This window comes from Sorex fumeus, unplaced genomic scaffold, assembly GCF_029834395.1.
Source record: "Sorex fumeus unplaced genomic scaffold, SorFum_2.1 ptg000011l, whole genome shotgun sequence".
NCBI classification, from domain to species: Eukaryota; Metazoa; Chordata; class Mammalia; order Eulipotyphla; family Soricidae; genus Sorex; species Sorex fumeus.
Genome location: NW_026606068.1, coordinates 5,469,322 through 5,607,727, shown reverse-complemented (window position 1 = coordinate 5,607,727; position 138,406 = coordinate 5,469,322). Strand labels below are relative to the sequence as shown.

At 59.6% G+C, this 138,406-nt stretch overlaps 3 protein-coding genes across 5 annotated transcripts; 1 reads left to right on the top strand and 2 right to left on the bottom strand.

Moving 5' to 3' along the window:
- The first annotated feature begins 47,433 nt into the window (after nucleotides 1-47,433).
- PIK3CD (phosphatidylinositol-4,5-bisphosphate 3-kinase catalytic subunit delta) lies at nucleotides 47,434-58,941 on the top strand. 2 transcript variants are annotated; one of them, XM_056110975.1, is made up of 22 exons: nucleotides 47,434-47,582; nucleotides 49,154-49,382; nucleotides 50,829-51,058; nucleotides 51,667-51,828; nucleotides 51,900-52,049; nucleotides 52,253-52,342; nucleotides 53,135-53,356; nucleotides 53,810-53,906; nucleotides 53,991-54,121; nucleotides 54,367-54,417; nucleotides 54,508-54,675; nucleotides 54,758-54,879; nucleotides 55,476-55,619; nucleotides 55,725-55,824; nucleotides 55,914-56,092; nucleotides 56,173-56,285; nucleotides 56,379-56,457; nucleotides 56,794-56,961; nucleotides 57,339-57,462; nucleotides 57,548-57,693; nucleotides 57,784-57,916; nucleotides 58,272-58,941. In XM_056110975.1, exons 1-22 carry the CDS (start codon nucleotides 47,442-47,444, stop codon nucleotides 58,407-58,409), a joined length of 3,117 nt encoding a protein of 1,038 aa, XP_055966950.1. In that variant the 5' UTR covers nucleotides 47,434-47,441; the 3' UTR covers nucleotides 58,410-58,941. The 2 variants fall into 2 exon arrangements, with proteins under 2 accessions (XP_055966950.1, XP_055966949.1); XM_056110974.1 differs by having other exon boundaries at nucleotides 51,649-51,828.
- A 294-nt stretch (nucleotides 58,942-59,235) lies between these two features.
- On the bottom strand, nucleotides 59,236-110,431 carry CLSTN1 (calsyntenin 1). 2 transcript variants are annotated; one of them, XM_056110977.1, is made up of 19 exons: nucleotides 110,290-110,431; nucleotides 85,984-86,106; nucleotides 79,080-79,109; nucleotides 77,803-77,998; nucleotides 75,849-76,057; nucleotides 74,650-74,799; nucleotides 74,382-74,567; nucleotides 72,557-72,805; nucleotides 72,292-72,413; nucleotides 67,607-67,769; nucleotides 64,186-64,242; nucleotides 62,862-63,019; nucleotides 62,153-62,301; nucleotides 61,648-61,874; nucleotides 61,377-61,547; nucleotides 61,149-61,294; nucleotides 60,586-60,721; nucleotides 60,322-60,506; nucleotides 59,236-60,242 (listed from the first exon to the last, which is right to left on the bottom strand). In XM_056110977.1, the coding sequence occupies exons 1-19, from the start codon at nucleotides 110,375-110,377 to the stop codon at nucleotides 60,042-60,044; spliced, it is 2,946 nt and encodes a 981-aa protein (XP_055966952.1). In that variant the 5' UTR covers nucleotides 110,378-110,431; the 3' UTR covers nucleotides 59,236-60,041. The 2 variants fall into 2 exon arrangements, with proteins under 2 accessions (XP_055966952.1, XP_055966953.1); XM_056110978.1 differs by lacking the exon at nucleotides 79,080-79,109.
- Nucleotides 110,432-124,884: 14,453 nt separating this feature from the next.
- On the bottom strand, nucleotides 124,885-137,421 carry CTNNBIP1 (catenin beta interacting protein 1). The gene is made up of 4 exons (XM_056110997.1): nucleotides 137,372-137,421; nucleotides 135,335-135,452; nucleotides 135,156-135,246; nucleotides 124,885-125,378 (listed from the first exon to the last, which is right to left on the bottom strand). Exons 2-4 carry the CDS (start codon nucleotides 135,428-135,430, stop codon nucleotides 125,320-125,322), a joined length of 246 nt encoding a protein of 81 aa, XP_055966972.1. The 5' UTR covers nucleotides 135,431-135,452; nucleotides 137,372-137,421; the 3' UTR covers nucleotides 124,885-125,319.
- Nucleotides 137,422-138,406: the final 985 nt, after the last annotated feature.

Here is a 138,406-nt window from a genome sequence, read left to right as displayed (position 1 = left end):
CGGCCTGCGGGGAGAGCTCCTGAGATCCGCTGGCTCTGGAAGGCTGCGCTGCCCTCAGAGCCCTGCTGCTCCTCAGGCCTTTCTGGAGGCTGAGACCCCTGGGCACAGACCCCCGCAAACCAGGGGCTCGGGCATCCCCATTCTCTGGGCTCTGATTCCGTATTCCTGGGACCTAGGGCTCATGCCTGCCGTGTGTGAGTCCCTGGGTTTGATTCCTGGCACCCCCTGGTGTCTCCCCGCCCCCCCCCCCCCCCGCCCCGTCGTCCTGGGTTTGGCCCCTAGAAAGTGTATCGACAGGACGCTGGAGAGACAGGTCGAGGCGAGGCAGCTGCCCGGCCTGTGGCCAACTTCCGTCCGATCCCCGCCACCTCACGTGGCTCCCCAGGCAAAGCCGGGTGTGACCCTGAGCACGCTGGGACGGGACTTGTCACACGACGACTGAGGGGCCGGGATGCTTGCCACCCCCGATACGCACCAGGACCCAAGTGGGTTTTTTTCTTTGTTTTGCTTTTTGGGCCACCCCCAGCGATGCTCAGGGTCGCTTCTGACTCTGCATTCAGGAATTACTCTTGGCTGTGCTCGGGGAACCGTGTGGGATGCCGGGGATGGAACCTGGGTTGGTCGCATGCCAGGCAAACGCCCTCCCCGCTGTGCTATCGTTCCATCCCCCTAAGGACCCAAGTTTGACCCCAGCGCTGCCCAGATATGGCCCTGGTGGTCCCCAGCCTCACGGAGCCTAAGCACCGAGCGGCCTGGAGGGAGAGGCCTTGGTCCACCCTTGGTCCTCCCAGCCCAGCCTGGTGGAGGATGGCGCACTGCCCCCTACCCCCGGAGCACTGCCTTGGAGGACCTAAAGAAAGAAGAAAAATTAGAAAGAATTCCATATTTGGGGGTAAGTGCCTGTTTGGTTCAACTGAGGCCAGGTAACCCTGCAGGGTCCCACAAACACAGGGGAAGGGGCTGGAGGAGCTGAAGCAGTCAGAGGGCTGCAGGAGATGAGGTGTCCCCTGTGGCCCACCCAGCACCTCCAGGGGTCCCCCAGCACCAGAACATTGATGAACAAGAATAGCCAAGAGGGGGCCCGGAATCCTAGCGCAGAGGGGAGGGCGCTTGCCTTACACGAGGCAGAGTAGGGTTCGAACCCCGGCATCCCGTACGGTCCTCCGAGCACTGCCAGGCGTGATCCCTGAGTGTGCCGGGGGGTGGGGGGAAGACACCAGGGGGTGCCAGGGCCGGCCGGGAGGAAGCCCTGAGCATCATCAGGTGTGGTCCCCAAACAGTAAAGGGGCCGAAAGGGCTTGTGGGAAGGGCCGGGCTCAGGCTGCACAAGTGGGAGCCGCAGCCCCTGTCCCTGGGACCAGCAGGTCCCTAAACAAGACACAAAAATAACCACACAGTGAATCTCTGCTGGAAACGGCCTCGGACCCTCAGAGTGCGTGGGGAGGGTCACTCCCAGGAAAGGAGCAGCCGCCAGAGCCTGGCTCTCCTGGGCCCTGCCACGCTGGACTCCGGGGCTTGCTCCCTCGATCAGCAGTGACCCCGGAAAGTGGGCACAAAGGGTCCCCCTGAGCGGGAGATGTGCCCGCGGGGGAGGCCGCGGAAGTTCTCGCTTTTGCATGTTTCCCATATGTGACAAGCTGTGAGCAGAGCAAGGGGGCCCCCCGCCCTGCCCTGGCATGGCATGGCATGGCCGTCTACCACATCCTGGCATCACAGAGACCACCCTGGCAGCCCGGAGACAAGTGGCGGTACAGGAGATGGGACTCGGGTGCATGCGAGGTGAGCACTGTCCCTCTGGAGTCACAGCCTGGCCCCGCAGCCCCCGGGCTACTCACATATATTCTCTTAGCAGAGAGACCCCCACTGTGTATCAGGCGCTGGGGTCCTCTTGGGGGCATCCCCTGGAGTGCAGCAGGGGCCCAGGCCAAGGAGGGGTGGCTTCCAGCCTCCGCCTGTTCCCCGGGGGGCCCTGGTAGCATCAGCCCCTGCTCTTAAAGGCAGTGAAGAACATGACTCCGAACAGCGTTATTGTGGAGTGAGACACAGGGGCCTGTGAGAGGACCTTGCTGACTGCAGGGGGTACCCCACTGTCTTTCTCCGGCTGGGGAACCCCGATTCTGGCCCCTGGAGGGTGGCGTAGGGACTCCCCACCCCTGAAGAATCGCCTATGGCCAGAAGAACCCCGGGACCACGTTCCTGGCAGACGCCGGAAGTGGGTGGGGAGATGGTCAGTCGGTGCCTGGCATGCCCGAGCCTGGGTCCGACCCAGCACCGCACAGGCGACAGTGCAGTGCAGCCAGACACCCTCAGGGACCCAGACAGCCGCGTAGACACGTGCTTGGTTCTGAAAGCTGGACGCCCTGGGTGACCCGCGTGCCCTCACTCTCCACGGTCTCAGCCGTTCTCCGAGAGCTGCTGGGTCCAGCTCTGCAGCTGGGGCAGCCGGGACCTGCCTCACACTGGGGCGGGATCCCCCGCCCTGCCCTGAGGGACCCCCCCCACCACCCCACCACACTGGGGCGGGATCCCCCACCCCACCCCACCCCGGTCTCCTGGACGAGAGCGCAGGGCGCGGCTGCAAGCAGAATTCTCAGACACAAAACACAGCGGACAGGATCTGACCTGTCCCAGCTTGAGGTGCCGGGGAGGGAGCCCAGGGCCCCCCCCCCCAGGCTGGCATGTCCTCTGCCACCGTGTCCCCGTGCCAACCCGGTCTGAGAAACTGGCCCGCAGAGCGAGGCTCGAACACGGCGACTCAGCATCAGCACCGCAGCTACAGGGTCCCGGTCCTGCTCTAGAGGCAGCCGCTTAACGCCCATTTCCCAGAGGCCCACCAGCCCCACTCGCATCCTGACGGCAGCTCTGAATGCTGAGGCTGGTAGTAGCATCCCTGGGGCACACGTGAGGACATGGAGGCACAGAGAGGTTAAGTCACTTGCTCAAGGCCACACAGCTCCCTGGCAGCGGCAGCAGGTTGGGCTCTGGTGAAGGTGCCCAGGACCAGGAAACCTCCCTTCCCCTCTCCTTCCCTCCCCTCCCTTCCTCCCCTCCCCTCTCCTCCTCTTCTCTCCTTTTCTTCTCCTCCTCCTCCTCCTCCTCCTCCTCCTCCTCCTCCTCCTCCTCCGGTGCTCCCCTGCTGGGGCTGCCCCCAGATAACACTGGCTGTGGGCGCGTGTGGGTGTCAGTGGCGAGGCTGCCTGAGGTGGAGGAGGGCAGAGCTGCTTCCTGCGGGGTGAGCATCCTGGGGAGGGGTGCGGCTGCTTTCCCAGGACTCATGCTGGAGACACAGGGCATAGGAGCATAGGAGCAGGCTGGGGGGTCTCTGTCCCCATCAGCACCTGAGACCCCGCTTCCCTTCCAGGGGTACCTGAGGTCATTTTTTGGCTTGATTGCTTGCTTTTGGGCTACACCCAGCGGTGCTCAGGGCTGACTCCGGGTTCTGCACTCAGGGATCACTCCTGGCGGTGCTCGGGGGACCGTGTGGGGTGCCAGGGATCGAACCCGCGTCGGCTGCGTGCAAGGCAAACACTCTTCCTGCTCCACTGTTGCCTGGGTCCCAAGTGTTGCCTTCCTGGCATAGGCGGCCCTGCCGGCCTCCCAGGACCCGGTCTCGGTACCCGGCGTCCATTGGATTGACAGCTCAGAAGAACCTCGGTGCTTCCTCACAAGCACACAGGAAAGGGTTAAAAGTAAGGCAAGAAAGAGATCAGAAACTGGAGGAGGAAGGCCCAGGGTGGCCATGAGCAGGACGTGCAGTTAGCCAGCTTCCTGTCTCCACCTCGCCCCTCTGGGGGAATCTTCCCATGGTGGCTTTCAGAGAGGGCTGGAATGGGGGTCAGGAGAGTGAGATCTGTCTCTCCTTTCTTTCTCCTCCCTTCTTTCCTCCCTCCCTTCCTTTCTTCCTCCCTCCTTCCCTCCCTCCCTTCCCTCCTCCCTCCCTTCCTTTCTTCCTCCCTCCCTTCCTCTCTTCCTCCCTCCCTCACTCTCTCTCTTCTTCCCTCCCTCTCTCCCTCTCTCTCTCTCTCTCTCTTTCTTTCTTTCTATTGAATCACTATGAGACAGACCCTTCCAAAGCTGTTCCTGATTGGGTTTCAGTCACACAGTGTTCCAACACCCGTCCCTCCACCAGGGTACATTTCCCAGCACCAGTGTCCCCAGGCTCCCTCCCATCACCTTCCACCCCAGTCTGCATCTTTGGCAGGCACTTGTCTTCTCTTCTTTCTTGTTCTTCGTGATCTTCTTCTTCTTGTTGTTGTTGTTCTTCTTCTTCTTCTTCTACTACTACTACTACTATTACTACTTCTTCCTCCTTCTCTTCTCTCTCTCTCTCTCTCTCTCTCTCTCTCTCTCTCTCTTCCCCCCACAGATCTTTCTTTATTTTGGAAATAAAAAGGTTTATTAGAAAGTAAAGGGGAAAAAAGAAGAAACTCCCCAGCTCGAAAGAAACTTACTATAGGGCAGGGTCCAAAGAAGCCCTTAGGGAGGTGAGGAGAGGGACTGTGTGACCCCAACCGTCTCGAACCCCAGTTTCCTCTCTGTGAACCGGGAGCACTGATCTTACCTAGGAAGGGGTGGTGCAGAGCCCTAGAGCGATGCCCAAAGGCCAGTTGCCTGCAGAGTTGGTGAAGGGGGTCACTGGCGAGAGCATCCTGGCCGGCCCTCCCCGTGCCAGGGCTCTGAGAACCAGTGACAAGTTCTGCCAAACTGGGGCTGGGGCCGGAGTCTGGAAGCCGCCTGGGCTGAGACCCACCTCTCCCCTGGCTCACTCCCCGCCCCCCATCTCAGACTCTTCCAGGCTGATCTGGATAGAGCAGGAGGGAGGTTTGAGTCTGGGTGTTCCAGGTGATGCTCAGGGTTCCTGCACACTGGCGGTGCGCAGAGGACCATACGGGCTGCAGGCATCAAACCCGGGTCAGCTGCGTGCAGGGCAAACGTCCTCCCACTGCGCTCTCACTCCCACCCATCGGAACACCAGTGTTCCCTTTCTGAGGGGAGAGGAGGACTCCCCAAGGGTGCTGAGGAGCACCAGTGCTACACCTGGGGTGCTCAGGAGGCCATTGGTGCCAGGAGACTTAAGCGGGCAGTACCAGCCAGCCTGTGCCCCTCTAGGCGGGGTTAGGTACACCCCCAGACCCGCAATTCCCCACCCCCTCGGGGGCGGATCTCCCACCCAGCGTCCCTGTGCGGAGCAGACCAGGAAGAGAGAGACCATTGGGTAACCCCAGCTGCTCGCCCAGGCTCTGTCTCCTAGAACCTCAGTTTCCTCTTCTGTCAGGGGGAACAGAACAGGGTTTAACCGCTCAGCCAGCCCGCTTCACTAAGCAGCGCCCGCTCGCCCCGCCCTCCGCCCTCGTCCTGTGACCCTGGGGGTGCTTAGGGGCACCCCCTAAGCGCTCGACCTCCAAGGGGAGAGGTCAAGAAGTCAATGTTGAAGCGTCCCCCAGACCAGGGGGTGGGATTCGGGCTCTTGAAGGACTCCCTAGTCTTGCTCACCCTCAAGCCCAGTGGCCTCCTGCTGGGGCTGGGGGTCACCAGGGCCGCTATGGCCTCCCCTCTCCGCCCCCCTCCCCCCGCCCCTGCCCCCCACCGGCTTTGAGCTTCTCTGGGGTGTCACTGGGGGAGAGGTGGGGGTTCGTGGGCTCCCCGAGGCCTTCGTTTCTCGTTTCGTTGTTTTCCTTTGCATAAAAGGACCCGTTTGTTTTGAAGCCCGGGCCAGAGCGGCTTGGGGGGCGGGGAGGGGTGCCTGGGACGGCGCCCCCGTCTAGCCGGGGTGGGTGGGCCTCGGGGAGGTGGGGAGGGCGGGTGCCGGCGGACCTGTTGTTTTTCCTGTCGTAAGAAGAAAGGAAACAAAGTGGGAAGTGGAGCGTGCGGGCTGTCAGCGGGCGGGGCGCCCCACGACTGCGCCCCGCCTCCCTCCCGCGCGGCGCCCCGGCGCCCCGGCTCCCTCCGAGCGCCCGCCGGACGGGTAAGCACTCGCGGGGGGCGCGGGGGGCGAGCCGCAGCCTCGGGGAGCGGACACCTGCACCCACGGCCCGGGACCAGCTCCGTCCTCCCGACACGCGCGCCCGCGGGGTGGGGTCCCCCTCCCCGCCGGCCCCAGCGCTCACAGTCCCCGGCCAGGCGCGGGGAGACGGGGCGCGGCCGACCGCGTGCTCGTGCTCGCCCAGAGCTCGGGGACCCCGAAGAAGAGGAACCTGGGCGCGTGGGGGGCTGCGGGTGCGCTCCCTCGAGTCGAGTCGGGGTGCAGGGTGCGCTCCCTCGGGCCGGGGTGCAGGGTGCGCTCCCTCGGGCCTGGTGCAAGGTGCGCTCCTCGGGCCGGGTGCAGGGTGCGCTCCCTCGGGCCGGGTGCAGGGGTGAGCTCCTGAGGGCCGGATGAGGGTGCACTTCTCGGGCCCGGGGTGCAGGGTGCACTCCCTCGGGCCTGGTGCGAGGTGCGCTTCTCGGGCGGGGTGCAGGGTGAGCTCCTGAGGGCCGGGTGCAGGGTGCACTTCTCGGGCCCGGGATGCAGGATGCGCTCCCTCGGACCGGGTTGCAGGGTGCGCTCTCTCGGGCGGGCTGCAGGGTGCGCTCCCTCGGGCGGGGTGCAGGGTGCGCTCCCTTGGGCCGGGTGCAAGGGTGAGCTCCCGAGGGCCGGATGAGGGTGCACTTCTCGGGCCCGGGGTGCAGGGTGCGCTCCACGGGGCCGGGTGAAGGTGCGCTCCCTCGGGCCGGGGCGCAGGGTGCGCTCCTTCGGGCCGGGGCGCAGGGCGCGCTCCACGGGCCGGGTGAGGGTGCGCGCGCGCGGGTCCCTGCGTCCTGGCGTGCTGGTTCCGGGACGCAGTGGGGGTGCACGGACGGCGGCGGCAGCCGGGTTACCGCAGAGAAACCGCCTCCAGCCTTGCATTTCCGGAACCTTCTTCGTCTCTTCTATTACTCTTGCCCGTAATTCGGCCTGAATGAAACTCTTGCCTTTTAGACTCGAGTTTCCTGTTTTAACCTCGGTTCCACCTCCTTCTCTGACACGGAGGAGAGGGACCCGGAGACCCTCGGGGACGGGCTGGGGGCAGCCGCAGAGCCGGCGTTGCTCTGCTCAAGTGGGCAAATGGGGCCTCGAGGGCTGGGATAGGGTGTAGCTAGGTGTAGATAGGGGTGTAGGGGTTACCGAGGTCGGGTGCGGGCACCCTGCAGGGACCGCCTCCTAGCCGGTGTGCTCCCACGACCCCTGCGTAGGGGCCACTCCTACGTACTGAGGCGCCCCTGGAAGGAAGCCCCCTGTCTTCGGCAGGTGGGGGCCTTTTCTTGTTAGATTTTTGGCTGTTGGACCACACCCCGCGCTGCGCTGCTCGGGGTTACTCCTGACTCTGCACTCAGGACCCGGTGGTGCTGGGGGCAGGTGTCATATGGGGTGTCAGGCCTGGAACAGGGAGCCCATGTGCAAGGCAGGCGCCCTTTCGACTGGGTCACGCCTCTGTCCCAGAGAGGGGGGGCTTCTTGACCTGCCTGTGCAGGAACCAGGCAGGGTCACCCCCCAAAAATGACCTCTCTGGGGCCAGGACGTTGCCTGGTGGCAGAGCCAGAGCTTCCCCGGAGGAGGTTCTGGTCTGTTCCCCCCCCCCCCCGCCCCGCCCACCTGCCTCTCCAGAGAAAATGTTCCCATCGTGGGGAGTGTATTTGAGGCTGGTCAACCCCAAACCAAAATCCAGAAAAAGTAAAGGCAAAACACAGTCAGACACACCCAAGGCCAAGCTCCAGGTGAGGGACTGGGGATGGCCCAGAGGCCGGAACTGCTCACCGTCCACTGCCCCCAGCTGGGGGACCACAGTTCCTGACAGTTCTCTTGGGGTGTGGGGTATAAGGACTTGGGATGTCCTTCCAGAGTTGCAGCCTTCAATGTAATTCCCGACCGCCCCCCCATTCCAGATGTCACTCATTGGTGACTGGGAAGTGGGTCCTTCTGAGTGAGGCCAGCCCAGGAGAAGGGGTGAGTGCCCCCCTTACTCCACCTCCCCCCAGGGCTGGACTTGTCCAGCCTTGGTGTTTCTGGGCCCTGTGGGGTCTGACCCTCCCGTTGGCCTTGCCGATTGCGCCCAGGTTGATTCTCTGTCTTTCGGAGATGGTTCCAGGGGATGGAGAGGGCATGGGTGCAGGCCTGGGTTCGAGAAGCAACTTGTTCGAGAAGCCTCTGCCCACTGCCTCTGCCCACCTTGGGGGACAGCGCCGGCCACTCTCCCCAGGGGAGCCCTTTCGGGGTCCGCCTCTCTCTGGGCTCCCTCGCTACGGCCTCTGCCGGGCCTGGGTGCATTTTGCCGGAGGCTCGGTCCAGCCCAGGCTTACCTCTTGGAGAGTAATTTCCTGAGTCCCATGGGAAGGGGGCCAAGGGCCCTGCAGAGCGCAGACCCCGCCTTCCACCCAGACACCCACCATGAGAGCGGCCCCAGGGGCAGTCAGCTGTGGGCCCAAGGGTTGTGGGCACGGTCGGTAGGGTGGGGGGGTGGGGGGCAGTTCCTGGTTCGCGTTTCTTGTGCAGTTGGCGAGAGAAGCAATCCTGGCTTGGCTATTTGCTCCAAACCAGGGTCTGTTTAGAGAACTGTTCCTGGGGCTAGCTGCCCCTGTGGGTTCAGGGGTGGGTGCTGCCCCCCCTGGAACCTCAGACCAGCAGCCACCACCCCCAGGGGTGCAGGGGGGTGACAGAGGGACCAGGCAGAGGCACAGAGCAACTGAAGCCCAGAGGCCACCGTGGGGAGTGGGCTGGGCCTGCCCGTGGGCTTGTGGATTGTGACCGTGTTGTCTCGTTGCTCTCCCGGCTGTGAGTCCCAAGTCTGGGTTTTTTGCCCTTGGGCAGTGGAAATTCCCCCACAATCATATCAGAAAAGCCGCGGGTTTTCAGTAGAAAAAAAACAAGCCGGGGACCGCACGAACCTCCCTCCTCTCTCCTGCAGCTGAGCCAGTGAGGAAATCCATTCACTGCACCCCCGCGGTGATCAGGTCCCTGCAGACAGGATGGGGCACTCCTCCAAGGGAGTCTGCAGCCGGGGTGATGGGAGGCAGCTTGGCCTCCCTCACCCTGTGTTTGTCCCTCCCCTGCCTTGGGGAGCCGCTTCGGGGGAGGGGGGAAGATAGCCCACCAGGGGGCACTGTCCAGCCTGCCTTTAGGTTCCGGTTGCAGGGCGGGGCATGGGGTGAACATGGTTGCTCTGTTGCTTTCTTGGGGTGTGTCAAGGAATGACCACAGTCTCGGTGGCTGAAAACACTGTAGCACTGTCATCCCGCTGTACGTCGATTGGCTCCAGAGGGCACCAGTAACGTCCCCATCGTGAGACTTGTTGTTACTTGTTTTTGTCAGATCCAATACGCTACGGGGAGCTTGCCAGGCTCTGCCATGTGGGCGGGATACTCTCGGTAGCTTGCCGGGCTCTCCAAGAGGGATGGAGGAATTGAAACCTGGTCAGCCGTGTGCAAGGCAAACACCCCCCCACACACACACCCACACCCCCCGCTGTGCTATGGCTCCAGTGACTGAAAACTACAGAAAATTCATCTCTTCCACTTCTTGGGTGGGGAGGTTCAAAATCAAGGTGTCAGGGGCCAGAAAGGTAGTGCAGTGGATAACATGCCTGCCTTGAACACAGCTGATTCAGATCGGACCCCCGGCACCACGTATGGTCCCCCAAGGAAAGAGCCAGGAGTCAGCCCTGAGCACCATAGCCAGGTGTGGCCCAGCCCCCTTTGCCCCCAGATTAAGACTTCAGCAGGTCTTGGACCCCCGCCCCCAGCGCCCTGGGGATGCCCTTCCTGTCTCTCCAGCCTTGGGGTCTCCTGTGGGTCTTGGCTGTGGCCACCTTCCTCTGGCCTCTGCGCTTTCTCTACGCCACTGCCTGTGTGTTTCCAGATGCTCCTGCCCTTCTGCTTTGATTTTATTTATTTTTTAAGGGTTTTTTTCCCTCCCCCTTTCTGGGTCACACCTTGCAATGCTCAGGGGTTACTCCTGGCTCTGCACTCAGGAATTACTCCTGGCGGTGCTTGGAGGACCCTATGGGATGCCGGGGATTGAACCGGGTTTGCCGTGTGCAAAGCAAGTGCCCTCCCCATGGTACTATGGCTATGACCCCTCTTCTGTCTTTTATAATGGACACGGGGGAGACCATTGGGGCCAGGGAGATAGCACAGCGGGTAGGGCGTTCGCCTTACAAGCGGCCAACATGGCGACCCGAGTTCAATTCCTCCACCCCTCTCGGATAGCCCGGCAAGCTACCGAGAGTATTCGATATGCCAGACACAGTAACAACAAAGTCTCCAATGGAGACGTTACTGGGCCCGCTCGAGCAAATCGACGATCAATGGGAGGGCCTTTACCTTTACCTTTTTATTTGAATTTATTTTCAAATAAATTTATTTGAATTGAATTTTGAATTTATTTATTAAATTTATTTTCAAATTCAGTTTATTTGAATTACACTGTAGCACTGTCCTCCCGTTGTTCATCGATTTGTTCGAGCGGGCCCAGTAATGTTTCCACTGTGAGACTTGTTGTTAATGTGTTTGGCATATCCAATACTCCACGGGTAGCTTGCCAGGCTTTGCCTGCGGGCGAGATACTCTCGGTAGCTTGCCGAGCTCTCTGAAAGGGGCAGAGGAATCGAACCCCGGTTCGGCCAGGCTGGCTGCGCACAAGGCAAACGCCCTACCGCTGTGCTATCGCTCCAGCCTTAATTTAAGTTTATTCATTTATTTTCAAGACATTCACCTCTTGAGAGGAAATACCTAACCTAAGGTACTTCTAGAAGAGATGTATTTTTATTTTCAGAAACAAGAATTGTCCTTGCAACCGCAACGCATCCCTCAAAATCAGGTTATTGGCATTCTTGCAGCTAATACTCAGACCCTCGAGCGGGCCCAGTAACGTCTCCATTGGAGACTTTGTTGTTTGGCATTTCGAATACGTCACGGGGAGCTTGCCAGGCTCTGCCGTGCGGGCGAGATACTCTCGGTAGCTTGCCGGGCTCTCCGAGAGGGGCGGAGGAATCGAACTCGGGTCAGCCAAGTTGGCTGCGTGCAAGGCAAACGCCCTACCGCTGTGCTATCACTCTAGCCCATGTCAGGTTACTCTGTTCAATCCCCAGCACCCCATCCAATATGGTCCCTTGAGTATTTTCAGGAGTAGTAATTCCTGAGTGCAGAACCAGGAGTAACCCCTGAGCATCCCTGGGCATGACCCCAAAACAACAACAAAAGGCAGAAGTTAGCGACTGTTCCTATGCTAAGTTCCTCTTCCACAGGAAAGTTTCTTCTCCTTTCCCTTTTATTTTCCATTAGGCCTATTTCCAAAAAAAAAAAAAAAAAAAAAACCAGAACCAAAACAGAATAAAACGTGGAATAACTTTTGGGGGAAACCCTTCGGCCTCTCCCAATAAGAGGCTGTCTGTCCTTGCTGGGGATGGCGTTCGAACCTGGAAACCTGAGGCTTCTCACTGTAGCCTCCAACCTGGGGGCGGTGTTGGGTGCGCGTTAGGCAAAGTGTCAGGGATTCTGTGCGGGTTCCACCTTCGCTGTGGTGCTTATGAACAAGTGGCCGCAGAGGAGCAGAAATGACACATACTGCTGTGTCCCCAGGGACCCAGAGGGCTGCCTTGTAGTGACACGCTGCAGAACTCAGGGCTTGCTCTTGGCGCAGTGCTCAGGGATCACTCCTGGCAGTGCTCAGGAGCCACAGGGGATACTGGGAATTGAACTCAGATCAGCCACGTGTGAGGCAAATGCCCAACCCATTGTGCGATTGTTCCGGACACAACTTTTTCTGTAGTTTTTATTTTTATTATTTTTTTTTTGCTTTTGCTTTTTGGGTCACACCTGGCGATGCACAGGGGTTACTCCTGGCTCTGCACTCAGGAATCACTCCTGGCGGTGCTCAGGGGACCCTATGGGATGCTGGGAATCGAACCCGGGTTGGCCGTGTGCAAGGCAAACGCCCTACCCGCCGTGCTCTTGTTCCAGCTCCTTCTGTAGTTTTTAATTTAAAAATAGTTAGGGCCACTTTTTCTGGGTTATTCCTGGGGGTGCTGAGGGGACCTCGTGGTGTGAGGACCCGAGCCTCCTGCATGCCCCGTCCTGTCAGCCTTCCCTGGGCCCCAGAAGTTTTTCATCTTGCAAAACTGAAATTTTTCTGTTGTTTCGGGGCAGCGGGGGTGGTTGTCAAATTGTGGTGCTGCCGGGATTGTACTGGGCGGTGTGGATTGGTGCTCGAGATGGGACTCAGAGTATTGCCCGTGCAAGGAAGGTCCTTGCCAGAGAGTCCCATCCCTGGCCCCGCAAGCAGACGCTCTTCCCGTTAAACAGTCTTTCCTAGTCCCCTCTACCCCGAACCCTGGCAGCCACTCTCTAGTCTCGGTCCCTGTGACTTACACTAGGCTTTGTGTCACGGAGAGAGCACAGTAAAGAGGGTGCTGCCTTGCACGTGGCTGACATGGGTTAAATATCCAGCATCCCATGTGGTCCCCTGAGAGCAGGGCCAGGAGTAACCCCTCAGCATCACCCGGTGTGACCCAAAAAAACTAGAAGAAAAAAAAAAGACGTGATGTCATGTGGTTTTCGTTGAGTGTGCCTGGTCGCTCCAGGGACATGTGCTGGGGTCCGAGGGGTAGGGCAAGACTTCGAGCTTGCTTTACTCCGCGACAGCCCTGGCACTGAAGGAAGTCCAGCTAGCACAGCTAGCAGCGGGCCCTGAGCACAGAGCTAGGAGTAGCCCTTCATTCAGCACCGCCGGGGTTGAGGGCAGCCTCCCCTCCCCCCAGAAAGCGTCTTCTGCAGCACGTGTGACCATTTCCTCCTCCTCCTTCTCCTTTCTGGCAGCCAGTGCCGGGAATCCACGCTGGTGTGTGACCTCGTATGTAGCAAGTGCTCCGAGCACCACCCTCAGCCCCTCCAGGCTCCTTTATGTGGGGGCTGGAGTCGGTCGTGGTCCAGCGTGGAGGGCGCTTGCTCGCACGCGCAGACTCAAGTTCGGTCCCCGGCATCCCACCTGGTCCCTGAGCAGCAGCACCAGGAGTGCTGAGTGCCGAGCCAGGAGTGGCCTCCGAGCATCGCTGGAGTGTGGCCCTCAAACAAAAATAGACCCCTCTATGTTTAGGGACGAGTACGTGTGTTCATTTTTAATAGTTAATTCTTTAGGGGGCCGGAGTGATAGCTCAGCGGAGAGGGCGTTTACCTCGCACACAGCCAATCTGGGTTCCCCGAACTCCACCAGGAGTAATTCCTGAGCATCGTCGAGTGTGACCCAAAAATCAAAAAAAAAATTATTATTCAGAAATGAGTATGTGTGTTAATTTTTTTTTTTTTCTTTTTGGGTCACACCCAGCGATGCTCAGGGGTTACTCCTGGCTCATGCACTCAGGAATCACTCCTGGCGGTGCTCGGGGGACCATATGGGATGCTGGGAATCGAACCTGTGTAGGCCATGTTGGCTGCGTGCAAGGCAAACGCTCTACCCGCTGTGCTATCGCTCCAGCCCCTGTGTGTTCATTTTTAACAATCATTATCGTTCAGGTGACAAGGTTACAATAGTATTGGCATTTACGGCTCTGATGGATAATTTCGGCACCCACCAGACCAAGGGCCCAAGCGTCTCCACCAGCGTCCCTGGCCACCTCCTGTGGCCTCTGTGACCCTCTGCCCTTCCCCCACTGCTCAGTTTCGTAATCCAAGGCCAGGGTCTGTGTCATCGGACACGGCTGCCTGTCCTGTTGCTATATTTACAGCAGATGAGCGAGGGCTCTGGAAACTGGCCTCTCCCCTAATGCGATGCCTCTAGTCCCAGCGAGGGTGCGGCCAACTGCGGGCTGTCATGTTTCCTGAGAGCCGCTCCGTCCCATTCTGCAGTTAGGCCCTCATTGCTTTATCTGCGCATCTGTCATTGGATATTTGTGTTGTCACCATATCCTGACTGTTTTGGAGTGGGGGGACACCTCTACAGTGTTCAGAGGTATTCGTGGTGTTGTGCTGACAGGTCACTCCTGTAGGCTCAGGGGACCTTCTGGGATCCGGGGATTGAATCCAAACTGGCTGTGTGCAAGGCAAGAGCCCTACCCACTGTACTATCTTTCTGGCCCCCTCTCCTATGGTAATATACATTATCTTTTTGAATTAGTATTGTTGCTGTTGTTGTTATTATTATTATTATTTGGGTTTGGGATCATACCTGGGGAAGCTCATGGCTTCCTCATCCTGGCTCTGCACTCAGGAATTACTCCTGACGGTGCTTGGGGAGCAGATGAGGTGCCAGGAATCAAACCCGGGTTGGCCACATGCATGCAAGGCCAGTGCCCCACCTACTGTACTATTGCTCCAGCCCCTGCCTTAATGACTTTCGTTTGGTTTGGGGGCCCCACCCAATGGGTGTGCTTGGGGATCACTCCTGGCGGCTGGCAGGGGACCATGTGTGTGGTGGTGCCGGGGATTCAAGCTGGGTCAGCCACGCGTGAGGCGAGCGCCTTACCTGCTCTGCGGTGTCTCCAAATTCTGAATTATTGCTTCTGTGTTTGGGGGTAGATGCCAAAATGCAGAGTCAGTGGGTCCTCTGGAAATTCTATACTGAATTTTTTTTTCTCTTTGGGTCACACCTGGCAATGCACAGGGGTTACTCCTGGCTCTGCACTCAGGAATCACCCCTGGTGGTGCTCGGGGGACCATATGGGATGCTGGGAATCGAACCCGGGTTGGCCGCATGCAAGGCAAACGCCCTCCCCGCTGTGCTATCGCTCCAGCCCCCAATTCTATACTTAATTTTTAGAGAACTTCCACTGCGGCTTTTTTTTTTCTTATTTTGGGTCACACCCAGCGATGCTCAGGGGTTACTCTTGGCTCTCTGCAGTTAGGAATTACTCCTGGTGGTGCTCAGGGGACCATATGGGATGCTGGGAATTGAACCCAGGTCGGCCGCGTGCAAGGCAAAATGCCCTACCCGCTGTGCTATCACTCCAGCCCCATGCGGCTTTCCACAGAGGCCGAACCAGATGACATTCCCTTCAGCTATGACAGCGGGTCCCTTTCTTACCACGGGCCCCCAGCTCTGGCTGTTTCCAGTCCTCGATGTTTCCAGTCCATGCTCCCTGGCCGGAACTATCTCTGTGTCATTCTGATTTGTGTTTCTGATAACAAGTTCTCATGCATTCTCTGTCTCTGTCCTTTTGGGGAAGTGTCTGTTCATACCCGCCGTGGTGGGGCAGTTTTGGTGCCCGGCAGTGCGCAGGGCTCACGCATGGCTCTGTGCTCGGGAATCGCTCCTATGGGCTCAGGGGACCACATGGGATGCTGGGGATCGAACCTGGGTCTGCTGTGTGCAAAGCAGGTGCTCTCCCCACTGTCCTATCTCTCCAGTCCCCTCTCCCCTTTCCCCATGTTTTGATGAAACTTATTGCTCTTCTCCTGTTGGGTTTCATGATGCATTCTCCGTGGTGGTCATTAGCCCCTCATGTGACGATGACGTGCGGCCGGAAGGTGACTCTGGTCCAGCCCCGCCTCTCACCAGAGTGAGTTTTGCTGTAATTGGTTTTTATCACATCAACTCATCGGCGTTTCTCCATGTGGCTTTATACCCTGGCCCTCCATTTTTCTGACATTATGGATTTTTTTTTCTTTTGGGGTCACACCTGACGATGCCCAGGGGTTACTCCTGGCTCTGCACTCAGGAATTACTCCTGCTGGTGCTTGGGGGATCACATGGGATGCTGGGAATCGAACCCGGGTCAGCCGCGTGCAAGGCAAACACCCTCCCTGCTGTGCTATTGCTCCAGCCCCCATTTTGGATGTTCTAAGGCAAAGGCAGGCCCACGGTGGGTGGTTTATGGTATTCACACCACACGCACACACACACACACACACACACACACACACACACACTATAAACACACCACACCATTCTCAAAGATTGTTGCTTGGCTTTGGCTTTTGTTTTTTTGGGGGGCCACACTCAGTGGTACTCAGGGCTTCTTCCTGGCGCTGTCCTCTGGGACCACTCCTGACAGTGCTCAGGGGACCAGATGCAGTGCCAGAGATTGAGCCCGGGGGGACAGGCGTGCACGGCAATCACCTCAGCCTCTGTGCTCTCTCTTCAGCCCCATTCCCAAAACACACAGACGGACATTTCAGACGTGTGACTTTTCTCCCATTCCACAGTGTTGCATCAGAGCACTGGGACGTGGGCGGGGAGGGGCGGGTTGGCCTCACACACTGGCACTCGGAGGCTGTTCCCGACGGTCAGCAGGTGACCTCTGGCAGTGCCCTGGGGATCCAAGCAAGTTGGCAGGACGCAAGACAAGTGACCTAACCCTTCTCTCTCTCTGGCCCCAGACTGGACATTTGCGTGGTTGTTGTCGGGGACGAGGGGGCGTGCAGAGGGCAGGGCTCGGGACTGACTCGGGACTGACTCGTCTGCAATGCCGGGGATGGAACCCGCGTTGGCTGCCTATATGGCACGCGCCCTGACCCTGCACTGTCATTCCGGCTCAGCGGTGGACAATTTTTTTTTTGATGCCTCTTAGAGCTAAATGACTTTCCAAGGAAGATCAGCACCCATGGATTATAGGGAGAAGCAATAAATAGTTGGACAACCTTCCTGCAAGCGTTGAATAACATTGAAAATATGTTTCGAGGTCGGAGTGATAGTACAGTGGGGAGAGCGTTTGCCCTGCATGCGGCCTGGGTTCGATCCCCGGCATCCCATATGGTCCCCTGAGCACCGCCAGGAGTGATTCCTGAGTGCAGAGCCAGGAGGAACCCCTGAGCATCACTGGGTGTGATCTCCCCCTCAAAAAAAAAAAAAGGAAAATGCATTTCACCAAGAGCCCCAGGGGGTCATCATTTCACAGGTCCCTTACTGCCGCCTCCCGCTTCCTCAGTGCTGGTGCTGGGCCCCGCGCAAGCTGGTCCCGTGTCCTGCATTGGCTGACTCGAATTCCCTAGACAGAGTCAGGTGAAAACACAAACCCTCAATTCCCAGCTGGGTGAGGTCTGGAAGGCGACCGACCCCCTCTGATCTGCAGTTTCCTCTGTAACAGATGAGGGGACTGCTCCTGGGGGTGGGGTTGTACAGATGAGAGCGATCAGGTAGGTAAGGCAGCGGTACCAAGCAGAACCTCGTGCCAGAAACTGAGGAAAGGACAGTGGCTCTTGTCGTTGTCACTAGCCGGGTCCCCACACCCTCGGGCTTCTCTTTGGCCAGGGGAGGGGGCTGTTCCCACGGCCCGGCGGCCTCATTTTCTGCCCCTTGTCCCTGAAGTTCCTCAGCGTCTCGCCGCAGAAAGGCCCCGTGCTTTCCCCTGTGGCTGCATGTGGGTGCGTGTCCCCAAGCCAGGAAGTACACTGAAGTGGCCTGCGGAGGGCTGGTGGGGGCTGTGGCAGTGGAAAGACCCTTCCTCCCTGGGAGCCCACGGGAAGGGTTGGGTTAAGGTTGACCAGGCATCACCTGTGACGATGCGGATGCTTGGCCATACATTTTGGGAAACTGAGGCAGCCTCCGGGTACTTGACCCCAGCTTGGGCTACTTGGTGGCCCTCAGCCAAGGGGACGGGGCTCGGGGTCTCTGTGGGTCTGTCTCCTCTGGGGTCTGAGGAGGAGGTCCTAAAAGTCAGGATCTCGTTGGAAACAAACTGCTTTCTTGCTAAGTCTCTTTTGGGAGGTCGGAGCGACAGCACAGTGGGGAGGGTCGTTTGATCCCTTGCATCCTATGTGATCTCCTGAGGCCAGGTGTGACCCCAAAAGATTCTTCTGAGGAAAAGCGCCCCCCAAAAATACAGCTGTCCCCTTCTCTGGTTCCACTCCTCCCAAAAAAATCCCACGAAAAAGTTTGCTCTGGTTCAAGGTCCAAGACAAAGCAAGCCTGCTTCCCCCTCCCTGGCCCCCATTTCTGATGCTTTCTGGGCCCTGTTCTCCCTCGGGTGGAGGTACAAATATTGGAGGAATCTTGGCCTGCCGTCTGGGAACGAGTGATGAAGTACAGCCCATGTGAAATGAAGCCGCACCTCTAGTGTATTCTTTCTTTCTTTCTTTCTTTCTTTCTTTCTTTCTTTCTTTCTTTCTTGCTTGCTTGCTTGCTTGCTTCTGGTTTTGGGATCACCCAGAGGTGCTCCCTCCTGGCTCTGAGCTCAGGGTTCACTCTTGGTGGTGCTCGGGGTTCACATAGGGGGTGCTGGGCATCGAACCGAGGTCAGCAGCATGCAAGGCAAGCACCATATCCGCTGCCCTCCCCTTTACCCGCTGTATTCTCTCTCTGAGATGTGAGTCCTAAGGTGGGTGGCTGTAGGTGACTTCATAGTTTATTCCCGCCTGGAAGGTGCGTGGAGGAAGGCGCAGTGTTTCCAGAATAGCGAGAATGGGAATGTTTGTGTCAAGAGCACGAGCTTCAGAATTAGAGGAAAGTAACCCAGGCTCATGATGAACTTAATCTCCCAGGCCCGGCGTGGCTCGGAGGAAGCACGCATGCCCACCTGGGTCAGGGCCTGGATTCCATCCCCGGTACCACCCATAAAGGGAGATCTTGGAGGATGGGACCTCTCGTGGGATTATTAATTATAAAGGCTAGAAATAGTGAAAAACTGCTAGTATGGTACGCATGTACACACACACGTACTTTTTTTTTTTATTAGTGAAGCACCATGAGGTACAGTTGTAGATTTACAAATCTTTGTGCTTGGGTTTTGGTCACACAATAATCAAATACCCATCCCTCCACCAGTGCCCATTTTCCACCACCATGGATAATATCCCCCCCAACCCCCCTCCCACCCTGCCTCTGTGGCAGGGCATTCCCCGTTGTTCTCTCTCTCCTTTTGAGTGTTGTGGTCTGCAAAAGAGGCATTGAGTGGCAATCATGTTCAGTCCATAGTCTACTTTCAACATGCATTTCCTCTCCTGGGAGGATCCTCCAAACACCCTTTATTTGGTGCTCCCTTCTCTATCTGAACGGCCCTTTCCCCTAGAATACCCGGCTGGCCTCTAAGCTATGGAGTAATCCTCCTGGACACACGTACATTTTATTTTATTTTGCTTTTTGGGTCACACCTGGCGATGCACAGGGATTACTCCTGGCTCTGCACTCAGGAGTTACTCCTGGTGGTGCTCAGGGGACATATGGGATGCTGGGAGTCAACCCGGGTTGGCCATGTGCAAGGCAAACGCCCTGCCCGCTGTGCTATCGCTCCAGCCCCACACACATACATTTTAATAAAAAGTGTCTTGAGGGGCCAGAGAAACAGTACAATGAGTAAGACACTTGCCTTGCATCCGGCTGACAGAGATTCAGTCCTCGACACCCCATCGGATGCCCTGAGCCCCCCAGGAGAGACCTCTGAGCACAGAGCCAGTAGTACGCCCTGAGCACTGTTGGGAGTGACCAGAAGGAAAGCCACCACAGCGTGTTAAATGGTCATCTCTAAGCCAGGAGTGAGTTCAACTGTCAGGGCCGAGCCACGCGGTGCAGCCCAGGCCCGAGTTCAGTCCCTGGCACTGCGTGGCCCCCAGCACCCCTGGGCCTGAGCATAAGGTGGCCTGGGTCCCCTGAGCACTGACCAACCCCACCCTCCCCATGACGGTCCCCACCCTCAGGATGGCTTTGCATCCTCCCAGCTGGACGGCGACTCAGTCACCAGCGACTGGAACCCACACGCCATGAGCGCAGTCACCGGGACGTGCTTGCTACCGTAGTGGGGATGGAACTGTTTTGTCCTTTGCTTTCAGATGTGTCAAAGCCAAAAGGTTTCGCTTTCTCGGCCTTTCTGACCCCTCAAGGTCGCTGAGACTGGTGGGGGTGGCTGTGTGAGGCCCTTCTAGACCACTTCCTTCTGTCTCCCCCCAGAGGGACTGTCTCACCTGACCATCCCCAGGCAGGGAACTGAGGTCAGCCACCTACGGCCTGGGCCCTGTCACCTGGGAGCTGCTGCCTCCACACCAGGGCTCTTGGGAGAAAACTGCACAGGAAGTGCAAGGGCCCTGGGGCCACCGGCCTGTGGGAAAGCTGCTCTTTTCCAACTTTCCCACCGGTTCCTGGGCCGGAGAAGCTGGGTTGCAGAGTTCTGTCCTGTAGACGCCCCCTCCCTGCCCCCCAGCCCCAGCCACGAGCCAGCTTTGAAGCTTGGGTTTTATTTTTAACAGCGTGACTTTCGCATTCTAGTCCAGGATAGCCCCTGTTTGTTTGACTGTGAGGATGAGCTCCCCCAACTTTTGAGTCAGATGGATGCTCTGGGAAGATGTTTGTGGGTATTTTTTTTTTAATGTGGCTTCCGCTATTTCCAAAATAGAGCTTCTGACCATAGCCAGGCAAAAAAGCAGGAGAAATGAATGAATGTGAGGTTGGTTCGTCAGGAAATGCCCGGGAGCTGTTAATCCCTGCAGCTCTTTCATGGAGGAACTGGCTGTTGAGTCTAGGAGAATTATTAATAATAATATTTAAATAATTTATTATTTTATATTAAATTTAAATATGATTTTAAAATATTATTAAAACAATAAAATAATTATATTATTTTAAAATAGCACTGTCCTGTTGTTCATCGATTTGCTGAAGCGGGCACCCGTGTGAGACTTGTTGTTGCTGTTTTTGGCATAGTGAATATGCCATGGGGAGCTTGCCAGGCTCTGCCATATGGGCGGGATACTCTCGGTAGCTTGCCAGGCTCTCTCTGAGAGGGATGGAGGAATCGAACCCGGGTTGGCCACGTGCAAGGCAAATGCCCTACCCGCTGTGCTATCGCTCTGACCCATTATTAAAATAATAATAATTATTAAAAGAATAATTTATGGTAACTGAGCTGAGCTGAGAAGGAAGGGAATAATCACCATTTTCCAGCACTGGGCTTGGAGAAGCCCCTGAGCATCAATTCTGGCCAAAGACAGAAGCAGGAACCCGGACGTCGACGGGGCTGCCAGGCTGGGCAAGTGCTCGTGCCTCACCTCTCATGTGAGAGGCCCGGGCTTCGAACTCCAGACCTGCCACCCATCTCGCGAGAGGAGATGGTGGGTCTCCTTGGGCCTGTTTGAACAGAGGCCCCGGCCTCCACCAGGGGACCTGTGAGCTGGGACTCGTGCCAAAGCAGGTCTCAGAGCTGTTCTGATCCGGGCCAGGTCCTGTGGGCCTGGTCAGCACCATCTGCCTCGGGGCTTTGCTATTAGGCTCTCTAAGGGGATGCCTTCACTGATGTAGTTTATTAAGTTTCATTTTTTTCTCTTTTGTCTTTCCGCAGTGCCAGGGATGGAACCCAGGGCCTCACATATGCCTCTGAGCTACAGTCTTGCCCCCTTCCAAAGTGCTGCTTCTTTGTCTGACAGCACCCACTGGGGTAACACCTCAGTGATCTGGGCACTTTGAAAACACCCCTTTAGGGCTGGAGCGATAGCACAGTGGGGAAGGCACTTGCCTTGAACGCAGTTGACCCGGGTTCGATCCCCGGCACCCTACATGGCCCCCTGAGCACTGCCAGGAGAGATTACTGAGTGTGGAGCCAGGAGTAACCCCTGAGCATTGCTCTTGCCTTGCCCGTGGTTAATTCAGGTTCAATCCCCAGCACCCCGTATGGTCTCCCTGAGCCCGCCAGGCGTAAGCCCTGAGTAATGCAGTGCGTGGCCCCCAAAACAAAAGGAAAATAAGAAAAGACCGCTTTATTCCTGTGACAGTCCTGTGCGAGGAGGTCTGGTGACCCGTGTTTTTCAGAAGGGGAAACTGAGGCACAGAAAGGCTAACTCCCTGGCCAGGAGCGGGCCTGTTGTGGGGCTGCGAAGTTGGGGTGGGGGTCGGGCTCTGGCCTGGCCAGCAGGTTCTACAGCCTCTCTGTCGACCCTCCCGCCTCTTCCCTTCCTGCCTCTGTTCTCTGGTCCTGGTGCAGTGCCTGCGGGACTGCCCTGGGAGGGGGCCGGGACTGGAGCTTCTGGTGGCTCTCCCAACCCTCTCCACACAGTGCACCCCCCCTCCCCCGTGAAGGGAGTGCTCCTCCTGCTCCTGCTCCTCCTGTTCCTCCTCCTGCTCTTCCTGTATTCCTCCTTCCCCCCACTCCTGCTGACCCCCACCCCCACCCCTGCTTTACAGAGATGAGACGCAGCTCACAGCCGTCATTTTCTTTTTTAATTTTTTTTTGGGGGTCACACTGAGCAATGCTCAGGGGGATACTCCTGGCTCCACACTCAGGAATTACCCCCTGGCGATGCTTGGGGGACCATATGGGAAGCTGGGAATCGAACCCGGGTTGGCCGTGTGCAAGGCAAACGCCCTCCCCGCGGTGCTATCGCTCTGGCCTCTGGAGCCGTCATTTCTATTCTCCATGAAACTTGCTGGCTCTGTTGCCTATTCAGAATTGCAGCTGTCGTTGTGATCATTTTCTTTGATTTATTTTTGTTCATGGTGCTGGGATGGAACCCAGGGCCTCACGTGTGCAGGGCTGAACCGGGGCTGTTGCTGACTCCACTTCCTGGCTCTGGTCATCCTTTTTGAACATTCTCGTCCTTCCCAAGCCCCTTGCACCAGGCAACCATCTCCCCTCCTTCCCGTCTGGAATTCGCCGCTTCTGCACCTTTTGGACACAGGACGTGGGCCTAGGGGACCAGCAGTACTCACTAAGCTTCGCTGCACCAAACTGAAGCCCTGGACAGGAGTGATGCCTGGTCCCTTAGGACAGAACACTGCTGCCAGCCTGGGGCAGTGGCGGGGCAGTTCCCTGTCAGTTTAATTGTTTCCCTGAAGCTTAAGCAGCGTTTTCCTCTCGTAGCTCTGCCGGTGAACGTGGTGGTGGGGATTGAAGTCGGGACCCAGTGACTGATGGCTGAGTATCTCAATTATCTCAACTCAGACTGATGCCTGAGTCTCTGGCCTCGGGCACCTTTCAAGGGCAGCAGGGGTGCCCTTGGGTCATCCCGAAGGCTTCAGAGAGGGACTGGGGTAAGGGAAGGCAGGGGAGGGATCTGGAGCAATAGCATAGTGGGAAGGACATTATCCTTGCACGCAGCCAACCCGGGTTCGAGTCCCATAGGGTCCCTTGAGCACTGCAAGAGTAATTCCTGAGTGCAGAGCCAGGAGTAATCCCTGTACATCGCCGGTGTGACCCCCAAAAAGGGGGTGCGCTGACCCAGGTCAGCAAGATCCTGGCTGCAATGCAGACCAGCAGGACCCTCCAGCCCAGCTCCAAGCTCCCTCTCCTGTGCAGGGTCTGCTGAGTGCTGGTGACCTGTCGCAGCCCACTCCTGCTCTCAGAGAGCCGCGGCAGCATCACAAGGGCAGCGGTGATCTGACCCAGGGCCCTGTGTAAGCCCAATAAGAGCTCCAACCCTTTCTGAAGTCTGGGCCCCAGAATCCAGTTTGTTGGTTCAGTGTGGGGGGCCACACAGCTGGGTGTTTGGGGGTCCATGCTGTTCTGGGGATCTAGACCAAGCCTCAGGCATGCAGTCAGCTCTTTGAATCAACTTTCTAGGGCCGGAGCAATAGTACAGGGGGCAGGGCATTTGCCTTTCACGTGACCGACCCAGGTTCGATCCCCGCTGTTCCATATGGTCCCCCGAGCACCGCCACTACCGGCAGAAGAATCTCCCGGCGATGCCTCCAGATATTTGAATCCCATTTTACCAAGTTGGTGCTGCGGTTTGGGGATTTTCTTTCTTTGGTGTTGAAGAAAGTGATTCCCAGTACCGGCCTCAGACCCCAGACCTGTGGGTCCTGCCGTTCAACAGCCATTACCGGGGACCCCTCCCCCCTTTTCTTGGGTGGTCCCTAAGAAGTTCTTGAGTGGCAGGATGCAGTCAAGGGTAAAATGGGCATTTATCAGGCATGAAATGTAGCTTGGTAGCTGAGCACTTGCCCTGAATAGATGAGGCTGTGGGTTCTGGCCTGGGCACTGCGGGGGAAAAGAAAAAGAAAGAAAGAAAGAAAGGAAGAAAGAAAGAAAGAAAGAAAGAAAGAAAGAAAGAGAGAGAGAGAGGAAGGAAGGAAGGAAGGAAGGAAGGAAGGAAGGAAGAAAGAAAGAAAGAAAGAAAGAAAGAAAGAAAGAAAGGGGAAAGGGCTGTATTTCACGCACTAAAAAGGGAGCCCTGCAGGCAGAAGTGATAGTCCAGCAGGGAGGATATTTGTCTTGCTGGTACCTGACCGGGTTCAAAACCCGGTACCCTGTATGGTCCCCAGAGCCCACCAGGATTGACCTCTGAGTGCAGAGCCAGGAGTAGCCCTGAGCATTGCCGGATGTGGCCCCCAAAAAGCCAAGCCTTGGGACTTGGAACGATAATTCATATTTATTTATTTATTTATGGCTTTTTGAGTCACATTTGGCAATGCTCAAGGCTCACTCCTGGCTCTGCGCTCAGGAATCACTCCTGGCGGTGCTCGGGGGACCATATGGAACAGCGGGGATCGAACCTGGGTCGTTCACATGAAAGGCAAATGCCCTGCCCCCTGTACTATTGCTCCGGCCCTAGAAAGTTGATTCAAAGCGCTGACTGCATGCCTGAGGCTTGGTCTAGATCCCCAGAACAGCATGGACCCCCAAACACCCAGCTGTGTGGCCCCCCACACTGAACCAACAAACTGGATTCTGGGGCCCAGACTTCAGAAAGGGTTGGAGCTCTTACTGGGCTTACACAGGGCCCTGGGTCAGATCCCGAGCACTGCAAGGAGTCCAAACACTGGATTTCAATCTTTTAGATTTAATTACTTAATTTAATTATTTAAACCTATTAAATTTAATTATTAATTATTTAAATTTAATTCATTTAAATTATTGATTTAGATCTTTTATGACCTGTAACCTTGTTAAATTCATGTTGAGTGTCTGGGGGTTCTGATCTCTCTGACTTGGCCACGCTGACGGCCTCCACTTTCCTGCTACATGGCTATTTGTTTAGCTTTGTTTGGGGGGTTCACATCCGATGGTGCTCACTCCTGGTGGGCTCAAGGGACCATATGGGCTCCCGGGGATCAAAGCTGGCTCAACCGTGTACAATATGGGTGCTCTAACCACTGAACTATCTTTCTGGCCCCTGCTGCCCCTTTAGATATAGCTCCTTCCTTTGGTCACATATTGCCAGAATTTTTACATTCTTCAAGTTTGGACCCAATTAAGAAACATATTCCCCAGGGCTGCCTTTCATGGGACCAACCCGGGTTCAGTCTGTGGCACACACAGACTCCCTGAGCGCTGTTAGGAGCGGTCCTGAGCACAGACAGGAGTAAGACCCGAGCATTGCCGGGTGTGGCCCCCAAACAAAATGAATAAAATCATTCCCTGTCCTCTAGTTCCTTGCGGTTTCTCTGAACCACACATGGAGGTTTCCTGGGCAGAGTGTGGAATGTCAGGGCCCCCAAAGTCCAGCTGAGACCTCACCCCCACGCCTGCCGCCCCGGGACCATCCCTGTGCTCCTCTCCCGTCCGATTCTGTGTTCCCAGCAGGCGTTTCTCAACACAGGGGTGTCTAGACGGTCAAGAAGTGATGGAAGGAAGGAGCAGGAGAGATGGGGCCCTGAGGCCAGCGCCATCCCCTGCACTGCCTGGCCCCTGGGCACTGCTGGGAGGGAAACTTCAGGCAGCCGGGTGGGAGTCGCCCCTGAGGACTGTCTGGTGTGGCCCCAACATGGGGGGTGGGGAAGAGAGAGAGAGAGAGAGAGAGAGAGAGAGAGAGAGAGAGAGAGAGAGAGAGAGAGAAAGCAAGCAGTCTGAGGCCTGGGGTCCGGCCTGCCGAACTCATCCGGAAGCAGAACCCCCAGGGCTCTGAGATGTCCCCCAGCCCACTGGAGGCCCACACAGGTGCAGAGCATCCATCTTGCCAGGGCCTGTGAGGGAGCAGGCTCAGGACTGATGGCCATCCAAATCCACGTGGAAGGGCCGGTGGGATGGTACAGTGGGGAGGGCGCTTGCCTTGCTCGCAGCTGACCCAGGTTCAATCCCCGGCATCCCATATGGTCCCCTGAGCACCGCCAGGAGTAATTCCCGAGTATCTCTGGGTGTGACTCAACAAGCAAAAAAAAAAAATCTACGTGGAACTCAGAGCGTCAGCCGCCTCTGGCTGTGGGGGATTTCCCACCGGAGGATGCTTTGGGGTCTGCAGCGGATGGAATGAGTCAAGGAGCTTTTTGTCCCCCATGCTAATCCATCCTCCACCTCTGGAAGCTGTAATTAAGGGAGACCTTTGGTCTAAGCCTTGAGAATTGGTGAAGGAAGGGAAGTCCGCGTTCTAATTAACTTAGCTTCTTAACTACAGAAGAGCCGTATTTGGAGGTCCGTGGGGATGAACATCTCAGAGATACCGTAAGACAGGTCTCACTCCCTCACAGAACTCCCCCCGCCCTGGGACTCGGGAGGAAAAGGATCGTGTGGCGGGGTGGGGGTGGGGGGGTGGTCGGTGACTGAAGTGAGGAAGTCTGGAAGCACCCGTCCAAGGATCATTTTCCAGGCCCCTCCTGCTTTTCCTAGGAGAATTCAGAGCCAGCCCTGGGCCCGGGTTTTCCTTGGTTAGTTCCTTCTATCTTGGGGGAAGGGAGATTTAGGCCACTCCTGGCTCTGTGCTTAGGGATCACTTCGGATGGTGCTTGGGGGACCAGGTGGGAAGTGGGGGATCGAACCCAGGTCAGCTGTGGGCAGGGCGAATGCCCTCCCCATCATGCTATTGCTCCAATCCCCAGAACCTTCTAGTTTTGATTCTCTTCCCCGTTCGTGACATCACTGGGGACCACACACCTGCCTGGCTGTGGGGTTGGCACATTTGGGGCTCTTGAGGTGTTCAGTGGGGGTTGCAGAGAGGTGCCTACCTGGGGTGGCACTTCCTGGAATGGTGCTCACGCGTCCTTTGAGTTGCGGTGCTCACAAGGGGACCAGCCCCATTGCGCGTGTACACACACACACACACACACACACACACACACACGCACGCACGCGGGTGCTGGGCACAGGGTGTCCCTTGGCGCCTTGATGACACTGCATCCGAACTCCTCACAGCCTGTTGAGTGCTCCCAGGCACAGTCCTGACCATCTAACCATGGTGCGGCTCATTTCTGCTTGGTCACTTGGCTCACTAATTCAGGCCCACACTCACACCAAGGGTGCACCAGAGGACACCACAAACAACCTGTGACTTCTGAAGGGGATGTGGCTGGGGGGAGGTACACCCAGTGATGCTCAGGGGTGACTTAAAAAAATTATTCCTGCAGTGCTCAGGGGATTCTGTGGGATGCTGGGGATCGAACCTGGTTCAGCTGTGTGCGAGGCAAGTGCCCTCCCCGCTGTGCTGTCGCTCCGGCCCCCACACTCGGGAGCCTCTGGCCTTCTCCTCTTCCTGCCAGCCAGGAGCGGGTTGACGTGGGGTCACTCATGTCCCCTGCACATCGGTGTGAGCCACCTTCTCTTGAACATTCACTGTACATGCCGGACACCACTCTTGAGATTTCTAGGTATCTGTTCTTCCCCGTTATTTCTTCCCCCAAATGAGCAGTGTTCTGGATCCTTCCGGAAGTCGTCTGTCCAGGTGTGGCCCTTCTCTGTAATCCGTAGAGGATGTTGGTGCCTTTTGGCCATTTCAGATTCTGAGGCCCTTGCCTTGCCTGTGGCTGCCTCGGCCCCAATCCTGGTTCAGATCGCAGCTCTGCGTGTGCTCCTGGGCTGCCCCCAAGGGTCACTCCTGAGCAGAGCCAGGAAAGTGCCCCCCATAGGATATATCCCGGCCACTCACAAATAATAAAATAAGAGTCGGAAGAAGAAAATATATAGAGGGTTGGAGTGATAGTACAGCAGGTAGGGTTTTTGCCTTGCACACAGCTGACCTGGGTTCGATCCCCGGCATCCCATAGGGTCCCCCAAGAATTACCAGGAATGATTCCTGAGTGCATGAGCTAGGAGTAACCCCTGAGCATCACTGGGTGTGAACCCTTCCCCAAAAAGAATCTTTTTTTCCCCCTGTGGATCTCTAACGCCCTGTTAGAACCCTGAGACTGTTGGGCGCCTGGGTGCCACTACTCAGGGGACCTTGTCTGGGGTTCCCTTCCTCTCAGATGACAGGAGAGAAAAGGAAGTCTTCTGGTCTGGGTTCCAGGTGAGAGCACCCCTAGGCAGATGGCAGGGCTTGCCAGGGGCTTGGCCCGTTTTTCTTTTCCTTTTCTTTTCTTTTTTTTCTTTTTTTGCTTTTTGGGTCACACCCAGCGATGCTCAGGGGTTACTCCTGGCTCTGCACTCCTGACGGTGCTCGGGGCACCATATGGGATGCCAGGGTTGAACCCTGGTTGACCATGTGCAAGGCAAACGCCCTACTCACTGTACTATTGCTTTGTTGGCCATTTTCCACTCTGGCTGGGGGGTCCTTAGGGGACGCACACGTCCCGAGCCTCTGGTAGCCTTCTTTCCCTCCTGGGTGCCCCCACCCTGTGGGCCAGGACAGCTCTCAGCTCTACCAGCCTCCCCCACTCCCTGCTCCCCCCAACCTCCCGCCCATCTCCCAGTCTTCTGCACTGTTTCCGGCCCCCAGGGTGAGGTGGGGACCCGGCATCTAGCTGTCCCCCCACAGCGTCCGGTCTGCTTCATAGGCCAGGCTGGGGCAGTGGGTGGACAGTGGCAGCACCTGACTTTTCATGGCAGCTTCTGTTATGTTGAGTGTATGTAGGGGTGTGTGTGTGTGTGTGTCTGTGTGTGTGTGTGTGTGCGCGCACATTTGTAGCTCATTCGTTTGTGTGTGGACTGTGATTTAGAGTGTCTTTTTCTTCATGGGGGGCAGTTGGGAGCCACAGCTGGTGGAGCTCAGGGCTCACTCCTGGTTCTGTGCTTGAGGCTCACTACTGGGGGGGCTCATGGGACCATATCTAGTGCTGGGGATTGAACTGGGGTCAGCCGTGTGCCAGGCTAGTGCCTTACCCCTGGTCCTGCCCCACGGGTCCTTGAGTCTGTCACTGTGAGGCTGATTGTTGGTGTAACCGTGTGTGTGTGTGTGTGTGTGTGTGTGTGTGTGTATGAGAGCGAGAAAGACCCCTGGGAACAGGTGGGGGTGGTACCTTCTAGGCCCTGGCCCCACCCCTCTGTTTTCCACACGCAGGTGGCAGGGAGCTCAGGGCCCCCCACCCTGAAGGGGTGGCCGGGGACAGGGATGCTGGTCATGCGGGTTCCCCCCAAGTTCTGACATCCCTTATTGACAGGCCGGCCTGGTCTCCCTAGAAGGTGGAGCCTCTGAGGAGAGAGCATCTGGGTCCCCCAGGGTGTCCACTGACCTCTCACCCTCCCCTACCTCGCTGGCTGCTGCCTGAGCCGAGCCAGGACTCTGCACTCGGGCAGAGTGGGCTCGAGCTCTGCCGCGGACACGTGTGTGCCAGTGCGTGCGGAGGAACTTTGCTTTTCTCGATCCCTAGCAGAGGGACCCCAGTGCCCACCTCCAGCGTGAGGTCGGCCTGAGAACGGAGAGCCGGGGTGGGAGCCGCACCACCGGGAAGGTGCCTGCCTTCCCGCCTCGGCCGACTTCCATCCCCGGCTCCCCACCTGGTCCCCAGCGCCCCGGGCGGGAGTGAGCCCTGAGTGCAGAGCCAGGAGAAGCCCCCCGACCATGCAACCAGACAAAAGCAGCCCGTGTCACGCGCGGGGCTGCAAGCGTCCCTGCGCTGGGCTCTGCACCGAGGTCTTCGTGGAAGGCCCGTTTATTTTCTCAATTCACCAAGCGAAGGGACTGTGAAGAAACTGAAGGCCCAGGGGCGGGGAACAGCCCTTTCCCTGGACAGGAGCCAGAGATCGGGGTGACCCCTGCGCCCGGCCTGACCCAGACCCACGCCCCGCCCTCTGGCGAGTCCTGGGAACCGGAGCAGAAAGCGCGGGTGGGACGGTATGTCTCTGGGTGTGCCAAAGGCACTTGCTTTTCCGTGGCTGCAAAGGGAAACGGAGGCAGGGGCCAGCTTGCGCACCCAAGCAGTCGGGGTGCTGCCGAAGGGACCCCGGCTCGGGTCTCCAGCCCCGCGGGTCCCGCAGGAGCACCAGGGGTCGGGGAGGATGTGCAGGTAGCGACTCACGTCGCCTCGTGGCCAGCGCCAGCCCAGGAGTTTCGTCTGCCTGCCGGCATGAGAATTTGCCCACGGTGCCCGCGCGGCCGCCGGCCCCGCCCCGGCCTGTCGTCCTGGCCCCGCCCCGCCCTCCAGGCCCCTCCCCGACCCCGCCCCTGCCCCACCCACCGCCCTGGACCCGCCCCCGGCTGCGCCCGCCGGCTCAGCCTCACCGCTCTGGCCCCGCCCCTGCCACGCCTCCAGACTCCACCGCCCTGGCCCCGCCCCGCCACGCCTCCCCGGCCCACTGCCCTGGCCCCGCCCAGACCCCGCCCGCGCCGGTCTCACGCTCGTGCTCCCGCTCCGGCCTCCACGCCGCCATGGCCCCGCCCCCGCCGGCCTCACCGCTCTGGCTCCGCCCCCGCTTGGCTCACCGCTCTGGCCACGCCCCTTGCTGACTCCACCCCCGCCAGTCTCACCGCTCTGGCCCCGCCCCCGCCGGCCTCTCCGCTCTGGCTCAGCCCCGGCCAGTCTCACCGCCCTGGCCACGCCCCCTTTCTGGCCCCACCCCTCAGTCTCTCCGCTCTGGTCCCGCCCATTTTCTGGCCCCACCCTCTCCAGGCTCACCGCCCTGGCCACGCCCCCTTTCTGGCCCCACCCCGGCCAGTTTCATCGTCCTGGCCCCGCCCATTTTTGGCCCCGCCCTCTCCAGGCTCACCGCCCTGGCCCCGCCCCCTTCCTGGCCCCACCCCGGTCAGTCTCACCGCTCTGGCCCCGCCCCGGTTCCGCCCCCACCGGCCTCCCCGCCCCGGCCCCGCCCCCGGCCCCGCCCGCGCCGGCCCGTCCTCCCGACCCCGCCCCGGCCGCGCCCCTCGCCGATGCCCGGCTCGCCGGCTCCGCGCCGCGGGCCTGCCCTCAGGCCCCCGCGGGTCCCGCGCCGCCGCCGGGAGGCTCGCGCTGTCCTGTCGCTCCGGGACCGGCCCGCCGCGTCCCCAGGGCAGCCGTCTCCGGGGAGACCGGGCCCCGCCCCCGACACCGACTCCCGGTACGGAGCCCACCTGTGCGGGCGTCTGCGGGGTCCGGTGCCCGGGCGCCGCGCGGGGCTTTGTCCGCCCGGGCGACCCCGGGGGCGTGGGGAGGCGGGCGCGGCGCGGGAGGCCGAGCGGGCGGGCGCCGGCGGCGCGGCGGCCTGGGCGCGGGTGCGGGTGTCCCGCGGCCGCCCTTGGGCGCTGCGCCGGGCCGCGCCTGTCCGGCGCGTGTTTACTCGGCGCGCGCTCCCCGCCCCCAGCGGCCGGAGCATCCGCGCCCGGGCATCCCCGCGCCGCCTCCCGCCCGTGCCCTTGAGCCCGCGCCCGCGCCCGCCGTCCTCCGCGGATGCGCCCGGCTCGCGGGCGCTGACCTGGATTCGCGGCTCGAATCCCGCCCGCGCCCCCCAGCCGCCCCTCGCCCTCGCCGCCCTCCGCTTTGTCTCTCCGTCGTCTTCCGAGCGCTCGCCTCGCCCGCCCGGTCCCATCTGCCCGCGCCCGCACCCGCGGACCGTGCCCCCGGCCCCACCCCCACCGCGGGGCGGCCCCACGCCAGCCGGGGCGCTGAGCCGAGCGCCCGCTCGCTTCTCCGGTACCGTCCGGGACCCTCCACCCTCCCGGTCCGGGTTCCAGGGGGCCCTTCCAGGATGGGTGTCGGGGACGCACCTTCCCTGCGGCCCGTGGGTTGACCTTTCTGCTCGCAGGAGCCTGCCAGCCTGTCCCTACCATGGGGCAACAGTGCCAGGGCGGGGTCGGGCACGGGCGGGTCCGGCCACTGGAGCCTGGTTACTTGGGGTCAGGGTGTTTCCACAGTGGAGCAAGAAGCATCAGACAGGAGGGAGCAGCCAGTGCCCTCTGCCTGTTCCGGGTCAATCTGCCTTTGATGCCATTTGTGCTCTGAATCAAGCTCCCCCACGACCTCTGGGCAGCGCGACGGAGGAGCTCAAACCCAGGCTAGACTCAGATCACTTCTTGGGCTTTCAGAACACACGGAACTAGCCAGCGACGCCCAAGCGCCCGAGTCCCCCGTGTGCTCATCTGCTCCCCACACACACCCTGTGCCCCTTCTGTGCCAGACGAAGGCCAGAATGCGCTCCATCCGCAAGAGGGGTCCTAGGCGACCCAGAGCTTTCTGAACCAAAGTCCTGGTGGAAGAAGACAGTCACAGCTACAGGGACACTTTGTAAATTTTCCTTCCTTTTTTTTCCCCCCTCCAGACCGATAAGGCGTTCGGAGTCAGGCCAGGGCGGAATGATGTTCATTGATTCCGAACCGGCTTTAATCTGCCAGGAAGAGGGGCCTTTGCAGCTGGTCTTTCTTGGGCCACCCCAGAGAGGTAGGTGGGATCAGGAGATGGGATGGGGCAGTGGGGGAGAAGAGGTGTTGTGTTGTTTTTTTTTGGTTTGGGGCCATGGTTGGCGGAACTCAGGGACCACGCAGTCCCAGGGTCAGATTCGCATCCAGAGGGGCTATTTTGTAGTTTGCTGAAGATTTTGAACAAAGTCCTTGACCTTTCTCTGGCTGGGGGAGCATCTCTAGGTGGGGACCAGAAGTTGCTGAGGGGGAACGGAGAACTCAGATCTGTACTAGAGTTGGCGAGGGTGGGTGTGAGCAGAACCTCCGCCAGCTTCCAGAGGGGACACTGCTGCCTGGGAAAAGTGGTCTCCCTTGGCTCAAAGGAGCCCTCAAACCCCATATCAGGCCTTGGGCATCTGCCTTTCTGGATGTGGCAGTGTTTGGGAAAGGAAAAAGGAAAATGGTCTTCCAAAGAAAGTGGCTTGAACAATCATTTTCTGTGAGGGAAAAAGTTTGGGCCACACCTTGCAGTACTCAGGGTGTACTCTTCGCTCTGTGCTCCTGGCGGTGCTCGGGTAACCTTAGGAGGTGCCGGGGATTGCGCCAGGGTTGGCTTGTGTGCAAAGCAAACGCCCTCCCTATCCCCTGCATTAGCTTTCTGGATTTAGTGCTTGGAAATTTCTTTGTTTGTTTGTTTTTTTGGGTCACATCCAGTGATGCTCAGGGTTTACTCCTGGTTCTGCACTCAGGAATCACTCCTGGCAGTGCTTGGGGGACCATATGGGATGCTGGGAATTGAACCTGGGTCGGCCGTGTGCAAGACAAATACCTTTCCCGCTGTACTATTGCTCCGGCCCCAGTGCTTGAAAATTTTTTACTGACTGTGACTTCTCCAGTCCAGGTGACTTCTTCTAAGGTGGGTGTTCCAATTCTTCCTGCCAGTCCCTGTAGTGGCTAATTGGAGCGCCCCAGACACCCCACCATGGGAGGTAGCTAGGAAGACGCTTGAAGTTTTTGATTTGTATAGATGAAGAAACTGTGGCTGAGGCTGACGGGCTGGCCCCTGCCTCTACAGCTCCCAAGAGTCTGTCATGCAAGCAGCTGACCCCTATTCAATTCCCTGCACCCACACATGGACCCCCAAATCCTGCCAGGGATAACTCCTGAGAGCAGAGCCAGGAGTCAGCCCTACGCAACGCTGAGTATGGCCAAAAAGCTAACGTGAAAAACGAACTAAAATAAAATTAATAAACAGCCCTTCCGGATCTCAGAGGAAGCTAGGCTGGCCAGTGGCTCCCAGTTGACCACCAGAGCCCGGAATATGTCCTGCGTAACTTTGTCCTTCCTGGGAGATGCCCAGGTGGTCCCCTTATTTCAACTTGGAAGGGCATCTGGGCTTCTAGGAGAGGTGTCGTCCTTGGAGGCCTCTCTCCTCCTCGCCGCCACATTTCTCTTCCTCGTTCTAATGTTTCACTCAGAAAACAAAATGGACAGACAGTGTGGGGAAAACAGGGTCAGCCTGGCACCCACCAGCTTCAGAAAGCAGACTCTTAGAATCCCTGTAGCAAAGTCAAAACCAGGCCACTGTTGACCTGTGAGTGCCAGTGTAGACCTGTGGTGGGGAGTGTAGACCTGTGAAGGCCCATGTAGACCTGTAAAGGGCAGTGTAGACTGACTTGTAATGGGCAGTTTAGAACTGTGAAGGGCAGTGTAGACCGGTGATGGGCAGTGTAGACTTGTGATGGGCAGTGTAGACCTGTTATGGATGGTGTAGACCTGTGATGGGCGGTGTAGACCTGTGAAGGCCAGTGTAGACCTGTAATGGGTGGTGTAAACCTGTGAAGGCCAGTGTAGACTTGTGATGGGCAGTGTAGACCTGTGATGGACAGCTCTTTTGTGTAGCTTTGTTTGTTTGCTTGTTGGGGCCATACCTGTCATCACACAGTGACTCAGGGCTCTGTGCTCCAGAGTGACCTGGTGGAACTGGGTGGAACTAGGGCTGGTGTGGGTCTGTTCTTGTCTCTTGTTTCAGAAGATGCTTGCTAAAAATCTTTAACTCCTCATGTTTCTCTATTTTGGGGGGTGTGGAGGGCCACACCCAGCTATGCCAGGGCTTCATATCCCAGTGCTTGGGGGAACATAGGTGGTGCCGGGGATTGAACCCAGATCGGCTGCGTGCCTGGTTAGTGCTCTCGCCGTTGTGCTATCTCTCCGGCCCCCCAGGTCCTTTTTTTGTTGTTGTTGTTGCTTTTTGGGTCACACCTGGCAATGCACAGGCTGGCTCTGCACTCAGGAGTTACTCCTGGCGGTGCTCAGGGGACCATATGGGATGCTGGGAATCGAACCCGGGTTGGCCGCGTGCAAGGGAAACGCCCTACCCACTGTGCTATCTCTCCAGCCCCCACCCCAGGTTCTTTTTAATGTCTAAAAGTACCTACTTACAGCCAGAGAGAGAACCCAGTGACTGTGCACAGGAGGCCTAACTTCAGTCTCTGGCAAGACATGGTCCCCCAAGTACCTCTTGTTCCTTCCCGGGTCAAAAAAAACAAACAAAAAGCTCAAGGGTTGGAGAGACCTCCAGGGGGCCTGGCACAGCCTTTGATGGGAGAGGTCTGGCTCCCGTCCCCTGTACCGCATGCCCCAAACCAGACCAGAGCAAAACAAACCAAACCCACCTCCCACACCCACCTCCGCCAGACTTATCAGCAAAAAGGTGCCAAGCATAGAGAGATGTGCACCTCCTTCTCCCACAGTCCTCCCCCACACTCCGATTGGTCGGGGTTCCTGGCCGAGGTATGCTTCTGAAACATGATTTCTACTTATTGTTAAGTATTAACCTGGACTTGCCCAGAAACAGACCTGACTGAATACATCTGTTACTCTCTGTTTCCAAGTCCCAGGAAGATGAGAGCAAGGGACTAGAAAAAGTGTAACCTCTGAAAAGGAGAGAGGTTGATGGGGGCGAAAGGGAAGAAAGAAAGGGGAAGCCAACACTCTGAAAGAGAGAGCAGGGGTGACGGAGAGGTTAGGCACAGAATCCTAGCTGCCCCAAGCAGGGCTGGACACAGCAGTCACGGTGGAAGGTGTGATGGCCACACAGCCTGGTGGTCCGGGCTTTCTGTTTTCCCGGGATTGAGAGTTGCTTTGGGTTTTCTTTTCTTTCTGTTCAGTTTTTGTTTTCAGGTTTCGCACCCAGCTGTGCTCAGCTGTGCTCTGGTGGTGGAGCTTGGGGGACCGGAGGTCGTGCCGGGTTGGCTGTATCTGGCCGCACTGGGCCCTCTCCAGCCCCCTGCTTCATTGTTGGTGGCCCCTTCACAAGGCGGGGACATAGTACAGTGTGAATTGCCCGTGACTGACCTAGGTTCAATCCCTGACATCATGGACGGTCCCTGTACCTCTGTCGGGAGTAATCCCTGAGCACTGTCTCAGAGAAAAGCCCAGAGCACAGCCGGTGTCTCCCAGAGACAAACATGCAAGGGGGAAGGAGGGAACCAGGAGCCGGAGCGATAGCCCAGTGAGTAGGGCGTTTGCTTTGCACGCGGCCGTCCTGGGTTCAATTCCCAGCATCCTATATGGTCCCTGAGCACCACCAGGAGTGATTCTTGAGTGCAGAGCCAGGAGTAAGCCCTGAGCACTGCTGGGTGTGGCACCCCCCAAATATATATATATATATATATATATATATATATATATATATATATATATAAAGGTAAAGGCCCTCCCGTTGATCGTCGATTTGCTCGAGCGGGCCCAGTAACGTCTCCATTGGAGACTTTGTTGTTACTGTGTCTGGCATATCGAATACTCTCGGTAGCTTGCCGGGCTCTCCGAGAGGGGCGGAGGAATCGAACTCGGGTCGGCCATGTTGGCCGCATGCAAGGCAGACGCCCTACCCCCTGTGCTAGCGCTCCAGCCCATATATATATATGTATATATATGTATATATATGTGTATATATATATATATATATATCTCAGCATACCAATTTCTCCATTTTCCTCAAACATTCCAGCAGAGAGGGGAAACATAGCAAGTGTCGCTCTATTTCCCTGTGATTGGGCCATCACATCATCACCACGTTCTGTTTTCTAGCCCAAACAGGTTTTCCGTCTTTATTTTTATGCTTTCTTTGTCTTAGACACCCTCACTTACCGTGTCCCTGATCGGGCCCTTGTGGGCCGCATTCCTGCACCACACCCCCAGAGCAGCCGCTTCCCTCCAGCTTCTGAGTTGCCCCCCCAACTGACACCCCCCTCATCCCATTGTCCCTGTTTTTTATTTATTTATTTATTTATTTATTTATTGCTTTTTGGGTCATACCCGGCGATGCACAGGGGTTACTCCTGGCTTCGCACTCAGGAGTTACTCCTGGCGGTGCTCAGGGGACCATATGGGATACTGGGAATCGAACCCGGGTCGGCCGCATGCAAGGCGAACGCCCTACCCGCTGTGCTAGTGCTCCAGCCCCAGTATTTTTGATTTTCACATATTTATTTATTTGCTTTTTGGGTCTCACCTGGCGATGCACAGGGGTTACTCCTGGCTCTGCACTCAGGAGTTACTCCTGGCGGTGCTCAGGGGACCATATGGGATGCTGGGGATCGAACCCGGGTTGGCCACGTGGAAGGCAAATGCCCTATCCGCTGTGCTCTCTCTCCAGCCCCAGCATGATACTTTCTATGTCCATCCATTTATAGGTAGATTTCATGACTTCATCTCTCCTAACAGCTGTATAGTATTCCATCGTATAGAGGTCCTTTATTTTTATTTTATTTTTTTTTTCTTTTTGGGTCACACCCAGCAATGCTCAGGGGTTACTCCTGGCTCTGCACTCAGGAGTTACTCCTGGCGGTGCTCAGGGGACCATATGGGATGCTGGGAATCGAACCCGTGTCGGCCGCGTGCAAGGCAAACGGCCTACCCACTGTGCTATCGCTCCAGCCCCCCCGTTTTTAATCTTGAAAAAAGCTTCACATAATGGTAACACAGGGTCTTTTTTTTTTTTTTGGCTTTGTTTTTTGGTTTTGGGTCATACTGGGCGATGCTAGGGGCTTACTCCTGGCTCTGTGCTCAGGAGTTACTCCTGGCAGGCTTGGGGGACCGTTGGCTGCATGCAAGGCCAGCACCCTGCCCGCGGTCCTGTCTCTCCCACCCCACGCCCCACTTCTGTTTGCTTTTGGGTCACACCCAGAGATGCTCAGAAATGACTTTTGGCTCTGCACTCAGGGATCACTCCTGGCAGGGCTCAGGGAACCATATGGGATGCCGGGGATTGAACCTGGGTTGGTCGTGTGCAAAGCAAGCGCCCTCCCCACTGTGTTATCACTCTAGCCCCAACACCCTACTTTCTGGCTGAAAAAAATTGGCACAAACTGTGTGACAGTCCTATGGTGAGGTGCGACGGTACATGAGGTCAGCTGCCTCCTCCATGCCTGCTCCATCCCTGAGAGTGACCTTTTGTCCCCACGGCCTGCGGGGGCCCTGGCTGTGGCTCTAGTGAGGAGCGGGCCCCCTTCAGGACAGGAAGGCCTGGGAGGGACAGGTCCGAGGAAAGATGGAGCAGAAGGATTGTCTCTATTTGCAGTGGGCTGAGGAGTCTGTAAGAGTCCATTGGAGAGTCAGGGCATGTCACACAGTGACACATAGAGAACAAAGAAAATGGAAAATGAAGGAAACAACAACCCTGGGAGTAACAAAAAGCCGAGAAAATAAAATTAGGAGATGCTGTGGTTTCGCATGGAACAATTTCTGCAAACATCATAATGTAAGCACTGAAGATGGATAAATAAAAACGATCGCATAGCTGTCTTCAGATTATGAGAGGGAGGGGTGGTGTGTGTGTGTGTGTGTGTGTGTGTGTGTGTGTGTGTGAAGGGGGGCAGAGAAAACCTCAAACTCATCTTCTGTTTCACTGTCACTGTCACTGTCCTCCCGTTGTTCATCGATTTGCTAGAGCGGGCCCAGTAACTTCTCCATTGTGAGACTTTGTTGTTACTGTGTTTGGCATATCGGAAACGTCACGGGGAGCTTGCCAGGCTTTGCCGTGTGGGCGAGATACTCTCGGTAGCTTGCAGGGCTCTCCAAGAGGGGCGGAGGAATCGAACACGGGTCGGCCGGGCTGGCTGCACACAAGGCAAACGCCCTACCGCTGTGCTATCGCTCCAGCCATCTTCTGTTTATTTTTTAAAATTTTACAGAATCTTTTTAGGGGGCCGGAGCGATAGCACAGCGGGTAGGGCGTTTGCCTTACACACGGCCGATCCGGGTTCTATTCCTGGTATCCCATAAGGTCCCCTGAGCACTACCAGGGGTAATTCCTGAGTGCATGAGCCAGGAGTAATCCCTGAGCATTGCTAGGTGTGACCCAAAAAGCCAAAAAATAAAATAAAATAAAAATAAAGACAACAGAATCTCTTTAATTTGGGTGTCATGCCCAGATTTCTCAGCATATTGCCCTGGGCCACTCCCATAGTGGGGGGTGGGGGGCTCAGCAGGCAGGCATTGAACCCACAGCCCCCTCTGTGAGGCATTGGCTCCCACCCTCTGAGCATCTCCTCAAGCCCCACTTTCTTCATGTAAGAAGTTCCGGTTGAGGGGCCAGAACAACAGCTCAGCGAGTCTTGCACCTGGCTGACCCCAGTTCAGTCCCTCACACCACATATGACTCCCCAAGCTCTACCAGGACTGACCCCTGATTGCAGAGCCAGGGAAAAGCCCTGAGCACTGCTGGATGAGGCCAAAAACAAAAACAAAAACAAAATAACAATAAGTTCAAGTTGAAAATCACAAACCGGAAGGAAAAAATGTTTAATTAAAATAGAATGAAATAAAATAAGAAGAAGAAAATCACGAACCAAAAACCTAGATGTTGCAGTTCTCTGGCACCTGCCTTGCATGTGGCGGACCCACTCCAGTCCCCAGCACCATAAGGTCCCCAGCATCACCAGGGCGACCCTTGGAGGCCCCCAGCCCTGGGGGGCGGCCGAGCATTAGGGTGACCTCTGATCCCTGACATGCAGGCTTGTCATTGAGCCCCAACATCCAACCCTATACCCAGGGGGCCCAGAATTGGCCAGAGGGGTCCCCATATCCACCAGCCAAAATCTGAAATGTAAGAGATATTGGTGTAAGCCTGACATTTGGAAAAATAAAGATAACCCCCAAAAGTCAAAATTGCTCCTATCTGGTTTATTTAGTTGTGGAGGTCAGAGGTCAGGTGTATGTGCTTGATGCATCTTGCACATATGGACTACAACAGAGCCTCCCTGTCGAACTCTCTTCTGCTCTTTGCGTATTTAACTTTTTTGCTGGAAACATTTAGGTTTCTTGTTTTGGGGCAACCTGGCAGTGCTCAGGGAACCATGTGAGGTGCCAGGGATAGAACCCTACCTGCTGTACTATTTTTTTTAAATGTGGGAGTACTACCATTTATTCAACCATTGATTAAGCTGATTGAATTGGGCATGAACTCTACATTACTTTTTAAAAAAATTGTTTTAATTGAATATCCATGAGATAGACCGTTACAAAGCTGTTCATAATTGGGTCTCAGTCATACAATGATCCAGCACCCACCCCTCCACCAGTGTCCATTTCCCACCACCCATGTCCCCGGTTTTCCTCTCACTATCTCCCAACACCCCAACCCCCACCCCCAGCCTCCCTCTATGGGGGGCACTTTCCTTCTTGCTCTCTCTCTCTCCTTTTCCTTTTGTGCATTATGGTTTGCAATACAGGTGCTAAGAGGTCATGGTGTTTGTTCAGGGAATTCATTATTTTTATCAGGATGGTAAGAGTCTCCTGCCCCCGCGCCCGGCTGTCCTCGCCGGGGCCCCTTGGAGGGGAGCGGGTTGAGTTTCCCTCCCCACCCCGACCAGGGCTCCGGCAGCCGAAGACCTCCAGGACCAGCCACCACCATGCTGAGACCACTCTCCACACACATGAAGGTACCGGCAGAGGAACAAAGGCACGCGGGTCCCGGGGCTGAGATCTCCAAGCCTGCTCGGATCGGGGGTGAGCATCCTCCACCCAGATCCTCCGAATTCCAGTAGGCGGGGCTCACACCCACCAACTGGCCCCCTGGCGCCATGTAATCCCATCAACGGCCAAGACTCAGAGACTTTAAAACCCAGCTCCCGGAAGTGAGCGGCCACATTTGCGGCCGCTCAACATCTTATCATCTCATTCCTACTTTGGACAAACTGGCAGGCTACCGAATGTAACCTGCCCACATGGCAGAGTCTGGCAAACTCCCCATGGCGTACCCAATATGCCAAATACCAGTAACAATGAAGGGTCTCATTCTCCTAACTCTGAAAGAGCCTTGAATATGGCACTTTTAAAAAAAAATCTCAGGGCTAGGTCGAAGGAGACGTTACTGGGACCTGCTCGAGGCAATCGACGAATAACAGGATGGTTGTGATTTGATTTGATTTTTGTGGTAAGGCTGGAATATCTTTTTAATTGGGTGGCAGCCCTGGGGTATGGATGTGACTGCCAGGGCTTCTGGAAGTATGCGGAGGTGGGGGAAGGTAGCCCATCCTGACTTAAAACCTGGAGATTTCAGTCACAAAACCTGCTTACCAGAATTTTCAGCAGGTTGTATCTTGGTGAGGTCCGTCCTGAGACAGTGGAGTCACGAGTCACGCCGGGGGTATGGCATCGATTTTGGATTGTGGGAGCAGGCGGCTTCTGGGGGCTCTGCTTGGGTGGGCACTAGGCTGACCCTTCTCCCCCTCATTTCCCCTGGTCTGTAGAGCCATGCAAGGGTCTGAGATTAACTGCGGTTTCTGATCTCTTTAGAGATTTATTTATGGGTCTCAGAGCAAGGCCATAGTAAAGCTTACATGATGGCGCTGGAGCTGGTTCGTGGGGGTGACTGCCGGTGCTTCCAGGAGTATTGGGAAGTGAGGGGAGGTAGCCTGTCCCAACTCAGAGAAAGCCTGGAGATTTCAGTCACAAAAATGGCACACCAGAATTTTCTGCAGATTAAATCTCGGTGAGGTCCGTCCTGAGATGGTGGAATCAGGCTGGGGGTATGTTGGCGATTTTAGATTGTGGGAGCAAGTGGCTGCCAGGAGTTCTGCTTGGGTGGGCTCCAGGCTGACCTGCTCCCCTCCCATTTATCCGGATCTCTTCAACCATGCGAGGGTCCAAGATAACGGCAGCTTTTGATCTCTTTTGAGGTTTATTTATGGGTCTCTGAAATAAGGCCAATAATTGAGCTTGTATCGCTGAGCTGGAGGTGGTTTGTGGGTACGGCTCCCACTTACCTAACATTTGGTCATTTAATTTCTTGGTAAACTTGGTCCCAAGTTGTTGGGGTCTGGCCAAAGGCACAGCGGCAATTTTGGGGTATCAGGAAGCCTGAAGACACCATCAGGCTGCTGACGCACTCACCCTGCAGGTACAGGTTGACCTGCTGGCAGCACCATACCCCCTGCTGGACTATTACTCTGGGAGTGCTGCAAACATTTAGTTTAATTATCATTTTTAAGTTAATTTTTATTTAAAACACCGTGATTGACAAAGTTGTTCATTATACAGCTGTTTCAAGCATGAATTTTTATTATCTCTTAAGATCAGTAGTTGCCTAACATTCAGAGAAATAAGAAGCTGGAAAGTTAAAGCCATCATTCCCACATAGGTCTCTGTCCCGAATGGAGCTGCTTCCAGCGTCCTCCGCTGTCCGAAGTGTTATGGCCACAAACATTAGGTCACCATGGCGATCGCGTGGGGGGGCTGGGGCTTCTCATAGCCATGCCTGCCGTGAGCTCTGCCCCAGGATCCACGCAGACCTTGGCCTGGAATTTTGTTTTTCAATTTTTATGGGGCCACATTGATCTATAACTTTCATTCTTTTGTTTGGGGGCCACACTCAGCGGTGCTCAGGGCTGAGTCCTGGCTCTGTGCTCAGGGCTGAGTCCTGGCTCTGTGCTCAGGGCTGACTCCTGGCTCTGTGCTCAGAGGTCACTCCTGGCTCTGTGCTCAGGGATCACTCCTGGTGGGGTTCAGGGGCCAGGGATCAAACCAGAGTCAGCCGCATGCAAGGCAAATGCCTGACCCCGCTGTACTGTCACTCCAGCCCAGGAGTCCCAGGTTCAGTTCCCATCTCAGATGGTCTCCTGGGCTGGGGAGTGAGCCCCGAGCCGCCCCAGCACCTCCAGGTATAGCCCAGAAACCAAAAGAAAGGTAAAAAAATGATAGTCCTTTAACAATAGATGCTGGAAGGAGACGAGGCAGGAAAGTGGAAAGAAGCCGAGCCTTCAGGGCAGAGGAACTGGGGAGAGGGACACAGCACAGACCTGTGGCCTCGTAGGCTTCTGGAAGCTTCCCTCCCAGCCCCTTTATGGGTATCCCTGCCCCCACTGAGCTCCACAGTTGCTTGGAGTCCGTGAAAGCAAAAGGCCTTGTGTGTGCCAGCGGGCAGGGGGACACGCTCCCCCGGAGACTCGAGAAGCGTGTCCACGCAAGAGTCTGTGTCGGGGAAGACCACCTCTGCTGTCCTGAGAGCAGAGCCTGAGCGCCACCGGGTGTGACCCCCCTAAAATTAAAAAAAAAAAGACAAGCCTAGGGTCCAAGGCACCTTCGTTAGCGGCTGGAGGAGCAGTTGTGGGTGTGGGCGCTCCCGCTCCTGCTGTCCCTGGGCTGGAGAGACCGGTGGCAGCCCAAGGGCTTCAGGATTTCAGGGGAGTCCTTGGAGACCATTCCTGACCCCACCCCCGTGAGGCCACTTCTGGGGGCTGTACTGGTGGGGTGGGAGGAGGAAGTCTCCCGGATGTTTTCTCCCAGGGGCCAGCCTGACCAGGCCTGGTGCTGGGCTCCCCTGTCCAGTGCCCCAGGCGGGGTGGTCCTGGTGCTGACCATCTGTCCCCATCGCCCCTCCGGGTGGCCCAGCAGCGCTCCTGTGGTCCCAGAGATCGCTCGCAGCCTCCTTTGAGCGTCTCTGCTGGGATGTTCGCGATCCAGAAGCAAGAACTTCCGGCACCCCTGCACCCCGCAGAACCACGCCCAGCCTGGCCTTCACCCACACCCCTGTCTCATTGTCACCCTCCATCCTTGCCAAAGCCCAAATGCACCTCGAGTTCCCTCATGGCTGCGGCCCTGGGGTCAGGCACCGACGTCAGTGTCACACGCCTCCCCCTTACCCGCTTGCCCACCTGCTTCTCCCCAGCCTTTTGCACATGCTGGGACAATTCTGGGTCCCGACCCAGCTGCTGGCTGAAAGCCACAGGGCAGCAGGGGTCCCCGGGGGACTGTGGGGGCCTCTCCTCGTCTGGAGCTGCAGCCACTTGCTCCTTGCTGATGGCAGTGAATCGCCCCCTTATCCCCATGTTAAGGGACCTTCGGGGCAGACCCCCACAAAAAATTTGTTACTGTGCTATCCTTGGTGCAAGATGCCTTGCGTGAAATACTTGCAATAGCTCAGCGGGTAGGGCGTTGGCCTTGCACGCGGCTGACCCCATCAGCCCAGGTTCGATTCCTCGCCCCTCTCGGAGAGCCCGGCAAGCTACCAAGGGTATCTTACCTGCACGGCAAAGCCTGGAACGCTCCTCATGACGTATTCGATGCGCCAAACACAGTCACAACAAGTCTCACAATGGAGACGTTACTGGTGCCCGCTCGAGCAAATCGATGAACAGTGGGAGGACAGTGCTACAGGGCTACATAAGCTTTAAAAAATTGGGAGGGGAAGAAAATTGGGAGGGGGCCATACCCAGAGGTGTATGGTCTTATTCCTGGCCCTGAACTCGGGGTCACTCCTTTTGGGTTTGGGGGGCCATATGGGGTGCCAGGGATTGAGCCTGGGTTGGCTGTGGACCAGGCAAGTGCTTTAATCCTGTGCTGTCTCATTGGCCCCTCTGGCTACCTTTTAAATGGGTCAAAGAACAGAACGACATGCTACAAGATTATTTGTTGCGGGGCCAGGGCAATAGTGCGGGAGGGAGGGCACTTGCCTTACAGTGTGGCTGGCCCGGATTCGATCCCCAACACCACATATGGTCCCCGGGGCACTGCCAGGAGCGAGCCCTGAGAACTGCTGGGTGTGGCCCTGAAACAAAGACTCTGACCCTGGGTGGAAGGCTCAGAACTCGTGTGGGGACTCAGCCAGGGCAGGATGGCTGTGTGGTGAGATCCAGAATCCCCCTCTGCTGCCCATAGCGTCCCGAGTCACTGCCCCTGAGGAGTGAGTGTTGGGGTGACCCCCGCAGTGATCAGGGGGCCCTGTGCTGCCCAGGAGGACCACGTGCACGGCCACCCTGCCAGGCTCTGAGCGGCGAGGGGTGGGAACGCCCCACCACGCATCCTTGCCCTTGCCCATGGCCACTCCAGGTGCCCGACTGGCCTGGCACCTGGAACCCGAAGGCGAGCCCTTGGATTCTCAGAAAGGGGCCCCCAGGCTCGAGTGTGGCTTTGTCATCAGAGGAAGCCGCTCCCAATAGCCACTGCAAGGGGGGGTGGTGGGGGGTGCCCGCGTCCAGATGGGGAGGCACCCCAAGAACCTCTCCAACTAGACATTTTTGTTCCGGGTATGATGTTTGAGCACAGAGCCAGGAGTCAGCGCTGAGCACTCAGTCCTGAGCATCGCCAGGGGCGGTGCCAAAACAAAACAAAACAAACAAAAAGTGAAAGGAGCCAGATTGGAAGAGAGTTTCAACTCTTGAATCCATCACGGATTTGAGTCCAGCACATACTGACGCCTGCACAGTGACCTCCGCGGGCGAAGGGGCAGCATCTGTGAACGGGCCCCACGCAGCAGATGTCCTGTTTGAGGGGGCCCGGCAGGCACAGGCTGGAATGACAGAGGCCTTCAGGCCCGTCACCTTGGCGGGCGCGGGTACTCCCACCGGAGCTGGGTGGTACCACGTGAGCCAACTCCTGAGCTGATGCCAGGGAGCACCTGCAGTGCAGTGTGGTGAGAAGCAGATTTCTGTTGTGTTTTGCTTGGGGGCCACATCCGGCCGTGCTCAGGGCTGACTCCTGGCTCTTCACTCAGGAATCACGCTTGTTGGGGCTTAGGGGATGCCGGGGATCGAACCTGGGTCGGCTGCGTGCAGGGCCCTACCCACTGTGCTATCTCTCCAACCCTGAATTATATGTAAAACATTCTAAGCCAGTCACAGAAAAAGGTAAGATATAAGTATTTGAATCAACTGTGAACATTTCTGAGCCAGTCAGATAATGACAGTAAAGTCACTTTAGCCTATCCCAGGAGGGGAGCAGCGAGGTCAAATCTAGCAGTTTGGGTGACAAAGGCATCGACCCTGTGCCTTGCAGGGCCCAGTCGAGAAGGCGGGGGTGCCTAGGGCAGGCCGAGGGACAGGGGGGGCAGAGGGAGCAATGGCGGGGCCCCGGGAGCCTCTGCTCACGGCTGATTATCTTAGCAAGGGGGCGTGTCAGTCATCCGAGGGTGACGGAAAGGCAGCAGAAATGTGCCCGTTGAGGGGCCAGCCTGAAGAACTGGAGGGGACGGGGCAGGTGGGGGACGTTGGTGGACACTGACACCAGTGATGGAACTAGAGTCAGACCGAAACTCTTACTGACAGCTTCGTAAATCGTGGTGCCGAAGTATGGAAAAGAAAATCTGGTGTCTGGGGCTGGAGCGATAGCACAGCAGGTAGGGTGCTTGCCTTGTACGTGGTCGACCCGGGTTCAATTCCCAGCCTCCCAGGAGTAATTCCCACTTTCAGGAGTAATTCCTGAGTGCAGAGCCAGGAGTAACCCCTGTGCATTGCCGGTATGACCCAAAAAACAAAAACAAAAAATAAAGAAATAATAAAGAGAATCTGGTGTCTGAATTGCAGTGTGCTGTAAGTGTGAAATACATGCTGGGTATTATAGGCTTAATACCCCCCCAAAGTATTTAATAGGCTTAATACCCCCCAAAGTATTTAATAGGCTTAATACCCCCCAAAGTATTTAATAGGCTTAATACCCCCCCAAAGGCCGATATGCCAAACACAGTAACAACAAAGTCTCCAATGGAGACCTTACTGGGCCCGCTCGAGCAAATCGACGATCAACGGGAGGGCCTTTACCTTTTTTACCTTTACCTTAATACCCCCCCAAAGTATTTAATAGGCTTAATATCCCCCCAAAGTATTTAATAGGCTTAATACCCCCCCAAAGTATTTAATAGGCTTAATACCCTCCCCAAAGTACACCGGGCCTCACAGATTTAATACCCAACCAAAAAGAGTAAAATATCTCATGAGTAATTTTCCTATATTGACAAGATATTGAAATATCCTATTTTGAACATATTGGGTGAAATAAAATCTATTACAAAATTTTTTATGTTTTTTTTTTTTTTTTAGTTTTCTGAGGTCACACCTGTTGATGCTCAGGGGTTACTCCTGGCTCTACATCAGGAATTACTCCTGGTGGTGCTCAAGGAACCATATGGGATGCTGGGGATCAAACCCGGGTTGGCTGCATGCAAGGCAAACGCCCTGCCCTCTTACTGTTGCTCCTGCCTTTGCTTTTGTTTTTGCCTTTAACAAGGGTCCTGCCAAACACTTCTACTGGGTTATGGGTGTGTGGCCTCCCGGGTAGACACTGACCGTGTGAGAAAGACCCTACATTGTGGCGTTGTCAGAAAGAGTTGAACAGGCCTGGAGACTCAGCATCAGGGTGGGGTGTGGCCGCTGCGGCTGGTTTATACAGTGAGATGCCTCCAGAGTTCAGATGAGTGACCGAGGGCCCAAGAACATTTGCCCTGGGAAACGAAACTGCTTGGTGATCAACAGCAGGGCCAGGTGGTGACGCGGGGGAGCTTGCTGGGGGTCAGGGAGCGTGGGAGATGCCAGGAGGCCTTTAGTTGTGTCTTCACTTTTTGTTACTTCCTGGGGAGCTGGTCTGAATGAAGAGGGTTGGTGCAGTGTGGAATGATGGAGACTTTTCTAGAAATTGTTTGGAAAGCTCACCAAGGCCACTGGTGAGCTGTCCAGTTTCCGGTTAGAATGTTCTATCTCGGTTTCCGGGAAGTCCCAGGAAGTCTGCCATTTCCAGCCGCTGGCCCTGGGAGGGGGGGACGCCTCGTGTATGTTCCTGAGAAATGGGGCCCAGACAGGGCTGTGTTGGCATCCCGGAGAGAGGGTCCAGGATGCCCAAGAACACGTGAATGGGACTCACTGTGCCTTTGCTTCCCTCTCAGGACTGTGGGTGTCAGAGTGAAGCGCACGATGCCCCCCGGGGTGGACTGCCCCATGGAATTCTGGACCAAGGAGGAGAGCCAGAACATAGCTGTGGACTTCCTGCTGCCCACGGGGGTCTATCTGAACTTCCCTGTGTCCCGCAATGCCAACCTCAGCTCCATCAAGAAGGTATAAGCGGACCCCCTGCCTGTCTACAAGCAGGGAGCTCAGAAACACACAGACATAGACACACACACACACACACACACACACACACACACACACACACGCACACACTCCTGAGCTGTGAGTGGAGCTCACACACACACACACATGCACACACACTCCTGAGCTGTGAATGGAGCTCTGCCCATTTTCTCGGCTGGATTGCATGGAGAGTTCCAGGTGCGGGTCCCGTCCCGCCCTGTCCAGGCCAGGCCATTGTTCTGGGAACCATTTCCGACAGTCACTCCAAGGCTTTCTTGACCTCTCCTCCTCCTCCTCCTCCTCCTCCTCCTCCTCCTCCTCCTCCTCCTCCTCGTCCTCCTCCTCCTCCTCGTCCTCCTCCTCCTCCTCCTCCTTTTTTTGTTTTTAGGCTTTTTTGGGTCACACCCGGCGATGCTCAGGGCTTTCTCCTGCTCTGCACTCAGGAATCACTCCTGGCAGTGCTCAGGGGACTATATAGGATCCCAGGGCTCAAACCAGGGTCGGCCACGTGTGAGGCCCTCCCTGCTGGACTATCGCTCTGGCACCTCTAGCCCTTTCTTTTAAATTGTCATCACGGGGTGGAGCGATAGGACAGCAGGTTGGGGGCTTGGTTTGCACGCTGCTGACTCAGGTCCTGTCTCCAGCATCCCGTCAGGTTCCGTGAGCACCTCTAGCAGTGCAGAGTCAGGAGTAACCCTCTGAGCACCATGGGAGTGGCCCAAAGCCCCAGTTTTTTTTCTTTTTCAGTATTTGTCAAAGTAGATATCAGCCGGGGGTGGAGAGAGGGAGGGTTTAGGCGCTTGCGCTGCAGGGCCCAGCCTGGCCAACACCACATCAACCTCCCCCATCCAGTGCACCACTGGGTGAGTCCCAGACTTCCAGTCCATACCAAAAGGAAGGTTTGGGTTGTTTTGTTTTGGGGCCACACCAACTGTTCAAGGCACACACGGGTGTCCCCAGTGCTATCTCTTGATGGGTCAGAATCACTCATGGCTGTCCCCTCCTGCCTTTGCAGACTGGCAGGCAGGCTTCCTCAATAACTATTGGGACCCCTCCCCCAGGACCCACACAGATTCCACACAGGGTGCAGAGAGGCTTGCGGCCCCTCCCTGTGTTACCATCTTCTGGATTCGTGGCTGGCATTTGAAAGTCCAGGTGACAGGCGGGAGGAATAGCACAAAAGCTTAGAGCAAGCTTAGAGCCTTGCAACCTTGCAAGCGCTTGGCCGTGGGTTCAAATCCCTGGTGTTGCATATGCGCAGGGCATAAGGCCGGCAGCGCTGCTGTCCGAGCCTGGCAGCCCTGCCACGTGTGCACGCGAACAAAAGAGGAATCGGCATGATGAACCCCCAGGTGCGTGGCTGGGGGTGTGCCGAGGCTGCACCTGCAGGTAACCAAGGGGACCGTGGGGCGGCCCCGCTTGATTCTGGCACGAAACTGCCCCCTCACCAGCCTGGGGCTCTGCGGGGCCAGGACTGCGGGCTGGCAGAGGGTGGCCTGAAGTCGGCCGCCCAGCGCCACTGTCCCCTGGGCTGACACGTGGCCGTCCGGCAGGTGCTGTGGCACCACGCGCAGTATGAGCCGCTCTTCCACATGCTCAGCGACCCCGACGCCTACGTGTTCACCTGCGTCAACCAGACGGCGGAGCAGCAGGAGCTGGAGGACGAGCAGCGGCGGCTGTGCGACATCCAGCCCTTCCTGCCCGTCCTGCGCCTGGTGGCCCGCGAGGGTGACCGGGTGAAGAAGCTCATCAACTCGCAGATCAGCCTCCTCATTGGCAAAGGTGATGCTCTGGGCGCCCGGTCGTGGGCCCCGCCCCAGCACCCCGCCCCTACGGTCAAGGCCCCGCCCCGCCGCCTTAGCCCCGCCCCAAGGCTCGCCCCTGCCGTCAGGGCCCTATTCCCCGTCATCTGCTACCCATCACGGCCCCGCCCCTGTCCACGCCCCGCCCCGTCAAGGCCCCGCCCCTGCCATCACAGCTCTGTGCCCTGTAGTCTGGGCCCCGCCCCCTGTATTCCGGGCCCGCCCCCTATAGTCCGGGCCCCGCCCCCTGTGGTCCGGGCCTGCCTGCCCGTTGTGGTCCGGGCCACTCCCTGCATGATTCCGGTCCCCGCCCCACCACCTAAGCCCCTCCCCAAGGCTCGCCCCTGCCGTCAGGGCCCTATTCCCTGTCATCTGCTACCCATCACGGCCCCGCCCCTGTCAAGGCCCCGCCCCTGCCGTCACAGCGCCGTGCCCTGTAGTCTGGGCCCCGCCCCCTGTATTCCGGGCCCGCCCCCTGTGGTCCGGGCCTGCCTGCCCGTTGTGGTCCGGGCCACTCCCTGCATGATTCCGGTCCCCGCCCCACCACCTAAGCCCCGCCCCAAGGCTCACCCCTGCCGGCAGGGCCCTATTCCCCGTCATCTGCTACCCATCACGGCCCCGCCCCTGTCCACGCCCCGCCCCGTCAAGGCCCCGCCCCTGCCGTCACAGCTCTGTGCCCTGTAGCCTGGGCCCCGCCCCCTGTATTCTGGGCTCCGCCCCCTATAGTCTGGGCCCCGCCCCCTGTATTCCGGGCCCGCCCCCTATAGTCTGGGCCCCGCCCCCTGTATTCCGGCCCCGCCCCCTATAGTCCGGGCCCCGCCCCCTGTGGTCCGGGCCTGCCTGCCCGTTGTGGTCCGGGCCACGCCCTGCATGATTCCGGTCCCCGCCCCACCACCTAAGCCCCGCCCCAAGGCTCGCCCCTGCCGTCAGGGCCCTATTCCCCGTCATCTGCTACCCATCACGGCCCCGCCCCTGTCCACGCCCCGCCCCCGTCAAGGCCCCGCCCCTGCCGTCACAGCGCCGTGCTCTGTAGCCTGGGCCCCGCCCCCTGTATTCCAGGCCCGCCCCCTATAGACTGGGCCCCGCCCCCTATATTCCTGGCCCCGCCCCATGCATTCCAGGCCCGCCCCCTATAGTCCGGGCCCCGCCCCTGTGGTCTGGGCCCCGCCCCCTGTATTCCGGGCCCGCCCCCTATAGTCCGGGCCCCGCCCCCTGTATTCCAGGCCCGCCCCCTATAGTCCGGGCCCCGCCCCCTATAGTCCGGGCCCCGCCCACTGTGGTCCGGGCCACTCCCTGCATGATTCCGGTTCCCAGGGTCCCTGCCCTGGCTCAAGCCCCTGCCCAGCCTCAGCCCTGCTCGGCCCCGCCCCCTTCACGCCCGGGTCTTGCCCCCACCCTGCCCAGACCCTCCATCTCCGCCTCCCAGGTCTCCACGAGTTCGACTCCCTGCACGACCCGGAGGTGAACGACTTTCGGGCCAAGATGCGGCAGTTGTGCGAGGAGGCGGCGGCGCGCCGGCAGCAGCTGGGCTGGGAGGCCTGGCTGCAGTACAGCTTCCCCCTGCAGCTGGAGCCCTCGGCGCGGAGCTGGGGGCCTGGCACCCTGCGCCTCCCCAGCAGGGCCCTCCTGGTCAACGTCAAGTTCGAGGGCAGCGAGGTGAGCCGGGGGCTCCCGCCAAGTCCGGTGTGCCGTGCTCCCCGGGCCACTTGCCCCATAGGCTCCCCCATCTCCTAGCCAATCCGGTTTGATCTTCGGCAACCCACGTGGCTCCCTGCACCGCCAGGAGTGATTCCTGAGTGCTCTAGAGCCAGGAGTAACCATGAGCCTCATCGGATGTGGCCTCAAACCAAAAATAAATAAAATCATTTTAGTGTCCCAAGCAGTGCTCAGGGGGCCCTGGGGCCACTCCTAGTGGCACTGAGCCAGCCAGGTGCTGGGGGCCACCAGGGCCACTCCTGTCGGTGCTGGAGTGGGGAATATGCCACGTCAGAGCCACACAGAGACTTGCCTGTGTAAGGCATGTGCTCCAGTCCTGGTTCCCAGGCCAGAGTCTAGATTCAGCCTCCATCGGTGACAGCAGATGGCTTTTGGGAGTATCCCTGCCTTGGGGGGGGGGGGGGGGGCAAGTCCAAGTCCATCTGAGCTCAACCGGATCCCAGGTGTTATTGGCTGCTCCCCTCCATCAGACCCTGCCCAGGCTCCCGTGCCTGGTGCACCCCAGAAACCCCGGGCCCCCCTCCCCCTAGGAGAGCTTCACCTTCCAGGTGTCCACCAAGGACGTGCCGCTGGCGCTCATGGCGTCCGCCCTGCGCAAGAAGGCCACGGTGTTCCGGCAGCCGCTGGTGGAGCAGCCCGAGGAGTACACGCTGAGGGTCAACGGCAAGCACGAGTACCTGTACGGCAGCTACCCGCTCTGCCAGTTCCAGGTGAGCGCCGGGGCCTGGGGCCGCCCGAGGAGTCCCGTCCCCTGCCGCTGACCGTGCCCTGCCCGTCTCAGTACATCTGCAGCTGCCTGCACAGCGGGCTGACCCCGCACCTCACCATGGTGCACTCCTCCTCCATCCTGGCCATGCGTGACGAGCAGGGCGAGCCTGCCCCCCAGGTCCAGAAGCCCCGCGCCAAGCCGCCCCCCATCCCCATGAAGAAGGTGAGCCGGCCCCCTGCCCAGCCCCCTCCCGCCCCAGTCCTGCTCTCAGGGTGGGTCGGGGTCGGCGGGCCTGAGCAAGCGTGTCTCTTGCCTCCCTGGCCTCTGCTCTGAAGGTGTCTGCAACGGGTGGGGGGGTGGGGGCTGATCGGGGCCACACCTGCCACGGGGCGCCTCTGCCTCACCGCCCTGCCCCCCCCCCCCAGCCCTCCGCAGTGTCGCTGTGGTCCCTGGAGCAGCCCTTCTGCGTGGAGCTGATCCAGGGCAGCAAAGTGAATGCCGACGAGCGCATGAAGGTGGGGGAGCACGTGTGCTTTGCACAAGCAAGGCCGCTGCGGCCTGGGGGGCGGCAGAGGAAGAAGGGGGTGATCCGATGAAAACTACCTGACCACATTACCCGGCATCCAGCTGCAAAACAGGAAGGGGGGAGGGAGGCAGGCCGGCGGCCAGCGGGGCCGATTCGGAGAAGCCCGGCCCACTGGCTTCTGGGTACTTGGTGGCGGCAGCCGAGCTGGGATGTGAAAACCGCAGACTGGGAGGTGCCGGGCAGCAGGAGGCACGTGCCAGCCGGGCCAGGCCCAGGGGTCCCTGAGACGCCCCAGGAGGGCCGCGCCGGGGCCTCGGATTCCCACGCCCCCCCCCCCCCCGGGAAGCCCCTAGCCCACACTGCAGGTCTTTCCTCTGGGGAGTGTGGGAGATGGGAGGGGCACGTTCAGGGGGGTTAAGCACTTTTGCGCATTCTGCACCCCCACTGCCCCCCTGGACTTCCTGTGGCGCTAAGCAGTGCCGGGTACTTTGACTGGACATTCCACACTTGTTCTGACCTGCTGCCCCCTGGGGATACTTGTCCAGCACAGCAGGCATCCCCCAACTGTGCCCGGAGCAGCGCCAGCCCCGGGGTTCCAGCACCCAATGCCCCCTTTGGGAAACTGTCCCAGTCTGGGGAAATCCGAGGCCCAGAGCATGGAGCTGGGGGTGGGGGTGGTCACAGAGACGGGTCACAGCGCCCCCTTTCACCCTGACGGACCCACTCAGGCAGTGGGCTTCCCCGCTTTGCCCCAGCCCCATCACCTGCCCGCCCCCCGCAGCTCGTGGTGCAGGCCGGCCTCTTCCACGGCCACGAGCTGCTCTGCAAGCCAGTGGCGAGCTCCGAGGTGAACGTGTGCTCCGAGCCCGTGTGGCGGCAGCGGCTGGACTTCGACATCAGCGTGAGCGACCTGCCGCGCATGGCCCGCCTCTGCTTCGCGCTCTACGCCGTCATCGAGAAGGCCAGGAAGGCGCGCTCCACCAAGAAGAAGTCCAAGAAGGCGGTGGGTGACTCCCACTGACGGGGCCTGGCTGGAACCCGGAGGCAGCTGCCCCTTGGCTGGGGCTGGGGCTGGGGCTGGGGCACACTGTCCCCAGAGAGCAGTGTCCTGAGCTGGGTGGGTGGGACCCCTGAGCCATGTCCGGCCCTCACGGAGCTGGACGAGCTCTTCGGGGGTCCTCAAGAAGCTGCTGAACCCCTCGGGAACAGCGGGGAGGGCATTTGCCTTGCATGAGGCCGACATAGGGTCCCCTGAGCACTGCCAGGAATGATTCCTGAATACAGAGCCAGGAGTAAATCCTGAGCACCATTGGGTATTGGGGGGGGGGGAAGGGTCAGCAGTGGCCGTGTGGGTGGGAGGCAAAGTGGCTGCCTCCCTGGGCGGCAGAGGGCAGCAGGAGCGGGCAGCGCATGGCCAGGGAGGCTGAGTGCCCGCCCGCCTGCCCTCCCCTCCCAGGATTGCCCCATCGCCTGGGCCAACCTCATGCTGTTCGATTACAAGGACCAGCTCAAGACAGGGGAGCGCTGCCTGTACATGTGGCCCTCGGCGCCAGGTGGGGCTGACCCTGGGGGGCGCTGGGGGGAGGGGGGCCTGGACACGGGGCCGGCCCTGCAGCTCCACCTGTCCCCGTGTCCAGATGAGAAAGGGGAGCTGCTGAACCCCTCGGGAACTGTGCGCAGTAACCCCAACACCGAGAGTGCTGCGGCCCTGCTCATCTGCCTCCCCGAGGTGGCCCCCCACCCCGTGTACTACCCTGCCCTGGACAAGGTCAGTGAGGGGCCCCTGGCCGGCCTCTGGGTCCCCTGAGCTTGGCTCCAGGCTGTCAGGGGGAGCTGGAAACATGCCCCAGTGCAAGGGCCACTGCCCGGGGCATTTGGCAATGGTCAAGTCATGTTCGGTGGAGAGGCGGGGTGGGGGGGGGCAGCTGCTCTGGCAGCTCAGGGCTGGGCCCATGAGCCTGGGACAGGCGCACCACCGGCCGGGCACACTGAGGGCCTGACCACTTGTTGCAGATCCTGGAGCTGGGGTGTCATGGGGAGCATGCGCACTTCACAGAGGAGGAGGTGAGTGGGGGCCACGGTGGGGGGTGGAGGGGGCGGGAGCAGGGGTGGCAGCGGGACCGGGCTCAGCCTCACCCCACCCTGCACCCCCAGTTCCTGCAGCTGCGGGAGATCCTGGAGCGGCGGGGGTCCGGGGAGCTGTACGAGCACGAGAAGGACCTGGTGTGGAAGATGCGGCGCGAGGTCCAGGAGCGCTTTCCCGAAGCGCTGGCCCGGCTGCTGCTGGTCACCAAGTGGAACAAGCATGAGGACGTGGCCCAGGTGGGCAGGGGGAGGGATGGCCAGGCCTGCAGTCGCAACCGACCCCTGCACCGGTGCCTGATCTCAGCGCCCCCCGCCCCAGATGGTCTACCTGCTATGCTCCTGGCCGGAGCTGCCCGTCCTGAGCGCCCTGGAACTACTGGACTTTAGCTTCGCTGACCGCCACGTGGGCTCCTTTGCCATCAAGTCCCTGAGGAAACTGACGTGAGCACCCGGCAAGGCCCCCTGTCAACTCCTGGTCTGGCCCCGCCCCTTTCTGTCTGGCCCCGCCCACCAAGGCCCTCCAACTCCTGGTCTGGCCCCGCCCCTCCGGTCTGGCCCCGCCCCTCCCACCTGACCACGCCCTCCCACCTGAACACGCCCCTCCGAGCTGGCCACACCCTCCCTCCCTACCACGCCCTCCCCATCTGACCACGCCCCTCCGGGCTGGCCCCTCCCCTCCCGCCGGACCACGCCCCTCCGGGCTGGCCACGCCCTCCGTACCACGCCCTCCCCATCTGACCATGCCCCTCCGGCCTGGCCCCTCCCCTCCCGCCGGACCACGCCCCCGGTCTGGCCACGCCCTCCCTCCCTACCACGCCCTCCCCGTCTGACCACGCCCCTCCGGGCTGGCCACGCCCTCCTCCCTACCACGCCCTCCCCGTCTGGCCACGCCCCTCCGGGCTGGCCACGCCCCCGGCCTGCCCCACCACGGCACCCGTGGGCCCTGCCCCACAACCTGAGTGGGGTTGGGGGGCTCCGTCCACTGCAGCAGGCCTCTGGCCCCTGCCCAGCCCCTCGCCGACAGCCGCTCCCCGCAGGGACGACGAGCTTTTCCAGTACTTGCTGCAGCTGGTGCAGGTGCTCAAGTACGAGTCGTACCTGGACTGCGAGCTGACCAAGTTCCTGCTGGAGCGCGCCCTGGCCAACCGCAAGATCGGCCACTTCCTCTTCTGGCACCTTCGGTAGCTGGACTCCCCTCTGGGGTGGGGGGGGCCCGGCCTGGGGGGTTGGGGGGTGCGGGGGTGCGCGCCCCTTCGCCTGGCTCAGCCCCGCCGCTGCGCCCCCAGCTCTGAGATGCACGTGCCGGCCGTGGCGCTGCGCTTCGGCCTCATCCTGGAGGCCTACTGCCGGGGCAGCACGCACCACATGAAGGTGCTGATGAAGCAGGTGAGCCCCCCGCCCCCGCCCTGCGCGCCCCCCACCCCCGCCGGAGCCCGCGGCCGCCCTCCACGCCCGCCGCGCCCCGCTCTCCGCAGGGGGAAGCGCTGAGTAAGCTGAAGGCCCTGAACGACATCGTCAAGGTGAGCTCGCAGAAGATGGCCAAGCCCCAGACCAAGGAGGTCATGCACCTGTGCATGCGCCAGGAGGCCTACCTGGAGGCGCTGTCCCACCTGCAGTCCCCGCTGGACCCCAGCACCCTGCTGGCGGAAGTCTGGTGAGCACCCGCCCCTAGGGCCACCTCCCGGGCGGGTGGGGCCTGGCTCACGGCCCTCTGCCCACCCCCCTTCCTCCCAGCGTGGACCAGTGCACCTTCATGGACTCCAAGATGAAGCCGCTGTGGGTGGTCTACAGCAACGAGCAGGCGGGTGGCCACGGCAGCGTGGGCCTCATCTTCAAGAACGGGGATGGTGAGCTGCCCTGGGGGCAGGGGAGGGGGGCTGGGGCTGCCCGAGAGAGCCCCGCTGAGAAACCCCCGCATGCCTTTCTGTTCGGCTGCCCAGATCTCCGCCAGGACATGCTGACGCTGCAGATGATCCAGCTCATGGATGTGCTGTGGAAGCAGGAGGGGCTGGACCTGAGGTGAGGCCGCTGGGACCCCAGGGGGAAGCCCTTGGCTGGTGCCCCCAGCGCCTATCTCCCACCCGGGTTTCCCTCGCGCACCTTTGTTGAGTCGGGTGGGCAGGGGGGAGGGGGTCCTCCCAGTAAGTGCACGGGGGCCTCACACTGGTAATAGCCTAGTGCTACCTGGCCCACACCAGTGGCCCTCAGGGGAGCCTGTGATGCAGCGAGTCCCAGGCCTGGCCACTCCTGGCCACTCCGGGCCACTGCCCCCTTTCCACTGTCTGCACCGCCCTTCCCGTGGCTGTTTTGGGTCGGGACCCTGGGCAGCTGTTGAGCATAGCGTTGCCTGGCCAGGATGACGCCCTACGGCTGCCTGTCCACGGGGGACCGCACGGGCCTCATCGAGGTGGTGCTTCGCTCTGACACCATCGCCAACATCCAGCTGAACAAGAGCAACATGGCGGCCACGGCCGCCTTCAACAAGGACGCGCTGCTCAACTGGCTCAAGTCCAAGAACCCAGGGTGGGTGTCACGGAGGGCAAGGAGGGGGCCTGCCCTCGCCTCGGTCTCCAAGACTCTCGGCTTGACTGAGGACCAGCCTGTGGAACCCTCAGGGGCATCAGGGCCCATTAATGTGTCCTTCTCACGGGGACAGACCAGCTGTTCATCACTGGCCCACAAGCCCGCGGCATGGTTCTGGGAACTCACTTGTCCAGTCTGGGGTGACGGGGGTTGGGGAGATGTCCCTGAACCTCCTCCTTGCATGCCCCCTCATCGAGCAGGCCAGCCACACCTCTGGGTCCACTGAAGCCCTGAGGTGGATTCAGGGGAGGGGACCGTAGTCCCAGCTCTGGGTGAAGGTGGTGTGACCAGGGCTCCCCCACCCCCCCCAACCCCAGGGAGGCCCTGGACCGGGCCATCGAGGAGTTCACCCTCTCCTGTGCCGGCTACTGCGTGGCCACCTATGTGCTGGGCATCGGCGACCGGCACAGCGACAACATCATGATCCGGGAGAGCGGGCAGGTAGGGCCCAGGGACCCCCGGCTCCCCACCCCTCCTGCTCGGGGCTGCGACGCTCGGCTGAACCCTTCGCCCCACGTCCCTGCAGCTTTTCCATATCGACTTTGGCCACTTCCTGGGAAACTTCAAGACCAAATTTGGGATCAACCGGGAGCGGGTGCCGTTCATCCTCACCTACGACTTCGTGCACGTGATCCAGCAGGGCAAGACCAACAACAGCGAGAAGTTCGAGAGGTGAGGGGCCCCGCGCGCCAGGGGCTGGGCCGGGGCCACCGCCCGCCACCCCCGCCCCGCCCCGGCCGGCGCTCACGGTGCTGCCCGCAGGTTCCGCGACTACTGCGAGAGGGCCTACACCATCCTGCGGCGGCACGGGCTGCTCTTCCTGCACCTCTTCGCGCTCATGCGTGCGGCGGGCCTGCCCGAGCTCAGCTGCTCCAAAGACATTCAGTACCTCAAGGTGAGGCCCCTGGCCCGGGAGCACCTCGCACTCGGGGCCGTGGCGAGGGGCACAGCGCGCCCCGGCCCCAGGGCCAGTGGCCAGGACTGTGCTGGCACGTTCCTGAGCATTACGGCAGGAGGGTGGGAAGGGGACCGCAAGGTGGGCGTCGGCAGCTGCCAGCCTTGCCAGGTTCTCGGTGGTGCCCAGGGCCCACAGACCCCGTCCCTGGGGAGGAGCCAGCGCCTGGGGGCCGGGCCGATGGCCCTTTGGGGAATGAGTCAGGGCAGGCCTGACCTGTTAGGGGATCAGAGGAAGGAGTCCTTCCTCAGGGGGTGATGGGCAGGGGAGGCCTCACGGCCTGACCTCCACCCAGGACTCTCTGGCTTTGGGGAAGACGGAAGAGGAGGCGCTCAAGCACTTCCGGGTGAAGTTCAACGAGGCCTTGCGGGAGAGCTGGAAGACCAAGGTGAACTGGCTGGCCCACAACGTGTCCAAAGACAATCGCCAATAGCAGGAGGACTGGCCACCCGGAGGCCCTCCGACCACCTTGTTTACAACGGTTATTTATTCACGACTTGAAGCGCTTCAGGAAGGAAACAGTCTCGCTCAGAGGTGCAGCGCGAAGACTGGGCGGGGTGGGGGTACCCTCCCAGCTGCATCTGGACTGCAACCCCGAGTCTTCCAGCTGGCGGGTCCGGACCAGCCCACACTGTTCCCCACACCGGGGAGCCTGCCTTCTCCCCGACTCCGGACACGGTCTGTGCCTGCGCCCAGACAGGGCACCCCCGTCCCCTCCCCTTCGACCTCTCCGTTGACTGGTTTGGGGCGCCCCCGGCCCTCCTCGATTCAGGGATGCTTGCTTGCCACTTTCAAAGTGACTCATGGGTACGAGAACTCTTGAGCTCTGCTGTAGAGCTATTTTGTTTGCGGGTAAGGGAAAAAAAAAAACACAACAAAACCACTCACTGGCCCTCCGAGGCTCAGAACAGCCCCGGCCCCCTAAAGTCTAATATATGCTGGTCCCTGGACACAACGGCGTCCTGAGTGCTGCACACGCGTAGAACTCTGGAGCCTGGTCTCCAGGGCGGCTGTGGATGGAGCGTTGGCCTGAAAAGGTGCGGCCGTGACTGCCGGCCTCTCAAACAGGGGGCTCAGGATGGGGGAGTCGGCCCTGGCATCGCCGGTTGGGCTGTGGCGTCCATGGTCCGGCACAGAAGCTGGGACCCGTGTGTGCCTCGCCCGAGCGAGTGTCCCTGCGCACAGAGAAGGAGGGAAGGCAGGCCCTGGCGAGAGGGTGGGCCGGGGGCGAAGAACGACACCACAGAGCAGGCTCAGCCTCTGGTTAGAACCGCAGCTTTATTGGGGGAGCGCACGCGGACCCGTCACCCTGTACACGATGCGGGCACCTGCTCTCAGTTACACAGCACTACAGCGACGACAGCACAGAGCCACACGCGGCCCGGCCCGGCGGGGTTGGGTGCTCCGGCCAGGCCCGCCTCCCTCCTACCCCCTCGAGCTGGCAACCGGAGCTGGGGGGGGTCTCCAAGCAGGCGGGCAGTCCACACCTGCCTCCTCAGAGCAGGGGCAGAAGGGACCCCAGCGCCCGCCCCCACCCCCCCATCAAGAGGCCGGAACATCAAAGATCAGACTCAATCGCTACCAGTTTCCAAATGATGGGTCCCCCACCTCCAGGGAGCAAGCAGGGCACCCCATCTCTGCCCAACAGCCCAGCCCACACCACGCTGAGGGGCAACGGGGGGGCTGTGGGGCTCCTGCCCTGGGTGCCCCAGCCCAGCCTGCTTCCAGCCCTGGGTCACACTAGGGCAAAGGACGTGAGGAATCCCAGTTTATTTACAAAATATTAAAAAGTCAGTTTGTCATCTACACATTAACCCCCGTTCTGCCATTTTATACATGCACTAGTTTGGAAAAAATAAACACTTCTTTTTAAAAAAAAAAGAAAGAAAAGAAAAAAGGGTCACCAGGTAGGAGAGAGCGATTCCAACCCTTGGTCCACGAATGTGTGGTGGCGGCTTCCTGGCGGGGCCAGGGCCCATAACTTAGAGATGCGGGGGCGGGGGGGGGGGCTAGGCCTACACCAAGCAGGGGCGGGTTCCTTAGAGGGGCTTTGTACAGGGTGGGCTCAGTAGCTGAGGGTCGAGTCATCCCACTCCAGCTGCTGCTGCCGGTTCCCGCGGGGCTGCTCCCCGCGGCCGCCGTCCTCCTCCTCGCTGCTCTCCGACTCGGTGCTGGTGATGTCGTCGTCCTCCTCCCCGTCCTCGCTCTCCTCTTCCTCCTCTTCCTCCTCCTCCTCCTCCTCACTGCTGTGCTGGTCCTCGTAAGTCTGCCGAGACGGGGGCTGAGCCGGCCGGCCCCACGGCCCCGACACCCGCCGAGCCCCACGCCGCCCCAGGCCCACCTACCTCCATGGGGTTCACGGTGATGGTGAGGGCGGAGTCGTCCCAGTCCATCTCGTTCTCCTTGCCTGCGTCCTGGTCGCGCACGGTGCGCTGGTGGGCCGCGCGGATGCGGAACACGCCCAGGATGATCATGAAGACCAGGAAGCTGACGCACACCACGATCACCACGGTGGCTGTGCTGGGGACCACTGCGACAGGCGGGACCCAGCTGTGACTACGGCCGGACCCCCGCCCGGCGTCCCCGGCACCCCCTCCCCGGGGTCCTACCTGCGAACGGGTGCGGGTTGGCCAGGTTGTGGCCCGAGAGGTCCACGAAGGCGCGGTGCTCGGGGTGGACGAACTGTGGCTGCGCGGCCATGTGGCTGGCGTGGTCCACGGGGTCGGCCGTGTGGATCACGTTCACCTGTGGGGGGCGCGGGGCTGACTTGGGGCACGGCACCGAGGAGCGGCAGTCGCTGTGATGCGGCCGCCTCCGCAAGGAGACGCCGTCCTGACACAGCCTCCCGGACCCGGGATGCCAGGGCACCATGGTCCTCCCCAGAGCTCGCTGAGCAAGCACTGACCTGGCCTGGACACCGAGCCCCGCAGCCCCTCACTGGACTGAGCACTGGCCCTCTCGCCACAATCCCAGGACGGGCCCCGGGCGGCAGGGGCGGGGGAGGGAGGGGCTCCTGGCCTCACTGGGCTTCCGTTCCGCAGGGACACAAGCGGGCCGTGAAGGCGCCTCTGAGCCAGCACCGCCGGCCAGCGCTGCAACCGGGCACGGGCAGCTGGGGACGTGGGGGAGAGGACCGGTGGGGGCAGCGCTGCCGGGAAGGGCCCGCGCTCACCTCCACCTGGAACTCGTTGCTGACATAGCGGCCGCTGAGCTCCGAGCAGACGAGCTTGAACTTGCGGTCCAGCAGGGACCTGGTGTGCCAGTTCCGGTAGCGCAGGAGGCGCAGGGCCTGCTCGTAGCTGGCCATGGTGTCCACGCCTGTGGGGGCAGCTCGGTCAGGGCGCGGGGGCCGCGGACGGCGTGGGGCGCCCCGGTGCCGGCATGTGCCGCTCTGGCTCACCCGTGAAGACCACGCCCAGGTCAGAGCTGCTCACGCCGAGGCCCCTCTGCTGCAGGCGGCCCGTGTCCACCTCCAGGCGCTCGTGCTCCGGGCTCAGCTCGTCGCCCTCCACCGTCACCTCGCACGAGTCCAGGTTGTGCACGATCTCCTCGGACACCAGCGACTCTTGCACTGCGGAGCAGCAAGGCCGGGCTGCTGGTGTCCGCACACCCCGGGGGTGCCCGCCGCCCGGCCCCAACCCCGACTCCCCAGCCCAGGCCTGCGGGGTCACCTGTGGGGTCCTCGCCACCGTCCCCCTCGGGCTCCACCTCCCTGGTGACGGTGCTGATGATGTGCAGCTCGGGGAACAGGAAGACGCCCTCGGGGCTCTCGAACTCGGAAGCGGCGCGCGCGAAGTGGTGGACGCCGCTCAGGCTGATCTTGGGCTCCTCGGGCTGCAGCACCATGACGGCGGCGTCCAGCGGCGGGATGGAGATGCAGGCCGCCTCATTGAAGCACCTGCCGCCGCCGCCGAGGAGGGGGGAGGCTCGGACAGCTGGTTCGGTGGCCACACCGGAAGCCCGGGCCTCTCCCCGGGGCGCCCCACACCCACCGCCTCCGGTGCCTGCTGCCCACCCTGCACGGCGCATGCACCTTCGAGCCCCGCGGTCCCGCCACCAGGAGTCCAGCAGGCCAGGGGAGCGCCCTGGCCCGCCCAACGCTCCGGTGGGGCGCAGGCTTCGCGCGAGGACGTCCGGTCGCCCGGCCCAGAGCGCGGCCCGAGAGCAGTGACCTACTGAGCGGAGCTGCTGAGGCGGAGGCTGCGGGTCCCGGGCGTGGGGAACTGGCGGGAGTTGAGGTAGGCGGCGCGCTGCAGGGCCTTCTCCAGCTCCCCGACGTCCTCGCTCGCCACCGTCAGCGCCGAGCGGCTGTGGCTGACCTGGATCTGTGCCGGGCCAAGGGCAGAGCAGAGTGCAGGGCTCAGCGGGAGGGGGCACAGTCGGCAGCCAGGGGTGGCTGTGGGCCCCTGTCCCCACCCCCCGGGATGCGTGACCGGGACCTGGAGCCGGGAGGAGGGGTGAGGGCTGGCGAGGAACCACCAGGGGCAGCCACGTGACCAGGGCTGTCGCCAGCCCTGCCCGCCCACCCGGTACTGCCCAGTCCTGCCTGGCCTGCCAGCTCTGTCCTCTCTGGTCCTGCCCAGTCCTGCCTGTGTCTCCTCCATCTGGTTGCTCCTGACTGGTCATGCTGGGACTCGAACCCAGGCCCCGCACGTCAGGGACAAGGGCTCCACGGAGAGCTGGGCCTGGGCCTGAATCCAAACTCTCCTCCCAGAGGCGAGAGTCCGGCGCCGTCGCAGTTTGAAAGTGGGCCCCAAACTGCACACGGGCTGGATGGATGTGTGGGCGACCGAGAGCCCGGTTCTTGGGGCCAGCAGTGCGCCGGAGCCCCCCAGTTCTCGGTGTGACCAGGGAACGGGGCATCTGGCTGGGGGTCGCTCGGTACCTTCACGCCGTGGCCACCGTCCTCCGGGGCCTGCAGGTCCAGCCCCTCCTTGCAGGTGTACAGACAGTCGATGACCTTCTTGTCGGCCAGCTTCCCCGCCCGGAGGGTCAGGCCGGCCAGGTCCCCCCGGAAGAACTGTGCCATGCGCAGGTCACCACCTGCGGGCGGGAGGGCAGGGGTGAGAGTGGCCGGGGCTGGAGCGCGGGAGGGACATGCGGTTAGTTCCGGCCGCTCCGTTAGCCCCCGCGAGCGTCTACATGGAAGCGCGTGAAGAATGAGGTGGTCGATGCCATGCACGTGCCAGGGCCTGGCTCAGGCGGCCCCGTGGGAGGCCCCCAGGGTCCCGCCCCGACGCCCCACTGCGGTGGGTGACACCCCAGCTTCTCGCCTCGCTGGAGGGATCAGGAGAAACTCCGGTGACCGTGAAAGGTCTCGGAAGGGAAAAGCAACGCTGATCCTGCCAGCCGTGCCCGCGCCGGGGCCTGTTTGTCTGCAGGACCTCGGGGGTGCGTGCCCCCAGGGTGCGCCCCCAAACACAGGGAGTGGGAAGGGATGCCGTGCACCTTGAGTCTCGGCTGCCTCCTCTCACAGACGAGGGCTGGGCGGGAACGTGTCGGGGACAGCCAAAAACAGCACCCAGACAACTGCAGGGCCGAGCCCATAGGCCTCGTGTGGTAGCGGGCCCGGGACCAATTCCCAGCACGGCGTGGTCCTCTGGCACAAGTGGGGCAAGCCCTGAGCACTAGGCTGGGAGCAGCCTGTGAGCACTTACATGGGCCCAGAAGAAAATAAAAAGTGAAAGTACAATGTCCACATACAGCCAGGCTGGTTCAATCCCTGCAGCCTTGGAAGGCCCCAGCAGGGCTGGGGGGCCCGGGGGGCTCTGCATGAGCTCCAACAAAAACAACACACAACAGCGCTCAGTGCCTGGGGGCCAGGAGACGCCCGGGTGGAGGGGCGCCGGGCGCCGGCTCAGCTCCAGGCCCACCCTGCCCCGAGCAGCACGGGGCGGCTCCAAACCCAGCTGCGGCCCCGGGACGGCCCGGGGTCTCCTGCCGGGGTCCAGCCACACGAGCGCCCTGGGTGCCCCCGCCCGGCCTGTCTCCAGCGGGCCCCATGCAGCGCGGGGGAGTCAGACGGTGAGGGCAGGCCCTGGCGACGCGGCGGGATGAGCGCGGGGTGGGAAGGGCAGACGGGGTGACATGAAGGGCAGCGGCTGAAATGGTGTCGGGGGCCCGACGCGATGAGGCCGTCTCATGCGTGACGGGGTGGGGGGGGAGGCCTGGGCCTCAACGCAACCAAGGGGAGAGAACGTTCCAGTGACCTGTGGGGGCCGGAGGCCCAGGCTCCGTGTCATTCTCACTCTCAACGCCTGAGTACTCTGCAGGGAGCAAGACAAAGACAGGCCGGCGCCGAGGTCAGGCGCGTCCCAACGGACCTGGGCTGCGGGCTGTAAAAACACCGCGACACCCCCGCACCGTCCGCCCCCCCCCCCCCGCCCCCAGTCTGGCTCCTGGCTCACCACCTCTTCCTGGGCGCCCTCACTCCCCAGCTCCCCGCACCCCCGGCCCACTTGCCGCAGGGAAGCAGCGTGCTTGTCGCCCCCCACCGAGCTCTGAGCAGGGTGGCCTGGGGCACGCAACCCCACCCCGGGGCGGCGGAGGGCCGAGCAACAGTGGCTGACAGCAGGAAACGCGCCTCCCAGAGAACAGAGCCAGGTCTAGGTGGGCCGTGATGAAGGAAGGCGGTCCGCCTGCTGCAGGGGGCTCCTGGCTCGGGCCTCCACACCAGTGATGCCTGCTGATGGGGCCTGGCCCCGCAGCCTCGGCCCTGCATGGCTCAGGGCTGGGAGCCACAGTGGCATGTCCAGCCCAGGCACTGGACAGTTTCTGCTTTCCGGTCATTCTGGGGGAGTGCTGTCTGCAGGGGAGGGAAGGAGATGGGAGGGGAGGAAGGGAGCCGCCTTCACACAGCTCCACACAGGGACGGAGACCCGGGCCCCTCTCACCATACTGCGCCCCCTCCCCACCCTCTTGCTGACGGCAAGCACAGCACATGTGTGCACCCACGTGCGTATGTGTGTACTGAGGTGTTCCAGGATAAGGGTGTTGGGAGAGGCTGAGAGATGAAAGGCAGTGACGAAAGTAGGGGACAGGAAGCTGTCACCTGCCTGCAGAGACGCTGTGTCAGGGGCAGGAGATGGAAGCCAGCAGGCCTTGTAGCCCCAACAAGCTGGGCACGGTTAACATTCAGGCTTGTCCGGCCCTTACTGAGGCGGCCGCCGAGGAGCCCTGGGCTACACGGCAGCACAGGCTGAGCAGGCGGGGACGGTCCTGACCCTTGCTCAGAGGTTCCAATATGGCCCGGCTGCTCTTCCTGGGAAAGCGAGGCCCAGAGCTGTGCGGGTACACGCTGACCCTCTCCTGAGGGCAACACGGACCACCGTGCACAGTGGGAGCTTGGATGGGAAAAGCTCCCAATGGTCCCCACTAGCTCGGCGCCGATGTTGGCCGCAAGGCTCCGGAGGAAGCAGGCGCGGTCCGGCGGGACCAGCCAAGTCAGGCTGCTGTTGGCCACGGGCCCTGCCCGCTGCAGCGCTGGTGTCCGAGGCGAACCTCCAGCCCTGCGCCAGCTTGAGGGGCTCAAATTCTGGTGCCACAATGAATCGCTGGGAACCCTCCCATCCCCAGACTTTTGCTTCTCTGAGCCTCAGTTTCCCTGGGAAGAAAAGGAGGGGCTGGAGCACAGCGGGGAGGGCACTTGCCTTGCACGCAACAGACCCAGGTTCAATTCCCAGCATCCCTTATTCCCCAGAGCCCACCAGGAGTGATCCTGAGTGCAGAGCCAGGAGTCAGGACTGACTCCAAAGACCAAACACAAAAAGCCTTCAACCCACTCAAGGTTAAAAAATTAGGTAGGTCCCAAAGTGCTCGGCCTTTCCTGGGATGGGATACACAGCCTTTGGGCCCCACGGCCTCCGACTGAATTTACACCCATGGACACATTTACAGGCCGTGTGGTTACTATCTGACTGCTCAGGATAATGGCAGTAAAGGCAGCTTTGCCACGGACAAGGGAAATTTAAAACGAGATCTCAAGTGAATGCTCTGAATGTGGTAAGATTATAAAAAGAGAGAGGCCAGCACCCCAGGGGGGAAAAGGTGCCATCCCACCGCCTGTTCCCCCTGGCGGCTCGGTGGCCGCCATCTTCCAGAGGCCAATGGACAGCCAGGTAGGAGCTAGCAGTGACGAGACACACGGGGGTCTCACGGGCTGGGGGCGGAGCCGGCCCTTCCCTCCCCTGCCTCAACAAGACCCCGAGTCACTGCCCACGAACGACCCCTCTGGTTCCTGATCAAGCTGCTTAACGGCCAGGATCCCAGGGACTCAGAAACAAATCTTGAAACCCAGCAGCTTTTGGCAGAAACCCCTTCAGATTTAAAATAATTAAAACTTCAGAATTCCAAAATCGCAGCCAGCCCTATGCCATCATACGCTATTCATAATCAGCAATAGAAAACAAACTGAATAATGTTGCCTTTTCAGCAGATCTGAGTGTTGGGGTAAAATCCCAAATAATAATGGTGGGTCTGGTGTTGAACTATTGGTTGTAATCAAAGTAGAGAGAGAATAATGTGGAAATCATCTGCCCCACGGGTAGGGGGAGGGTGTGGGATGGGGGTGTATATACTGGGGATTTTGGTGGTGGAGAATGGGCACTGGTGAAGGGGCGGGTGTTTCATCATTGTACGACCGAGACTTAAATCCGAAAGCTTTGCAACTGCTCTCGTGGCGATTCAATAAATAAATGTATTAAGAAAGAAAGAAAGGAAGGAAAAAAAAGAGAGAGGCCGGAGCAATAACCCAGCAGGGAGGCTCTTGCCTTGCAGACTCAGACCCAGGTTCAATCAGCAACATTCAATACAGTCCCTGAGCACCACCAGGAGTGATGCCTGAATGCAGAGCCAGGAGTAAGCCCTGGGCATCTTGGGCTGCCACCGCGGCCCCCCACCCCCCGGGCAAAAAGATAAAGGTACAAATTGGAGATGCTGGTGTCCCTAGCAGCTTCCTGGCCTCTCGGGCCTGCGAGTCCTGGCGCAGAAGGAGAGGCAGAGGCGGGAGGCAGGAAGGCATGTCTGAGTGACTGTGTGCTGGAAGCTGTACTCGTGTATGAAAATAGGAAAGTGTTAGTACTTGTTACAGGCATTTTAAATTCTGGGGAATCTTTAAGATGTTAAGAGAATAAAGCTGGGGAAAAAAAAACATATCACTTCACTGCCTGGACTCCTAAGGAGCAACAAGAAACCATCCCCACGGAGAGCAGAGCTGGACAGTGTTGGGAGGGGGCAGGGGGCAGGGCAGCAGCACGTGGCCCAGCCCCCTGCACCCCCGAGACGGCCACTGAGAGCCCCTCTGGGCTGAGACACGCCACCATGGATAGGACCTGACTGAGGCTTCTTGATGTACACTTCTCAGGGGGAGACTGCATCCCCACAGACGTCCCAACAGATGTATCTAGGAAACCTCAGCCACACCCGCCCTCCGTGCTATGCCAGGGCCCAGACCTTGAGCCCCAGACAGAGCCACACTGGGCTCTGTGGGTGCGGCACCCGTGGGAGCTCAGGACGGGCAAGAAACATGGTGGGTCCAAGAAGCCGAGCCCCGAGCACAGTCTGACAACCTTGGCCACCCCCCCGACCCCGTCCCCTAAGCGGGCAGAGCCAGGGTCAGTGCCGGACACACACCTTGCCAGCAAGCCCCGACCACCAGCTGCGTCTCGATCCGGGATGGGTGGAGCGGGCGGTCTTCGGCCACAGAGAAGGGCTCGTGGGGGGCGCCATCCACATAGAGAGTCACACTCGGGAGGTCCACGTTGAGCACGTAGTGATGCCACTCCTCATCACAGACCTGCAGGTCATGCGAACAGTCAGCAGGAAACCATCCCCCCCCCTCAGTTACAGCGCCAGCCACAAAAGCAACGCTGCCGGACACCAGCAGACGGGCTCCTAGTGGAGCCCTCCAGTGACTCTGGACCCCGGCCAACGGCTCAGTGTGAGAGTCCGAGGTTCATGGTGCTGCCAGGGCTTTGCAGCTACAATCCCCAATGTGCAGGGGCTCCCGGCCGCTCCCAGCGGTGCTCAGAGAGAGTGTGGGATGGCACCAGGGTGCCCACAGAGGGCGGCGTCTGACTCTGGACTCTCTCCAGTCCAGGCATTTTTTTTTTGGGGGGGTGGGGTGCCAGGAATCAAATCCAGGCCATCACACACACGAGGAAAATAGAACAGCTTCTTCTTTGCAGGGTGCCTCACCCAGCTCAGGGGTTCCTCCTGGCTCCGCACTCAGGAATTACTCCTGGCAGTGCTCGGGGGACCCCTGTGAAATGCCAGGGATTGAAGCCAGGCCGGTTGTGTGCAAGGCAATGCCTACTCGCTGTCCTTTCTCTCTGGCTCCCAAGTGACCTAATTTCTTATCAATAAAAAGGACAAGGGCCGGAGTTATACAGGGCGTGTAGCATGCTTGCTTGCACGGAGCTGACTGGGCCCCCCGATCGCCCCAGGACTAAGCCCTGAACACAGGGGAATGAGGCCCATAAACAAAACAGGAAGAAAAGAAAAACGAATACGACAGGAATGGCGTTTTATACGTCAGTTCTATTCTATTGCAATTTTGCAACGAAAGACTCAGAATTCTGTCGTTGGTCATTCTTTTCTGGGGGGAGGGGCCCAACACACGCAGTGCTCAGGGTCCGTGTGTGGTGCCAGGCACCGACCCAGGGTCAGCCACAGGCAAAACAAGAGCTTTAACCCTGCATTATTTCTTGAGCCTCCATTCTTGGTGATTCTCAGTGAAAAACTATGGTCAGAAAATACGCATGTGCATAGTTTGTCCTTTTCACTGACAGATACACCCGGATTTCTCAATTAGGACCAACGAGACCCAACAGTGGTGAAGGTGCTGGCCCTGCTTGGATGTGGCCGAGTTTCCTTCAGTTCTCTGAGCGTCACCAGAGTGAGCCTTGAGCACAGCAAGAGTAGCCCTGAGCACCTCCGGGTGTGGCCCCCGTTCCCCAGGAAACAGAAAACCCCAAAACAACAGCAACCGAATGTCTCTGTTAACTCTGCCCTTGCCCGAGCTGTCTGAAGTAAGATCTAAGGTGGACGGGCCACCTCATGGCCATTCACTGGCCACCTCTCCACTCAAGAGCACAGCACGGTGCCAGGAGCCGCAGGGACAAGCTCGAGGGCACCTTGCCCCACAGCGAGGCCCCTCTGCATGCAGCCCGGGGACCGGAACCTGCCTCAGCTGACCTGCGGTGTGGACCCAGGTAGGAGGGCAGGGCCCAGGGGTGCCAGTGGTCCCTGGCCCTTTCCCTGCTGCTGTTTCAGAGGAGGTGGCAGGCACCCAGGAATAGAGGCAGGAAGAGGGACCAGGGGTGGGTGCTCTGGGCTTACTGCTGGCTCTATCTCAGTAATTACTCCTGGTGGGGCTTGGACACCAAGTAGGGTGCCAGTGATCGAACCCAGGGTGGCCACGGGCAAGGCAAGCGCCCAGCCCACGGCACTGCCTTCCCAGCTCCTGCAGTTGGGACCCCCGAGAGCCATATGGTGCCCTGAACACTTTTGAGGGTGGCCCCAAAACAGAATGATCAATGGATTTCTACAAAGTTTTTCCAATTTATACTGAAATCCTAAGGAACTGTGTCTCCATGAGAAGCTGAGGACATCGAAACAAATCCATTACTCATGTGGCCGCGCCGAAAGCAACCGATCACCGTGCCTGCTGAGACAGTCGGACCTAATAGTACGTGCACATACCCAGGGCTGTCTGAGACAGTCAGACCCCTACACCCTAACAGCGCATGCACGTACCCAGGGCTGCTCTGAGACAGTCGGACCCTAACAGCACACGTGCTTAACCAGGGCTCTTCTGAGACCATCAGACCCTACACCCTAACAGTGTGTGCACTCCCCCATGGCTGTTCTGGGACAGTCGGACCTGACAGCGCGTGCACTCACTCCCTGGGCACAGCACAGCGCTTGTATTAACACGCACAGCACAGGAAGCGTCTCCTGATAAGGGAACTGCGCCTGACCCAGCTTCCAGCCAGATGAAGTCTTTCATGTTAGCTCACATCTCTACGGAAGCCGAAGGCAGCTTAAGCTCCTTCAGAAATGAGCTCGCGTCACAGCCTCCCGTTTCCAAGCACTGCAGTTCCGGAAAACAGAAAGACAGTGTTGCTACATGAGTGGCAGGGTCTGGTCTAAGACCATGAGAGCAGGGACCGGCCAACACGCAGAGGGCAGGGGCCGAGGACAGAGGACACGAGGACACACCGAGGAAACAGTCCCACGACTGCAAAATCCACGAAAGAAAACAGGAAGGGGCCAGAGCACAGGACAGCGCGGAGGGTGCTGGCCTGGCACGCAGCCAACCTGAGCTCCCTCCCAGCACCAAAGATGGTCCCCGGCCCCCATCAGCAGTGAAGCCTGAGCACGCTGGGCTTGGCCCTCAAAACCAAACAAAGACAGAAGAAAAGAGAATACAGAAGAATGCAGTTCTCCTGAGGAGGAGAGGAAGACGACTTCTGAAGGGCGACAAGACCAGCAGACGCCGGAGGAAGTGCGGGACGCAGAGTCAGGCCGGGCCCAGAGGGGACCACACCCGGGAAGCATGCCCTTGAACTCCGATCACCACAGGCGGGGGGGAAAACGAGTCCCAGAGCACCAAAGAGAAGAAATATCCTTCGGTCACCCAAACAGAGACGGAGTGTTTTCCAAGGGCAGGAAAATCAAGACCGTAACCAGGCATCTGGGGGAGGGTCGCCCGAGATGCTGGGGACTGCAGGGTGCAGGACAGTCAACAGGGGCCTCTGGCCAAGCTCAGGCCTTTGAGGCATCTCTTCAGCCTGGCTCCAGCACATGGTAACAGAGACGCGCTTTCTGGGGTTGAATCTCCAGCGCCAGGCACAAGTTTCGCGGCTAGCTCAACTGACCTTCAGGATGAAGAGCAAACCACGGACAAAACTGAGGCGGAACTGGCTGGGACTGGGTGGCGGCTCTGCAAGCTGCAGGCCCAGGACAGGACAGCGGGTGGAGCGACTGCCTTGCACACAGCCGACCCGAGTTCGATCCCCGGCATGGCATCCCATATGGTCCCTCAAGCACTGCCAGGAGTGATTCCTGAGTACAGAGCTAGGAGTAACCCCTGAGCATCGCAGGGTGTGGCCCAAAAAGCCCAAAAGAGAAAGAATGGAGGATTCCAGCACTGCAAAATCCCTCTGCAGCACTGCGAGGTGTGGCCCACCCCCTAGCCCCCACCCTAGGACTCGTTCCCGAAAGTGTTTTGGGGAAGGAAGAATCTACACAAACAAAAACCACGTAACTTGTGCTACCCTGGCACTCAGGGGACCAACTCGGGGGCCACACCAGAGGTGCCCAGGGGCTGTGACTGCACCTGCTTATTCCTTTCTTACTCTTGTTTTGAATCTGCTTGCCCGGCTGTTGCTGCCAGAGCCCAACATTTCACTGACACAGCACATTTAACTGCACAGCAGTTTCATCCGCTGACTCTGAGAGACGCGTCAAATTAACACAGTTGTTTTTTGGATTTTTTCTTTTTCTTTTTGAGCCACACCAGTGTTGTCCTGGGCTGACTCCTGGCTCTGTGCTCAAGGGACCACTCCTGGTGGGGTCTGGGGGCCCACGTACAGTGCCAGGGATCGCAGCTGGATTGGCCACATGAAGGCAAGCATCTGAACCATGCACTGCTTCTCTGGCCCCACGTCAGTCCATCTCCATTTTGGCCTGGGGCTACTCCCGGCTCTGGGCACGGGGTTCCGGCCACATAGCCGGCAGCCAGCCCTAACACCTGCCACATGACTTTGCCCGGCTCAATGGAGGGCTGCATCCGTGAGCGCCTGAGGGCCTGTCCAGCACTGCTCTGAGCTGGAAGACCCTTGAGCTGCCGCCCTGGCTCTGCAGGTCACTCTGAGCCCCTTCCAGCTGAGCCCCGCCGGCCGGAGCCCAGGGTCCCAGCTGCAGCACCTGCATTCCTGTCCTGTGACCTGGCTCCCTGACCCCAACAGACAACTTCGGGTTGGTGGTATGGTGTAAACCACATATTAAAAACATAAAATAGAGGCTGGAGCCATAGGACAGCAGGGAGGGCATTTGCCTTGCACGCAGCCGATCTGGGTTTGATCCCCGACATCCCATATGGTTCCCGAGCACTGCCAGGAGTAAATCTTGAGTGCAGAGCCAGGAGTCACCCCTGAGCATCGCCGGGAGTGACCCCCAAAAAAGCCAAAAAAAAAAACCAAAATAAAAACATAAAATAAAAGCCGCTTTCAGAGGGCAGCTCCAGGAACTGACCCATGAACCGTGGTGCCTCCTTGAGCTTGGCAAAGCCCCCGCGCGTCGCTCCTGCTCACCTGATTGAGCTTCCAGTGGAATTCCGCGGGCTTGTACTTCTTCTCCGCCACCGGCTCCTGGCGCAGCAGGAAAATGAGGCGGCAGCCGTGCACGGAGAGCGAGAAATGGTGTCGGTTCATGTCTGCAGAGGAAGCCTGAGTGAGCCACCTGGGGCCAGGGACAAGGCCGGGGCCTGGACCGACTCAGTGGGGGGGAATGCCGCCTGGGTTTCGGGGCCCGCCGCGCCCTCGGCTCCGTGCCCTTCCCTGGGCCGGCCCCACGCACCCGTCCGGTCAGAGCTGCAGAGGATGGCCTCTTTCTTGCGGCCGAAGGGCCCGTGCCGCATCCACACAGACAGCGTGAAGGGCTCCTCGGGGCGCACAGAGACGACGCCGTCGGGGACACGCACCGCCTGCGTGCCGTTGAACTCGAACACCTGGTCGCTGTCGTGGCCATTGTCGGTGGGGAGCCCGAGCGTCCAGTTGGCGGTGCTGCTGGGCGCGGGGAGCAGCTCGGTGGTACCCGACGCTGCGCCTGCCGGACAGAGGGACGCTGGGTCGTGCGTCTGCAGCCACGGACTGAGCGATGGCCGAGGGCCGCGGGGAGCCCGGCCGTCTCCCGCCCAGGACTCAGGGCATCTGTCTGTGTGGGATCACCCAGGGACGGGCTCAGGTGTCACTCCGGGTGGGGCCTGGGGACTGTGTTATGTGCTGGGGACTGGACTCAAGTTTGGCCATGTGAAAGGGAAGTGCTTTCCCACTGACCCATCTCGCCAGTTCACGTGTAGGTATTTTATTTATTTATTTATTTATTTATTTAGGGCACTTTTGGAGTCACACCTGGCGCTATTCAGGGCTGACTCCTGGCTCTGCACTCAGGAATTACTCCTGGCGATGCTTGGGGATCCATGTGGGATACCAGGCATTGAACCCAGGTCAGTGGCACACAAGGTAAGTGCCCTCCCTACTGTGCTATTGTTCCGGCCCCCCAATCAAAAGTATTTTAAAAGGAAGAAAGAGGCACCAAGAGATAGCACAGTGGTGGGTCGCCTGCCTTGCACAAAGCTGACACGGATTCGATCCCTGGACCCCATAGGGCCCCCGGGGTCCTCCCAGGAGTGATTCCTGAGTGCGGGGCCAGGAGTAAGGCCTGAGTGAGCCTCTCTGGGTACGTGCCCCAAACAAAGAGAAATCAAAATGAAAAGGAAGAGAAAGAGGCAGCAAGGCCGTGCGACAGGCCGAGGGCATGATGGGCAAGCACCCAGGTTTCCCCACTGTCAACACCAGCCTCACGCCAGCCATGCCGGGGACTGCATCTGCTGCCCCCAGTGAGCCCCGTCAGGAGTGACCCCTGCACGGACAGGCACAGCCCAGGAAACCAAGTAAACAGATAATGAGGCGCTCCTGCTCCCCCCGCGAATGTAGGCCTGTTGCAGAAGCCTGGTGGCACACGCCGACCCCAGGAGCCCTCTTGTTCAGACCCGGCACTTGGTGGCACTGACCTCCCTGGGAACGGAGTCGCCCCCACTGCCTCCTCCCATTCCCGTGCCTCCTGGCACAGGGCCCCAGACCACATCTTCAGGATCCAGCCCTGGGCACGGGGTCACCAAGCCAAGAAGAGCACTTTCACAAGCGTCCCCGTGTTGGGGACCGGACCTGCTCCTGAACCTGCACCCTGCCCTGGTCCTTGTCCTGTCTCCAGGGGTGGCATGATGCGACTGGAAGTCTAGAGGAGCAGACACCCTGGGTGCCAAGGCCAGCTCTGCCATATCCTGGCAGCGTGGCCATAGGCAGGCCCTCCTGGCTCAGTCGGCTGCCAGGGGAAAAACAGCACCCACAGCCCCACCAGGAGTGACCCGAGAGCACGGAGCCTGGAGCAAGCCCCGAGCACCGCAGGGTGTGGCTCCAATCAAAACAATAAAATGATGAATGTCCCCACCCACAGAACACTCTGGGGGTGGTTCTAGCCTCCCCTGAAGCCTGAAGCCCACCAACACACACACAGCCCCACACACTCACATACACACACACTCTCTCTCTCTCTCTCTCTGTCTCTCTCTCTCCCTGCCTCTCTTTCTCACTCCTTCTCTCTCACCGCCCCCTCCTCTCACCACAGAGCTGGTGCAGGGACTTCTCAGAGTAGGTGTCGCGGTCGCAGCCTTTGCCGATGTGGCCCGTCTCCAGCTCCAGCGTGGCCTGCACGGAGGCCACGGGCTCGCCGCAGGTCTCCAGGTGGAGGTTGGGGAAGAGGGTCAGGGCGCCGGTGCCCGGCTCATACTCGAGCCTGTCGCTCCACCCTGCGGGCACACACACGCGCGTGGAACGGGGCACTCGAGGCGCGGCGGGGCCGCCGCAGGGCCGGCCGGGGCAGCGGCTCACCTTGCCAGCCGGGCGTGCAGGTGGGCCGGACGCTGATCTTGACCAGCACGTCCTCGGCGGCCCTCTTCTTCCCGCAGTCGTAGGCCGTGACCGTCAGCTTGTACTGATGCTCCTTCCCGTAGTTGAGCTTCTCCGTGTTCCTGATGTAACCTTCCGGGGGGACCAACCGTGAGCCCCCAGCCCCGCGGGAGCCAGAGGACGGCCGCGCAGACCCTCGCAAAGGGAAGGTCCCGCACCTTGACTCCCATTCACCCACAGGAGGGCGTCAGGGAGGGGGACGCTGATCTCAGGGTTTCGCAGTTAGCACGTAAGGAAGAAGCCAAAGGAAGGAATCCAAGTGCTTCAACGCGACAGCAGCAGCGCGGGAGGCAGCTGCGGGGGCCTGACTGGGCGCCCTGGCTGAGTGACCATTACCGCACGGCCTGTGATGCCCGTGACGTCATCAGAGCCCTGGGCCGGTCCCTGTGAGGACACTGTAACCCAATCAAGCAGCTCTAAAATAGCTCCTTCCGGCCAGTTCCTGAGGACGCAGAGGCCTGGCAGGAGGCCTATGCCTGGATCCTCGAGATGAGACTGACGGGAGGAGCAAGGCCAGTGCCCAGTGCCCAGTTACTCAGAGGCCGCGGACAGAGAGGCGTATCCTAAGGGGACTGAGGGGGCCCGGGGATGACTCCGATTCCCAGGCACTCTCCATCAACCTGGCTGGACAGCTGAAGGCCAGGCCTGCAGAGAAGGTGATGCTCAGGCCCAGTGGGGGGCCCACTGGGGTCACACCCAGGAATGTGGGGGCCCACAGGGATCGGGAAGCAGAGCCCCTAAGCCTGGTCCTGCCACTGCAGCCCTCGTGGGGCCTGTCGCAAGAGCAGAGGAAGAGAGCACTGGCCTCATGAGTCGGGATCAGGTGGGAGCACCCTCACACAGGGATGGGGCCTTTGGGGGAGCACAAGGTTGGGGGAGGGCACCAGGGCAGCGCCCACACTGGGCTTCAGGACGATAAGAAGAGAAGAAGGATGCATCCCGCCCGCGGGGACACGGAGAGAAGGCCAGGGTCCCGGAGACCAGAGCCACGCACACGCCCGCCACCCTGGCACGTGGCGCTCGCACGCACCCCCTCTCTGTGCCTCACTGACACGCCGGCAGAGTGGGGGCTAAGCCGAGGAGGCGTCCCCTAGGCGCGGGAGGAGGGGCCTGGGCCTCACCGTCCTTGTCCACGGCGAAGGGCACGTCGGGCGTGACGATCTCATAGCTGCAGATCTGGCTGAACTGCGGGGAGCAGTCGGCGTCCACGGCCTCCACGCGCAGGATGCGGTCGGGCTGCCTGCCCTCCGCCACCGTCGCCTTGTACGACTTCTCCTTGAACACGGGCCCGAACTCGTTCACGTCGTTCACCCGGATGTGCACGGCGGCCCTGTGGGCAGAGGACACGCGTGGGTGCTCACCGGGACCAAGACGCAAATCACGCTCACTCTCCACTTCACAGACACAACCGGAAGCAAAACAGACTAGGGATTGACGAGCGTGCCCGCGCGCAGCCGGCCCGGCCTGACCCCGCACGCCACACAGGGTCCCCCAGGAGCTGCCAGGAGTGAGCCGGAACACCGCTGGGTGTGGCCCCCAAAACGGAAAGTAGGAATCTGAGTTGATTCTTGCAGATTCTAGAGAGTTGGGCTAGAGCCCCACTGGCTGCACTGACAGAATAAACTGCAACAGAGACATCCGTTCCCAAGGACACATGCCGTGAGAAGCCCAAGACAAAGTAGGGCCAGAGAATGGAGTTGGGAGGCTGGAACGGAGGCGGGGCGGGGCCCACAGGAGTGAGCTCCGGATTCCACTCTGCAGACACGGAGGGAAGGGAGGAAAATGCTCAGGAAGCGGCATCAGGGCGTCTCAGTGGGCACACATGCTGGGGCAGAGCCCGGGAGTCTGCGGGGGTAACGGCCCTGCTGCCTGACTGCTCCCTGAGGGGCTGGACGGGACAGAAACAAGGACCCCAGTCTCCGGGCGGTCTCGCTGGCTCTCCTGCCCAGGAACACAGACCCCACCCGGGGAACCAGGATGAGGGGTGCTTGTGGCCTCCCAGCCCCCAACCTTCATGGGGGACCTGGCACTTTCTCAGCAACCCCCCACCTCAGTGGATGAACTGGCCCCCCAGACTCGCCAGGACTGACTCTGCTGGTGAGGAGCAGACGGTGGGGGCACCGGGAAGTCAAGCCAGAGCGCGTGATTGGGAAGTTATTCTGCTCCGAGCCAAAAAACAGCCAAGGAGCCTGGAGGCCGGAGCCCTCTGCGGACACAGGAGCTGAGCCTTGGGCTGGGCCCCTCTGGAGAGCAGAGGCTCCCGCAGGAACAAAGGCCGAGGCGGGACCCTGAGGGGGACACCCAGGACCAAAGCTCTTCCCTGGCGAGCGTTCCAGCCACAGACTCCCACCCGTCTCCTACCAGCCTCAAAGCCCCAGCCGGGGCGTCTGGGGGAAACCTCACCCTCAAACCAGCTCTGCCGGGGCGGGACAGTCCCCGAGACGTGGCCTCTGGGCTGCCCCCTGCGGAGACGCGGGTTCTCCTGACCGCGCCTCTCTCTCCTTCCTCCCATCTGGAAAACTGTTCCTTTCGCCTCAGTCCCCTCCTCTTGCTGTGTCTTTCCTCCCGAGGCCCAGGGAAGGCCAGGCTGCACTTCTGGCCCAGGTTCCTTTGCCTGGAGCAATTGTTGCTGAGCCCCTCGGCTCCCCATTCCTGGGCCAGGGGTCAAGTCCAACACAGTGGGGAGCAGGTGGGACCCAGGCCCAGCTGCCAAGGGCGTGGGGAGTTGGGGAGATGTCAGTCTGTGCCGGGCAGATTCCTTGGTCCTGACCCTCAGGCAGGGCCCCAAGTGAGGCAGGACACCCCCCTCGGGGTCTCCCGCCACCAGTAAGTCACCCACAGCATCAGCGGCAGAGGGCACACAGTGCCCGAGAAAGAGCAGAACGGGAATTCACTGTGCCAGCAGGAAGGAGGTGCGGGCACCCAGAGGGATGCAGAGATGCCCAAAACTCCTCTGGCATAGAGTGGGGGGTCCCCACGTTCCCCACGGGACAGCTTAGGAAGCCCAGTGGACTCGTGCTGCCCACAGCCAGGCCGGGGCTCGTCTCTCCCTCACGCAGCGCGGCGGGTACTTACTTATGGGACTTCTTGCCGCCCACGCCGTCGGGCCCCTGGCCGCAGTCGTAGGCCTGCAGGGTGAAGGAGTAATCCTTCTGCAGCTCACAGTCCAGCTTCTCCCGGGAGCGGATGAGGCCCTCGCCCGTGGACTTATCCACGACCACGGCGTCAAAGGGGACATTCTGCCCGTGAATTTTAAATCCACAGATCTCACCTGGGGAGTCAAAGCAGCGGCGTCAGGGTTCCGGCCGCAGCCCGCTGGCTCGTGCCCCGTCTCTGCCCCCGCCCCCGCCCCCGGCACACAGGAATGACAAGGGCAGCCAAGGAGGGGGGCGCCGGTGGGGAAGCGAGGGCACTGTGTCCCGGGGAGCTGGGGGCTTAGTACGGAGCAGCGCGGTCCGGCTTTCCAGGCAACTGGCTGAACTTTGCATCCAATCATGCAGGGATACAAAAGAGCGAGAAGACAGACAGGCATTTCACAGGAGACTTCGGGAGCTCCGGGGGAAGGGGCCTCATTAGCCAGCGGCAGAGGCCTGCCACGCCACACGGCACCCCAGCTCCAGGCAGAGCGGGGGGCGCTCTGGACCTGACCAGAGAGAAGGCTAGAACGCAGTCAGGCGTGGAGAGAGGAAAGCGTGAGAGCTAGGTTCGGCACCGTAATTACAGAAATCACCAGAAACGCGTCTTCCTGTGCAATGAGCCTGGCCAAAATTAGGGAATCAAAAACAAACCACTGGATGAGAAGGGTAGGAATACCGGCTGCTCAGGCATCCACTTCAACCGCCCTGACGGGGGCAGGCCCTGGCTCGGGACCGGGCCCCACCAGACCCACAAACACAGCTGCCAGGAGCTCGGGCCCCGGTGGGGGGCGGGGGGCTCCCCGCTGACAGGTTAAAGACCTGGATTTCCTTTCCTGTGCACAGGAGCGAAACTCAGCATTCTGAGAGCCCACAAGAAACCTTCCAGAACGGCCTCGCGTGGGAAGAAGGCCGACCTTGTCCCAACGCACAGCTGAGCGCGAACTCTGACAGGAGCCAGAGTCTCGGGGCCGAGGGTCTGAAACGCACAGCAGTATCCGGGAGAGTTCAAATGGATGCCTGATTTCCAGATATTTCTAACCCGGGGTTCAGTTACAGACAGTTTCCATCCATGTACTTAAAAAACAGAAACAAAGAGAATAAACCAAGGGCAAAAGAAGCAGGCCAGTGTTTTCTGTTTAGGGGCTGATTCCCAATTTTATAAACAGAGTTAGTGGGTTAATACGCAAGAGAGGGAGAGAAAGAACCCGTCATCACCTTCCTTGGTGACTGTCACCTCAAAACTCTCTAAAGGAGAAAAGATAAACCCACGTCAGTACCACAGGCAGGTGAGGCCGGGGCAGCGGGCGGAGGCTGCACGCACACACACGCGGGGTCACCGGCGCAGGCCCGGAGCCAACTTACCACCGACCGCGCTGCCGGGCTGGGCGGCCACGGGCTGCCCTGCCCTCCCGGGCCCAGGACTTGCCCTGCAATCGCCTCTCAGGCTCCACTCTCCTGATTTTCCGTGCAAGTGGACATCAGGGGGTTAGTTCTGGCAACATCACCTCATCAGCAGACTTCCTCGGAGCCTGGGGCCTGAGCCCTGCCTCCGTTCGCGCGGGGTGGCACGGCGCCGGGAGACCCGGGACACGGGCTGACCCCGCGGGGCCTGAGTGGCACACGGCTGGACGTGGCTATCTGCCCCGTGCAAGCCCTGCCCTTGAGGCTGCTGACCGTGAGGGTGGCCGGAGCCACTGGCCAACAGCTGCAAGGTGCGAGGCCCCGTGAGCTCGAGGGGGCGGGCTGGGGTGGAGAGGGGGGTGGGGCAGAGGGTGGCTGGGGGGGGGTGCTTGTCCTTCCTTGCTTCGGGTGTTGGGGGGCTTGCAGGACATGTTGTCTCAGCAGGGACAGAGGGACAGAAGAATCCTGTGATTGTCTGGGGAGGAATTCTAGATACAGGGACAGTCTGAGGCACGGCAGGGGCCGGGGATGACAGTCCCTGGAGCCGGGGGAAGTTGGCGGGGCCGTGCTGAGCAGCCCACATGTGCCCGCCCCCTGTGCCATGTCCCTGCCCTCCGACTCATCCCGAGCCACCTCCCGCCCCAGCCTCGGTGTCCACAGCCGCCAGCCAGATGTGCAGACCTGCGACAGACCCCCTGAGCCACCGAGGCCAGATGGGTTGTGAGCAGAGTTAGGTGTGTGGCCCAGGGTTAAACCCAGACCCGCACAAATCCAGCTGCTTCCAGCCCCTCTGCTCAGCAGTTTCCCAGAAACTTTGATACATAGTGACAAGAGGCCAGAGAGATAGTACAGAGTTAGGTACGGCTCTTGCCTTGTCTGTGGGCTGACCCTGGTTCCCTGCGCCCCACCAGAAGTGACCCCTGAGCACAGAGCCAGGAATAAACCCTGAGCACTGTTGGATGTGCCCCAAATCCCGCTCACCTCCAAAAAACCGAAACCAAAAGCAAAAACGGGGGCCAGAGAGATGTCCAGCAGGTCGAGCTCTTGCCTTGCATTCGGCCGACCCTGGTTTGGTCCCCCACACCCCACATGGCCCCCTGAGCTACCAAAGGTGATTCCTGAGCACAGAACCAGGAGTAACCCCTGAGCATTGACAGGTGTGACCCAAACCTTCCTCCGTCCCGAAAAAAAAAAGACCAATATATTGAAGGGCCAAGGAGACAGTACAAGCCTTAAGGAACAAACCTTCCACCCCACCTACCCCGGTTTGAATCTCAGGCACCACATATGGTCCCCCAGGAGCCACTCGGGGTCACTCCTGAGCAGAGTCAGGAGTAACCCTCTGAGCACGCCCACTCGGTGTCTCCCAACACAACAGGGCCCGGATGCCAACAGCAGGCCTCAAGTCGGGCGCTGAGAATTCTGGGCTGTGCGTTAAGAACACAGTTGGCCCATGGGGCAGGAGCCATGCTTGCCTTGCAAGTGGCCAATGCAGGGCTGATCCCCATCTGGTCCCCGTGGCACTTCCAGGAGTAATTCCTAAGCACAGAGCCAAGAGTAACCCCTGAGCACTCTCAGGTGTGGCCCCAAAACAAAACCAAAAGAAGACAGTTTTCCCGGCTGCACCCCAAGACCCCGACCCCGCGGAGGGGGAAATGCAGAGCAGTTCTGCATCTGCTGGGAGCAGAGGCTGGGGCGGTGGCCACGCTGGACATGCACGTGTGCGTGAGGACAGGTCCTTCCCACAGAGCCAGACCCTGCACTCGTATGCACGGCCGAGCCTGCCCGCCACACCCGTGTCCCCTCCGCCCCTCACTGCCCGCTCATCCAAGCCACGGGCAGGAGCTGGCCTGGCGGGGTACTCAGGTCCACACCATGCACTTCCTCTCTGCTAGCATCACCAGGAACACAGACCAACTTTCATTCTTTTTAAATTTTCTCTTGGAGATAAAATTTTGTAAAAAAAAAAATATTTTTTTTTAATTAAAAAATTTTTAAAAATTCTGGTTAGGGGAGCAAGTTTGGGTCACAGCTGATTTAAGTACCCAGGGATCATTCCCGGGGTGTGTGAGGGGTGGGATCCTATGAGCCCTCTCCCCAACCCCCACCCGCCGCTCAGTGCTTACTGAGTCTCAGCCTTGCGGGAGGCCGCGGCTCCCAGGATGGCCTCCCGCACTTCCTCCAAGCCCCACACCCCAGGTCTTCAAATATCTCTACCTCTCTACCACCCAGAAATGGCAGACGCATACGCCCCGACCCATCACCTCCCGCTCATGGGAGCAAACCCAACGTCGTCAGCCCAGGAGGCTGGTGGAAGAGCAAAGCTGGGAACCTGATGGGACCCTGGTGGCAGGGCACGTATCTCACACAGAGCCCGCACGTGTGCTCCACACCCCCAACAAAAATAAAGAGGAAAAAAAGCAAAACTGGGCAGAGTCCTCCCCAGGCTACCCTCGGGCCCGGCCACGTGAGTTTCCGAGCACAGCAGCTGGTCCCCGTGGTACCCCGTGAAAATCAAGGCCCTGCTCTTCCCGAGGCTCATCGGTGCGGAGTCAAACTCACGGTCACAGCCAGAAATGACCAAAGGTCAAGTGAAGCTCCAGGCCCGGACTCTGAGGGGGAGGAGACAGAGGGAGCAGAGTGGGGGAGGGGCTGGCTTGCACCACACACGATCCTCCCACCCCGCCAGGAGTCATCCCTGAGCACAGCTGGCTGTGGCCCGCAAACCAAAGCTCCACACTAGAGCCCTTGCCGTGCACGTGTGAGATTCCCCAAAGGCAAGTCAACAAATTCTCGGGGCCTGAGGGATAGTACAGTGGGGGAGGGGGGGGCCGGGAGAGAGTCCAGTGGGTCAGGCATTTGCTCTGCACACAGCTGACCCAGGCTCAATTCCTGTTGTCCCATATGGTCCCCTGAGCCCTGCCAGGAGTGATCCCTGAGTACAGAGTCAGGAGTAAGAACTGAGCATCCCCGGGTGGGGCTCCAAAACAAATAAATACATTCTATGAGAACACAGGCAAGTTGTGAGAGCCATTGTAGACACGTGAGAAAAACGCTTCTGACAGAATGCTGTAGCATTGTAACACTGTAGCACTGTCCTCCCGTTCAACGATTTACTGGAGGGGCACCAGTAATGTCTCCATTGTGAGATTTGCTGTTACTGTTTCTGGCATATGAATACGTCACAGGTAGCTTGCCAGGCTTTGCTGTGCGGGCGGGATACTCTCGGTAGCTTGCCGGGCTCTCCGAGAGGGGCGGAGGAATCGAACCCTGGTCGGCCCGGGTCAGCAACAGAATGTTAAGTAAAAAAGAAAAAAAATTTTTTTATAAAGATTCTGTTAATAATAGAAGCAAAGAGTGAATACAGCATTTAACAGGTACTAGGCACTGGTTTAAGCTCTTTACCAGTGCAAAGAAACCCCCAAACCTTCTAAGTGCCATCATTATTTTCATTGCATAAATGATATAACTGGGACACAGAGAGGTTTGGTACCGTGCCAGGCCACACAATGACTCGGGGGTCTATGCTCAGGGCACTGTGAAAGAGCTGAGGTTGTCCACCCTTCTCAACCCCAATCGGGCAGCAGGGCACCGAGGGACAGGTTTCCATCCAGGGCTGGGGTGTCTACTCTCCACCTCAGGTCAGGGTCCACACAAGAATCAGTTCCAGGGTGCTCCTATCCTCGACAGCCACGCCCACAGGGAGGCCACGCCCATGCAAGACGCTCACACCCACTAGAGGCCCCGCCCACACGGGAGGCCACACCCACACGGGGAGACCACCAAGGGGTCCACGTTGTGAGTGGAGATGCTAGGGGCCTGGGGTGAGCAGCGGGAAGAGGAGGAGCTGATCCATTCTCCCATTGGGCAGCCACTGCCAACCGTCACATGCTGCCACATGTCCAGGCACCAGACAGGCAGATCCACAGATACAAAGCATCAGGACCGGGAAATGGTGGATAAAGACCGGGAATGTTCTGGATATAGAGAATGGCTGATGGCTGAATTGGAGACTTTTAAAGGAGAGATTCAGGGCTGGAGCAAGAGCACAGCGGGTAGGGCATTTGCCTTGCACACAGCTGACCCTGGTTTAACTCCCAGCATCCCATATGGTTCCCCGAGCACCGCCAGGAGTACTTCCTGCGTGCAGAGTCAGGAGTAACCCAAAAAAGCTAAGTAAATAAATAAATAAATAATAAAATAAGAGGAGAGATTCTGGGCCTCAGAGACAGGAGAGCACCACAGTAGTGGTCCCTGAGCACAGGGCCAGGAAGGGCCTCTGAGTACCTCTGGGTGAGGCCCACATAAACCCCCCAGCCCCCTAAGATAAAGAAGACTTTGTAGCAAGGGAGATACACCAGTGGTTCGGGCCCTTGCCCTGCATGTGTGAGGCCCTGGTTGACCCCCCCAAGCCTCCTTCCAACAGAAAGGGGAAAAATACTATGAGTTACCGTTTCCCTTGAAACCTCTCAAAGGACACACCACCTCATCCATCTGTCCTCGGCAGCAAAGACAGACCTCTCCCTGGTGCGGCCCTGGTGTAAACATACTTCAGGGGTAGGGGGATTCCAGGACCAAACTTCTGTACCTCAGTGAAAAATGGGGGTAAATTCCCACCAGCACAACCCCTCTAGCAGGGTTTCACACATGGTTCTGGTGCATGACAGTGTGACACGAAATCCCACAAGAAAGTGAACTGAGAGACACTTCAAGGACAGGATTTCCCCTTCCAAGTCAGAGTCCCACCGACACTGCATCTACTGCTGCGTTGGAACTTTCTGGGGGCCTGAGAGGGCCCAGCCCACAGGACAGAGCCACTCTGGGCAGGGCCTGGAGCAAGCACAACGGCCGGGCTGTCCCTTTCACCGGATGGCTGGGGCTGGAGCACAGGATGTGCACGAGGGAGCCCTGAGCTTCATCCCGGGCACCACAAGGCCCCCGAGCACCTCGGGGGCAACCCCCAAGCACCACTGGGTGTCACCCCAACCCCCCCAAAACTAAAAAAGAATAAAAGTGAAATAAAATGGAGATGGCCATGAAGTATACCTCAGGGCCACTGAGCATAAGTGCAAGTTAGTCTGGGTAAGGCGCTTAGCCGGGCCTTGGCGAGCCGTAGAAGCATCCCGTCCCTGGGGACGGACACCAGCACTCCACAAGCACTCGGCTGACAGTCACGCACCCAGACACCGGGGAAGAACATGCAGAAATGGCCATGGGCAATCCTTAAATGCAGGAAATTTCCACAAGGCCCACATTCTCCCAAATGAAAGCGAGGCCAGTGTTTTTTCTGTTGGGGTGGTTGAGGCCACACCCGGCAGCTCAGTGCTGGGGGTCACTCCCAGAGGTACTTGGGGCTTGAACCCGACCTCCTACACATGAAGCAAGTGCTCCAGCCCTACATCAGCTCGGTGGCTTTCCACCTTCTCACACCTGCAGGTGGGCAGCACCTTAGGGAGCCACTGAACTACAAGGGCCTATGAGAACCAAACACTGCTTGTGAAGAAACAGAACCACTGTATACATGCGTGTAAACAAGTGTGCCCATGCACACACAAGTTGAGTGCACACACGCACACACAGAACCACTGTCACAGGGGAAACCAACAGTGAATGCTAACAATGGCTTTAAGTCTGGGGTGTCAGAATATCACCTCAGTGTGAGACGAAACATCCACCTCACTGAATTTCTAGCTGAAAACGAAAGCCAAGTAAAACAAAGATTTGGTAAGGTGTCCTCCCCTGCCGCCCCCAGTGGCACCAGCCAGTTCTCGGGACACCTGCCCTAACGGGGAAGTGGGCTGAGTTGCATGAAGAACAGATATGTCTTCCAAAGAGCCCGCCCGAAGCCAGCCCAGCGGTCCTGGGGCTCAAACCAGTCAACCGCATTTGTCTGAGTTACGTGCAGGCAAACACAACTTGCTCTTTAACTGGAGAATTGTTATTGGGCAAAGACATAACTCAAAAAAACCTCTTCCCCCATTAATTTGGTAATGGCAGTCTGTCTCTGGGACAAGAGGGATGGGAGCGCCGTCCGGCCAGCACTGCACACACCGCGGCTTGGAAAGCCCGCTAATGGGGACGCCGCCAGAGCAGAGTGGCCGGGCCCCAACCTCTGCAGTGCCCTCTCCAGCTGAATGAAAGGCAAACTCTGAGCTTCCTCTCGCCAGGGTGGGAGGACAATCTGGCTGCGACCCCCGTGTCCCCGTGGGGCGGCTGGCCCCAGGCTGTGGGATCTGCCTAGGGGGCGTCTTCGCCAAACAGAAACAGATGGGACGCACTCTTGGCTGCACTCCCGCTAAATAAAAGAAATGCTCAGCTTCCTCGCGAAACCCCGGCAGCTGTCATCGCTGCTCGGGGACCTCACCCCGTCCCCACCCACCTGCCCCCTGGCAAGGGAGTCTGCGACTTAGCAGGGCCTCAGGCGCTACTGCCCTTGGTGCTACCTGGTGACAAGCAACACGGCAGTAGCTTTGGAACGAGTATAAGCTCTTGGCGGGAGAGTGGCCAGGAAACCAGCTGTTAAAGTTGTAAAGGAAAACCCCAGGCATAAGCAGCTCTAAAAGACACGGTCTCCCTCCCCAGTGGCTCGGAGAGCCTCGGCCGACAGGCCCCGCCCCTTCAGAAGCCCCGCCCCTGCCTGCAGGCCCCGCCCCTCCCGCTACGCCCCGCCCCTCTACCGGCACGCCCCGCCCCCCAGCATGCCCCGCGCGGCGCCTACCCGAGAAGCGCAGGGGCGCATCCTTGTCCAGGGCGATCAGCGGCGGATCCAGCAGCACCGCGTTGTCGTTCTCGGTGACGATGCCATGGTAGGTGGGCTCCAGCCATGGCTTGTGCTTGTTAACTGCGAAAACGAAAGGGGAGCGAGGCAGTGAGTGCAGGGGAGGCACCCCTAAGCCTCACTGGGCGTGTCCCGAAAATGCGCGCGGAGCTTCAGCACGTGCAGAGGTTAAGGCGCTGGCTTACATCCTGCCGAGCCAGGTTCGAACCCTGAGCACAGGGCCAGAAATACACCCCGAGTGCGGTGGTGTGTGGGTTCCCCCGCCGAAAGAACTAGAAGATACTGGTAAATGAAAGTGCTTGCAGACTTCAGCGCTGCCTTCCAATGCGGGGTGCATGCCTCGCTCATGCACTCCCTGGCTGTGCACTGAGAGACTGGCCCCTGTCCAGACCACGCTGGCACACTAGGCACAGGCCCCGCCACTGGTCCCTGCACGCAGGAGCCAATACATCGCTTGGCACCCCAGATGGGTCCCTTCTGGTTTATTCGTCGGTAACAAGAAATCTGCCCTTTCCAGGAGAGGCGGATGTGGGCCCTTTCCATTCCACACCTGTGCCGGCATATCAGCCCAAGAACAACCCGGCAGCTGGATGTGGGCAGAATACAAGCCATTCCACCAGCGGAGGTGACACGTTTGCACCTGGAACAAGGTGCAAGGAAAGGACCTGTAATAGCTGGGTGCTGGCACTAGGTGGCAGCAGGGGCCTCTGGCGGCAACTTCAGGTTTTGGCGTCAAGCTGCAGCTTGGATACTCGTGGGTGTAATGCAGCAACACTGTATCCCAAAAACATCCCTATTAACGGAGTTATCAATCATAGTGCACACTTTTTTTAAACATACAGCTCTTGGGGACTCAGTGACAACTGGGTAGGGCTTCTTCCTTGCATGCGGCCAACCAGGGTTCAATCCCTGTGGCACTGCTGGGTGTGACCCCCCCAGAGCCAAAAAAGATTCAGTTCTTTTCTCACAGGATCAGAATGCATTTGGGTGAGCAGGTCCGCTGGCCAAAGGGGTCATATGTAACAAAGTGCCAGACTATTGGTATGAAACCTCCAGCTGTTTTTGCCAAAACCCTTGTATTCAGTAAAATCTCCATCCGTTCCAAAATCACAGCATGGAAAGGAATGGCTTCTCCCGGGTACCACCCATGGACATCCCTGTCCCACGCTACCTGCCTGGTCCCTGCACACGATGACACACCCTGAACCCCTACTGAGCAACACCCAAAGCCCCCCCCCCCCCCCGTCACCCACACACATGCTATGTGACGGAGCACACACGCTGTGTCTTTGTTCTGAAGGTCAGGGCCTTGGTCAATCTGGGCATGAGTGTGGGTGCCCCTTAGTGCTGGGGACTTCCGCTAGCAGGAAGGAGACACTAGGGGGACAGTGCCCCCATCCCAGGGACACCCAGGGTCACTTCTGCCCCTAACTCTGGGCCAGAATTAGCCATGTGGCTCCAGCCAGAGGTGCTGAGGTGAGGAAGGGAAGGGCAGATATTGAGAGCAGAAGGAAAATACCCACGTAGGGCCAGAGATGCGGCTAAGGGTGGCGCAGACGCTGCTTGTAGGCGGCTGGGGCCAAACCCTGACACCGTAATGGGCCCCTGAGCACCACCAGGTGCGTACCCAAAACACATTTTTAAAAAGTTACACCACCCCACTGGGGTGACATCCTGCAATTTAGGAAGTAAAGACTTTGGATAACAGTGAACTAAGCTCCTCCGTGCTGGCTACACGGCAAAGCTCCAGTCGCGGCAGCATAAAGCTGCAGGGAAGTCAGGCGTACAGGAACCTGGCAGAGGCCTGGGAAGAGCCCAGTGTCTGCCCATCCAGGGGGCAGCCCAGTTAAGCAGGCCCCGCCCAGGGCAGCCCGCAGATGCAGGCAGCAATCACGGGCTATTGCCAGGGGACCCCGGCGTCTCCGAGGCTCAAGTAACCCTTTTATTCAGCACAAGACAGAGGGGCAGCCACTCAAAACGCACACCCCACGGGTATGGAGACCAGGAGGAAATTCTCTTTTTCTGCTCAGGGGTTGCTCCTTACGGGAAGGGGCGAGGGTCCGCCTCGTACAAGGTAAATCTCTCACTCCAGTGGCCCCGCGGCCTCAGGAGGAAACGCCCTCAACCTGAGCTATGACAAAGCCCCCTTCAGCAGCTGCCCAGGGGCTCCCTGCCACGCCGTGAAACGCTCTTTTCATTCCCCTCCTGGGTTTCCTACAAGTGAACCTCCCTCCCAAGGCGTCTCTAACCAAGCTCTCCCCATGTGGGCTCCAGGGCTTCTTGGTCACGATCCTAAATAAATTTCTTTTTAAATCCGCATATTTCGGGAGCTGAAGCAACAGCACAGTGGATAGGGCGTTTGCCTTGCAGGCGGCTGACCTGGGTTCAATCCCTGGCATCCCATATGGTCCCCCAAGCAGTGCCAGGGGAAATTCCTTAGTGCAGAGCCAGAGGAAACCAAAACCAACCAAACAAACAAACAAAAAAAACAAATCTCCATTTTTCCAAGAGGGTTTCCCCCTGGGGCCTGAAGCTCTGGACCTGATGCTCAGATGCATTCGGCTGTGGGAGCTTAGGGCGTCGAATGAACAGCATCCCCTGTTCATCCATTCAGTGCCAGTAACAGCCCGAGTTGCGACGACAAAAACGGCTCCAAATGGTGACCAGAGTCTCAGGGGTAAATGCCTCCCCAGCAACCTTGAGAACCACCAACTAAGAGCCTCTTCCTTTGGGAAAACCCAGGTTTTCCACATTAAAATCAGGCGTGGACTTCAAATGAACCATCTGAGAATACATGTGAAGATCATTTTGAAGCCCCAGTTCCGGAGCTGGAGAGACAGTACAGCGGGGAACGTGCTTGCCGTGCATGTGGCAGACCCCAGGCTCAATCCCTGGCAACACACTCAGTGCCCTGAGAAGTGCCAGGAGCGATCCCTGAGCACAGGGCCAGGAGTAAGTCCTCAGCACAGCTGGGTGTAGCCTAAAAACAAATTTAAAAACAAAACCAAAAATCACAGTCTCTGTCCTCTTAGAACTTATGTTCAAGCTGAACGAAATAATCTGAGCACAGTCTGCAGATAAACTCTTAAGAAACAGCGCCTTTCTGGGATGCAAGTGTTCCAGCTTAAAGTGGCCACGTCTAATTATTCCTCCACTTCAGAAAACACAACAGAAAATGCACCTTCCTGGGGCTGAAGTGATAGCACCGAGGGGAGGGCGCTTGCCTTGCACAGGGCCGACCCGGGTTCTATCCCTACCATCTCATACGGTCCCCCAAACCCTCCAGGAGTGACGCCTCAGCGCACCAGTAGTGACCCCTGAGCAGTGCCGGGTATGCCCAAAAAACAAAAAGAAAATGCACCATCTTAAGGCACTGGGGGGCAGGCAGGATGCTGAATCTGTGGCACCTCCCACGCCAGCCATGCCCCGAACCCCTTTCCATCCCTCCATTCTGGGAAACCACCTTGTCTCCATCAAGCCCACCACCCTCACCTGTCTTAAGGGAAGTCGCTGCCCAGCCTTTGGACAGGGTTCGAGACTGACCCACAGAACAAGGATCAGAATTCCCTTCCTTTGGGTGGAGGTCAGGGGGTCCTGGGAGCCACTCCCAAGGGGGGGGGGGTTCAAACAGCTGCCAGGGATTTGTGGGCTCAGACCTTTTCACTGACTGCAACGCTGGGGCCCGAACCCTGAACTCACGCCTGTGAGGTTAGGCTCCAGCCCTGCTGGGTGCCACCTTTCACCGCCGACAGCGCCCCCTGCAGGCCAGGCTTTCCAGCACACACCGGCCCACCCCGGCCCACCCCTTTGGGTGTCACCAAGACTTCCCAGATGTCTTCTTTTACACCAAACCAAAACTCGGCCACTCTTTCTCCCCATCCTAAGACTGGCTGGCGGGCGGTCAGAGAAGTGAACTTGAGCTGGGTGCTAATGAATAACGGCTTTCAGAACCCCACCTACAGCCTGCAAAGAACTTCAATGACTTAGTGTAAAAGCAGAAACCAAGGTAAGACATGCCGACGCTTTGCAAGCTGGTGGAGAGAAGTATTTTTGGAACAAAGCCCTTTAACGCCTCTCAGCTCCCATCTTAGTGCACAGAAATTATTCCGAGTGCATATGCTTTTATGCCGTTTTCTGCAGAATTAAATATACTGCATGGCAGGAACAAATCTCATGCCAAACTGCTATGAAAACATTTCAAGTTGCTGATCTGGTGCATCCATTTATCAAGCGCTCCTTATCATGTGAGTCAGTCAGAAGTCGAGTTATGCAACCAAGGCATCCACGATTTCCTTCAGTTCCCTAGTCTGCAATGTTATCAGAAAATACAGACCAAGTTTGCCCTTTTCTCCCTTATCATTTTCACATTTGTCTTGAATTAAAATACGACAGGGCACAGTCCTGGAGCGTAACGTAATAGTCAGCGGCAATCTCCAAGTTCTGTGTGTATTTTCAATCTTCTGACCTTCGTGTACAATGGGAGCGTTCTCATATAGACATGGTCCCAGGCGGCCCCGCTCGGACCCACTGACCTTCACGATCAGCGCCAAGTCCCTAGCAGCTGCCCAAGCCCCACCAGAGGTCAGTGACATCATTAAATGAATCCAGTGCCGCTGAGGGAAAACAAATCGAGATTCCGTCTGCCCCTGTTTTGGCCCCTTTCTTACCTACAATCCCACAACACTAGCGATGGCGAGATAATGGCTTCCAGTGCTGATACATCATTTGGAAAGTAAATGTGTTTCAGTGATAAAACAGAAAACCAAACAGCTCGACCTTATTTTGCCCCGATTCCAGAAGTATGATTATTTTTATTAGAAAGAGCAGAAATCGGACTCGAGCTACAGTTCATGTTTGTTTTGCATGGATGAAGCCTGGGTTGATCCCCAAGAACCCGCAAACGGGGCCACGGGTGGGGCACAGGAGATGAGGCACTTGCATTTAGCTGCCTAGTTCAAGTCCTGGCACCACATACGGTCCCCCTGTGCACCTCTGGCTGTCACTCCTGAGCACCCCGCCCCAAGACACTGGAAAGTGGGCCTGGAAGATGGCTTAAGAGCGTGTGCGTCACTTCTCAGAGCACCAAAGTCTGATCCTCGGCATAACATGGTCACTCAAGCAGGGAGCTGGGAAAAGCCCCCAGGACAACCAGGTGTGTGGCCTCCCCCCCAAAAAGGAACTGAAGCACACCTGCAAATGATGAAGCCTGTGGAGTGCTATTCACAAGAGCTGAGAGGGAGGAACAACCCCAATCCCCCAACAGACAGCGGGTAAACACAGTGTACAGCAAACAGTGAACACTAACACACACCGTCTACACCGCCCTCAAAGGCGTCACTTTAAGAGAGGTGTGGTGCAGTAGGAGTAATAGGGCAGGAAGGGCACTAGCCCTGCACACGGCTGACCCGGGTTCGACCTGTGGCAACCCATGCGGTTCCCCGGGCACAGCCTGGAGTAATCCCTGAGCACTACTGGGGATGGCCCCAAAACAGACAGAACAAAAGCCAGTGCCAAGACTGTGGCTCTGAGTAAAGCAAACAGCTGTGTGCAGACCTGCGTTCAGTCCCTGGCACCCTGAAGACACATACACACACGCGCACATGCCCCACTGCATTCTGTGCGAGGCAGCAAACATCAACGGTCGCCTTCTCGCCTGGTGCTATTTACGTGAAACACACAGAACCGTCCGATCCTCAGAGACAGAAGAGAGGGGGCTCAGAGCGGGGAGGGGGGCGAACTGTTCAGGGGGCACGACGCTCCCTTTGGGGGGTAACAAAAATGTCTTGGAAACAGTCGGAGGTGGCGATCGCTGTGCGACACTGGCATGATCAGCAAGCGTGCGTTCTGAAGGGCGTCCTGAGAACTCAGAGTAGTTCAGAAGCCAGGGCTGCCCAGAGCGGGGTGGGCTCTCTCGGCCGACCCCGCCCGTCGTGGCCTTCCCATGACTCTTCGCCAACGACCACTGTCCCTGCAGAGAAGCAGGCTGGGCAGCGGTTCTGGACTCTCCAAACGGCTGCGGCAGACACAGGCAGGGCAGCCAGGAGAAGACAGCGTCTGCCTGGGCCCCTGGAGGCGCAACCTGCCAGCGGAACCAGATCCTCACAGCTGAACCCCCAGCACCGCACACGCGGGTGGGACCAACAGCTCCTCACCGCTCTACCCAGCAGACGCGCCTTATCCTCAGGCCCACAGGCACCAGGCACAGCAGTCTGGACAAGACACACCTGAACAAGTTCAAATTAGGGCTGGGTGAACAGTACAGCGGGGTGAGTATTTGCCTTGCATGCAGCCGACCCAGGTTCAATCCCCGGCATCCTACATGGTCCTCTGAGCACCTGCGTGATCTCTGAGCACAGAGCCAGGCGTAACCCTGAGCACCACTGGGTGCTCAAAAAAGGTCCCCCCACCAAAAAAAGATGATTTTTTTTTTTTAAATCACACTGTCAGCTCTGACCACAATGGAGTTAAACCAGAATCTGACTGAAAAGACAGATAGGAAACTGCAAATTGCTAGGAGGTTAAAGACACTTCTAAGTAGCACAGGGTTTGAAGAAATCACAGGGAACATTTTAAAATGAAAATTAAGATACAAAGTGCGGGGGTGGGGGGTGGCGGAGAGTATCATAATAGAGCAGGAGGGCACATGCCTTGCACATGACCAAACCACGTTCAATCCAGGCACCACAGATAGTCCTCCGAGCCCCCTGAGAAGTGATCCCTGAGGGCGGAGCCAGAAGCAAGCCCTGAGCATTGCCTGGTGTTACCCCAAAATAGGACCCTGGCTTGAATTCCAGCACTATAGTGGCCCGAGCATCATCAGATATCACTCCGGAGCACCACTGGGTTCGGCCCAAAGTCCCCATTTAAAAAAATGAAATACAGAAGAGACTTCGAAACCTTTAGAAACTGTTTACGTATTGGGTAATATTTCCTTAGTACTAAGATCGGGACCTAGATCCCAGCTAAAGCAAATACAACCAGAAATGCAAGCCCGACGTACAGGGAAGAATCCGGGGCCTGAGCGTGGGTCTAGAGGCACGCAGCGGGGACCAGTTTGTTCCCCCTCCCCGAAGCCCTGAGTCCCGTCAGGAGAGACCCCTGAGCCGAGTCAGGAGGAAGCTCCAAGCCCAGCCAGGTGGAAAACGAAACTGTCTTTGTTCTCTGATGACACAATCTTCTAAGAAAGACAAAGATCCCAAAGCAGCCACAGGAGGGCCGCAACACAGAAGCTCCTCCCTCCCCCACCAGCCGTCACAGCACTACCCCCAGGGAAACATTCAGGCAAGAGGGTTTTGGGGTTTTTTGGGCCACACCTGGCAGTGCTCAGGGATCATTGCTGGAGGGTTGGGGTACCATATGGGGTGCCAGGATCAAAGCTGGGTCGACTGCGTGCAAGGCAAACACCCCACCCACTGCGCGACTGCTCCAGCCCCATTGAGACACAAATCTAACAAAATCTGCACAGGTCTCAAAGTGGAAAATCACAAAACTTGGGAGACACAAAAGAAAGAACTAAATAGGTATTCTATGTTCGAGGACAGACAATATTTTCAAAATGTGTCGCCTTTTGGGGCTGGAGCGATAGCACAGCGGGTAGGGCGTTTGCCTTGCACACGGCCAACCCGGGTTCGATTCCCTGCATCCCATATGGTCCCCTGAGCACTGCCCGGAGTAATTCCTGAGTGCAGAGCCAGGAGTAACCCCTGCATCACCAGGTGTGACCTGTCACTGTCACCGTCACTGTCCTCCCGTTGTTCATCGATTTGCTCGAGCGGGGCCCAGTAATGTCTCCATTGGAGACTTTGTTGTTACTGTGTGTGACCCAAAAAGAAGAAAAAAGATATTATCCTTGGTGGTGGAAAATGGGCACTGGTGGAGGGATGGGTATTTGATCATTGTATAATCGAAACCCAAGCACAAAAAATTGTAAATCTACAACTGTACCTCATGGTGTTTCACTAATAAAAATTAAAAAAAAAAAAAAAAAAGAAGAAGAAAAAGTGTCACCTTTTCTCAGCTTGATTATAGATTTGGGGCCTAAGAGATAGTACAGGTGCATGCCTGGCATGCATGTGACCCAGGTTCAATATCCCATATGGTACACAAAGCCTACCAGGAGTGATCCCTGGGCACAGAGCCAGGAGTCAGCCCCTTGCACACGGCTGACCTGAGTTCTATCCCTGACACCCCATATAGTCCCCCAGCCCACCAGGAGTGAGCCCTGGGCCCTTCTCAACTTCTCCCAACCCCCACCCAGTACCTGGTGCCAAAACAAACCAAAACACCTTACTTCATACAATGTATTCAGAACAGTGTGATACAGAAGAAAGAAAAGGGTCCAGAGTGAGCCATAGTGATAGAACAGCGGCTAGGGAGCTTGCCTAAAGTCTTTTCTCTTTTTTTTCTTTCCAGGTAGGGCTGTTGTTTGTGTCACACCTGGCAGTGCCTAGGGCCAACACAGGTTTGATCCCCGGCATCCCATAGGATCCCCCGAGCACCGCCAGGAGTGAATCCTGACTGCAGAGCCAGGAGTAAGCCCTGAGCATCATCAGGTGTTACCCCAAAAGCACAAAATGAAAGAAAGAAACAAAGAAAGAAAGAAAGAAAGAAAGAAAGAAAGAAGAAAGAAAGACCAAATAGATAAATGCATATAGAAGAGAGTAAAAAGACAGGCCCACAAATAGACCTTTCCTGAGCAACAGTACAGCAGACACGCAGCTAATCCCCGGCATCCCATATGGTTCCCTGGGCACATTAGGAATGATTCCAGAGTGAAGAGCGAGGAGTAACCTCTGAGCACTGCCAGGTGTGGCCCAAAAATGAAAGGGGAAGGGAGGGAGTGTGTGTGTGAGTGGGGGGGGGGGGGGGGGAACTTTTGACAAAGGAGAAAAAGCAAAGCAATACAATGAAATCTTTTCCTTTTATTTGGGGGGGGGTGTTGTGACCCCTGTACTCTGAGAGCCCGGAAACCGTCTTTTCAACAACCTGGAGGAAAGCAAATCTATGCACAGACCTTACACACACACTCCAAGTGGTCACTAAGAGCAAAACACAAACCTAGGAAACTTTTGGAAGATAATGTAAGAGAAAACGTAGGGAAACTTGGAAATAGCGCTGAGTATTTGGAAACAACATCAAAGGAAAGATCCCTGAAAAAGTGTTGATAGGATCCTCCCAGGATGGGAGAAGCATGCTGAAAGTAGACTATCGACCAAACATGATTGCCACCCATTGCCTGTTTTGCAAACCACAACACCCAAAAGGAGAGAGAGAACAGAGGGGAATGCCCTGCCACAGAGGCAGGGTGGGGGGGATGGGGGGTGGGAGGGATACCGGGATCCGTGGTGGTGGGAAATGGGCACTGGTGGAGGGATGGGTATTTGATCATTGTATAATTGAAACCCAAGCACAAAAATTTGTAAGTCTACAACTGTACCTCATGCTGTCTCACTAATAAAAATTTTTTTTAAAAATCCCTGAAAAAAACGATCAATAACCTGTACTTCATTCAAGTTCAAAACTGGGGCCAGCGTGATAAGGCACTTGGACTTGCAAATGCCCCTGGGGCTGGATTCTGGGTCCCCCAATATGGTCCCCCCCGGGCAAGGCCCCCGCCACTGTACTGTCTCTCCAGCCCCACAGCACAAGGCAAAGGACTTGGACAAACTCCTGAGAAGCTCTAGCTAAGGGCTGAGCCATACTCAGCGGCTACGCGTCTGCCTTGCATGTGGCAACCCTGGTCAGATCCTTCGATGCGAGCACTCCCAGGACTCCCTGAGCACTGCGGGTGGTGATGAACAGTAGCCAGAGAGATGGTTCCACGCGCTGATTCAGGCTTACGTGGCAGAGGCCAAGGCTGGAGCGCTGACACCTTCGGCAGAACCCCTGAGAAAGAGTCAGGTCCCAGGGGCTGGAGCACAGCGCGAAAGGCGCTTGCCCTGCACGCAGCTGACTTGGGTTCGATCCCCAGCATCCCATATGGTCCCCCGTGCACCGCCAGGAATAATTTCTGAGTTCAGAGCCAGGAGTAACCCCTGTGCATCACCGGGTGTGACCCAAAAAAGAAAAAAAAATAGTCAGGTCCCAGCTGTGATTCAAACCCTTCCCCGCAATGGGGAAAGTATGCGGACCTGAGTTTCTAAACCCACAGGCAGCATGCCCACTGTGAGCACCCCCTAAGGAGTACTACTAGCCCCTTCCACACACAGAAACGGGCGGAGACGGCAGCGCGATCCACCAGCACCGATATGAGAAAGAGTGGCACGAGGGGGGGTGAGGGGGGCTGGGTTCCCTGACCCGGGCCCTTACACTCCACCCCACACCGCCCGCAGTGCCGGCCGGCCTCACCCTGCAGGACAGGCAGCAGTTCCAGGGAAGACCAAGGGCTTTGGCAGAACCAGGGGCTGAGAGGACTGCTGCCTCACTGACCCGGGACCCGGGACCCGGGACCCGCTACCCGAGGACCAGACCTCAGAAGCTGACCGAGGCTGGGAGCCGGGGGCTGGGGCGCTGGCCCCACGCAGACCACACAGGCCTGGCCCCCAAGCCAAACAAAAGCGCCACACATCACAGTCCCCAAGCTCCCGAGTGTGAGCAGGACAGAACGTGCCCATTTCTGATGACCGGCCTGAAAGAGTTACAAACGATCAAGACCATGGTCGACGCACGCTCCCTTTCTCCAGGAGGTTCTAAAACCCCACTGGGATTTTATCAACATTCCTGACCCAACTCGACGTGCAGGTCCGTAACAAAGCCCGGCTTGTGCTTTCCCGACTATCTTTAATACAGGGGCTAAAGTCAGCCTAGATCAGACGACCCCCCCCCCACCATACACACACACACACACACACACACCCCGAATTTCAGCTTTTCATTTGCTAAGCCATAAAAAATCTCACCCTGACAATAACTTCATTTGTGTCCTCTGGTAAAATGGGCTGATTGAGTGCAATGATTTCTAAAATCGCTTCCATTTCTAGCATTCTAGCCCTGTAATTCAGACGTTGATTTAAACATAGGTCCTTGTAAATAATACAGGAAGTCCCATAAATACAGAGGCATATGGGGTGGGGTGGGGTGGGGGGTCTGGTCTAGACAGATTCGAACTGTAATAAATCATTCAGAAAGCACACTGCGGGGTGGGGGGGGGTTGGATAAAAGAGCAAAATTTTTTTTTCAATGCCAGGGATTTTGAAAATATTTAACACACTAATGCCACAGTAGGAGAAGAACCAGAGGTCACTTCCGGGGCAAGGTGACTTCCCAGGTTAGGGAAGTAAGGTCATGGAGCAGGGCTACAGCGGCCTTTCCGGGGGAACCTGGATTCACTGATAATCGAGAGGACAACACAAACCGCACCCCATAAACCTGCCCCCTTCTCCCCAAAGGCCTGCGGGACAGGCTGTGCCAGGGAGTCTGCACTCCTGCCTCTGAGAAACCTCAAGGGCTTGTCAGGAAGCAGATGGGGGGGGCAGGGAGCAGGGAGCACCCGGGGCTGTGGGAGGAGCCGCAGGGCAGGGAGCACCCAGGGCTGTGGGGGGAGCCGCAGGGCAGGGAGCACCCAGGGCTGTGGGGGGAGCCGCAGGGCAGGGAGCACCCCGGCTGTGGGGGGAGCTGCAGGGCAGCCCTGGCTCCTTGCCACTGGGCAAACGCCTTCCCTCCAGAGCAGGCACAGACCCAGGGCAGGCCGAGACACTGCCGAAGAATAAGCCCAATAAACCTGGCTTTCAGGTCGCCTGCCACTTTTTTTTCCATCCATTCTTGTATTTTCACTCACTAAAAACGCCAACTGGGTGCCAGAAAGATAATGCAAGTTGAGGTGGCTGACAGGGGTTTGACCCCCCACACTCATACGGAAGCCCCCTCCCCGGCAGAGAACCAGGAAAAGCCCCTAACCAGTACTAGGTGTGACCCCAAATAACAATGATCTCAGAGAGGCAGGGGTTTTTTGGTTCTTTTTTTTAGCCCTTTTAACTTCAATTTTAGCACAGTAAAATTGCTAAAATTTCTCTAAGTAAGAGAAATCTGAGGAGGAGAAAGAAAGGGCCGAGCTCAAGAGAGAACGTGGGCTTCTCTGAGGGAAGCTGGTGGAGGGTTGCCCAGAGTCAGACACAGATGACACTGCAGGCAGCAAGGATGGGGGGGGGGGGGGGGACACACACAGGACACCGGCCTCTATTGAGCTGCTCTCGCCTTCTCTTCCCATACTGGTACCAGAGACGGGACCAGGGGACCCAGGTCAGGTCCACTTCACTGTCTGTCCCAGCCCCTGACTTTTTTGCACAGAACCACTTTATTTTTCCAGGATGAAGAGGAAGAGGTGAGAGGGAGCTGCCGGGAAGTGGCCGTGGACAAGGCAGTGGATGGATACACACACACACCCACACACACACCACACACACCACATACACCATCATACACACACCACCACACACACCACCAGACACACATCACACACCATCACGCGGCCAGCTGGCAATTCTTCAGCACGTGAGCATACACAGAAGGTTCTGAGGAATCAACCGGATGGCCCTGCTCTGCAGCAGACCACCCAGCAGCCCTCTGGGAGAGGAGCACTGGCCATGTGCCACTCAGTGACCACCTGGGGCAGAGCACCAGGCTCATTCTGCAGAGATGCAGCCCCCAGCAGGAGGCTGGGATCACCAGGTACCTTCCTGAAAGGTCACTACTGGGGCAAGAGTGACAGTACAGCAGACCGGGCATTTGCCCTGCATGCTGCCAACCCGGGTTCCACCCCCGGCACCCCATATGGTCCCCTGAGCACAGAGCCAGGAGTAAGCCCTGAGCAACACTTACAAACAAACATCTGAGGGTGTCGTGTGATTTTTCTTGGGGGGCACTTTCTTTTTTTTCTTTTTGGGTCACACCTGGCGATGCACAGAGGTTACTCCTGGCTCTTCACTCAGGAATTACCCCTGGCGGTGCTCAGGGGACCATATGGGATGCTGGGAATCGAACCTGGGTCGGTCGCGTGCAAAGCAAACGCCCTACCCACTGTGCTATCTCTCCAGCCTTGGGGGGTACTTTCTGACAGGTGCTTGGGGGGTGAGGAGTCACCCCCAGATACTCAGCCAACTGAGCTGTACCCTGCAGGGCTGGGTCTCCAGGGCTAGCAATGCCAAAGGGACTGTCGCAGACTCAGCCCAAAGAGACTGGCGCGGTCACTCACCCAGTCAGTCACTCCTTAGGAGAAGCTCAGTGGCCTGCGGGGCCAGTCCCAGAACGTCAGGCTAGAGGTCCTGTGCACAAGGACGTGGTGCTCAGGTCCCGTGGAGCTGCGAACTCGTGGCCGCATCCGGCACTGACGCATTCGTCCCCGGCCGACGCTCAGGGACCAGGTGGTGCCAGAGATGGAATCAGAGTCTGCCACATGCAAGGTTTGTGCCTTAACCCCTGGATCAGCACTTGTGGCAGGGGGTGGGGGGATGGGTGGAGAATGGGGCACACCCAGTGATGCTCAAGGGTTACTCCTGGCTCTGCACTCAGGAATTACTCCTGGTGGTACTCAGGGGACCATATGGGATGCCGGGGATTGAACTTGGGTGGGCCGCATACAAGGCAAACGTCCTGCCCACTGTACTATCACTCTGAGCCCCTCCACCCCACATACATTTTTTTGGGTTTTTGTTTTTTTTTGTTTTTGTTTTTTTGCTTTTTGGGCCACACCCAGCGATGCACAGGGGTTACTCCTGGTTCATGAACTCAGGAATTACTCCTGGTGGGGTGTTCGGGGGACCATATGAGATGCTGGGGATCAAACCTGGGTTGGCTGAGTGCAAGGCAGACGCCCTACCCGCTGTGCTATCGCTCCAGCCCCTTGGCTTTAATTTTTAGGTCACACTTGGCAGAGCTTAGGGATCATTCCTGGCAGGGGCTGGGGACCACATGGGGTGCCTGGGATTGAACCCGGGCTGGCCAAGTGCAAGGCAGCACCTTACCCGGTACGCTGTCTCTCTAGCTCCCTCTCCAAGGCCCCCTTTTTTTTAACGCTTGCTTGAGTCAAATGCATCCACAGAGCATTAACTAATTTATATAGACTCGAGAACTCGGGAAATTGCAGGGAAGATCCAAAGGAAATATTCTTAGGCAGAAGTACTCTTTAGTGAGAAACAAATGACTGTAAATTGTTCTCTCAATGGTGCTGCTGGCCAGGGGTCTCTCAAAGGGCCCCTGCGGGTACAGGCAAACTCCTGGGAGTGGAGGCACAGCCCACCCCAGGCCTCCCCTGTGGGGGCCCTCAGGAGTGGGGTGTGCGTCTCCTCCTCCTTCCTCTTCTGTTTGGGACCACACCCAGGGGTGCTCAGGGCTCACTCCTGGAGAGACACAGGGGACCATACGCGGTGCTGACTGAATCCGGGGCAGGTGCGAGCCAGACAAGTCCCTGCACTTGCCCCTGTACTCTCTGCGGCCCCTTTTTCCTTCTCAAGACCCAGGAGCGGAAGTCTTCCCGACCACCCTCCTACGCTGGCAGGGTCACCCAGAGGTCAGGTGCAGCCCCCCCCCTTTACCTGGGCTTCCCTCTCCCCGCCTCAGCTGGCAAGCCCCACCCAATCCCGCAGGGCCACTCCAGGACGCCCCCACAGCTGGAACACACCACACACTTGGACACATGTACGCGTATACGCACAGCATGTGAGTGTATGTGCGCGCGTGGGAAGCCAGGGGGGGTCTCTGCAGACTCACCCTAGTCCACAGTTACTGAGGGAAGAGCTGGGCTTCTGAAGCCCCCTCGATTCCTAACCATTTCCGGGGGGAAGACCATGCGAGCGGCGCTCTGCCAAGGGGTTGGTGCTTCCGGGAAGGAGCTGGCACCACAGGTGGGCTCCCCCAGAGCATGCGGGACTCAGGCGGGGCCTACAGACCCTGCCCTCCTCTGAGCTGGCCCACCCTGCCCCCCCCCCCACTGCTTTGGCAATCTCCGAGCACAGAGCTGGGAGCTGCCCCGCCTCCAGAATACTGCCAGGTGCAGGGGCTGGGCCACCCAACCAAAAGGCCTCTCGATCCGGACTAGAGAGTAGCTGCACAGCGGGTCCAGTGCTCACTTTGCATGCAGCTGACCCGGGTTCGATTCCCGAGATCGTACAGGGTCCCCCGAGCCCTACCAAGAGTGATTCCTGAGTGCAGAATCCAGAGTAACCCCTGAGCACTGCCAGGTGCGGCCCCAAAACAAAAACGGAACAAGAAACCAAGCAAGCAAACAATAGCCACATCGAACCCTCGGCTGGGCAGCGCTGAAAGAGCCAAGGGCCAATTCTGCACAGGAGAGGGAGGACCAGGCTCCATTCCAGTGCGGCATGGGCCTAGAGCACGGTCAGGAGCGACCCCTGAGCAATGTGCAGGAGCAGCTGTGGAGCAAAGAGGAGAGTTGGCCCAAAAACAAACCCAAACAAATGAATAAGTAACGAAGCTGAGGGGCTGGACAGCTAATGCAGGGACAGTACAGGGACGGTGCAGGGCTTAAGCCCCTCGCCTATCCTCTTGCAGCTGATGAGGTGTCTGTTCAATCCGTCCCCGGTACCACAGAGGGTCACCCGGAGCCCACCGGGAGTAGTCACTGAGCAGAGTCGAAGTGAGCCCTCAGCACTGCCAGGTATGGCCCTCCAAAATAAATAACACGTTTGATTTCATGTGAAAGAGTCACTTTTTAGCCGAGGTTTTGAAGACACTCATTAGCTGCTTCCCTTAATTAAGCAAAGCAGGCTTTCGCGCTGGGCACGGACATGGTCCTCGCTTGCCAAATGGCACGGCCAGATTCGGAGGCTGGGCAGAGAGCGACAGATATTTACAAACAGTTCAGAAGTGAGCCCCGAACGCAGTCAGACCCGGTTCCAGGATCCAGACGAGACCGGGCCTCCACCCGGCCAAAGTGCACAGGTAGGAGAACCGGGCAAGGTCTAGGGAGGGACCCTGAAGGTAAACACACCTGCTGGGGGCCGGCCTCAATCCCATCAGGCCACCCAGCCCGACCTTGGTCTGCAGCATTGTCTATTGTGAACTTAGTATAGCCCGTCCTTTGTTAGGCGCTGGGACACACCTCCACCCTCAGGCCACCAGGGAACAAAAGGCTTCCGAAGAGGGTGCCCCAGGGAGCACCTGCGTCAGTCAGCCAGCCGGAGGCAGGACCAGACCCCACCGCTGCCCAGTCTGTATCAGGCCAGCTTCCACCAATATCTATGGGGGGGGGGGGCCTGCAGCGGCCTTAGTTGTCTCAAGCCACATCTGAATTCTGCAAGATGAAACGGCACTGGGGTCTGCATCTCACGCAGAATAAATTATGTCCTTTCAAGCCACCAAATGCACTCTACAAATCATCCTCTAGTTTGACACATCCTCCAATTAGGGTGTGCCATTCCATTTTTTTTTCCCCTGTGTTGGTCCTTAAAGTAAAACCACAAGGAAAACATTTCTATTAAAAAAAGCTCAGACTGGGGCCAGGCGACAGGACAGCGGGGAGGGCAGGACAGCGGGGAGGGCGCTTACCTGGCACAGGGCTGACCCATATGGTCCCCTGGGCACTACCAGGAGTAACCCCTAAGCATCAATCACTGGGTGTGGTCCCCACCTCAGAAAAAGCTCAGACTAAATGCCTCTGGTGCAGGTCAAGTGGATTTCAATATCAAATGTTACCTTCATTTCTCCTGAGTTTTAACATTCATTTGGAGAGGCCAGAGAGATATAAAGCAGGCAGGTAGTTTGCTCTGCATGCAGCCAACCCCATTTAGTCCCCCAGGCACTGCTGGGAGTGATCCCTGAGCATTGCAAATAATAATAATAATAAAATTCACTTTGAACCAAAGTCCTATTTCCAGGGCCAAGGATGTGGCCTGGGGCAAGAACAAGCCCTGGGTGTGAAACCAAGGGACATAAAACAACAACAACAAAGGAGTCTGATTTCTACACCGGGATCAGGTAACTAAGCATGATCGGGCGAACTGGCCCAAAGGGCTGGCACAGGCCTCACGTGCAGGGGCCCAGACCCAACCCCACAAGGGCAGCATTTCCGGTCAGCGGCTGGGGATGATGACACCCGCCCCCCAGCACGGGCCGAAGGGAGCCTAGGCGGTCCCACCACTGAGCTCACACTGGGTCTTGGGGACTGGTGCTGTGTGTGCCTGCAGGGCTGGGGGCTGAAGATGAGACAAGGATGAGTTTCAGCCCTGGAAGGCGGGAGGCGGCGGAGAGCAGCAGCTCCAGGAAAGGGTTCCTTTGTGAGAGGGAGCCCTGGCGCCCAGAGTCAGGGGCCTGTAAGGACTGTCTGTGTCCCGTCAGGCTTCTTCCAACGCCAGCCCAGGTCCTACGAGGGAGGCAGAGGCAGGAAGAAATGGGTGGATGAAATGCCAGTTTAGCCCCAGAGTGGGAAACAGCCACGAGCTCGGGGAGAGGGAGCAGAGAGCGAGGGCTGAGCGTGGGCTCACGGCACTCAGGAGCCAGGCGCTGCCAAGAGGGCCCGGGGCAGGGGAGGAGCAGCCCCCAGTCACCACAGGGCATGGCTCAAAAGCCAAAACAGGGGTGGCTAGACAGTTCGTGCAGGGGTTAAGGCACTAGGTGCAGAAGTCATGAAGCACCAGCGGGTGCAGTCAAAAAGAGAAAACTCCTGGAGATCGGTGAATGCAGTATCCCGGCATCGCATCTGTCGCCAAGCACCACCAGGAGTAATTTCTGAGTGTAAAATCAGAGTAAGCCCTGAGCATCACCAGGTGTGACTGCCCCCCCCCAAAAAAAAAGAAAAAGAAAAAAACCAAGGAGAGATGAAGAGGGGGAACAACTCACAGGAATGTTTCTGGGGCCAAGAGTGAATGAAGAGGGGCTGGAGCGATAGCACAGCGGGTGGGGCATTTGCCATGCACGCGCCGAGTTCAATTCCCAGCACCCCATAGGGTTCCCCGAGCACCACCAGGAGTAACTGCTGAGTGCAGAGCCAGGAGTAACCCCTGAGCATTGCCGGGTATGACCCAAAAAGCAAAAAAAAAAAAAAAGTGAGCGAAGAGGGGCCTGAACAGAGGGAAGGGTGCTTGTCTTGCACTTGGCCGACCCAGGTTTGATCCCCAGCATCCCATAGAGTCCCGACAAGCCTCCAGAACTGATCCCTGAGGGCAGAGCCCGAAATAAGCCCTGGGCACCAGGGGTATAGCCTTTGGGGGGAAAAAAAAAGCAAAATTTAAAATGGTGAGTAGAGGGCCGGAATCATAGTACAGTGGGTAGGGCGTTTGCCTTGCACACAACCGACCCAGGTTCGATCCCCGGCATCCCATATGCTTCCCCCAAGCACCACCACGAATGATTCTGAGTGCAGAGCCAGGAGTGACCCCTGAGCATTGCTGGGTGTGACCCAAAGAGCAAAAGAAAAGAAAAGAAAAGAAATAGAGGGAGAGCAGGGGTGTGGCTGGATGGTAAAGGAAGAAGGACTTGGTTGGACGAGGGCACTCTGAAACCCATTGAAACCCATCCCAGTGGTCTGTCAAAGTGCTAAGCAGAGGTCTCGGAACCCCGACCAGAACTGCAACAGCCCTGCCCGGGGGCGGCGGCAGCGTGCCTGCCCACCTCCTGAAAGATAACCCTGACCGGCACCAAGTGGCTGCGTGGGAACAGAACATAGCCTGAGACCCTGGCCTGTAGATGGGACATCCTATGGCCAGCAGCGGACACACGCCGGGGGCTGCCTGATCTCAGGCTCTCACGGCTCTGGAAACAGGAAGCCAGAGGTCAAGGGGCAGCTGAGGAAGAACGGGTCTCCTGGGACCTCGCGGGCATGGCGCTATCCCATTCCTAGGGCCCCCCTCTCACGACCTGTCACTTCCCCCGGAGACCCACCTTCCAACGCCTCTGAAGAGGGAGGCGGGTTTAAGCCCCAACACCCTGGCTGGGAGGACGGAGGCCTTGATACCACAAGCTGGACACATCTCGGCATTCCCAAAGAGTGTGAAGCAGGCCCGGGACTCTCCCACGGACAGGCACATCCAGCTGCTGGCCCCAAGAAACTGTTTCCAAGAGGGTGACAGCACCCTAAGAGGAGGCGAGGCTGGGGCTGCATGACCCTGTGCACCCACTAATGTTGCAGGTTCCTCTGACTTCAGCTGAATTTGTGGTGTGCAAACTGCCTTTCAATACAATACCAACTTTATAGAAAAGTCTTCTTTGATCTTGAAGGAGGAGTTTGGGGAAGCTCATGGCAAGGCTAACTTGCTAAGAAGAGGGCTGGAGAGACAGGATGGGGGGGGGAGGTGCAGCCTTGCACAGTCAGTCTGGGGACCCCACAGGGTCCCCTGAGCATCACCGGCAGGAGGGACGGCTGAGCACAAGGCCAGGAGTAAACCCTGAGCATCGTCAGCTCTGGCCCAAGGGCTGAAAAGGAAAAGAAGGGGTGGCAGAGGCCGGGAGGAGCCGGGTGCGGGGGCTCGTCCTCTCCCACGCGCTGCCTGGGCGCTGCCTGGGCTCAAGGAGTCAGGAGCCCGCGGGCTCGGAAGCTCGCGAATTCCCTTACTTGGAGGGAACTGAGTCTCTGCCTGGACTTTAAAAATAACAAAGCCTTAGCAACAGATCTTGTGAAAATTTTTAAATCTAATAATAATATCATCCTACAGCAAAATGAGAAAAGGGACGAAAATACCCGAAAACCCTACAAGTGGAGAGAAAGGACCTTTCACGTCAGGGACAAGGGAAGGAAGTATCCCAGCCCCCCACCCCCACCCACCTCCCAGCCTGTCCAGGGGAACTGACCGTCCATTGGACAGCGCCTATTTCTGGTCTCGGCATATCTCTGCCCCTGTCAAAAGTTCCTTTCTGAAGAGTTGGGTATTTTGGGTTCTTCTGCAGTGCGAGAACATGCTGCCGAGATCCTCCCCACCCACCTGGAACGCACACTCCGAAAGCTCTATGGTCTGCGCTTTATAACACCTCAAGCTGCAATCTCATTTCTAATAAAGACACAATTCGTTAAGGGCCTCTGCTCTAACCAAACCAAGACCACAGAAAGAGCAAGCGATCCTTGTAAGAGCACATGAGCGGGGCCGGAGCGATAGCACGGCGGGGAGGGCGCTCGCCTGGCATGCAGCCAACTCAGGTTCGATCCCCAGCATCCCGTATGGTCCCCTGAGACCACAGGGAGTGATTCCTGGGTGCAGAACCAGGAGTAACCCCTGGGCATGGCCCCAAAACTAAAGTTAAGTCAAAATAAAAACACAATGAGCTGGGGGGTGCAGAGACAGCACAGTGGGTAGGCGTGTTTGCCTTGCATGCGCTGACCTGATTCAATCCCGAGCACCCCATATGGTCCCCCAAGCACCGCCGGGAGGAAGCCCGAAGCACTGCCAGGTATGGCCCCAGAACAAAAAAAAACAATGATCTCAGAATTCAACTAAATCAAATGTGAATTTGAATATATGAATACATCTGTTAAAAAAAAAAGAATCAGGGGCTGGAGAGATAGCACAGCGGGTAGGGCGTTTGCCTTGCACGCGGCCGACCCAGGTTCGATTCCCAGCATCCCATATGGTCCCCTGAGCATCGCCAGGAGTAACTCCTAAGTGCAGAGCCAGGAGTAACCCCTGTGCATCGCCAGGTGTGACCCAAAAAGCAAAAAGCAAAAAAAAAAAATAAATAAATAAATAAAAAGAATCAGCCAAAAACTGCCCTACCTTACAAAGCAATAGTGAAAACACTTTATTCCTATTTGTGTGCTCAAAAAGCTTGCTTCCCTCAAGTGATTCACCGTGCGCATTAAGAGTTGGTTCAGTCAGCTTAAGCAAATCCTGTGATGTCATGGGATTTCGGCCGTCTATAATTTCAAGACACACATTCAACCCGGTTCAATCCCCAGCACCACAGATGCCCCAGGTGCCACAGAGGGTGGGGCAGAGAGGCGGTATGGTCCTGGGAGTCCTTAAGTGCCACCCCCCCCCAAAACAAACAATGTTAACATGGGGGCCAGAGACCTAGTGCAGCCGCGAGGGCACTTGCCTTGAACACGGCTGAGCCGGGTTCAAGTCCCGACACATACACTCTCCCCCAAACCCTGCAAGGAATGATCCTGAGCACAGAGCCAGGAGTAAGCCCTGAGCACAGTCTCCAGGTATGATCCCCAAACCAAAAATAATTGGTTTTTTAAGTTACAGATTTTTTTTAAATCCCCAGATGGGAGAGAACGCTCGTGAGCTGAGCTCAGGCTTTGCGGGCAGGAGGGTTAGGTTCAATCCCAGCACTGCGTGGTCCCCAGCGCACAGCCAGGAGTGACCCAAATCAGCAGTTCCTGACTGTGGCCCCCAAACAAAAGACAGTCAAGAGAGGATAAACCCAGGGGCCGGAGTGATAGCACAGCGGGTAGGGCGTTTGCCTTGCACGCGGCCGGCCTGGGTTCGATTCCCCGGCATCCCATATGGTCCCCCAAGCACCGCCAGGAGTAATTCCTGAGTGCAGAGCCAGGAGTGACCCCTGAGCATTGCTGGGTGTGACCCAAAAAGCAAAAAAAAAAAAAAAAAAAGGATAAACCCTTTCAGTTTGCTGCGATGTGGATGGGACTAGAGAGCATTACGACCAGAGGAGACCCAACGCCAGACGCTCTTGCTCCTCTGAGCTTTAGGGAAGGTCCACATTAGGGAAGATGGGGCTGAGGAGGGCTGGGAGTGGGGAGTGGGCAGGGCTGGGGCCAAGCTCCCAGTGAAAGGTGACTCTCCCAGCAGTGCGGTGAGGGCAGCCTCTCCGGGAAGCAGCCGCGTCACCCGGGGCTGGGGAGAGAGGCCTGGAGGGCTGCGGGCAGCCGTGGGACTCGGAAGCCCCAGGATCGAGCCCCCCCACCACAGGCCTGACGGCAGTCCCCGGGAACGTTAACTGTTTTCACGATATTCATATCGACTTTGAAGTTTCTTTATTTCAAGTTTCTGTTTCCAGATGGAGTCAGGAGGCCCGCAGCAAGGGCACGACAAGGATACTGCTGCTAAGATTTGGGCTGACTCTATCTTGAGCACGAGAGCTACAATTTAAGTGAAATACAGACAGCTCAGAGGCAGGGCTCTCCGCAGCGAGCCAGGTGCAATTGCCCACATCCCCTAGAGTCCCCCAAGCCTGCCAGGAGTGATCCCTGAGTGCAGAGCTGGGAATAAGTCCTGAGCACCACTGGGTGTAGCAGGCACAGACGCACACACGCACGCGCACGCACACACACACACACACACACACGTCAAATCCAGTGGCAGAGGACGTGGCTCACTGGTAAAGCATACGTTCTACATACAGGCAGGGAACCTGACTTCAATCCCTAGCGCCACATTAAAAAAAAAAATCTTAAAAGTGAAATTTAGGATTCCATAAAGAGCTACGGCGTTTGCCATGCACAGGGCCCACCCAGGTTCGATCCCATGCATCCCACACAGTCCACCCCACCCCATCCTGGCGGTGCCGGGGAGTGCCACCTGGAGCAATTTCTAAGCGCAGACCCGGGAGAAAGCCCTGAGCACTGCCAGGTGCGATGCTCCCCGGTCCCTGCAAAAAAGACAGCTGTGAAACAGAACCCACAGCACAAGACTGCGGCAGCTTCCAGGCAGCCCTTCTCCCATCACCAACAGCAGAGTGGGACCCGGCTAAGGAGGATGGACACAGCTGATGATGGCAGGCTGTCCCGCGGCCCCAGAAATTCTGGTACGAGGTGAATGGCCATTTCACTGGCTCTGGTTTGGTGGGCTGGGGGCCGTTCCTGGGACCGCGTGTGCCGAGAGGGGCTGGGGTTCCTGCAGTCAGAGGGCTTCAACTCTTCTCCACTCCCCTGCCAGGCCCTGCGGAGCCCACCCTCCAAGTCTCCCAGCTGAACTCTTGACTTGTAAAGGTCATCTGGCCCGTTTCAAAATGAAATCAAGGTATAAGCATTCCCGGAACAGACACCATTTTCTCTTTTCTTACTTTTTTTTGGGGGGGGCCTCAAAACAGTTTACCGGGAGTCCTGGGGGGGGGGGGTGGAAGGCGACGGGCTCGGCCAGCCCCATCTCCGCAGCGTACAGCCGCAGGAAAGAGACACCATTTTCTCACTTCTTGGGGTTCACAGAACCCATGCAAACAGCAAAACTGAGGTTCAAATAAATGCATCATGTTAGGGGACCCCCGGTTCTCTGCTCAGGGGATCCAGTGGTGCCCCAGGCCAAACCGGGGCTGGCACCAGGCGAGCCTGTCCACGCCAGTGGTACTGCTGTTACTCTGCAGACCAAGAATTCCGTTCTTTCCTGGGGGTGGGCTGGGGAGTGCCACCAGGAGCAATTTCTAGGTGCAGACCCGGGAGAAAGCCCTGAGCACTGCTAGGCAGGGCGGGCGCAGCAGGGCTGGAGGCCACCTGCACCCCTCAGCCCACTGACCTGGCTCGGTCTGTCTCTGCACCACTGCAAATGCTTTGGAGCATAAAAGGATCAAGGAAAGCTCAGAGCCCGTTAGCAAATTACCGAGGAGTCGAGTTACTCGCCGAGTCTAGCTGACCAGTCCAGCGCACGCCCGACGCATCCCGCATCCCGGGGGCAGCTGGACCGGCCCCAGGAAACACCGGCCCGAACCAGCGATGCTGCGCGCGCCCTCGGGTCCCCTGGCACCCAGTGCCGGCCGGCCGGGGGGTCTCGAAACGGGTGGGCCTGACCCCCCAAAGCGCAAGTCCGGCCCTCCGCATCGCCGGACCCGCCCACCTGCCGCCCCAGCCCTGCAAAGCCCACTCCCCAGCTGGCGCCCGGGAGGAGCCTCGCGCCTCGAGCCCACGCACAGCCCCGGCGGGGGGCCGGGCGCCCCGAGTGGACGGTCCAGCGGGCGCCGCCGCCGGCCCTGCCCTTCTTCCCCCAGCCCAGAAGGCGCGTTCCCCTCGGCTCGCCCGGGGCCGTCCGGGCCCGCCGTGCCCCCGCGACCCCCGGCGCTCCGGGAGCCCCACGCGCGGGCAGCGGGCAGCGGGCAGCGGGCAGCGCGGGCAGGGCCATCCGCAATGCGCCAGGCCGGCCGGCCGGGAGGAGGCAGGTGCGCCCGCACAAAGGGCCGGGGGCCCGCGAACGGCGCGTGGGGGCGGCGGCGGCCCCGCGCCCCCCGCCCCCCGGCGGCCCCCGAGCCCCCCGAGCCCCGCGCCCCACGTGACCCCGCGCCCCCGCCCCGCGCCCCCTGCACCCCGCGGCCCCGGCCCGCGCCCCGCGCGCCCCCGCCCCCGCGGCCCCCGACCCCCCGGTCCCGCGCCCCCGCCCCGCGCGCGCCCCCGAGGACCCCCGCGCCCCCGCTCACCTCGCGCGGCCCAGACCCCGCCGCCGCACAGCAGCAGCCCGGCCAGCAGCAGCCCCGCGGCCGGGGCGAGCGCGGGCGGGCGCGGCATGGCGGCTCGGGCGCGGGGGGCGACGGCAGGGCGCGGGGGGCGCGGGGCGCGCCGAGCGGGGTCGCTCCGGGCCGGCCGCCGAGCCTGGGCCGCGCGCTCGGGCCGCGGCGCCTCCCCTCAGCGGGCGCGGCGGCGTTCGCGGGCGGCGGCGGCGGCGGCGGCGACTAAGATGGCGGCGCGCGCGCGCGCGGCTCCGCAGGGACCGGCCGGGGGCGGGCGCGGGGGCGCGCGCGGCGGGGGCGCGCGGGGACCGGCCGGGCGGGCGGGCGGGCGCGCGCGCTCGGCGCCGCAGGGCTCTGTCCGGGTGCGGGCGCGCGCGGCGGCGGGGGAGGGAGGCGCGGGGGCGCGCGGCGGGGGAGGGAGGCGCGGGGGCGCGCGGCGGGGGCGCGCCCGCGGAGGCGAGGACCGGGCGAGGCTCGCCACGCGCGCGTTCCCACGCTCCGGGACCCCCGGGGCCCGGCGCCCCCGCAGCCCAGACCCCGCTCCGGGCCGCGCAAAGCGCCCCACCCCGTGCCAAGGCCTCCCAGGACCTGCGGCGCCTCTTGGCGGGTCCCGAGGAGGGTCCCCAGGGGCCCGGTCCACCTCCCGTGGACCGCAGCAGCCGCTGTCCGAGGCCCGGAGGTCCAGACCCGAAGCCCCCTCCCGCGCGGCCGGGGATGCCGCGGAGTGCAGGGGGGCTCGGGCGCGCCCTCCCCCCGCCTCCACCCACCCGGGGTAGAACGTCGGGAGGGGCCCTTTGGGGGGCGGCGTCTTGCGCACGGGGCAGTGGGCTGAGCGCTGAGGGCTCCCACGGTGCAGGGAGCGCGGGGTCCCGGGACTGCGGCGCGGAGGGTGGGGGGGGACGTGAGGGACGCCCCAGGGCAAAGTGCAGCGACTCTGCGCGGGTCGTGACTCCAGGCTGAAGTCTGGGCGGGAGGGGCTTTGGGGCAGCCCTGGAGGCTCGTGGCCAGGAGACTGGACGGTGCTGGACGGTGCTGGACGGCAGGAGAAGCCCTTGGGACTTGTGCCAATCCAGCCACTGAAGACCCTCAGTGAGCAAGAGGAAGTGCAAGGAGGGCCAACAGCAGAGCAAAGGGTGGGGGGCTGTGCCTCCCTCCGCAGGCCCAGCTCCCTGGCCCCTGAGCTGCGGATTCCAGCCCAGCACCAGCTCCCCTGGGGCTACCTGCCCGGCCCCCTCCTGCTGCACCAGCGGCGCCAAGCTCCCTCTGCCTCACCAGGCCCGGACAGGTCAGCCAGACATGCCCCGCAGCCCAGTCCCCACCCAGCTGACCTCAGGGTTGGCTGGCTTTCCGCTGGGGTAGTTGAAGCTCCTTCCTGCTCTGCCCTGAGCCTTCGGTCCCTGCAGCAGCGTGCCTTTGGGATGCCTCCTTCAGGAAGCCCCCCAGACTGTCAGGCCGTCCCTCCCCCCACCCCATCCCCTTGCCTTTGTAGGGAGTTCGCAGGGGCTCATTGCTGAGCAGTGGCACGTGGCTGGCCAGGTGCTGGAGAACACACACTCGGGGGCCCCACCTTTGGAGGAGGCCCAGGACACTGAGCCCAGTTGGTGTATCAGGGCCCGAACTTGAAGCCTCAAGACCGACCTCCTGAGCCCTCACAGTTCAGCCCTCCCCACCCCACCGCCTCCTGGTACTTAACCCAGCAGCCCAGCCTGGCAATCTGCTACTTTGTGCTGGAAACTAATCTGTAGGTGTCCTTGCCTCCTGCCCAGTAAGTGGCATTACCAGCCAGATGGTCAGGTGGGGGACACCCGCTCCCAGCTCCCGCCAGCGCGCGCAGACTCTGGTGGTGCTGGGACTGAATCTCTTTTCTTCTTGCTTCCTAGAGTCAGTCCTTGAATGAAAGCGTGTGAGAACCTTAAAGTGCCTTCCAGAGAGGGCTGAACGGCTGAGGGGCCTGGCCAGGGTTTCATCCCCGCAAGGCAAATGATTCCCTGAGCGCTTCCAGAAATGACTCCTCTGATCACTGCGGGGTGTGGTCCAAAAAAACAAAAATAAAGATTTTTTTAAAACTAAATGAAGTCTCAGACAGAGTCTGGTATGCGCTGGTATGCCCTGTGGCAGTTTCTCTTTGACCCTTCAGGCCCTTGGCCACTGCTGACTGTGCAGCCAGAGGTCCTCAGTAATGGACAAGAGCTCAATCACTTGTTGGTTGGTTGGTTGGAGAAAAAGCACCTTGTAGGTTTCCAGGGAACTTTGAGATTTACAAAACATAAAATCAGAGCGGGCTGGAGCAATATACAGCGGGTAGGGCATTTGCCTTGCACGTACGTGGCCGACTGACCCAGGTTCAATTCTCAGCATCCCATATAGTCCCCTGAGCACCGCCAGGGGTAATTCCTGAGTGCAGAGCCAGGAGGTAACCCCGGTGCATCACCGGGTATGACCCAAAAAGAAAAAAAAAATTTTTAAAAATAAACATAAAACTGGGCTGGAGCGATAGCACAGCAGTAGGGCGTTTGCCTTACAAGAGGCCAATATGGCCGATCCGAGTTCGATTCCTGCGCCCCTCTCGGAGAGCCCGGCAAGCTACCGAGAGGATCTCGCCCGCACGGCAGAGCCTGGCAAGCTACCCGTGACGTACCCGATATGCCAGACACAGTAACAACAAGTCTCATGATGGAGACGTTACTGGGCCCGCTCGAGCAAATCGATGAACAACGGGAGGACAGTGAAACATAAAACCAGAGAGTTGTCGTCTCTGGACTCTGCTCTGAGTCAGTAAGCTGAAAGAGACTGAGGGGAAATGGATCCATTTATTTTCTTATTTTGGTTTTAGAACCACACTGGGTGATGCTCAGGGGTCCCTCCTGGCTCTGCACTCAGGAATTACTCCTGGCAGTGTTCAGGGGACCCTATGGGATGCCGGGGATCGAACCCTGGTTGACCACGTCCCAGGCAAGCGCCCTCCCTGCTGTACTATGGCTCAGGCCCCTGAATCGATTAGAACTACAAACAAAAGCTCTTTTCTGTCTGGAATCCTGATCCTTCATCTTCTCCCCCTACCTGGCCCTTCAGGAAAGAAGAAAGGAAAAAGGTCAGAAAGGTTCAGGGCAGGTGGGCAGACAGACGAGTGCACAGAGAGACCCCACACACACACACAAAGGAGTGTCTGCCCAGCATCTTGGAGGTGAGGGAAAGGGGGAACTCACCTCCGGGCAGCTGGAGAGTGGCCGTGGCCAGCCTGGCACTTTTGGAAAGTTTCCACATGTTGGATCGGTAACTGAGGCTCAAAGGTGCTGAGCAGGAGTGGGGGGGGCTGCCCGGGCTTTGACTGGGTCTGGGGGCTTGGAGCAGGAGGAAACAGATGCCACCCTGTCTTCCCTGTGTGTCGGGGGCGGGGGCTAGCACCCAAAAGAGGGTGAAGTAGCTTCATTCACTGGACAAGGAGCATCAGACTCTCTTACCTGCAGCCAGCCTGGTGCCCGGTTAATGCAGGGACTGCTGCTTTGGGATTTTTACACGTATTTTTATCTTTATTTGTCTTTTGTTCGGGGGTCACAACTGGCTGTGCCCAAGGCTCACCCCTGGCTTCCTGCTCAGGGATCACTTCCTGCGGGCTCAGGGGAACACTTTCGTGCCGGGGACAGGACAGGCCGTGTCACGAGGCAAGTGCCCTCCCCGCTGTACTATCTCTGGCCTCTTTTAAACTTTTCTTTGGTTTGAGCCATGCCAGAGTGCTCAGGACTTACTCCTGGTTCTGTGCTCAGGGTTCGCTCCTGAGCTTGGGGGGGGACCCTGTGGGGTGCTGGGTATCACTTCCTTGTTTTTGTTTTTTGGGTCACACCCGGCGATGCACAGGGGTTACTCCTGGCTCTGCACTCAGGAGTTACTCCTGGCGGTGCTCAGGGACCATACGGGATGCTGGGAATCGAACCTCGGTCGGCCGCGTGCAAGGCAAAGGCCCTCCCTGCTGTGCTATCACTCCAGAACCCTGGGGGCGCTTCTTTTGAAACACCTTGTGGCCTCCACAGTGAGCTCTTCACCTGCCCACGGGTCCGGGTCCGAAGGTCCTTTATTGTTCTAGATCAGCAAAATGACAGCTGGGGCGTTCTTCATGGTAAAAAATAAGTTTTGGTAAAGGGAAATGTGCTTGATATTTGCATGACTGAGACCTAAACCTGAAAGCTTTGTAACCTTTCCCATGGTGATTCAATAAATAAATAAATAAATTAAAAAAAAAATGACAGCTGGGCTGAGGGGCGGGAGCAACAGGAGAGCGACAGGGAAGGTCCAATCCCCCGCACCACATACGGGCCTCCGGCCCCGCCGCGAGTGACTTCTTTTTATTAATATATTGTTTTACTTTTCCACGTTTATTTATTTCTATTCTAACACTGTGACTTACCAAGTCGTTCACAATCCAGGTGTTTTGGGCATTCAATGCGTTAGGGCAAATGTTCCACCATAATCCCACCAGCAGTGCGACCCGCCCCTACCCCTGTCCCCAGCTGCCCACCCACCACCCCTGCCTGCCCCTTACAAGCACAAACAGATTTACTTCCTATTGTTATGACACGAAGGCCAATGGAATGATCAAATCTGCAATCAATAAGCGTCACGTGACCGTCGCTGCATCTCAGGGTCCGGGCGCTGCTGGAACCTCCTGTGTCGTCGTTTTCACTCACTGGGCGTGGTGGCATCTCTGCGCCTCTCCCGTTGGTTTGTGTGACCCTACGGAGTGGCAGGGCTATGCAGTTGGGAGGTATCCGTGTGCGGTCCAGGAGCTGTAGATCTGAAACAATGCGGGGGCTTGGCAGTTTGCGGGGGTTAGTTATGCAGCTGGGCTGTCACAGGGGGAGGGTGTTGGGGTGGTCGCGGGCTGCTGGGTCTTCGGGCAGTAGGGGGCTGCCTGCCCCGTTCCCGGAAAGGCCCCCGCGTTCTCGCCCGGCTGCCTGGGAAGGCTCGACGCACAATGTTCTTTCTTTTGGAGACCTGAGGCTGGGGGGCTGCTCTGCCAAGAGGGGGGGGTGGGGGGCTGCCGGGGTTTCTGGCCATGGGAAGGGGTGGATTCAGCCCTCCCACCAGGACTGATTTCTGAGCTCAGAGCCAGAGTGAGTGCTCCGAGCACTGATGAGCCCCTAAGCCAAAACCGAAGAAACTCCCCAAAATGTGCTCGTGGAGGCTTGCGAGGTTATGCAACGTCTGAGCACAGCGTCTGGCTCCCTGTCCCCGTGCTCCCGGGCAAGCAGCACCAGCGACAACAGCCCAGGGTCAGATTTAGTATCTGCTCCTTTGCAGGCTACGGCTCAGGCTCATCTGTTGCTCAAAGAGACCTCTCCCCGCCTCCCCTCCCCCCTCCTCCCCTCCCACCCCCTTCTTCCCTCCTCCCCACCTCCCCTCCCTTCTCCCCACCTCCCCTCCCTCCTCCCCACCTCCTCTCCCTCCTCCCCACCTCCTCTCCCTCCTCCCCACCTCCCCTTCCTCCTCCCCACCTCCTCTCCCTCCTCCCCACCTCCCCTTCCTCCTCCCCACCTCCCCTCTTCCCCTCCTCCTGCTCCTCCTCTTCCTCCTCCACCTCTTCCTCCTCCTCCTCCTCCTTCTGACCCTCCTCCCCCTCCTCCCACTTCTTCTTCCCCTTGTTCTCTTTTTTCTCCTCCTCCTCCTCCTCCTCCTCCCCCTCCTCCCTCCCTCCTTCTCCTCCTCCTCCTTTGTGTAGCAGTTTCATTCACCCCAGAGACCAATAGGTACAACTCAGAGTGAATTTGGGGTGGGTGTGTCCCACGTGGGACATCCCAGCGTGACCCAAGGCTCTAGCAGCCATTGCAGGCTGTGGACGTGTGTGACTTCTGCAGGGAGCTGAGGGGGGTCATTTGCATGGGGTCCCTGCTCAGTGGTAGGGCCTGGAGTTCCACCCGCTCAGCGCCCTTCAGAGCTGATGTCCCTCCCATGGCGTGAGGATGGGCCAGGCTGGACCCTCCACAGCCAACTCCTGCCTCCAGCTCTGCGCCTCATGGTCCCTCCACGGAAGCAGCAGCCAGCCCCATGTCCCAGGGAGATGCACGCACGCACAGAACCTTCTTGGCCCTTCACTGTCCTCTGTCAAAGGCGGGCCACAGGGCCAGGCCCTCTGAGGGTGCTGATGCAGGTCCAGCCCCCAGCACAAGGGGTAAGTTCTCCAGTTGATGCAGTCTGGGGGCCCTACTTTAAGGGTTATCAGAACCCCAGACCCCCTAACCTGACCCACGACCCCCAAACCTGCTGGAGAGGAGAGGCTCACCTAGGGAGGGAGCCCACTTCCCCTCGGAGGACACCGATGCCCCTTGAAGCGGGGAGGGGTCTCTGCCTCCTCCTGGTGCTTTGCTCACCCCTGGAGGCTCACCCCTGCACCCCTGCTCCTGAAGGCTCAGATTTGGGGTATGGAGGATGAGGCTGCGGTGGGAGGAGTTCTTCAGGCATGGAGGAACGAACTGCTGAGAATTCCAGCTCAGCAGATGGGGGGCATCTGCCTAGGCCCCTCCATCCGCATCCCTGGCCCCCGCAGCCCCAAATCGGGGGCCCCCCGCCCCCAGCCACTGCATCAGCCTCCTTTGTGGGCCGCGGAGCTGGAGGGCACGGGACGAAGCAGAGGGGAGGATGGGCCAGGAGCCCCGATGCCAGGCTGCAGGTAGCTGTTCTCTTGTCCTAGGGTCCAGGGCCTCTGCCTCCGCGGCCTGAGTTGGAGGAAGGGCTGGCATGGGAACAGGCAGATCCACACACAGTCCTGGGGACCAGGGGGCCCGGGGCAGCCAGGAAGGAAGGGGTTGAGCAGGGGTCTGGGGAGGGGAGGCCTTAGGTATGCTGGTAGGGGGTCAGGGGGGATACACAGCGGGAAGATGCTCGCCCCCACACAGCTCACCCAGTTCTGTCCCCGAGACCACTTTGGTTTCTAGCCCTGCCAGAGACAGGGCACCACCAGGTGTGGCCCTACCCCCCCCCACCCCAATAAGAAGGGCTCCTGAGAGGAGGGCGGGGTTTGGGGGACCCATACGAGTCCTCCTGCGAGGGAGATCTCGAGGGGATGAGGGAACCTGCCCTCAGGGGGTCCTGCCATGGGGCAGGGTCTCCGCCATCTGCAGGGAACTTGGGGAGCCTCGAGACCCCACTTCAGAGCCTGGCATCCCATCAGCAGACGCCCCAGCCTGGTGGGGTGTCCCCGGCACACTGTCCCTCGTCAGGACTGTGGAAAAGGTCTTCAGGCCTGTGCCCTTGGCGGGCAAGGAAGGAATGGGCACCAGCTCTGGGCTGGGGCATCTCCTGCCCCGTACCCCGCCCAGCACCCCCCGACTCCCCCCCCCCAGTAGGGTGAAGGGGAAACCCAGATCCTAGTGAACAGCAGCAGGCCGAACCCCCCCCCCCAACACCCCTGGGGGCTCAGGCCAGTGTGCCTGGCCCCAGGGTGTGGTTTATGCCCGGGATGGTGTTGGCTCTTTGTTCTGGCATTTTAATTGTGGGTCTGGTGTTTGGCAATTAGCACAATTACAGGCCCCGCCAGCTCAGCGAGAGCTTGGCAGCTGCCACCCATCCACACACTTCGGGCCAAGGGGTTGGGCATGTGAACTGGAGCCCGGAGCCCCCCAGGAGGCAGCCCTGCACCCCACACCCACTCCACAAGTCCAGAACCTCCAAAACGGGACCTTGTTTGCTGGAGGGTTTGGGTTTGTTTGGGGGAGGGGGGGCGGACCTGGTGGTGCCTGAGGCAACTCCTGGTTCAGTGCTCACGGGGACCTGTGCAGTGCTGGGGAAGGAAGCCTTCGACTTTACACAAGCAAAGCGCTACTACTGAGCCATAGGCCCGGCAGGCCAGTCAAGTTCATATGAGGCCCTAGGTGGGCTCTAATTCAATAGACATGGGACAAACGCCTCCCTGTGTGCGTTCAGTCCTCAGCACCTAGAAAATGGGAGGTTCCCGCACTGAGGGAGAAAGTTGGAGGGGGCCTGGGGAAGCGCCCGGCACACTCACAGCCAGCCAGGAGCCCCCAGCGCCTTGGTCTGGAGGTCTCATCTCCGCACGCCTTGCACGCAGCCAACCGGGGCTCCATCCCCGGCACCCTGTATGGTCCTGCGTCCCTCAGGAGTGATCCTGAGCACAGAGCCAGGAGTCACCCCAAGCAATGCTGAGTGTGGCCCAAAAACCAAAAAGAAAAGAAAAAGCAAGATACCACTTTGGGGGCCAGAGTGGTATCGGAGATAAGACACTCGCCTCAAGTCGATCCACCAGGAGTGACCCCTGAGAACAGAGCCAGGAGTTGAGAGAAGGGGGTGGGGGGGGAGGGGGTCTAAGGCCCAGTAAACCGAATCCGTCCCACACTGAGTCCCCGAGGAGGAGGCAGGCTGGGGAGGGCACCATGGCCGTCCTGTCTCTCTGCCCGGCCTTGCTCCGACTGTGGGTAGGAGGTCCAGGCCCTGCACAGTCTCCCTGAAGGGACCTGGGCTCAGGGATCCATCACTCGGCAGGGACATTCGGCCCATTTCCCTGATGGGGACACGGAGCCCTCGGTTCCCTCCTCCATCCTCACGGCTCCGCAGGGTCCTCTGAAGGCGGAAGTGTCCCGTGGCCAAACACTCGATGAAACGCAGGCTCTGTTGCAGGATGCGCCTCAGAACCTTGGCAAAACCACAACTCCCCCCAAAGGCGACTCTCCCAGCCTTGACCCTCCGAGGGTCAAGGCCGCTCCAGCAAGGCCCAACCGGGTCTGTGTCTGCGTGGGAAGGAGAAGACCCCGCTTTCTGTTCAGCTTTGTTTTTGTTCGGGGGCCACCCCAGCGGGGTTCAGGGTGATGTAGGTAGGTAGACAGGGAGGGTCCCCTCCCAAGGCAACGACAAAAGCCAGCCCTGCAGAAAATAGCAAAACAGGAACTAAGGCTTGATAAGACCCTCACCTGGCTCCAGCAACAGACCCAAAGAAGCTCCTCTAGGAACAAAAGGCCAGGAAAGGAATTTCAAAGAAGACCATCACCACTCCCATCCTCCCTGGCAACCTCCTTAGCAACGGGACATTTACCTGGGAAGAAGCCCCACGTGGGGGCAGGTTGGAGGAACCCTATAAAGGCCACCTTGAACAAAGGAAGCACGCGCATATGCTGCCTGAGCCCATGTGTGCTTACGTCCACGTGGCTGAGCACATGTGGTGTCCCAGCACATGTGTCGCCCGCATCTCCCCTCTTGAGATGTGTACTTTCATGCTTTCGTGTCTAACTTTACTCTCTCACTCTCTCTCCCTCCCTCCATACCTAAAAATCCTCCAAATAAAATCTATTTACTTCACTGCTTGTCTACTCCTGAAATTCCTTTCTGCGAGGCGAGACAAGAACCCAGCAACCCTGGGTCCCGAGTGGCAGAGGAGGGTGGGGAGAAAGTGACTGTCTTTCTCCTCCCCGCTTCACATAAGTCACCCGTGGGGCCCACCGACATCAAGGGCTCACTCCTGGCTCTGCTCAGAGATCAGTCCTGGGGCACGGCAGCAGAGGCTCCCACATGCAGAGCCGCGTCCCTGGCTCTGTCCTCAATGTTTCGGGAGAGAAAGGAAGATTTTCCTTCCACCAAAGCTGCCAGGAGCTCAAGCTGAACATGAAAGGACAGGAGGAGGCCAAAAGGCAAAGCCAAGTTGAAACAGGCAGAAAAGAACGTTCCAGAAAGATCAGTCCCAGGAACCCTGTTTCCTGTAATCTGAGCCTCAGTCCTGTGTGTCACCCCCAGATCCTCCCCAGCAAACCAAGAAGTCCGGCCCCTTCCAAAGCCGGGACTGATTCACCCCCAGACACGCCCACAGGGCTGCAGGTGGGGTACCCCTCAGGGCCGGGCAGCCCCATGAGCCTCCATCAGAGACAGGGCTGCCCTGTGCAGGTCCTCGGTTTCTTTTTTTTTTTTTTTGCTTTTTTGGGTCACACCCGGCAATGCACAGGGGCCTTTCCTGGCTCTGCACTCAGGAGTTACTCCTGGCGGTGCTCAGGGGACCATATGGGATGCTGGGAATCGAACCCGCGTCAGCCGTGTGCAAGGCAAACGGCCTACTCGCTGTGCTATTGCTCCAGCCCCCGGTCCTCGATTTCTTAGTACAGTTTTTCCACACCCAGCAGTGCTCAGGGGTCTCTCCTGGCTCAGGCCTCAGGGATCACTCCTGGCGGGGCGTGGGGGGCCCTATGGGGTGTCGGGGATGGAACCCAGGTTGGCTGTATGCAAGGCAAGCACCCTCCCCGCTATCCTGTTCCTCCAGGTTTTGTGTTGTTGATTTTTGGGTAGGGGGGCCACAGGGTTTGGGGGCCACAGGGGGTGACGCTCGAGGCGATCCCTGCTACTGTGTTTAGTGTGGGGGGTGGGTGCCGGGGATGAGACCCAGGCCCCCAGCTTTCAGAGGCTGCACTGCAGCCTTGCAGGGGGTCTCCGGCCCCTACAAACTTGGTTTTACTTGGGCGGTGCTGGGGGTTATTTCAGTGGTACCAGAGGGAGATTGAACCTGGGCCTGGGGCCCCTGAGCGGCTCCTGGCACTGACCCGTAGGACTGACCTCGCAGGTCCTGTCCCCTACAGCCCTCCGGGGTAGGCAGGAGGAGGGGGCGAGAGCACCCCGACTTGGGGCCCTGCCTAGGCCTCACAGGCAGGCGGAGGCTGGCCAAGCAGGCCGGCTGGCCCAGGGCACAGTGAGGTCCACTAGTGAGTGGGGGACCCTGCGATGTGGTCCCCGCCACTAGCCACCCCGGGCTCCAGCCGCAACCCACCCCTGAACATTGCTTCCTCGTAAAGCAGCTCTGTGGGCTCCTGCAGTTGCCCCCCGCCATCAGGCTGGGGCGACCACGGGGTGGGGGGGACAGGGGACCCCCCCCGACTGTCTCCAGTGCTCCTGCTCTCAGCCCGTGGCACAAACACTGCTGCCTCTCTGAGTAGGGGTTGGCCCCTGTCCCGAGGGCCGCGTCTCCCCTCCTGCTCACCGTCCCCCCAGTGGGCCAGGGACCCCAACAGAGCCTCGGGGTCTGCCTCAGGGAGTCCTGAGGCCCAGGTGGTGCCCGGCTCACTTTTGAAGCAAGAAACTTGAGCAGGGAGGAGCCCTGAGCTTGAGAAGGAAGATTCCAGAGTGAGAGCAGGGGTGGGCCACTGCATCCGGCCACTCCAGGACGGTCTCCAGCACCCTGGATGGGGCTCTGAGGAGCCCCAGGAGTGACCCTCTGGGCCAGGACAAAGCCCTGAGCACCGCCAGGTGTGGCCCCTTTCCAATCCACTCCCCTCCCCTCCCAACACCTGTGAGGTTCAGGCCCATCCGGGCTGCCCCACCCAGCCTGAGGGTTGCTCCCTGCAGGACCGGGGATGGAGGCCCACCCAGACCTCTGCAGGACAGAGCCAGTGCCCAGCCCCTGACCCATCTTCCCCGGCTGATCTCACCCTCCCAGAGCTCTGGGAACCCCTTCCAGGCAGTGGGCCCTGCAGAGCCCAAAGCCCCAGGTGGGTAACGGGCAAGAGCGGAGGGCTGGGGGGTGCAGGGGGGCATCCCACCCATTGCCTGTCAGACACCTGTGACTACCGCTTTGCTTTGGGGGAACAGTGAGGCCTGCCTGCCTGCCCCACCCCTACCTGTGTGGGCGCCTGTCCCTCAGCCAGGCAGGAGGTGGATGGGAGGCAGGCTACTATCCCCCACAGCAGCCTGTGGGTGTAACTGGGGCACCCCCTAGAGTTGTGAGGGGCCGGATGCCTTGGAACAGAGCTGCTGGTGTGGGAGACGGACTCCCGGGCACCCAAGCCAGGTGTGCGGTGGTGCCGGTGCCAGGAGGGGCCCGTCCCATCAGCTCTGAGCAGCCAGGACCTGGTTGGTGTTTCAATCCGGATCATGACCACGGATTGAATTTCAGCCTCTTTTCTGGGGCTCTTGGAGTTTAAACATGGGGGGTCCCTGGGAGGTGGACATTGACCCACGCTCTGGGCTCTGCTGCAGGACCGCCCTGCCCCCACACAGGGTTTAGAGGGGGGTGGGGTGCGGGGCTCCTTCCTGTCGGGATCAGGAGGGTGGGGCGCCCCTGCCCATGGCTGAGCTGGTCCCACAGAGGCTCGCTGGCTGGCTCGTTCACCGCCCCCCAACCCCCTCTCCAGTGTCCCCGCTTTGAACCCATGTCCCAAATTCTCAGCCCTTTCACTTGCCACCTGGGGACAGGTGAGCTTTGAGGCTGGGCTGGCAGGTGCTGGGGGAGGGGGGTTGGGGGAAGAGGCAGGACAAAGAACTGGGACTTATTCTAGAAAAACCAGCTCAGCCAGAGGATGGGGAGGGGAGGGGTGAGGAGGACTGTGGAGAGGAGCGGGAGGAGGGGAGAAGGGAGAGGGGGAGGAAGGGGGAAGGGAGCGCGGGAGCAGGAGGGAGAGGGGAGGAGTCAGGATGGAAGGTTGGGGGCTGTGAGGGGGGACCCCAAGTTGATGGCAGACTAGCACCTTCTAGGCCCAGGAAGAGGATGAGGGAGAGGGAGGAGAGAGAGGAAGGGAGAGAGGAGGGAGAAGAAGGGAGGAAGGAGGAAGAGGAGGGGAGGGGAGGGAGAGAGGGAGGAAGGAGAGGGGCTGGCTGGGCGTCACTGGATCTCAGCCAGCCTGCAGCACTTGACGCCCAGCAGGTGCTGGTCTGGGTCATCCTGTCCTTTATACCCCGTGCACCCCATCACCCTAACAGTCGGAGTGATGGGCGGGGTCCAGGGCAGCGTCCAGGGCAGGCAGGATACAAGCTCTTGCTCCCACCTGCCCATACAGGAGGCTGGAAGGGCCTGACCGCTTCCTCAGCCCAAGGACTGCAGCCCCTTGGGGTCAAGGGCAGGTCCAGGGCTTGCTGGGAGATGGAGATCCTTGCACCTCTCTGGGGGTGGGGTCCTGTGGAAACCAGCTGCCACGGAGGGACCCTGTCCACTGGCCTGTCCCAGTCCCTCCCGGGCTCCATGGTCCTGCAAGGCCAAGGGCACCTGATCCACACTCAGAACACGGGGTGGGGTAGGGTGGGATGAGGGAGGGGCCCTTTATACCTCTCTGAGCTGCGGGGGCAGCGAGGGTGAGGTGACCCCTGGAGAGGGCTGACCTCAGCCCTGGGGGCCAATGTTCAGAAGCTGGGGATCCTCAGGAGACTTGGGGCTGGAATACGGTTGGTCAAGCACGCACCTTGCAAGCAGTGAGACCTGGGTTCCATCCTCAGATCAAAAGAAAAGGGGAAATGAGGGGGGCTCCCCCTCCTCCTAGCCCCCTAGGTCTACCATGGGGCGGAGGGGATCTGGAGATTCTTCAGAGGTCCAAGCTGCCCCCCAGGTCACCGGGGTCAGAGAAGGGAACCTGCAGCTTTTTTGTTTGGCTTTTGGGTCACACCCAGTGATGCTCAGGGGTTACTCCTGGCTCTGCACCCAGGAATTACTCCTGGTAGTGCCCAGGAGACCATATGGGGTGCCAGGGATTGCACCCGGGTCAGCTGTGTGCAAGGCCAGCGCCCTCCCTGCTGTGCTATGACCCCGGCCTGACAGTTATCTCATGAATCTGCAAAGCCCCAGCCCGGCTTCCAGCACCGGATGACACCAGGGACTGTCACTCACAGGAGAAGGGGAGATGCTGAGTGGGCAGGACCCTCCCCCCCACAGGAGCTATAGGAGCAGAAGGAGGCAGGGTGGGGGTACAGGGGCTGCGGGCAGCAAGGGAGTGTGTGTGTGTGCACGTGTGTGCATGTGTGTGCATGTGTGTATACATGCGTGTGTGCATATGTACATGTGTGCATGTGCGTGCATGTACTCCTCCAGGATAAGGTGCTTGCAGCAGCTGCCAGGTTCTCCCAGTTGGCACCCAGAGATGCACGACCTTTGCAGGAGAAGGTCTGGCTGAGCAGGCGGGTGGACATGGAGACAGGTGGGTCCTCCTGGGTCAAGCTCAGGACAGGGGCCGGCGTAACCTGTGGCCACCGCACGGCACACCCCATGCCTACCAGGCTTTGCTTCTGAAGGTGTTCCGGAGGGTCTGGGTCCCCATACAGGAAGGGGGTTCGGCCACACCCTCATCCTCCGCCAGGCCTGTGTCTCTCTGTAACTCCCCACTCAGATCCCGTGAGAGGTTGTGGGGAGTGGGCAGACTTGGGGCCACCCCAGGGGTGAAACAGTGAGACTGACCTTCCCGGCTGCTGCGGGCACCGCAGAGGGGTGGGGAGGGGGCTAGCTGGCTGAGAGCTGTAGCCTTTTCTTTTCGCTGGTGTTTGGGCCGCACGGGCGATGCTCGGGGTCATTCACTCCTGGGGGGGGCTCAGGGGCCCCTTAAGGGATGCCGGGGTGGGACTGGGTCCGCAGCGTGCCAGCCGCCCTGGCCCGCTGTCCTGTGCGCTGGCCCCGGCGGGCCTTTCCGAGGCTGGTGCCCACCGTAGGAAAGCGCCAGCCCGGCTCCGGCTGCTCGGGGGTCCCCGTGCCGGAGGGCGGGGTGGACATCCGGGAGAGCCAGTGGGGAGAGCCCCGCGGGGTGGACATCCGGGAGAGCCAGTGAGCCCCAACGCCCACGGACAGCATCTCGGCGCAATGAACACCGCGAAGCGCACGTGGTTTCCTTCTCGTTTCTTTTTTGCACTCAAATATTACAACCGACGTCCCAGACCCTGTTTCCAGCCGAGCACCTGCAGCCAATCAGAGAAACCCGTTGCCACCAGCCAGCCAATCAGAATCCTTCGCCCGCCCCGGCAGCCAATGGGATCTCTCCGCGCTCCCCGCCTGAGCCCCGCCCCGCGGGCCGCGCCTCGGGGCGGCCCTAGACCCAGGCGCACGGGTTTTATTTTTTTGGGTTTTTTTTATTAAAAAGCAAGAGTCAGAAATAAAAATCAAAGGTTTCCGTTGGTCAAGATTTAAAAATAAAAAGGTTTCTTCCTGCAGCCAATCACGAGTCTGTCCCTGGGGGCCCATCATCGGGGGGAGCGGGGCCTCTCCTGGGCGCGGGTGGGGCGGGGTCCACGGGGCGGGGCCCTGCGGGCGGCGTGTCCACGTGTCCACGGCTACTGCCTGCGGTCCTCCGTCTCCGACCTGGAGAAGGCCATCACCACGTCCTCGGCGCCTGCAAGGGGAGACAGTGTCCACTGTGGGCCTCCCGTCCAGCCCGGGGGTCAGCGGGTCGCAGGGGGACTGTGGGCAGGGGCTGGCCAGGGCCCCCGGGGCTTGCCAGCGGCCTCTCCGGGGGCTCTTGCTCCTCCCGGTGCCTGAGTCCTCCCCTTCGCCCCAGCCCAGCATCTGCTCCCAGGCAGAGGCGCGAGGCCAGGCCAGGAACACGCAGGGGCTGGCCACCGGCTCTGCTGTGGTTATTTTTAATCCTGGATCGGAGATTCTGTCCAGGCACCCATGAGATCACTTCCTTTGTCTTGTTGTCCCGAAGGCAGGCTGGGACGCGCGCAGCCCGCAGCCTGCAGCCTGCAGAGCCGGAGGGAGGGCGGGGAGCCGGTGCCGCTGACCTGAGTGCCCACCCCTGGGGCAGGGCAGCTGGGGTGGCCGCCTGCCCGTGGGCCTGCGGTTCCTACGGGGGCGGCCGCGAGCAGCAGCGTGGTCCTCCTGGCACCCCTCCCTTCTGCATGTGGAAGGCAGGGTGGGGGCAAGCTCCCACCCCCAGTCTGAGTCACAGGCTGGGGAGTCCCCCAGCACCAGCGGCCTCCCCCTGGCCACCAGCAGGAGGGAGCCCGGGCCCGCGGGCTGCAGGGGGGCTTGGGAGGGCCAGGCGGGCACCCTGCTGCCAGCAGCCCCCTCCGCGCTGCACGCCTCCCCCGATGCGGCTTCTGTGCCTGGGAACCCGACAAACGGCTTCCTCGGCTTCCTCATCTTCTCGGGAACATTCTGTTCTCGCCTCAGCCTGGGACCACGCACTCACACTGCTGCGGAGTTTTCCTAGCAACGACGGGTCCAGGATGACGTCACACCCCGCAGATGCCCTTGCTTCTTCCCGGCTGGCTCCCCCTCCTTGCAGGGCGCCTCTGCCTCGGGGACCTTCTTGGGGGGGGCCTTGGGTTGCTTCGGGTGCGAGAACAGCATGGGGGCTCTGGGGGGGGGGGGAGGCTGGTCCCCGCAGGGATCACAGGACTCGCACCTGCAAGGCAGGTGACCTTCTGAAGGTCACACAGGGACAACAGCTGAACAGAATGTCAGAGGTTTTTTTTTTTCCCTCTTTTTGGGTCACACCCGGTGATGCACAGGGGTTACTCCTGGCACTGCACTCAGGAGTTACTCCTGGCGGTGCTCAGGGGACCATATGGGATGCTGGGAATCGAACCCGGGTCGGCCGCGTGCAAGGCAAACGCCCTACCCGCTGTGCTCTCTCTCCAGCCCCCAGTTTTTTTTCCCCCCTGTTTGGGTCACAGCAGGCGATGCTCAGGGGTTACTCCTGGCTCTGCACTCAGGAATCACTCCTGGCGGTACTCAGGGAACCACATGAGATGCCGGGGACAGAACCCAGGTTGGCCGCTGTACTATCGCTCCAGCCCCGAGGATGCCAGAGTGGAGGACTGACCTGTTGGGGTGACCCGGCTGGCCGGGGAGGTTGGGACTGTTTGGGGGCCCCCCACCTGGCACCTCATGGACTTGCTATTTTCTGGTTCACGGGGCTCTGCCTTCCTAAGGCCACGAAGGTGCAGCCCCTCCTGGCTGCTGTTCCTCTCATCTCTGCTGGACGGCCTTGACAGGCTGCCCAGGAACTGCACTGCCACCAGAACATCAGCCTGCCCTCCCCTCCCCTCGTGCCCCCTCCAGCTAGGCCAGCCTTAACCCCTGCACGGCAGGGGGCTTGGAGGCATTTGGGCCATGCCAGGCACTGTTCTCAGGAGTGACCCCTGATTCTACCTGATGCCAGGGATTTAAACAGGAGCTGGTGGCCACATGCGAGGCCGCTGCTCCATCCTCTGCACCATCTCTCCGACCTAAACTCGCAGCGATTATCCTACTTAACGGGGAAAGCCTAACACTCCAGACCGGAGGAGAGGAGGGCGTCCCCACAGCTCCTCTCAGTATCGTGTTCCAGCCAGCGCAGCGAACGGCAAGATTACTCCAACCATGGAGGGAGAAATAAAGCAGCAGGCGGGGAGCTAAGCCTCTAGGGGCGGCATGCGTGCCCAGCGGTGCGAGCTGGGGCTCTGTGCCTTCTGAGCACCAGGCACTGAGGGTGTGGCCCCCAAACAAAAGGACAAACACAGGAGTGACCTTTAAGCTCTGGGATGAGGAAGTGGCTCAGCCCGGGGACACCCACACAGAAGGAAGGGAAATAAGGGCTGGGATGGGACAGGGGCCAGGTTCGAATACCGGCACTGCACAGGGACCCCCAGACCCCATCACGAGTGACCCCTGATCACAGAGCCAGGAACAGCCCCTGAGCACGCCACTGTGATCCCACCACCTCCCAATGGAAAAATATTGGTTTTGAATACTACAAAATTTTATTGTTGTTACTAGTGTTTCATTTTGGGGCCATACCTGCAGTACACAGGGCTTAGTCCTGGCTCTGTGCTCAGGGATCATTCCTGGCGTTCAGAGGACCATATGAGGTGCCAAGGAATCAAACCCGAGTCGTGTGCAAGGCCAACCTGCTGTACTACCGCTGAGCCCAGTATGATAAAAAAAATTAATAACAAAAAGTAGCTGGAGGGGCCAGAACGGTAGTCCAACAGGGAGGGCGTTTGCCTTACATGTGGCCGACCTGGGTTTGATCCCTGGCATGCCATATGGTCCCCTGAGCACAGCCAGGAGTGATTCCTGAGCGCAGAGTCAGGAGCAAGCCCCGAGCATCACCAGGTGTGACTCAAAAAGCCAAAAAATAAATAAATAAATAAATAAATAGTACTGATAGCACTGTTCTACTGTGTCCAAATTTATCAATTTGCTCGAGCGGGCACCAGTAACGTCTCCATTGTGAGACTTGTTGTTACTGTTTTTGGCATACTGAATTCACCACAGGGAACTTGCCCGGCTCTGCCGTGCGGGCGGGATACTCTCGGTAGCTTGCCGGGCTCTCCGGGAGGGGCAGAGGGAAAATAAATAAATAAAAAGAAAAAGGAAAAAAGCTGGAAAGCTGAGCTATTACAGGGGGCAGGGCATCTGTTTTGCACGCAGCTGACTCGGGTTCAATTCCTGGCACCCCTTTTGATGCCCTTTGAGCACTCTCACGAGTAATTCTTGAGTGCACAGCCAAGAAAAACAGTGAAAGTGGGCTTGATACTTCAGGCCTGGGGCGCGGCTGAGGCACCCCTGCCCACTCCCCTCCTCCCCCTGCAGAGTAGGCACAGGGTTCTGTGGCCCTGCACAAGGGGAGCAAACAGGCAGTGAGGACAGGGAGGGAAAGGGGCCCGGACAGTGGACAGGCAGGTAGAGGGGGAGAGGAGGGGGGGCTGCGCCCGCCCCCTCCCTTCCCACCTGCACTCCCCTTCTGAGGCACACACTGAGGTCATCCCTGCCCCCGGGGCTCCCAAAGCCCCCCAAGCCACGCCGAGCATGACCCTGTGAGTCAGGCCAGCTGCCCTCTGCCCCGAGGTGTCACCCCCCCAGATCCTACCTGGGGCGCCAGATCAGCGTGGAAGCTGCCGCCTGTGGCTTTCCAACTGGGGGTCCCCACTGTGTGCTCAGGGGCCCCATGTGGGGGTCTCCCTGTGTGCTCAGGGCCTCATCTGGCACTGAGGACCTGACAGTTCACTGGGGGCTCCCACTCGGGGCACCCAGCCCCCCGCCTCCTCCCTGCCCCCTCACTCTCAGGGTCTCTCGGTGTGAGGCCCCGTGGCCCAGCGCTGACTGTGGCTTTGGGGTGCCAGGTCTGATCTCTGGCACCACCCTCACCCCCCTAAACCATCTGAGCTTCCTTCGGGGCTGAGGCGATATTCAGAGGGCAGGGCCCAGGGTTTGCATGGAGGCCCCTGCGCCCCGGACCTGGTGCCCACGGCCTCCTGAGCCCCTCCAACTAACGAGAGACATCAGGAGGACCCGCAGTGACCCACCCACGCAGGAGGGGGGAACTGGGTGCCTGGCCCGGCCCCTTGCATTCCGGGGCTTCCTACTCCTACCAGGATGGAAGCAGCACCCGGATCTGGCGAGCGAAGCAGTCTGGGCCATCTAGACGCGCCGAGTCCAACCCGGCAGGAGTTCCCTGGGGTTCCCCCCTCCCGCTGACCCTGTGCATGGTGGCCTTAGGCCTTAGGGCTGGGTGTGCTTTCTGCAGTGCCAGTGATGGAATCTCGGTCCTGCGTGAGCTGGGAAGTGTCTGCCGGGGAGCCCTAGGCCGGGCGGGACCGGATCTGCCCCTTTAACAGAACCAGGCGGGTGGAGGGCGGGAGAGAAGCATGCCAAGCATGCAGGTCAGAGGAGGGCAGCGGACAATGGGTGAGGGGGCAGTGGGCAGGCTCAGGGCATAAACCCGGCCCTACACCCCGCTTCCCGCTGGGGGCTGCGGTACAGGGTCAGTGGGTCAGTGAAGTTCAGAGAGGGCCCCCCGGGCGGGCACCAGGCACCCCCGATCCGGAGACAGCACGGCCAGCAGGGTGCAAGCAGGCCTCTGCCCACCACAGGGTCATTCAGGGCTCTGGCGGGTTGAGACGCGTGGGGTGCTGGCCGGGGTGCTGATCGCACACTGCCCCTTCCTCCCCCGCTCTGGGCACAGCTGGCCACCGGGCTCTTCCGCCCAACTCTGCCCAGTCCCAAGGGGCTGGGGGCAGACCCTCCCCGAGGCACCCCTGGGCTGGGCCCGGCTCACTCAGCGCCTGCGTAGGCAGGCAGACACCAGAACCACAGCGCTGGGAGCCCAGGGTCACGCTGCCCGCGGTGGCCGTGCCAGCTCCCGAGGTGCCAGGCGCTGGCCGTGCAGCCTGGGGGCGGAGGGGTCGTGAGCACCCTGCAAAGAGCCTCCCGGCCACCTCCAGGCTCCAGTTTGGTCCTTCCTTCTCCTCCCGCAGGTCATGGGGAGTCCCAGTGCTCTGTGCCCTGACCCCCACCTGCACCCACTCAGCGGCCAGGGCTTCTGCACGCCCGGCTTGACCACAAGATGGAGCAGGGCCTGCCAAGGGACTCAGGAACAAGTGCTCGCGGGGACTCTGGCAGAGGCCGTCCTGGTGGAGGCCCTGAGTGAGCCCCTAGACAGTGCCTGTGGCAGGATCTGTGTCTGAGGTGCCGCCCACCATCTGGACCCTGGGGCTGCCCCACAGGTCACACACCCAGGGGTGCACAGACGTGGCCTAATCAGTGCCCGCTGCTCCTCTATGACAGGCCGCTCGGCGGTTACGCCAGTGGGGTCCCTGTCACCTGCCTCATCCCTGCAGTGCTCCGGGCCTGTGTTAAACCTCTCCTCCGTGCTGCACACCCCGTGCCCCGTGCCCTGTGTCCCAGTCTGTCACCCCCCACCCAGGGGTTGCCCTCCCCACTCCTGCTCTGTGGAACTGGGAATAAAGGTGGCTGACTACTGTCTGGTCATGCGTCTGCAACCACTGGGGAACGTCTATTGGCCCGAACGCACCCGGGACCCTTAGGGACACCCCCCGCCACCGTCACCGCAGGATGGTGACTCTGAGTTTAGACGCCCACTCAGCCCACCGGCGCCCCAACCCCACCACCCTGCGTCCAGCGCTCACTGGCCAGCTGCGTCTGTGCTCTGACTCTTGACCCCAATACGAGTTTCCTGAGATCAGACACCAGGACAGAGCCGGGGTGCAGGGGCCGCCCCCAGCGTTTCTCACAAACAGCTGGGCCCTCAGCTGAACAGTCCCCAGACCCCGCAGCACCCTGGTCCTCTGGGGGAGGTTTCTCTGCACCATCTGGGGGTGTGGCCTGTTAGCGCTTCCCCGAGCCAGCGTCTGCCCAGGTGATGTGGAACTGGGACTAAAGGTTGCTGACTACTGGGTTAGTGACTGTCAGCAGGATTACAATCCAACCCGGGAAGACCCCTCCCGTCTCTGAGCGCCCCAGGGCCGGGCGGGGATTTCATGCCAGTCTGTTATCACGGAGGGGGGGGCAGCACCCCAGCAGGCGGGCTGGACACCCCGGGGCCCTGCACACAGGACACGCCTCCCCCAGACAGGCCCCAGCTCAGGGTACGCCTGGAGCTACAGACATTTGGAAAGGAGACACGGGGCTGCGCCCAGACAGCCCCCGGGGACCTGAGCCAGAGATAAGGGCAAGTGCAGAGGTTGAAGGGGCATGGGAGAAGGTTCTGGAAAATGGCACACACACGAAGCAGAGACCTGGAGCAGAGGAGCTCCGCTGTGCGGGGTGAGGGAGGGGACGCCAGGGAAGGGAGCGCAGGGACATGGGGACAGCCGTGCCACTGGGTGAGAGCATGAGCCTGAGCACACACGTGTCTCTGTACACGCGTGTCTGCATTTTAGTATGTGGGTCTGAGCTTGTGTGTGTGAGCATGAGTTTGTGGACCTGTGTGTGGGTCTGTGTGAGCGTGTGCGAGTCTATGGACATAGTCGAACCTCTGTGTGAGCATGTGTGTCTCTGTGTGTTTGTGTGCATGTGTGTGAGCATGTGTGAGACTACGTACATGTAAGAATGTGTGTCCTGTGGCATGCTTGCATGTGAGGGTATGTGTGGGTCTGTACAACATGTGAGTCTGTGTACATGTCTTTTAGGACTGTATGAATTGGGGCTGGAGCGATAGCACAGCGGGTAAGGTGTTTGCCTAGCACACGGCCGACCTGGGTTCGATTCCCAGCATCCCATAGAGTCCCCTGAGCACCACCAGGGGTAATTCCTGAGTGCAGAGCCAGGAGTAATCCCTGTGCATTGCCAGGTGTGTCCCAAAACACACACACACACACGCACACACACAAAAAAAGACTATCAATCTGTGTGGGAGCATGAAGTACGTGTGAGTCTGTGGGCGTGCGTGTGAATCTGCATCTGTGTGGGAGCATGTAGCATGCATGAGTGGGGTGGCTCTGCCTGACCGTAGCCCTCTCAGTTCCAGGGTAGCTGGGAAGCAGGTCACCTGCCCAGCAACCACCACAGCAGCCCACCCTGAGCCCTGTGACCTGGTTTCTGGAGGTCCCGGCAGGTGGGAGCAAGGGCAGCTGGGTCTAGCCTGACGCCCTGCGGACGGGAACAGCGAGGATGAGGGGGGAGGCAGGGCATGGTGGCGGCCCCAGGGCCCCTGAGCTCACTGGGTGGAGCCTCCTGAAAGCAAACGGGAGTTTGGTGCCACAGAGGGCTTGGTGAGTTTGATCCTGGGCACCACACTGTCCCCTAGCACTGCAGGAGTGACCCCAGCACAGACACGGGCGAGACCCAAAGGGCACCAAGTGGGCGGGTCAGAAGCCTCTCTGCAGTGGCCGCGCTCTCCTGGCTTCCCTAGTCCCACGGGGACCCCTCTGCTCAGGAGGGTTCTCGGGGTGACCGGGCCCCAGCCTGGCACGGGGAGGGCTTCCCTGCATGTCCCCTGCCACCATAGCACAAACAGGGGGTGCACAGCCCAGCGGGCAGTGAGGCCTGGCCAGGCGGCGGGCAGCACAGCTGCGAGAATGCCGCTTGGAAAGTGTTTAAGAACAGAGAAATGGTAGAGAAATGCCGTTAACGCAGCTGGGAAGGAAAGGGGAGCAGGGGGCCTGGCAGGAAGGGCCTGTGTCCACGCACGAGGCCACGAGTCAACCTCCGATGCTGCCCACCTGTGCCAAGTGCTGTCCAGGAAACTGTCTTCTGGGACTCCTGGCCCGGCCCCATTACAGTGCAGATCTCTGGAGCCCAGAGGTGGGCAGGGGGGATGGAAGAAGGTAGGAAGTCGGCCTCAGGGTGGTTCTTGGGGACCCCACGGTCGCCTCCTTCCTACTCCCACAGACACGGGGGCCAACACACAAACTTGGGCTCTGCACACGGACACAGAACACTGACCCCCTGCACTGTCTCACACGTGCACTGAGCCGCGCCCCCCCCACCCCCAGCCCCGGCCGCTCTGGGGAAACCCAGGCACACCTGTCTTTACTGGGGGTCCCGGCGACGTGGGGTCACTCTGCTCTGGGGATGCTTGGACCACCCCTGGCGGTGCATAGGGGACTGGGCAGTGCCAGGGATTGAACCCAGGTCAGCTGCGTGCACAGCAAGCACCCTATCCTCCGGCCCATCTCTCTGGCCCACGTCTCGTTCTAAGAGGAGAAACTGAGTGACCAGCACTGGACCGAGGCTCCGTGCTCAGTGCTGTGCATGACCTTCCAGCTGGGAGACACCCGGCGATGCTCGGTAACCACCCAGGGTGCGGGGATGGACCCAGGTGGAGGCTGTAACTCTCAGATGCAGCCCTGGGGCTCAGTCCGGCCTGAGCCAGGGCAACCTCCCCCATGCCCTCTGGCTTCTCTGGTGATGCCAGAGGAGAGGGACTGGGAGGGTCCCAGGAGGTCAGGGTGACACCAGCTCAGTGACCGAGGACAGAGGCGAAAGGACAGGTTATGCGTGACGTCACATCTGGGGCTATGTGGACACTAGCTCTGGGGGCCGCGCCTGGGGCAGGGGCGCCAGCCCATTCTGCTCCCTGAACCGCGGGGAGGGCAGTGGGGCTGGTTATCGGGCACTTCCGGGATGAGAGGCGGCGTGTGCGCAGGTGTGAGGGGGCCCAAGGGAGCGGCGGCGACCACAGGTTTGCTGAGAGACAGCGCCACCTGGTGGTGACAGGCGATCACGGCCGGCATCTATGCCCCTACCAAACTGGGGGTCCCTGGGGGCAACCTCGATCCAGCCCTGCTGCTGACAGCAGCAAATCCTGAGAGGCGCAGCTTTGGGGAGACTCCGGTAGTGAGGGGGCTGAGGTGAACCTGCTCGGGGGCCGGGGCTGGGCCTAGGCCAGCTGCAACCCAGGGTGGCTTGCCTGGACATCTCTGGGCTCAGAAAGTCACGGGTAGCTTGTAGATCCCCACAGGCCCCAGTGCCCAGGACCCCCAGCCGAGAGCACAGCATACATTAGGGGGCCCTGGTCGCCCTGGCCAGGAGGGAGCCTCGGGGGCACAGTCCCTGCTCAAACGGCAGTTTCCGACCAAGTGCTTCTCGCGTACGGCTGGAGGGACTGGACACAGTAAAGGGGTATGGCTTGGGGACAGAGCGATAGGACTGGGAGGGAAGGGCACTCGCCTTGCACGTGGCTGCCACAGCTTCAGTCCCCAGGATCCCAAGGGGTCCCCCGAGCCCCGCCAGGAGGGATCCCTGAGCGCAGTGGGTGTGGCCCAGGCCCCACTTCCCCTGAAGTAATTATTCGGGGCTGCAGAGATAGCTCAGTGGGTAGGGCACTCGCCTTGCACATGGTCAGCCTGGGCTCAATCTCTAGCATCCCCCAGCCCGCTGGGAGTAACGTCTGAGTGCAGAGCGCAGATCCCTGAGCAGTGAGTGCCAGGGGTGGTCCAAATTCCACAAAAGAAGAGGTCACAAAATGCGTGACTGAGAAGGTCAAGGTGACCATCAGGCTACCGAGAGTCATGTGGTTTGAGTACACCCATGGGGTTCACACAGACATGGGGCGCTGAACGTGACACTGGGGTCTACACACTGGCTCCCTGCAGCCGGCAGCAAGACCGCTCGGCTGACTCGGGGCCCGGCCTGACCACCCAGGAGAACGGGCAGCGCATCCAGTGGCCTGGGAAGCGCCCGGCGCTCCTGCCCGGCCCAGCAAGGCCGTGGTGCTGCCTCTGACCGTTCCCCGCCCCAACGGCCGTGGGAACAGCGAGTAGAGCCATGGGCAGAAGCCAGGCACCGCCCGCTCCGTCGGCAGGAGCGACCGTGCCCGGCTGGGTACCAAGGAGCACTCAGGCCCCACGAGGAGCACTCAGGCCATGGGGTGCCCGGGCCTCGAAGCCCCCGCCCGCACTGCCTCCCGAGGCAAAGGGGCGGTCGCGGCACTCACCCTGGTCGATGGCGTGCGGTGGCAGCTGGCTCAGTTGGGTGCTCACGACGCCCGCGTACGTCCGCAGGAACTCCTCCTCGCTGGCCGTGAGCTGCGGGCGGATGGGGCGGTGAGGGCCCCGTGCCAGGCATGGCCTCGACCCGCACCCCCCCCCCGCGGTCCCGTGGCCCAGCACTCACGTTGGAGCCCATCTTCCGAAGCATGAGCAGCACACGCACCTTCTGCTGGATGTACATCTCCTCGGGACTCTTCCCGGGCGGCCCCTCGCGGTTCATCCCCTGGCCAGCTCAGGGCACCCTGCAGGAGGGGCAGCGGGAGAGCCGGTGACGCGGAGCGGGGCGGGCAGGCGCCCGAGAGCAGGGCTTTGGGCGAGTCAGAAATATCGCAGCAGGGCTTTGGGCGAGTCAGAAATATCGCAGCAGCTGGCGGGGGCGGAGCCGCCGGGCGACCCGCCTGGGCTGGGCCCGGGAGCAGCGGGTCCGAACACGCCGCGGCCACCATCCGCCCAGCCCTGGGGCCCGGCCAGTCCCGGGCCAGGCGGCCAGGGACACCGGGAGAGCCCGTCACACTGGTCCCTAGGGACTCAGGGGACTGTCGACCTGAGACATGTGAGCAGGTGGCAAGAGGCCAACCTGGGCCTGGGGCTGGGGGGTGCCTCCCGCCTCCACGGTCACCATGGGGCCCGGCCCACGCCCGTGTTTCTGGGACGCGGAGGAGCCCTTATGCCCCATGACCTGGACCCGGGCCCTGGGTTGCTGGGGAAGGATGGGGGGTGGGAACACACCGGGCGGTGCTCAGGGCCTACTCCCAGCTCAGTGCTCAGGGGCTGAGGTGCCAGGGCTGGAGCCTGGGCCTCCCACGTACAAAGCCTGGCTCTGCCCACTGGGCCACCTCCTCTGGGCCTCCAAACCTCATCCCCCATCCCTGCAGAGGTGCCCCCCGCCACCTACCCACCCCCGCCAGCCCTTCCTGACGTGCGAGCCAAGCTGTTCTAGGGCCTCCAGTCACCTGGCCACTGGTCAGTCTGGCTGTCCCAGGGCTCTCAGAACTCTATGACACACACACACACTCACAAAAACACACACTGATATACATACTCTCACATACGCCCTCACAAACACACACACTCACAAACTCACACATACACACACTCGCAAACTCTCACATATACTCATATATGCACAAACACACACAAATTCTTACATACACACACACACATATACACACACACTCCCACACGTATTCTCACTCATATACACCGCACACTCACAAAGTCATATACACACACATTTTTACATATAAATTCACACATGCACACACAAACTTACACACACACTCTCGCACATGCATACTCACATACATGCACACACAAACTCACACACAAACTCACACACATGCACACACACACGCACACACGTAGATTCCCAAGCATGCACGCAGTCATGTGCACTCACACACGTCCTGTGCAGTCCTGCATGGTCACTTCGCACATCCACAGCGGCTGGCGCCGGGCAGCAGAGTGCTCGTACCCCACAAGGCCTTCGGGCTGGGCGGCCCCTCTGCACGGCGCCCCTCAGGAAACAAGGTGCTTGGCAGGGCAAGAGGTCCATAGTGGCCACTAGGTGTCACCGCACTCACAACCTGCGCTCTGATAGGCCCCCTGGGCGAAGCCCTGTGTGATCCCTGAACCCTGGGGTCCTGTCCCCTCCTTACCGTCCACCTGCTAAGTAAAGGAGGAGGAGGAGGAGGAGGAGGAGGAGGAGGACAGGGGCTTGGAGCAGGCGGGAGAGGAAGGCCGGAGGGGCTTAGCACAGGCCAGCGGCACGGCCTGGGAAGGCCAGAGTCACCTCCTTGGGGCCCCTCAGACACATGGGCCCCACTGCCCGAAGATTTCGGTTCCTGCCTTTGGTCCATGCAGGGGTCAAGGCACCGGCCTTGCATGCGGCTGACCTGGGGTTCCGTTCCCATCACCACACGGTCCCCTGACCACCACCCGGGACCCCGAGACCCAAGTGTGGCTGCGCGCTGCAGCACCCCAGCCCCTGACCGATGGTGCAGGCCTTGCTTGCGGCCAACCTTGGTTCGATCCCCGGCAGAGGGTCCCGGAGTACCGCCAGGAGGGACCCCTGAGCATCCCTGGCATGGCCCCCAAACAAGACAAACCACCCCCCAAGGTTGTGCAGCATTTTAAACACAGGAGAGAAATGTCCCCTTACCTGTGGACACTGCACCAATCGTGCGCCTCAGAGCCCAGAGAAAACGGAACCTAAGGTCCAAGAGACAGTCCCAGGGTTAGACTGGAGGCTCCGGTTCTGTCCCCAGCGGGAGTGACCTCCCCAAGCACCCCAGGCGACCCCAGAACAAAGGCGAAGCAGAGCGAATCCAGAGCCACGGCTGTCACAGCACCACCCCGGTCCCCCCCCCCCCCCCCCGCCAAGCAGGTCACATCACCACCCCGGGTTGCCGGCCAAAGCAAGCATACCCCAGGACACACTCCCCGGGGCCCTCGAGTCCTTACCTGCTGCTGGAATCGCACTGCAGGCCGCAGAGCGCGTGCGGGCGGGCCCTGCGGGAGAGGGCGGGTCAGGGCGGCCGGCAGGAAAGACCTGTGTGTCCGCCACCCTGTGTGTCCGCCACCCTGTGTGTCCGCCACCCGGAGCCGTGCCTGGCAGCTGTGCGGCGTTCGACCCTACGTTCCCGGCCAAAGCAGGTCACACGCGCCCTCCTGGGCTTAGTCACCAGGAACCCGCGTCCCACCCGCCAGTGACGTGTGCCAGTGCATGTGTGCTGGCTCAGCGTCCCACAGTGCGTGACACACGCCCGCACAGGCCGGTCCCTCCCGCCTCCTGCCCAGGCACCCGAGCCCCAGGAACGGTTTGGGGCTCGGTGTGTCTCCGTGGGCACTCGGCAGGTGCTGGGGGCAGCGTGGGGGGCCATCCCGCCCACCCACTCCCGTTAACCAGTCCTTGAGGGTTTGGGTAGAGACCCCAGGCCCCTGGTCTCAGGCAGCCTCTAGGTGGTAGTGTTACGTCACCCACATAAAGACTAAGTAGAGGTGGCAGTGCCAGGCCAGGCTGTGAGGGACAGGGGAAGGGGGTGCCAGGCGGCCCAGGGCTGGCCAGCGAGGAGCTGGTCAGAGTGGGCTGCCAGCTCGGGGCGCTCCGGGCTCTATCGCTCGCTCTCCGGGCTGTGGCAGCTGTTTCCCCCCACACGGCGACTTTCAAAGGTTCTGATGGCAGGGGGGACTCCTA

What these genes read in the sequence shown, in the direction of transcription:
- CLSTN1 (XM_056110977.1), bottom strand. Translation starts at nt 110,377, where the DNA reads ATGCCGCGCCCGCCCGCGCTCGCCCCGGCCGCGGGGCTGCTGCTGGCC. An exon ending in TGGGCCTCCGGCCCCCACAG is followed by an intron (nt 63,020 to 64,185) that starts GTCACTGGAACG and finishes TCCCGCCCGCAG; the next exon opens with GTGGTGACCTGCGCATGGCA. An exon ending in CAACCCGCACCCGTTCGCAG is followed by an intron (nt 60,507 to 60,585) that starts GTAGGACCCCGG and finishes CGCCTGTCGCAG; the next exon opens with TGGTCCCCAGCACAGCCACC.
- PIK3CD (XM_056110974.1), top strand. Translation starts at nt 47,442, where the DNA reads ATGCCCCCCGGGGTGGACTGCCCCATGGAATTCTGGACCAAGGAGGAG. An exon ending in ATGCCGACGAGCGCATGAAG is followed by an intron (nt 52,343 to 53,134) that starts GTGGGGGAGCAC and finishes CGCCCCCCGCAG; the next exon opens with CTCGTGGTGCAGGCCGGCCT. An exon ending in TGATCCGGGAGAGCGGGCAG is followed by an intron (nt 57,463 to 57,547) that starts GTAGGGCCCAGG and finishes ACGTCCCTGCAG; the next exon opens with CTTTTCCATATCGACTTTGG.
- CTNNBIP1 (XM_056110997.1), bottom strand. Translation starts at nt 135,430, where the DNA reads ATGAACCGCGAGGGGCCGCCCGGGAAGAGTCCCGAGGAGATGTACATC. An exon ending in TTCGGAAGATGGGCTCCAAC is followed by an intron (nt 135,247 to 135,334) that starts GTGAGTGCTGGG and finishes ATCCGCCCGCAG; the next exon opens with CTCACGGCCAGCGAGGAGGA. An exon ending in ACCGCACGCCATCGACCAGG is followed by an intron (nt 125,379 to 135,155) that starts GTGAGTGCCGCG and finishes CTCCCCTTGCAG; the next exon opens with GCGCCGAGGACGTGGTGATG.